The sequence below is a fragment of the Oryctolagus cuniculus genome, chromosome 4, assembly GCF_964237555.1.
Source record: "Oryctolagus cuniculus chromosome 4, mOryCun1.1, whole genome shotgun sequence".
Taxonomy (NCBI): Eukaryota; Metazoa; Chordata; class Mammalia; order Lagomorpha; family Leporidae; genus Oryctolagus; species Oryctolagus cuniculus.
This window is the reverse complement of record NC_091435.1, coordinates 98,653,835-98,798,013: the sequence shown is the minus strand read 5'-3', so window position 1 is coordinate 98,798,013 and position 144,179 is coordinate 98,653,835. Positions and strand designations below refer to the sequence as shown.

Here is a 144,179-nt window from a genome sequence, read left to right as displayed (position 1 = left end):
TTTTTGGTTTCTAGTATCTTTTTCCATTCTTTAACTTTCAGTCTGCATGCATTTTGTTGGTAAGATGTCTTTCTTGTAGGCAGCAAATAGATGGGTTTTCTTTTTTTAATCTATTCAGTCAGTCTGTGTCTTTTAAATGGGGAGTCGAGACTATTTACATTCAGGGTGACTATTGTTAAGTACTGACTTTGCCCTGCCATATTTTTTTAAATAGTCCTAATTTTGTACTTTGGGTTTCCTTTGTACTTTTACTGGGTTATTTTCTGCATTTGTCTTCTTTCATAGTGATGTTCCTTTTTCTGTGTTTTCATTTAGCACATCCTTGAGCATCTTTTGTAGGGCTGGGCGAGTAACTACAAATTCATTCAATTTCTGTTTGTTGTAGAAGATCTTTATTTCTCCTTCATTCACAAATGATATCTTTGCAGGGTATAGTATTCTGGGTTGACGGTTTTTTTTTTTTTTTCTTTTAAGACTTGGAATATATCCTACCATTCTCTCTTTGCTTGTCGAGTTTCTAATGAGAAGTCTGCAGTGAGTCTAATTGGGTTTTCTCTGAATGTGATTTGGTGTTTCTCTCATGCACATTTTAAGATCTTTATTTTTTACTGTGGACAGTTTTACTACAGTGTTTTGTGATGAGGATCTTTTCTGGTCATGTCTATTGGGAGTTCTGTGTACTTCCTGTACTTGGATGTCTCTTCCTTTCTCCAGATTGGGGAAGTTTTCTGTTATTATTTCATTAAGAAGGCCTTCTGATCCTTTCTCTCTTTCCATGCCTTCCAGAACTCCTAGGATCCGTATGTTGGGTTGTTTTGTAATATCTTGTAGATCTCCAACCATGCTTTTTAGTTTTCTAGTTTCTTCTTCTTTTTTTTTTTTTTTTTTTTGGTCTGACTGTAATATTTCCAGAAATCTGTCTTCTAGTTCTGATTGGAAGTGAAAAGGGGTCCATACCAAGCACTCCAATGCAGGGCATGGGCATACCAAGCAGCAGCTTAAACCACTATACCACATTGCCTGCCTCTGGATTTCAAAATCTTTTGCACTAAAATAAACATCTTTTTCTAAAAAATTATGTTTTGTTTGTTTTAAATGCAGAGTTACAGAGGAAGAGGGAGAAACAGGGAAAGAGAGAGAGAAATCTTCCATATTTTGGTTCACTCCCCAAGTGTCCACAACAGCTGGGATGGGGCCAGAACAAAGCCAGGATCCAGGAACTCTACCCAGTTTTCCCATATGCATGGCAGGGACTCAAGTACTTGAACCATTGTCTGTTGCTTCCCAGGTACATTAGCACAAAACTGGATTGCAAGTGGTATAACTGAGACTCAAACTGGCACTCTGGTATTGAACGGAGGCATCTCAAGCAGTGGCTTAACCCACTGCATAATGCCCACTCCCAAAATAAATATCTTTTTTTTTTTCACAGGCAGACTGGACAGTGAGAGAGAGAGGCAGAGAGAAAGGTCTTCCTTTGCCGTTGGTTCACCCTCCAATGGCCACCGCGGCTGGCGCGCTGCGGCCAGTGCACCGCGCTGATCCAATGGCAGGAGCCAGGTACTTCTCCTGGTCTCCCATGGGGTGCAGGGCCCAAGCACTGCACTTGGGCCATCCTCCACTGCACTCCCTGGCCACAGCAGAGAGCTGGCCTGGAAAAGGGGCAACTGGGACAGAATCTGGCGCCCTGACTGGGACTAGAACCCGGTGTGCCGGCGCTGCAAGGCAGAGGATTAGCCTAGTGAGACGTGGCGCCAGCAAGAAATATTCTTTAATTTCATTTTCCACAAACTCTTGAAGTCCACTCATACATGTTACAACACAGATGAACCCTGAAAGCATATATTCAATGAAAGAAGCCATCAGAAAAGAATTCCTTATTCCATTTATCAGAAACACCCAAAAGAGTGAAATCTATAGTAATAGAAACTAAAATAATGGTTTCTAGGTACTGGGACTTGGATGAGGAGTAAATGCTAAGGGACATAGAATACCTTTTTGGGGTGCCAAAAATATTCTATAGAAAACTTACTAGATTTGGCTAGAACTTAGTTGTTTCCCTAGGAGATGAATTTAATTTTGTATAATTATTATAGATAATATATCATGATTTTTTAATTTTAAGGTTTAAATTTTTTTATATTTTTCCATGTTCTTATGTAGACAGTATATAGACAATTTTTTCTTGAAAGCAGGAATATTAATATCACAAAATATGGAATTCATGAAGATCATAAAGTAGGGAAATTAGGATATATTGTCATGTACATGGTATAATTCAATGAAACAATATTTGTAACTATATACCAAACAATATGACATCTACACAATTTTTGTACTCTGTATATATATTAACTTCTACAAATAAGACAAAATATACAATATTCATTTTTCTGGATCTGGCTTATTTCACTTAGCATAATGATCCATTTTGTTAAAAATGTCAGGATTCCATTAATTATTATGGTCCATCCTGTATATATACCACATTTTCTTAATTCACTCATCAGTTGATGGACATCTAGGTTGATTCCCTATCTTTGCTATTGTGAACTGGGCTGCTATAAACATGGAAGTATAGGTATCTTATATCAGAAATATGCTGATTTCACTTCCTTTGGACATATACCCAGAAATGGGATATCTTGGTCATTTTTGTTTCTTTGTGGAATCTCCAAGCTGTTTTCCATAATGGTTGCAGTAATTTGCATTTCTACAAATAGCATATCAGAGTACCATTGTTTCCACAGCCATTTGTTATTTTTTGATTTTTGGATAGTAGCCATTTTAACTGGAGTGAGATGATACTTCACTGTACTTTTTATTTGTGTTTCTCTGCTGACTAGTGATCCTGAGCACTATTTCAAGTGTCTATTGGCCATTTTTATTTTTTTCTTTGAAAAATGTTAATTTATATACTTTGCCCATTTCTGAACCAGATTGTTTCTTTTGTTGTGCCGAGTTTCTTGAGCTCCTTATATAACCTGGATATTAATGCTTTAGCAGATACATAGTTTGCAAATATTTTCTCCCATTCTGTCAGGGGCTTTCACTCTGTTAATTGCTTCTTTTACTGTGCAACAGCTTCTTAGCTTGATGTACTCAATTTGTCAGTTTTTGCTTTTCTTGCCTGTGCTTTTGGGGTTTACCCAAAAAGCCCTTGCCTAAGCCAACGTCTTGCAGTGTTTCCCCTATGTTTTCCTCTAGTGGTCTGATAGTTTATAATATTAACTTTAGGCCCCAAAGCTGTGGCATAGTAAGTTAAAGCTCTTTCTGTGGCACTGGCATCACATATGGGTGCCGGTTCCAGTCCCAGCTGCTCCACTTCCAATCCAGCTCCCTGCTAATGGCGTGCTTATGGGAAAGCAGTGGAAGATGGCCCAAACACTTAGGCCCCTGCACTCATATGGAAGATCTGAAAGAAGGTTCTGGCTCCTGGCTTTGGATTGGCCCAGCTCTGGCCATTGTGGCCATTTGGGGAGTAAGCCAGCAGATGGAAGACCTCTCTGTATCTCTCTCTCTCTCTCTCCCTCTCTCTCCCCCTGTAACTCTGCCTCTCAAATAAATAAATAAATCTTTTTTTAAAAAAAGGTATTACACAGAAGACTCAGAATGAAAGATGTCCTAAACAGCACTCTGGCCTCAAAATCAGCCCTTAAGGCATTCAGATTTGGCTAAAAAACCCATGAGAATATTTCAGGTAGGGAAAGCCAAGACACTCTGGCAAAAAAAAATGACCTAAATAAAAGATCTCTGTGAGTGAGATCCCAGCGGAAAGAATGGGCCATCAAAGAAAGAGGTACCTTTCTCTGAAGGGAGGAGAGAATTTCCACTTTGACTATGGTCTTGTCTAAATAAGGTCAGAGTTTGTAAACTCGAGAGGCTTCCATAGCCTTGGCAGCTCATGACAAGAGCCTCAGGTGATTACTGACATCATAAATAAGAGTGTCAATTGTTAAATCAACAACAGGAGTCACTGTGCACTTACTCCCCATGTAGGATCTCTGTCCTTAATGTGTTGTACTATGTGAATTAACGGTAAAACTACTATTCAAACAGTACTTTATACTTTGTGTATCTGTGTGGGTGCAAACTGTTGAAATCTTTACTTAGTAAGTACTAAGTAGATCTTCTATATATAAAAATAATTGAAAATTAATCTTGATGGAGAACGGGATGGGAGAAGGAGTGGGAGATGGGATGGGATGGTTGCGGGTGGGAGAGTGGTTATGAGGGAAAGGACACTATAATCCAAAAGTTGTGCTTTGGAAATTTATATTCATTAAATAAAAGTTTTTTTTAACTTTTATTTAATGAATATAAATTTCCAAAGTACGATTTATGCATTACAATGGCTTCCCCCACATACCGTCCCTCCCACCCACTACCCTCCCCTTTCCCACTCCCTCTCCCCTTCCATTCACATCAAGATTCATTTTCGATTATCTTAATATACAGAAGATCAGCTTAGTATACATTAAGTAAGGATTTCAACAGTTTGCTCTCACACAGAAACATAAAGTGAAAAATAATAGATGATTTTTTTTAAATGATGATGAAATCAGATCAGACCTATTGTCATGTTTAATCCCAGTGAGGTATTAAATTTAAAAAGGTATTAAATTTAGATCCTTAGTCTATTTTGAGTTGATTTTTTGTATAGGGCATAATTTGGGGGATCTTTTTTTAATTTGACAGTTATAGACAGACAGAGAGAGAGAGAGAGAGAGAGGTCTTCCTTCTGTTGGTTCACCCCCCCAAAATGACCACCACGGCCAGAGCTGCGCCGATCTGAAGCGAGGAACCAGGTGCTTCCTCCTGGTCTCCCATGGGGTGCAGGGCCCAAGCACTTAGGCCATCCTCCACTGCCCTCCAGGCCACAGCAGAGAGCTGAACTGGAAGAGGAGCAATTGGGACTAGAACTCAGTGCCCATATGGGATGCCAGCACCGCAGGTGGAGGATTAATCAAGTGAGCCACGGTGCCAGCCCCAGGGGCTCTTATTTTAAACTTCTATTTTTGAAAATCCAATTTTCCTAACACCATCTGATGAAGAGATCTGTCATTTCTCCAGGGAAGGTTTTTAGTATATTTGTAAAAGATCAGTTGGTTGTGGATATGTGGAACCAATTCTAGGATTTCTATTCTGTTCCATTGTTCTACTTGCTTATTTTTATGCTGGTAGCATACTATTTTGATTATAATATCCCTGTAGTATGTCTTTAAATCTGGTGTTGTGATGCCTCTGGCTTTTTTTTTTTTTATTGTTAAAGATTGCTTTGGCTATTTCAGAGTCTTTTTTGTCTCTCTATGAATTTTAGAATTGCCGTTTCTAGTTCTGTGAAGAACATCCTTGGAATTTTGATGAGGATTGTATTGAATTTATTAGTTGATTGGATTGTATAAATTTTCATAGTATTAGTTCTTCTAATCCATGAACATGAATAATGTATCATTTTATTTATTTATTTATTTGAAAGGTAGAGTTACAGACAGTGAGAAGGAGAGACAGAGAGAAAGGTCTTCCTTCCATTGGTTCACTCCCCAGATGGCTGCAATGGCCAGAGCTGCGCCCATCCGAAGCCAGGAGCCAGGTCTTCTTCCGGGTCTCCCATACGGGTGCAGAGGCCCAAGCTCTTGGGCCATCTTCCACTGCTTTCCCAGGCCATAGAAGAGAGCTGGATTGGAAGAGGAGCAGCCGGGACTCGAACCGGCGCCCATATGGGATGCCAGCGCCACAGGCGGAGGATTATCCTACTACACCACCAGACCAGCCCCAAGGTGTATCATTTTTAATGTGTATCTTCTATATGTGTCATTCCTGTTTTATAATTCTCATTGTAGAAATCTTCACATCCTTGATTAAATAGAATCCAATATTTTTGTACCTTTTATGAATGGATTGATCTTATAAATCTTTCTCATCCAGATTATTATTGATATACAAGAATGCTGTTGATTTTTGTGTGTTTATTTTATATTCTGCAACTTTGCTGAATCAGTTCTTTTTTAATTTTTTTTATTATTTAGTAAATATAAATTTCCAAAGTACAGTTTATGGATTACAATGGCTTTTCCCCCCAATAACTTCCCTCCCACTCGTACCCCTCCCATCTCCCGCTCCCTCTCCCATTCCATTCACATCAAGATTCATTTTCAATTATCTTTATATACAGAAGATCGATTCAGTATATATTAAGTAAAGATTTCATCAGTTTGCACCCACACAGAAACACAAAGTGTAAAAATACTGTTTCAGTACTAGTTATAGCCTGAATCAGTTCTTATAGTCTCTTGATTCCCCTATATACCAAAATAATGTCATCTGCAAACAAGGACAATTTTACTTCCTCCTTTCCAATTTGGGTCCCCTTGATTTCTTTTTCTTGCCTAATGGCTCTGGCTAAAACTTCCAGGACTATATTTAATAAAAATGTCAATAGTGAACATGTCTTATCCCAGATATCAGCAAAAATGCTTCTAGTTTTTCCCCATTCAACATGATGTTGGTTATGTGTTTGTCATATATTGCATTTATTGTGTTGAGGTATGTTTTTTCTATACCCAATTTTCTAGGATTCCTATCATGAAATGATATTGTATTTTATCAAATGCTTTCTCTGCATCATTGAGATAATCATTTTTTTATCTTTCATTTTGGAAATGTGATGCATCGTATTATTGATTTCCATATGTTGAGCTATCCTGAAATATATCTTGGTAGGGTGGATGATCTTTTTGATATGTTGTTGGATTTGATTGGCTAGTGTTTTATTGAGGATTTTTGCAGCTATATTCATCAAAGATATTAGTCTATAGTTGTCTTTTTGTTGTATGTTTATCTAGTTACAGGATTAAGATAATACTGACCCTTTGATTAAATTTGGAAGGGTTCTCTCCCTTTCAATTGTGTTGAATAACCTGAGAAGAATTGACATTAGCACTTTCTTAAAAGTTAAGTAGAATCCATCTGTGAAGTCATTGGTCCTCAATTCCATTTTTTCCATGAACTTTTTGAAGTATTGCTATATGCTACAGTAATGCTGGCATATAGATATAACATGTAGTTTGTGATAATAAATATTTGGAATGTTTAATCTTGCAAGGGCATGTTCACTGGATTAGTGGAAGCAGAAACTAGATTACTCAAGCTCCAGTCCTCACAAATTCTGAGTAGTAATCTCTAGGAAACACTTTGATTATTACTGCTTGTTTTGTAAACCCACCTCCTTAGACTGTTCATGGTTTCCATAAAGATAGATTATTATAATTTGTGGAGGCAATCATGTGCCCACTACTGAGGTTGGGGATTCAGGGTTCTGGGACAGACATCTCTGAAATTCTGCCAATTCTGGAAGTTTGATCCTAACAAGGAGGACAGAGAAAGATCAATATAGCTAGAGCAGAATATGGAAATGAGGAGAGAAGCGAATTGAATGTGTTTGTGTGTGGTAGCCAAAAGGGAAAGAGCAGTTACAGACACAGAAGGAATGGAGACTAATCAATAATCTAAAGAGATCATTATTTCTCATGCTCCCTCAGAAAAAAATACTTTCAATAAAAGAATTTCTTCCTGAACCCATGGAAGATAACACAAGATTATCTTTTTTTTTAAGATTTATTTTATTTTATTTTATTTTTGACAGGCAGAGGGGACAGTGAGAGAGAGAGACAGAGAGAAAGGTCTTCCTTTTGCCATTGGTTCACCCTCCAATGGCCACCACGGCTGGCGCGCTGCGGCTGGTGCATCGCGCTGATCCGAAGGCAGGAGCCAGGTGCTTCTCCTGGTCTCCCATGAGGGTGCAGGGCCCAAGCACTTGGGCCATCCTCCACTGCACTCCCTGGCCACAGCAGAGAGCTGACCTGGAAGAGGGGCAACCAGGACAGAATCCACCGCCCCGACTGGGACTAGAACCCGGTGTGCCAGTGCTGCAGGCGGAGGATTAGCCTGTTGAGCCGTGGCGCTGGCCTAGATTTATTTTATTTATTCAAAAGTCAGAGTTACAAAGAGAGGGAGATCTTTCCTCTGCTGGTTCACTCCCCCAGATGGCCACAATGGCCAGGACTGGGCCTAGCCAAAGCCAGGAGCTTCATAGAGATCTCTCACATGGGTGCAGGGGCCCAAGCACTTGGGCTGCCTTCCACTGCCTTCCCAGGCACACTAGCAGGGAGCTGGATTGGAAGTGAAGCAGTCAAAACACAAACACAGTGCCTGTATGAGAAGGCGGCATTGCAGGTTACACCTTAACCTGCTATGACACAACACCGGCCCCACACAAGATTACCTTTAACTCTTCTCGTCATGCTTGAGTAATACAAAGTTAAATCACCAGCCGGCTCTGTGTTCACTAGGCTAATCCTCCGCCTGTGGTGCTGGCACACGGGGTTCTAGTCCCGGTCAGGGCGCCGGATTCTGTCTCTGTCGCTCTTCTTCCTGTCCAGCTCTCTGCTCTGGCCCGGGAGTCAGTGGAGGATGGCCCAAGTGCTTGGGCCCTGCACCCTCATGGGAGACCAGGAGAAGCACCTGGCTCCTGCCTTCGGATCAGCACGGTGCACCGGCCACAGCATGCCGGCTGCAGCGGCCATTGGGGGGTGAACCAACGGAAAAGGAAGACCTTCCTCTCTGTCGCTCTCTCTCACTATCCACTCTGCCTGTAAAAAAAAAAAAAAAAAAAAAAGTTAAAGCACCACTTCAAATCAAATCACACAGGCTACAAAGTGAAATTCCAATGTCAGGACATTATGTTAATTGACAATTAAATCTTCATTAAACATAACATGTTCTGGGGCAGGCACTGTGGCGTAGCAGGTAAAGCCACCACCTGCACACATAGAGGCACCGGTTCGAGTTCCAGCTGTTCCACTTCTGATACAGCTCTCTGCTATGGCCTGGGAAAGCAATAGAAGATGGCCCAAGCCCTTGGGTCCCTGCACCCATGTGGGAGACTCGGAAGAAGCTCCTGGATCCTGGCTTCAGATCAATGCAGCTCCTGCCATTGCAGCCAACTGCGGAGTGAACCAGCAGATGGAAAACCTCTCTCTCTGCCTCTCCTTCTATCTCTGTGTAACTCTTTCAAGTAAATAAATAAATCTTAAAAAAAAAAAAAAAAAAAAACACATGTTCCCAACTCATCCCTTGGCCCAGTTTGGGAATAGCTTCAGTCAGGTCACCCACACTGGCAAAAGGGGGCATTTTCATTTTTCTTGTTTGCTCCGATCCTATCATATTCTCAGCTGCTATTGCTGACCTCTCTTTGTTGGAGCACTAGCAGAAAGGAGAGGAAAGGGAAGCAGAATGCTCTTCCTTGGCTGCTACTATTTTAAGATGGCTTTTCACTCTGGTTTTGGCAGGTGTTTAGAGCTGACTCATTCTTAAAGATGGATCCATGGATTCTTTGGACACTATTCTACTAGACATTTCCAGCTTCAACTCCAGTGACATGGGCCAGGCATTCTGTTCTTATAGCTTCTGATCCACCCTTAGCTGCTGTTGGAAGCAAGAGTCCACTTCTCAGAGTATCTGCTGGAGACTCATCCCCTCCTCAGGCAATCTTCTTGGAAAAATTTCTTGATATGTGAAATCACATAGTTTTTTTTAAATGTTAAGATCAATCAAGCCATGGTTTTTAAGTTACCAGCAGCCAAAGGCATTCTCACTGATAAAGTGATGTGTATTACACTTTATATTTCTCTTCCTGCGAGTCTGTCTACTTTATGGGGGAGGAGTTTCAGATTGTTCTTTGATTTCTGCTTTGGAAATGTCAGTGGTCCTGGTTTGGAAGCTCTAAGCTTAGTGACTTCGGAGCCTCAGTGGAAAAGCTTCTTATACAAGAATATTGAGAAAACTGTTGAACTGATTATGATCATAAGTAAAAATTATAACATATAATTATTTTTAAAGATTTATTTTTATTTATTTGAAAGTCAGAATTACACAGAGAGAGAAGGAGAGGCAGAGAGAGAGAGAGGTCTTCCCTCCGCTGGTTCACTCCCCAATTGGCCGTAATGGCTGGAGCTGCACCGATCCAAAGTCAGGAGCCAGGAGCTTCTTCCAGGTCTCCCACGTGGGTGCAGTGACTCAAGGACTTGGGCCATCTTCTACTGCTTTTCCAAGCCATAGCAGAGAGCTGGATCAGAAGTGTAGCCACTGGGTCTCAAACCGGCGCCCATATGGGATGCTTCAGGCCAGGGCGTTAACCCGCTGTGTCACAGCGCCAGCCCCAAGAATTATTTTTAAAAATCTTGAGAGCCTTTCCCCAAACTAAGAGCAGAGTTTCTAGACTTTGCCCCTGAGTTTTTCTGAGATTGACAGATTTTATTTTCACTCTATTTTGGAAGTTAAATGGAATGCCCCTATGTTTTAGGCAATAAGTGTATAGGATGTCTGCCTTAAAAACTGAGAAGCCAGGAAAACTAGAACTAGAACAAGAACATTATTTGTACCTAGCTGTGTACAAAACCCAGATAGACAATGAACCAATCTGAATCCAACTATGTATGTTATTTGCAGGTGACACTCTAATTTCATATTTAACTCATGAAGAAATTCTAATACAAAGGATTCAGTTTCAAAGTTCCTTTCCTTTTTATAAGTATTTTCACATACATCCACACGCAGCTTTAAAATATTACATAAATGGAACCATAATAAATAGTATTGTTTGGTGGTTTGCATTCTTAGTTGATATGTTGTTTCTGAAAAATCTTCAAGTAGATTTACATAGCACATTTGAACAGCTATGTACTATTCAATAGTGATGTGTATATAATTTAGTCAATCATGTCAGTTAGTGGACTTTTACCTTCTTGACAGTTTTTAATTATAAATATTATTTCAATGAATAACAAATATTGCCTTATTTGTATCTTTCTATAGCATTTTTAAAAATTGAAACAATACATACCTAGTCCAGCATAATTTCCTCTTAGCCAGCCTCATACGTATATGCTTGCTGAAAAGTTCTTGCACAATTACACACAGAGAATTATCTAACAGATCAGTAATAATACGCCATTTGGGCAGAGTGCTGTATATGTGGATATGACCTAAAATAGTATGTTTAATAATTATCTCATATCTCAAAATGGAGCTGCAACAGACCGATTCATGAAATAACTTACCTAATTGGAATGCAAGCTGACTTATGTGCATTTATTATTCTTCCTTGCTTTCTTTGTTTTGTTCCTTTTTTCCTCCCTTCCTCTTTTTCTTCCTTCTTTATTAGGTCCCTTTCCTCTTCTGCTATCCTTTCTTTCTTCTTTCTTCAAGATACATATTGATATCTCATGGGATTCCATAGCCATTTATTAAATATGTTAGAATATGCCTTTTGAGGCTTGCAACTTGCATTACCTGATGAGGCATTTCTGTGTGATAATGATAATGATAATGATAATGATAATGTACAGATGTCTACTAAGCTATGCTTCAAATTTTCACAACCCATTAGAAGACTAAGTATTGTTTTGATAAGTGGTTCTCTTTTAAGCAGTTGCAGAATTACACTTGTCAAACTGTTTGTTTCTCATTACAAGGGAAGACTCACATTACGTTTATTGCCTGAAAGAAAACCCTACCACACTTTCCATGCTATGTAGTCTATAAATAGATTTTCTCATTCAGCAGAAGAGAAGCAGAAATAGGGTAAGTTTTATATAAGGTACTGAATATTCCTCTGGTTTGTGGGTCAACAAACTGAACGATGACACCAAATCTCCCTTACATATTACAGTCTGCATTAGCAGTAATTCTTGATTTGGCAACCTAAGAAGAATATTGTAACACAATCAAGGTCTGAAGGCATCAGAGGGTATTTTTAGACTTCTGTGGGGTCATGATCTGCTCTTTTTAGGTGTTGATTTCATGTATTAAAATTCAGTAATTAGTTTTCTAAACTTCATAAAGCCCTTAAGGCAAAAAGCTTAAGGAAAAATGCTGTCAAGTCCCCAAAGATCTCTTGTTACTACAAAAGATAAGCTTGAATTTTAATTCCAACATTGTTTTCAGTAGTGTTTCAACATGTTTACTGTTGTGTCCTTGGGTCTTCCTAGGCAGCCAGTTGTAAAAGGCTCCTGTGAGTTGGCAGTATAAAAGCCCATAAAGGAATGAACACTAAGTTATTCATTGCCAATTAGCGTGAGTGCCAGGTTAGATATCAGTCAAGTGTAGCAATATTTAAAATTCCTTATGGGTGTCTAAGGAACGTCTGTTACACAAAATTTCCTGCAGGATTGAATTTAATTTAGTCATACTAAATAAAGAAAACTTTCAGGGACTTTGTAAATAGATTTCTTAGAAGGATATAAAACTGGTTTAAGTCTTCAGTTGAGTCTTTTTTAAAACAAAACAAAACAAATCTGAATTGCACTCTCTCAATATTTTTATAATAGCATCCACCACAATTTCTTCATACTTTGGTGCTTTTTTTTTTTAATGTAGTGAGTTACAACTAGTTGGGTCCTTGCTGCCCACATGGGAGACCGAGAATGAATTCCTAGCTCCTGGCTTCAGCCTGGCCCAGCCCTGGCCATTGAGGGCATTTGGGGAATGAACCAGTGAATGGGAGCTCTCTTCCTCTGTCTCTCTGTCTCCCTCTCTCTCTTTATCTGTCTCCCAAATTAATTAATTTTTATGTAGTTACAATCAAGTTTGAATTTGTGTTTGCTAACGCACTTACAAAATTAGAGAAGAAATTTTAAATGTTTTAGTAAATCCAAAAGAAATTTTCACTCTATGATTCATTGTAAATAATCAATTAATAGTTGCAAGTATTTTATAGTATTTTTTATTTACATGTATAAGTATTTTCTCAAAGATTGTAGGATGAAGTGATGTTCTAATATTATTCACATTTTTGAGAAGTGCATTTAAAATAATTTAATTAATCATATAGGTAAAAATAAAATGACTATTATCAGGTCTTAATGTTGTAGCACAGGAAATTTATTTGATTCCTGCTCAGGCATAACATGGAATTGGATCCTGAGGGGTAGAAGTTCCATTTGTTACTCATTTTCTATGATCAGGGTTTCCAAGTAGTTGCCAAGTAACCATTTCTAGCCTTTTGGCAATTTCCTTTTTTTTTTTTTTTAACGATCTTATTTTATTTATTTGAAAGACTGAATTACAGAAAGGGAGAGACAGAGAGAGAAAAAGAGATCTCTCATCTACCGGTCTATTCCCCAAATGGCCAAAACGGCCAAGACTAGGCCAGGCCGAATCTAAGCCTGAAGCTTCATCTGGGTATCTCACGTGGGTTGCAGGGGCCCAAACACTTGAGCTATCACACACTGATTTCCCAGGTGCGAGAGCTGGGAGCTAGATCACCAGCGGAGTAGCCAGGATATAGGATATGGAATGCTGGCATTGAAGGCAATGGATTAACCTGTTGTGCCAAAATGCTGGCCCCTATTTCCATTTTATAGACAAGAAATCTAAGGCATGGAGATATTGAACAACTTGCCCAAGCCCACACAGCATTTTGGACATATTCAAAATTAACTTTCTGGAAATTTCAGGTTGTGATTTAACCTACAAAGTGATCTTGAGATACCAGGGCAGTGACTGAAGACAGGAATGAGTGGTAGTTGGTGCCATGGGCCTGAAAAGGGCAGAATCTTGTTATATTTAACATTTCTACCAAGGGGAAAATATCTAAAAATAATAAAAAATAGAAGTGGTGAACTAGCATATAAAATACACACCCTGCTATGGCTTGGGTTTGGTTTCAGTGTATCCCCCAGGCATTCATGTGTTGGAAACATCAGTGTGGTGACTCTGATAAGTAATCTGAAACTTTTAAGAGGTGGGGCTTGGTGCAAGGTAATTTGGTCACTTGGGGTGCTGTCTTTAGAAATTGTTAATGTAGTTCTGGAACTCCAGGAACTTCTGGCTGTCAGACATATAAAAGATATAAAAGCAGGAGTCTAAGATGGGATTTATCCTAGCAGTTAAGATGCTCATTAGGGTGCCTGCATTCTGTATTATCAGAATACCTGAGTTCCATACTCAACTCCAGTTTCTGATTCAGGTTTCCTGCTAATATGGCCCTTAGAAGGAGGTGGTAATGGCCCAAATAATTGCGTTCCTACCACTTACATAAAAAAAAAAAACAGAGTAAGGCCCCAACTCCCAGCTTTCACCCCAGCCTAGTCCTAGCCCAGTCTAACCATTGTAAGCATGTGGAGAGTGAGCAAGCAGATGGAGTTCTGTGTGTGTGTGTGTGTTTATCTCTCATAAACAAATATAAGTACATAGAAAGATGATTCATAGATAGATAGATGATAAATAAATAGATAGGTAGAGCAATAGAGTGAGCCTGATCCTTCCCTGCTCTCTGGGTTCTTGTCCTGCTATGCACTCAACTCACTCCTGCTGCTGTGATGCCAACCACAATAGGGCTCTCACCAGAGCCAAGAAGAGGCCAGCAAGCATATTCTGGAGCTGTGAGATAAATAAATCTCTCTTCTTTACAAATTACCCAGGATCGCATATTTTGTTATACAGTGGGAAAAGTACTAATGCATATACTCTAAGAACTAAAAAAAGTGCCGGCGCCGAGGCTCACTAGGCTAATCCTCCACCTAGCGGCGCCGGCACACCGGGTTCTAGTCCCGGTCGGGGCGCCGGATTCTGTCCCGGTTGCCCCTCTTCCAGGCCAGCTCTCTGCTGTGGCCAGGGAGTGCAGTGGAGGATGGCCCAAGTGCTTGGGCCCTGCACCCCATGGGAGACCAGGAGAAGTACCTGGCTCCTGCCATCGGATCAGCGCGGTGCACTGGCCGCGGTGGCCATTGGAGGGTGAACCAACAGCAAAGGAAGACCTTTCTCTCTGTCTGTCTCTCTCACTATCCACTCTGCCTGTCAAAAAAATAAAATAAAATAAATAAATAAATAATAAAAAATAGTAAAGAACTAAAAAAAGTAGATAAAATCAAAAACTGTGGAAAATTAAAAGTAATGTTTATCTTGGTGCCATTTTTTAAATCCATGCATAGTATTTTCATAATACACAGTATCCATGAACTTTTTGAAGACTCCTGGTATACACTGATTTAAAATGCTTGTAATTCCATTCTTCCAAAACAATTTTTATTTAATAAGGGGAGAGAGAGAGAGAGACAGAGCATGCATGCATTCCCATCTGCTGGTTCCCTCCCCAAAAGCTTGCAACAGCAGGAACTGGGCCAGAACTGAAACCAGGAACTCAATCCAAGTGTCCCACAGGAGTGGCAGGAACCTAAACACTTGAGCAGCCAGCCTTGCCTCCCAGGGTCTGCACTGGCAGGAAGTTAGAGTCAGAACCTAGGAATCAAACCGAGGTACTCTAATGTAGGTCAAGAACATCTTAACTTCTAAGGTAGATGCCTGCTTCTCTATGAACTTTTAAAGCACCTTTGTACACCTCTGTAATAATGTATGCCACTTTTGCTTTTGGAAATCAGGATTGTGAAAATTCTGATTAGTAAATTTATTTATATTTGTGATGTCCAAAAGGTATGATAGCCGACATACATCTATTAAACTTCTACAGTGTGCTACTACTTCAATTGAGATATATCAAAAATAAAACTAGGCCAGCGCCGCGGCTCAATAGGCTAATCCTCCGCCTTGCGGCGCCGGCACACCAGGTTCTAGTCCCGGTCAGGCCACCGGATTCTGTCCCGGTTGCCCCTCTTCCAGTCCAGCTCTCTGCTGTGGCCAGGGAGTGCAGTGGAGGATGGCCCAAGTGCTTGGGCCCTACACCCTCATGGGAGACCAGGAGAAGCACCTGGCTCCTGCCATCGGATCAGCGTGGTGCGCCGGCCGCAGCGCGCCGGCCGTGGTGGCCATTGGAGGGTGAACCAACGGCATAAGGAAGACCTTTCTCTCTGTTTCTTTCTCTCACTGTCCACTCTGCCTGTCAAAAAATAAATAAATAAATAAATAAAACAAAAATTCCTGGTGCCATAAAGCTTACATTGAACTTCTGTTATAAAGGGTTTCAAAATTTGACTGAAGAACCTTTAATTCAAGTTTAATTCAAACTGCCACAGAAAAAATTAACACAGGGAACTATTTATTCCAGCAACATAAGTTATAATGATTCTGTTTGTTTTTAAAGACGGAGAGGGGCCGGCGCCTTGGCGCAGTAGGTTAATCCTCTGCCTGTGGTGCCAGCATCCCAAATGGGCACCGGTTCTAGTCCCAGATGCTCCACTTCCAGTCCAGCTTTTTGCTATGGCCTGGGAGAGCAGCAGAGGATGACCCAAGTCCTTGGGCCCCTGCACTCACATGGGAGACCAGGAAGAAGGGCCTGGCTCCTGGCTTCGAATCGGCACAGCTCCGGCAGTTGCTGCCATTTGGGGAGTGAACCAATGGAGGGAGGATCTCTCTCTCTTTCTCTCCCTCTCACTGTCTGTAACACTACCTCTCAAATAAAATAAATAAAATCTTAAAAAATAAAAAGACTGAGAGAACAAAAGACCCAGCTGAGGTTGAATAAAACAGAATTCAGTGATAGATAATATCACAATATATAAAGTACCTTTACCTTCAATACTAGTCATATTTTATGACTTCACAAAATTGTCTAAAGCATAAATTATGAAACTTAAAGGAAGCCAAGTATAGGGTTAATGTTTGTAATAGAATATCATTTCTTACAAGAGGGACTCATATTTCTGATTTACTATTTCCCATTACCCAAAAGGTGGTTTACGGTTCAAGTCCTAGCTTCTCCACTTAAAATCCAGCTCTCTGCTATGGCCTGGGAAGGCAGTAGAGGATGGCCCAAGTCCTTGGGCCCCAGTACCTGTGTGAGAGACCTGGAGGAAACTCCTGGTCCTGGCTTCAGATCAGCGAAGCTCCAGCCATTGTGGCCATATAGGGAGTGAACCAGCAGATAGAAGACTTCTCTCTCTCTCTCTCTGCCTCTGCCTCTCTGTAACCCTGCTTTTCAAATAAATAGATAAATCTTAAAAAAAAAAAAAAAAACCTTTAATAAAAAAAGGTGGCTTAAATAATTTACTCTTAGAAGATTCTTATTCTTATTTATGAACACATGCATATTTTTCAAATGTCACTCAGACATGTAGGTGACTATTATACCATTCATGGTGTACTTTAATTTAATAATTGTGCCTAAATTTATTTATTTATTTATTTATTGACAGGCAGAGTGGACAAGTGATAGAGAGAGAGACAGAGAGAAAGGTCTTCCTTTGCCATTGGTTCACCCTCCAATGGCCGCCGCGGCTGGCACGCTGCAGCCAACGCACCGCGCTGATCCGATGGCAGGAGCCAGGTACTTATCCTGGTCTCCCACGGGGTGCAGGGCCCAAGGACTTGGGCCATCCTCCACTGCACTCCCTGGCCACAGCAGAGAGCTGGCCTGGAAGAGGGGCAACCGGGATAGAATCCGGCGCCCCGACCAGGACTAGAACCCCATGTGCCAGCGCCACAAGGGGGAGGATTAGCTTATTGAGCCACAGCACAGGCCTTGTGCCTAAATTTATAATTGAAGATCTTTCTCTGCTATATAATGCATTTTATATGGATTTGATTTTGAGTGCTACAACAAAGTTTGCAAGCTTCTATATATACATTTCACATTGGTAATTATATGAGAGAAAGGACTAATACTTAAGTACTCACCCATAACAATCATAGCTACGTGCCTATAAAATGACATAAATTGTGATATACCTTCATTCTGTTACTATTGGATCCTAAAATATATAAAAATATTAAAAATGCATGTATTTTAAAGTACTTGCATATGTATTTTTGAAACCAATACACTGTTATGGTTCAGGTAATCGTTGGTGTGTCTCCCAAAGGCCTGTGTATTGGGTATTTGAGCTCCAAAGTCTTGTGTTGATGAATTAAGGGTGGAGGCCGGCGCCGCGGCTCACTAGGCTAATCCTCCGCCTGCAGCGCCGGCACACCGGGTTCTAGTCCCGGTCGGGGCGCCGGATTCTGTCCCGGTTGCCCCTCTTCCAGTCCAGCTCTCTGCTGTGGCCCGGGAAGGCAGTGGAGGATGGCCCAAGTGCTTGGGCCCTGCACCCTCATGGGAGACCAGGAGAAGCACCTGGCTCCTACCTTCAGATCAGCGCAGCGCGCCAGCCGTGGTGGCCATTGGAGGGTGAACCAATGGCAAAAAAGGAAGACCTTTCTCTCTCTCTCTCTCTCACTATCCACTCTGCCTGTCAAAAAAAAAAAAAAAAAAAAAAAAAAAAAAAAAAAGAATTAAGGGTGGAGACTTGATTTAATTATGGCTTCTTCGGAGGTAAACTCCATGAGAGGTTTTTGGGTCATTGGAGCATGCCCTCAAAAGATGGTTCTTGCAAGAATATTGATTACAAAAGTGTAGTTGGGCCCAATGGCTCACTTGCTCTCTCTCTGCTTCCCAGCTCACTATGTGATCCTCCAAGCATACACATTCCACGTTCTGGCGTCCACCACCCTCAACAGATGCCACACCAGTGGGGCTGCCAAATGTTGGTCTGTGAACCTCCAAAACTCTAAGCTAAAATAAACTTCTTCCTTCCTTAAGTAACTACTCTCAGGTATTTTAGTGATAGTGATGAAAAGAAGCTGACAAATACACATGCATTTTCCATGCACTTGTTGAAGATTCCCCCATAAACAGATTGCAAATGTTTTTGTACCAACATTAATTTATCTTTAAATTCAATTTTCTACTTTTGGAAGTGCCCTCATATATCACCTTTATAATACAGATGTTCTTTCTGTATTATATAATATGCTCCTCCACTTACAATGCAGTTAAATCCTAATAAATGCATTGTTAGCTGTAAATAATTATAAGTTGAAAATGCATTTAATTCACCTAATCTATTGAACATCATAGCTTAGGAACAGAGTAGATTGCAGAGTATCAGTTGTTTATCCTTGTGATCGCATGACTGACTGTGAGCTCTGGCTCACTGTGGCTGCCCAGCCTCATACAACAAGATGGTATCATGTATCGCCAGTCTGATAAAAAATTCAAAATATGGTTTCTGTTGAATGCATGTTGCTTTCATACCAGGATAAAGTAAGACAAAAAGTGAAAACATCCGATCAGGTACTGTTAGTATATGCTTTTCTCCTTAATTTATTTAACTAGTAAATAAAGCAGAGTCAAAATAAGACTAGGGAAAAATGTATTAGTAATGAAAAGAAAGTAATGAATACCTTTGGTGAATTTAATACTTTTTTCAAGTGTTAATAATTGCCACTTGGGGTCTGCATTGTGGTGTAGCAGGTTAAGCCATCACCTGTAACACCAGCATCACACATGGGCACCAGTTTGAGTCCTGGCTGCTCCATTTCCTATCCAGTTCTCTGCTAATGCACTTGAGAAGGCAGTATAAGATGGCCCAAGTGCTTGGGCCCCTGCATCCACATGGGAGATCCAGAGAGGCTCCTGACTCCTGACTTAGGCTTGGCCCAGTCTCAGCCATTGCAGCCATTTGGGGAGTGAACCAGTGGATGGAAGACCTCTCTCTCTCTGTCTCTATAATTTTTCTTTTCAAATAAATAAACATTTATAATAAAATAATTACTGTTTAACACTCCAGATTTTCGAAACATATTTCCCTGTGAGTGAGGTGAAGGTGAATTACATATTACGAATTGAATTGAATACTCCTGATTCTTTTACACATGATTCTTTTAAACATTACCTGGTAAAAATCAAAGAATCATGAAATGACTCATGGGAGAGGGAGTAGGAGGTGGGATGGTTTTGGGGTAGGAGGGCGGGTATGGGAGGAAGAACTACTATAATCCAAAAGTTGTACTTATGAAATTTATATTTATTAAATAAAAACTTTCTATAAAAAAGGGAAAAATAGCTTAATAAATAGATTTTTCCTGATTAATCCCATCAGAATTCAGTTCATTTTCTTGTTCAAATTATAATAATATCGAGTTAGCTGTACTTGATTAATTTAGCCTTTCTTTTATGATTGTTATCATAGTTGCTAAATTTTTATAATGTGGGTGTCTTATCTATGCTTCTCCTGAATCGCAGAAATGTGCCTCTGTCTCCTAGGTCAGATGTCAAAATCCTGACCCCAGGTAGCACAAAGGTGAGAGCTGCTATGGTTTCCAGACTGTGTTTTGAGTCTCAGGAATCCTCTATTGCTTGTTGCTTAGGAATATGGATTTTGAAACCAGACTCTGCTATTTACTCACTCCTTCATATTGGGGAGATTATTTCTGCCTATGTCACCTATTTATAAAACAGAGGGTAATGATGCCATCTCCCTCAAGTGGTTGTTGTGTGTGAGGGTTAGATGAATTTACAGGATGAAGGTCGTGGCAGCAATGTCTCACACAGAAGAAGCACTGAACAAATGCTTGCTTTTATTATTGTCCTAAAAATTAATGATTAGACTCTGATGCAAGTCGGCTGATGTAGGAGGCTATATGTAAGAGAAAGGATATATTAACATGTATTGCAAGCAACTCAAAAGTGACCTTGAAATCCCTTATAGAAACACCACTTCTCTGTGACCAATTTGTAGGCAACAACATAAACCCAGAAACCACCTTTACAGTAAGGGTTTTCACACCAAATCTGCTTTATATGTTTAGGTTGATCACTGTATTCCCCCATCCCATGATACTTTACTAAGTGTTTTTTGGGTCATTCCAAGGCAACACAAGATTAGGTCAAATTACTTTGTTCCTGGCTCCTTCTGGAGGATTCCACATCTCAACTGTCCTAAACTAGTCACTGCTCTCTGTCTCCAGCTCTGCCCCTGCTTCATTTAATAACACTTTATTTTCTCTGCTCTGAGTGACAGTTCTTTCTTCATCATTATTTTTCCCACAGTTGCCTAGTTCACACTTAGTACAATGAATTAGTCCCTCTACACACATGAAGCTTTAGCAACTTTATTCCCATAAATTTACGCCTCACACAAAATGACTGCTGGGGGCCGGCCCTGTGGGTTGGTAGGTAAAACTGCAGGCAGCAGTGCCATCATTCTGGTTCTTGTCCCAGCTTCTCCACTTTTCCACTTTTAATCCAGCTCTCTGCTATGGCCTTGGAAAGCAGTAGAGGATGTCTCAGGTCCTTGGGCCCCTGTACCCACGTGGAAGACCTGGAAGAAGCTCCTGGCTTCAGATTGGCGCAGCTCCAGCCATCGCAGCCATTTGGGGAGTGAATCGAGGATGAAAGACCCTCTCTCTCTCTTTCTGCCTCTGCCTCTGTAATTCTGCCTTTCAAATAAATAACTAAATCTTATTCATTTTATATATTATCTATACCTTTGTGGATCCAAAAAATGAAAGTGTAGTAGGCTTGTTATCATACATAAATAGAAGCATACTATTACTAATTTAAATTTGATGATTTCAAAACTACAGGTCAGGGGCCTGGCACTGTGGCATAGCAGGTAAAGCCCCGGTCTGCACTGCCAACATGCCATATGGGCTTTGGTTTGAGTCCCAGCTGCTCCACTTCTAATCCCGCTCTCTGCTATGGCCTTGGAAAGCAGTAAAAGATGGTCCAAGTCCTTGGGCCCCTGCACCCACATGGGAAACCTGAAAGAATTTCCTGGCTCTTGGCTTCGGATAGACACAGCTCTGGCCATTGCAGCCATCTGGGGAGTGAACCAGCGGATGGAAGACCTTTCTCTTTCTCTCTCTCTGCCTCTCTGTGACTCTGCCTTTCAAATAGATAAATAAATATTTTAAAAAAATACTACAGGTCATGGCTCATTATGCATCATAAATTATATTTAGTTGGCAAATTCCAGATTTTTTTAAATTAAAGAAAATAGAATAAGATGGAATAAAAATGTCTAAATGGTGTGGGCATTGTGGTATAGTAGATTAAGCCACCACTTAGGACTACCACATCCCATGTAAGAATTCCAGTTCTAGTCCCAGTTTCTCTGCTTCCCATCCAGCTCCCTGCTAATGCACCTGGGAGACGTAAGATGATGACTCAAGTACTTGAATTCTTGCCACCCAGATGAGAGATCACATGTAGATTCTGGCTCCAGCCTGAGCCTGGCCCAGCCCCAGCAGTTGAAGGCAATTGGGGATTACACCCCAATTCTATTGTAGATAAAAGATTTCTCTCTCTCTCTCTCTCTCCTGTCACTCTGCCATTCAAGTGTGTAAATCTTTTTTTAAATCCAGAATGCATCCATAACATAAGTGTATGCATTTCTTCAGTCACTTATATGTGTATGAATGCTTGGCCACCAAAAAAAAAATGTATTTCTTACTCTGGATTAAGATTCTTTAAAGTTTTAAAGCCATTCACATTACTTATTTGTTGCTTTAAAAATATTTTCAGTTTTTTTTCCATAAGGACTTCTTTTATATTTTCAACCAGATTACAAACTGCTTGGGAAAAGGACTCTTTGTCATTTAGCTCTTGCATAAACAACAGTTCTACAGTTCAGCTGAACAAACATTACAGAAAGCCTTAACACCTAAAATGTACTAAGATCCAATAAATATTGATCATCTTGACATCTCTACAACTAAAGAAAAAAACAAACACTGCAGCTGGAAATAGTCTGTAAATAAAATATTTTATTATAAGTGGTCTGATTTATCTTATTATTTATAGAAGATCTATTACTGCTTTTCAATGCCACTAAATTAAATGAAAAAAATTGGTCATATACTATATGCCACGGAAGGCATTTTGCTGAATGTTTAAGATAAATGTGAGAATAATATATAGTCAATTCTCCCAAAGAGTTCATGACTTATAAAGAATATATATTTTTCACAGAAAGGATTGAATTCTAAATATGAATAGGTGATTTTTTTTCTCATGATATCCTACTAGAGTGAGCCCTTTGAATTGAAAGCTCACGACTTTTCTACTGTATCAAGTGCATCAGGCATAAGGTTTTTATGTGGTTGACTTTGTCAAATCTCTGAAGAGGCATAGGATATAACATTCACATTTATCAATCAACAATTATTTTTTATTGCCTAGGATAAGCTCATGTTCTAGAAAGAAGATAATACCAAAAAAATGTGACAACTTAGAAATTAGCCCCTAAGTTTAAAGAATGTCATAAGGTTGGACAAAATAAGCTGCTAGAGGAATGGATTTTATGGAAACTACTACTGGAGTAAGACAGAAGATCAATTCAGGTTAGGTCTGGTTACACAAAGCATTTCCAAGTCATGGTCCCTATATTACAAGACTGGAATAGCCCCCAAAAACACTGCTCATATGCCTTTCCTTTGTGAGGAGTTAGAAGGATTAACAGGCAATTAAGAAAAGACCTTTGTGGAAATGAGGAACCAGGTGTTTGTACTCTGCTGATTAGAGAAAAGAAGTTGCCCCTAGAAAATGAAAAGATGGATAGTTAGGGAAAACAATGGGTCCCATACCCATATGTAGCCATATGAGAAATAAGGCTCTGGCATCTTACTAGGACACACTAAACGGAGCATGCCTCAAGTGCTTAGCAATGGATCAGGTAGGCGTAACTTGCCTTAATTGGTCAAGTCAACAATATTTCTCAACTGTCACATCTTCCAAGTGGTCGACATAGTAACATTTGTCAGCTGATCAGGAACCATGAACACTATACCAGATACATAGGAAAACAAAGCAGACCCCTGGAGTATTGAAACTATGTAGAAGAATTGATCAACGAATACCTATTCTCTATATGAACTCCCAATACCCAGACATGGATGGACCCCTCCCTTGGGGACTCCTCCTGGCAAACAGGAGTCTCTGTTTCTCACTGGTGAAATCTTTACTTAGTATAAAGTTGGTCTTCTGTATATAAAGATAATTAAAAATGAATCTTAATGAAGAATGGGATGGGAGAGGGAGTAGGAGGTGGGATGGGAGTGGGGGTGAGAGGGTGAAGGGGGGAAGAACCACTATATTCCTAAAGCTGTACCTATGAAATTTATATGTATTAAATAAAAGCTGTCTAAAAAAAAGAGTCTTTCTCAATAAAATGTGCTTTTACTTGCTTTGCTCTCCAACCCTGCCCTTTTTTGTCCACATTGTGAAACAAAGAACCAACTCCTAATTCCTGTAACATCTTCTTTCCAATGGACTCCAAAATGGATAAATTTGGGTCAAAATGGCTGAGAATAATACATCAAGTAATTATTAGGCATTAAAGTGGTTTTCTAAAATTTATAAAACCTAACAGTTTCCTTGTGGTTAGCTATGATAGTTTGAATTGCAGAAGAGGTAAATGAGCATTGATCATGGAGGCAAGCACCGCAATGCCAAGAAACTCCCTACCCCACCCAACAGCACCAATTGTTAGTCCACTGAAACCAATTTAGTATGGCAGAGATGCTTGATTACTTTATTATTTACTTGCTGCTGGGAGCAGAAAGGGAGCTAAAATATGGTACCAGGATTTAGGGAGCAAACTGAAGTTGGAGAGGGAGAATAAATTTAAAGAACTTTTAGGAATTTACAAAGCACATTGCCACATTTTTTGTCCCATAATGAACCTGTTAGGTAGGAAGCTTTGGCAGTGATTGAAATAACTTGGTTCAAATTGCAGAGCTCAAATATATTTTTTACTTTTTTATCCTCAAACTCTTTATACAAGTAGCCTTATCCTTAAAATAGTGTTAAAATAGTGTTAAAATCAAGAAAATACTTTATAATATGGGGATCCTTGGTAACACACACAAAAAAGCTCTTACTTTTTATCTTGGAAAAATTAATACTGTACATTACCTGTGGTGATGAAATGAGCCTATACTTTTCTCTTTGCCTTATTTAGTATACTTTCCTCAAAGTATTTAATAAAAAAAGTTCTTAATAAGCTGAACATTTCACATTATTACTTCATTTCTTTCTTGATTAACATGCATGAGGCATATTGGCAGGAAGCTGGATAGGCAGTGTGGAGAAGCCAGGACTTGTTCTAGGCACTTCCATATGGGATTCCAGCATCCCAAAGAGTGGCATCGTGGTACAGCAGATTAAGCCACCACTGGAGACTCCCATATCCCATACCCTGTCTGGGATCGAGCTCCACTTCTGATCAACCTTCCTGCTGGTATGCACCCTGGAAGGCAGCAGGTGGAGGCCCAAATGCTTGTATTCTTACCACTCATGTGGGAGACCCAAATGGAATTCTTTGGCCCAGCGCTGGCTGTTGTGGGCATTTGGGAAGTGAACCAGTGGCTGTAAGGTACCGCTTTCTTTCTCTTTCTCTTTCTCTTTCTCTTTCTCTTTCTCTTTCTCTTTCTCTTTCTCTTTCTCTTTCTCTTTCTCTTTCTCTTTCTCTTTCTCTTCTCTCTCTCTCTCTCTCTCTCTCTCTCTCTCTCTCTCTCTCTCTTTCTCTCTCTCCTCTACCCCTCTCTGTATGTGTCACTCTTAAATAGAAAAACTTTTTAAAAATGACACTCTAAATAGAAAGGCTAGTTGCCTATTGGTTTATGCTTAGTAATTGTTTTGAAATAATATACAGTACCCCATAAACATGTATAAGTAATACATTTATCAAAGAATTTTTTAAAATAAGATAGTTGGAGACAATAAAACAACAAGCTGAAGTACTATCCCAGTTAAATGATAACTCCTCACCCCCCTCTCCTCACAGTCCCTGTAGCCACCATTCTAGTTTCTGAATCTCTAAATCTGACTTCTGTGGAGACCTTGCGAAAATAGGATCACACAGTATTTATCCATTTGTGACTGGTTTCTTTCTTCCTGGATACAAGCTTTGTATACTTCTCAGCAACATTAAAAAAAAATTTTTTTTTACTTAATATGTTGGCCATCTTGTGGGTCACTATATACAGATCTGCAAGGTAGTCAGCATTATTACTGTTCTAAACTTACAGAAGCAGGGGACGGGAGTTAAGACATGGATGAAGACTCCTGAACCCGTGTGAGAATGCCTGGGTTCGATTCCCAGCTCCAGCTCCTGACTCCAGCTTCCTGTCTTGGGAGGTGGCAGTGATGGCTCAAGTGATTGAGTCCCTGCCACTCACATGAGAGACCTGGATTGAGTTTCCAGATCCTTGCTTCAGCCCCAGCTGAGCCACTGGGAAGTGAATTAGTGGAGGGATGGCTATCTCGCTCTTTCTTCTCTCTGTGCCTCTCAAATAAACAAAAATTAGAGAAAATTAGGTTGGCTTTGTGCCACAGCTGGTTAAACTACTACCCATGATACTGGCAGCCCATTTGAGCACTAGTTTGAATCCTGGCTGGTCCACTTAAATCAACCTCCTTGCTAATGTGCCTAAGAAAACAGTAGAAGAAGACACAAGTACTTGTGCTATGCCACACACACAGGAGACTTGGATCAAGTTTCAAGCCTCTGGCTTCAGCCTGTTTCAGCCCCGGACATAGCACCCATCTGGGAAGTGAACCAATGGATGGAAGATTCTTTCTCTGTCTCTACTTCTCTCTCCTCTCTCTCTCTCTCTGTAACTCTGCTTTTCAATTAAATAAAATAAATATTTAAAAAATATAGAAAATAAATTGCAAAAGCAGAAAAATAATTAAAGTGCAAAGAAAGTGTAAACTTTATATATTAAACTTTATATATTTGCATTGTTTTGATACATTTACTCATAGTTAGAATGACAATTACAGGGAGGGGACATTAGTCTAGTAGCTAATAGTTCTATATCCACAGCAGAGTATCAGGTTCAATTCTTGATTCCTGCTAACACAGACCCTGAAAGGCAGTGGTGATGACTCATAAATTGGGCTCCTGGCAACTACATGGGAGAACTGGGGCCACTATGAGCAACTGAGGAATGGACGGTAGATAGGACCTCTATGTTTGTCTATTTGTCTCTGTCTCTCCACCTCTTGAATTAAAAACAACAAAGGATTTCAGTTATAGCTAACATCTAAACACATCTCCTTTTCTTTAAGTGGTGCGGGGAGGGTCATGATGCTTACCTAATGATCCTCTGTTAGTAAATGAGTTTGTAAAATTAATTCCCTAACAAATGTCAAATTTATGAATGTGTTTTTAAGTATTATCATAATTTCCATGTTTTCTATAGATGTATACTGTAATTTCTTGTTGTAACATCTCAGTTTAGGGGCCAATGTTTCAAACTCTGTAGAAGTTAAGCTGCTGTTTGGGACATCTGCATCCTCTATCAGAGTGCCTGAGTTCCAGTCCCAGCTCAGCTTCCTTGCCAGTATGCACCCAGGCACAGCAAGTGATGGTTCAAGTAGTTGGGTTTCTGCCACACATATGGGAGCCGGATTAAGTTCCAAGCTGTTGACTTTGGCCTGGTCCATTCCCAGCTGTTGTGGGTATCTGAGGAATGAAACAGCAGTTGGAAGATCTCACTGTCTCTTTGGCCTTCAAATAAATAAAAATAAATAAAAACTTAATTGTAAAAAAGAAACAAGCAGAGGCTCTCAGTTTAAAACATGGCATGCCACAGGAAATAGCATGTTGCCTTCTCCTATGCTTAGTTAATAGTGCATTGCCCTCTCCATGATGATGCTCTGAGCTGCCCAGTCCTTTCTGCATCTGAAACCTGCCTCACTTTATTATATTGCTTCTTCAGTCACCTTTCTTGCCTGGTAAACAGAAAGTTCTTAGAGAACAAGGACTATCCATCTTTTGCACCACAATATTCCACATGTGACTAGCACAGTAAAAGTCTAATAACTACTTACAGAGTGAACAAAGAGCCAAAGTTGAAGTTTTTCTACATTTCATGATACCTTATTTTCAGTATTGAGAATTATTACTTAAAAACATTACCCAGAGGCAGTGCTGTGGCAAAGCCAGTAAAGCTGCCACCTTCAGTGCCTGCATGCCATATGGACGCCGGTTTGAATTCCGGCTGTTCCACTTCTGATCCAGCTCTCTGCTATGGCCTGGGAAAGCAGTAGAAGATGGCCCAAGTCCTTGGGCCCCTGCACCCACATGGGAGACCCAGAAGAAGCTCCTGGCTTCTGGCTTCGGATTGAACCAGCTCCGGCCAATTGCGGCCATCTGGGGAGTGAACCAGCGGATGGAAGACCTCTTTCTCTTGCTCTCACTCTCTGCCTCTCCTTTCTCTGTGTAACTCTGACTTTCAAATAAATAAATATTTTAAAAAATTAGATTTCAAATAAATAGGTAAATCTTTAAAAAAAAAAGTCACTGAAGAGACAGAGTGATCTTCCATCCACGGATCACTCTCCAAATGCCTGCAACATCCACAGCTGACTTGGTCTGAACCCAGAAGCCTGGCACTCAATCCAAGTCTCCTACACGGACGGCAGGAACTGAAGAACTTGCGCCATCACTGCTGCTTCCCAGGGAAGGCATTAGGAGGAAGCTGGATAGCAAGCAAAGTAGCCAGGACTTGAAAAAGGTGCTTCCATATGGGATGCAGGCATCCCAAGTAGTGACTTAATCACTGTGCCAAATGCATGTTCCCACAACTTCTTTTAATCACTAGTCTATTCACACAGAACAGAATAAAACACTAAGAAAAACAAACACACAAACAAATCAGTTAAACCAGGTCAAATGATTTATTAAATCTAAAAAAAAAAAATCCAAATTCTCTATGTACCCTTAATTGGAGCAGATGTTTTCGTTCTCATTTTTGCCCAAATTGCCATACCTGACTTAATGTTCTTTATATGGATGTATCTTGCTCTGAATATCACCAAGCATATATTTAAAGCAAAACAATTTTAATCAAATTCACATGCAGATTATATGGGCTCTAGCCAATTCCTCTTATCATAACCAACCAGAACTGTGGTACTGCCATGCTTTATAGAGTTTAGGATAATTTTCTTTGATGCACCTTTATATCATTATGAAATGATATGACATGTTTTAAAATACTTTTATAAAACCAATTCCCTCTCCTGTCTTGTTAACTCTTAAAAGTACTGGACAGTAAAATTTTTGGCTTTGACATTTTCTTTATATAGGAAATTGGAGAAAACATGAAATTTCACCTGTTTCTAAGTAGTTTTATTTCTTATGTTAAACAAGCACTACTAAGGATATATATCTATGGTTATCTTTCAAAATGCCTCATAGAAATGGTAAAATCAAAATTTGCAAGGACAATTAATGTTCAAAAACAAGAAATTCTATAATAAAATTGAAAATCTCCCCTTTTTTTAACTTTATGAGAGTCATCCTAAAAATTTTTAGTATATAAGGGTAGACTTAATTTTTATAAGTGTTTCACACATTCATAAAAGCATATAGACTTAATCATGTAATATAGAGAATAGAAACAATAATACAAACACCCACAAATCCATTAGTTTAAGAAATAAAAACATAACTAGTAACCTTAACAACCTTTTTTATGCCCCTCACAATTTAAAAATCTTTCTTTCTCTTATCCCAAGATAAGAGAAATTGCTATGCTGTCTTACATTCATTTTTCTTTTCATTTTCCTTATACATTGTCTCATCTACCCCTAAATAATTTGTTACATATTATTTAGTCTTGAAAACCTGAGTTGAGCAGCCGGCATTGTGGCATAGCAGGTTAAGCCTCTGCCTGTTCCCATATGGGCGCTAGTTCCAATCCCGGCTGCTCCATTTCTGATCCCGCTCCTTGCTAATGTGCCTGGGAAAACAGCAGAAGATGGCCCAAGTGTTTGGGCCCCTGTATTCACATGGGAGACCCAGAAGAAGCCGGGCTCCTGGCTTCAGATTGGCCCAGCTCTGGCCATTGCAGCCATTTGGGGAGTGAACCAGCGGATTGGAAGATCTCTCTCTCTCTCTCTGTCTCTCCTCCACTCTCTGTAACTGTGTTTTCTGTTTGAGTGAACTTCCAGATGGAAGATTTCTCTCTCTCTCTCTCTTTTCATTTGTCTGTCTCTTTCTGTCTCCCTGCCTTTCAAATAGATGATATTAAAAAGAGAAGTCAGGGGCTGGCACTGTTCTAGTCCTGGCTGCTCCTCTCCCAATCCAGTTCTCTGCTATGGCCTGGGATAGCAGTAGAAGATGGCCCAAGTCCTTGGGCCCCTGCACCCACATCCTTGGGAGACCCCAAAGAAGCTCCTGGCTCCTGGCTTCAGATTTGTGCAGCTCTGGCCATTGCAGCCATCTGGGGAGTGAACTGCCAGATTGAAGATTTCTCTCTCTCTCTCTCTGCCTCTGCCTCTCTGTAACTCTGCCTTTCAAATAAATAAATAAATCTTAAAAAAAAAAAGATAAAGTTGAAGTATTCTGGAAAATAGAGCAAAAAAATTAAGAAATACCACTATTAGAGAAAAGATAAGAAAATTAGAAGATCAGCCTTGGAGACACAATAGGGATTAGGGAAAAAGGAAGGGAAGAAATTATCAATGAAATAATTCAGGAACATTTTTCAGAAGAGAAGGACACATTGTGCCAGATTTAAGATCCCAACTTGGAACCTAACACATATATAAATAGACTCACACTCACAAAAGCATGTCATCAAGCAATTCTAGAAAGATGAAAGTAAGGTATTACAAGTTTCTAGAAGTAAAAGAATGGCTCCATTCAAAAGATGAAGGATTAAAATTGCTTCAGACATTACAATAGGAATGATGAAATTAAAAAGATGAGCAATACCTCCAAAATTCTGAGGGAATATAATTTCCAATTTAGAATTTTATAGGCAGCCAAACTATCATCAGCTATCAAAGTAAAATCAATATATATTAAGGTAAGAAAATGTAGGGGCCGGCACTGTGGCTTACTAGGTAAAGCTGTCACCTGCAGTGCCGGCATCCCATATGGGCTCTAGTATAAGTCCCAGCTGCTCCACTTCCAGCTCTCTGCTATGGCCTGGGAAAGCAGATGATGGCCCAAGCACTTGGCCCCTGCACCCACATGGGAGACCCAAAATTCCTGGCTCCTGGCTTCGGATCAGTTCAGCTCTGGCTGTTGCAGCCTTTTGGCGAGTGAACCCACAAATGGAAGACCTCTCTCTCTCTCTCTCTCTCTCTCTGCTTCTGCCTCTCTGTAACTCTGCCTTTCAAATAAATAAATAAAATCTCAAAAAAAAACCAAAAACCCAGAATGTAAAAAAATTGTTTCCCTACCTTCTTCCTGAGGATGCAACTGAAGATTATGGTTCTTTCTTAAAAAAAAATTATTTTATTTATTTGAAATGCAGAGTTAGAGAGAGGAGAAACAGAGACAAATCTTCCACCTGCTGATTCACTCCCCAGATGGCCGTAACAACTAAGGTTGGGCCAGGAGCCAGGAGCTTATTCCAGGTCTCCCACCTGAGTGCAGGGGTCCAAGGACTTAGGCCATCATCTGCCGCTTTCCCAGGTTCATTAGCAAGGAGCTGGATTCGAAGTGTAACAAATGGGATTTGAACTGACGCCATTATGGAATACCGGCACTGAAGGCCTTGGTTTAACCTGCAGCATTGGTCCCAAATTCTGATCCTTAAAAATAAGGGATTCTGGGGCTGGCGCTGTGGTGTATCCAGTAAAGCCGCCTCCTGCAGTGCCAGCATCCCATGTGGGCTGTGGTTCAAGTCCTTGCTGCTTCACTTTCGATCCAGCTCTCTGCTATGGCCTGAGAAAACAGTAGAAGTCTGTTTCGGTCAGTTGGGGAGTGAAGCAGCGGATGCAAGATCTCTCACTCTCTCTGCCTCTCCTTCTCTCTCTGTGTAACTTTGATTTTCAAATAAATAAATAAATAAGGGATTCTAATACAGCAGAGAGATGAAGTGAGTCCCTAGGTAAAGGGAGACATCATAATGATAGCTGTATTAAGAGTGCAACCAGTCCAATTTTGATAAGATTTTTAAAAAACCCTCTGGGAAAGATGGTTTCAAGATAAGTGAGACTGAATGCTATCTATGAAAGAACTTCTTGAGAGGAAATTTAAATAATTAATGGAGAATTTTGATCTGATTATTGATAAGTAGACCATTAAGCTATTTTAAAAGATTATTGAAAATTCTAAGAAAAATGAAAAATAATTCCAGAAAATTATTCTTCATTTATTTTATGGCTCAGCTCTAAATATATGAATATACAAAATATTGAGGCAACCTAAATTACCATGTGAGTAAAGTGAAGGAAGAGTAGTAACAAGTGTGCATGTGTAGAGGAAGAAGTAAAGGGGAGAGAGCTAAATTCCATATTGGAAAGTGAATAGATAGTGCTCATGCATTATTCAGAGATATGGAAGATGGAAAGTCCTATGAAAAAAAGCTAAAAAGTTAAAAACAATTTTTTCTGGGAAAGGGAAAATGATTGTGGCAGTGAATGGGGCATTGAAACTTTTCTAAAATACCTTGAGGGACAGTAATTCATCCCACATTGGAATATCTGGCTTTGACACAGGACTTCAGCTCCCCATTGCAGCCTCCTGCTAATGCAGATTCTGGGAGGCTATGGTAATGACTCAAATAATTGGGATCCTGCCACTCACGTGGGAGACCCGCATCACTTTCCCAGCTCCTGGCTCTGGTTCTGATCCAGCCCCAGGCATTGCAGGCATTTGGAGAACACTCGCTGTCTCTGCCTCTCAAATAAAAAAATTAAAAAAAAAAAAACTTTTAAAAATCAAAAATAAAATCCTTGAAAGCTAATCGATTCTTTATTTATAATTTTTGACAAAAACTAAAGATAAAAAGAAGAGATTAGTGCTGGCATTTAGGCTCAGTGTGGTTAAGCCGTCACTTGGAACACTGGCAGCCCATATCCAAGCACCAGTTGGAGTACGGGATATTCTGCTTCTGATCCAGCTCCCTGCAGGTCCTGGGCAGGCAGTGCAAAGTGCTACAAATGCTTGAGTCTCTGCCACCCATGTGGGAGACCAGAATGGAGTCCTGGGCTCCTGGCTTCAGACTGGCCCAGGCCTGGACCAACCCTCACTGTTTGCGGCCATTTGGGAAGTGAACCAGCATAAAAAAGCTCTCTCCCTTACCCCGCCCCTTGCTGTTCAAAGAAATAAATAAATCTTAAAAAAAAAAGTTTAATTTTTTTCTGAAGAAAGGAAGACTATCTTGCTTGCTTTGTGAAAGTGCATTAACCCAGGACTGAGAGTGTGCGATCTGGTAGCAGAAGTGGTGACAGAGAGGTGAACAACTACAGAGGGTCAATAGCCAAGCCTCAGTTAGTGAATCTAAGTTCCTATTTCAGGTCCTCACTATCATATCGTATTTTCATATTTTTTTTGCTGTTGCTGTTGTTTTTTACATTTGTTTTTGTAAGAAATCTTGCTGTTTTGCCCAAGGCATGGTGAAGTGGCCATTCACAGGGTGCAACCCCACTATTGATCAGCATGAGAGTTTTAACCAACTCTCTTCCAAACCTGGGCTGGTTCACCTCTCCTTAGGCAACCTGCTCCCAGAAAGTCACCATACTCAGGCCAACTTTAATGTGGACCTGTGTTTGTCAGAGCGCACTAACGGCCAGAATTCCTGGGTTTCTGCCATCTTCTTGGCTCTGCTTTTTTAGCCGGCAGTACCAGACCACCAGGCCATCTTCATTTCCTTTTAATGAAACGTCCTTTTTTTTGGATAGGCAGAGTGGACAGTGAGAGAGAGAGGCAGAGAGAAAGGTCTTCCTTTGCTGTTGGTTCACCCTCCAATGGCCGCTGCGGCCGGCGCGCTGTGGCTGGCGCGCTGCGCTGATCCGAAGCCAGGAGCCAGGTGCTTCTCCTGGTCTCCCATGCAGGTGCAGGGCCCAAGCACTTGGGCCATCCTCCACTGACTCCCGGGCCATAGCAGAGAGCTGGCCTGGAAGAGGGGCAACCGGGACAGAATCTGGTGCCCCAACCGGGACTAGAACCCGGTGTGCCGGCACTGCAGGCGGAGGATTAGCCTATTGAGCCATGGCACCGGCGTTAACTTCCTTTATCATCCTCTTAATCATGCCCATTCCAAATTAATTAGGCAACTGATTGTTCTAAGATGATGTCATAGTTATATGAACTTTAGAATCAGAAAGATCTAGTTTGAATTCTGACTTGATTCTTTACTTTGTGGTTTTGGGTTAATTAGTTAGCATCTCTGAGTTTTAGTTTTCTACTCATAAAATATAGAATGATAATGTCCACCTCTAAGGGCTAATGACAGAATTAAGTGGGGCAACACACAGACATGTAATGCTGCTGAGTACCCAATGTCTGGAGTGTAATAAGTGCTCAATTGTAAGTATTAAACTTTGGAAGCATTTTACTGACTGAATTAGTATTTAAGTATGACATGCATTACTTTGAAATAGCTATGGATTCTTTGTTCCCTTTTAAACTGCTAGTCCTAATTCATTGTTGGATGAAGAAATCAATTCATTGGCTCACTTCCAACATTTTAAAGCCTAAAATAAAGTAGTAAGAATAGACCTGAGTATTTTGCACTAATAAGCATTTATGTAAATGTTTGAGAGACATTGGCATAAGGTTTATTTGAGGGTAGTGGCAGTTTTCTTCTCTTAAATAAAAGCAAAGTTATAGGAAGATAGATTAAATACGTTAAAAATGCTTGTATATATGTTGGAGCCGGGGCTGTGGCAAAGCAGGTTAATGCCCTGGCCTGAAGCGCCAGCATCTCATGTGGGTGCCAGTTCAATACTTGGCTGCTCCACTTCTGGTCCAGCTCTCTGCTGTGGCCTGGGAAAGCAGTAGAAGATGGCCCAAGTCCTACACTCTGGTGGGAGACCCAGAGGAAGCTCCTGGCTACTGGCTTCGAATTGGCACAGCTCCAGCCATTGAAGCCCGTTGGAGAATGAACCATCAGATGGAAGACCTTCTCTCTCTCTCTGCCTCTCCTCTCTCTGTGTGTAACTCTTTCAAATAAATAAATAAATCTTTTTTTTAAAAGAGTGCTTGTATGTGTTTTCCAACGTATTTGCTGCTGTGATAAATTATGATGCTTGCTAAAGTTTAAAGTCAAATCCATGTATATAGAAATATAACTTCTAATTTTCAATGTTTTCAATACAAAGTCCAACAAAGGACTTTTGGGAGTCTTGGCATCCAAGCTCATCTTTTATGTTTAAAGGTAAAATTCCGAAGCCTTTTAAGACCTATTTAGTTCATAAAAATCTTTGATAAAAATTTCATACTTTAAAAGAAACAGATACATACTCATCACACAGACTTTGGTTTCTATAGTTCCCAGTGAAAAGAATCAGGACTCTTGGGAGAACTGGCTGACTCCATGCAAGGGGAAGGAGAATACAAGATGAAGCTGAAACCTGTAGTGCCAGAGAGTACATATTGCTGAAACACTAATGGCTATGCTAAAAGAACCACTAAGCCAGTTTGACGAAGTACCTGATAACTAAATTTGGGACAAATTTTGAATCAAAAATACATATATATTTAGAGAAATATAAGGAGTTTTCACAAAGTTCATAGAAAATGTATTTTATGAAAAAACTGCATGAATTTCAAAAATTTTTGCACCAAAATGTCTTTTTTTTTTTTTTTTTGACAGGCAGAGTGGACAGTGAGAGAGAGAGACAGAGAGAAAGGTCTTCCTTTGCCATTGGTTCACCCTCCAATGGCCGCCGCGGCCGGCGTGCTGTGGCCAGCGCACTGCGCTGATCCGATGGCAGGAGCCAGGAGCCAGGTGCTTTTCCTGGTCTCCCATGGGGTGCAGGGCCCAAGCACCATCCTCCACTGCACTCCCTGGCCACAGCAGAGAGCTGGCCTGGAAGAGGGGCAACCGGGACAGAATCCGGCGCCCCAACCGGGACTAGAACCCGGTGTGTCGGCACCACTAGGCCGAGGATTAGCCTAGTGAGCCACGGCGCCAGCCTCAAAATGTCTTTTTTTTTTTTTAAAAAAAGAGACATTTATTTATTTTTCTTTATTTGAAAAGTAGGGAGAGAGAGGTCTTCTATCTGCTGGTTTAAGAGATCTTCCATCTGCTGGTTTATTCCCCCAAATGCCCTGAACAGCTGGAGCTGGGTCAGACTGAAGTCGGGAGCCAGGAACTCCATCTGGTTCTCCCATATGGATGGCAGGGACCCAGTACTTGAGCCATCATTCCCTGCCTTTCAAGATATGCATTAGCAGCACTTTGAATAGAAGTGAAAGCAAAACTCAGCCCAGGGACTCTGATACGGGATACAGGTGTTCCAAACAGTGGTTCAACCTTTAGTGTCACAATGCCCACCCCTAAATGTATCTTTAAATTTCGTTTTTCCACGAACATGTTGAAGTGCCCTTGTAAGTTATCCTATGTCTGGTGCAGGGAAAATATAAAATGAACCAGTCTTATAGAGACAGAAAGCAAGGAAACAAAAAAACTAAAAGTGTGGGAGTATATCAAAGGACATGGGAGCCAACCTGAGAGAGCTCCCAGTGGTCAAAGCTGGAATAATTGAACAAAACAATTACATGATATTAGATTATACCTAAGAAGTGAAATAAAGAATCATGAGGCCTTATTAACATAAATAATATTTAAATACATAAATAAATGGGAACAAAGAGACAAATTTTTCCTCACTGAAAAATTTCAAATAACATACTTAGATCCTGTTTCTTCTTGAGGTGGGACGTAATTACTTTCAAAACTCTCAACATTCTAAAGCAAAAAAGACTGAAAATTGTTAGGGACCAGAGCAGATAGGAAAGAAGTGACAACTATATGCAATTTGGTATCCAGGTTTGGATCTTGAGACAATAAAAAATTATAAATGGAAAAACTAATGAAATTTTAATAAAGTCTAGAATTTAGTTGACGGAACCAAACCACCATTGGTTTCTTGGTGCTGACAAGTGTACCATTGTAATGGAAGATGCTAACCTTGGAGGAAATATGCTTAAGGGTACATGGGCTTTGGAAATTTATATTCATTAAATAAAAGTTTAAAAAAAAAAAGGGTACATGGGAACTCTCTATAAATACCCTTGCAACTTTCCTGTGCATTTTAAATTACTCCAAGGCAAATTTATTTTAAAAATAAGCAAATATTATTTAATAGTAACAGTACTAATAAAGAACCAAAAGCTAAGAACTCTAGAATAAGGTGGACTATGATTTTTCCATGTAAATACTGAAAAATATTCAGAGAATGTGAAGGTGTATACATGCTTGGGAAGTTTATCACAGCTTTTAGATGATAAGAATTTAAGGTCATCTATTTGCAGTCCTTCATGCCCAGAGAAGTCGAAAATTTTCCTTAGGTAGCCTGGCCACGTAAATCAGATGAACAGTATCTGTTTTTTTTTTTGATCATCTTCAATTTCTAAAGTTTGATAAAATTTACATACTTTCTTGAATGAGCTTCTGATTTTGTAAGAGCCACAGCTTGTTTTTTTTTTTTTTTTTTTTTTTTTTCTACCTTTAATGACTCTCCATTATCTTTAGGATAGAATTTAAACACCTTGGTTGTTTGCCAGGGATCTTTAGGCCACACTCATTTCTTGCCATATGTCCTCTTTTCCATGTGATCCAGTCATTCTTTAAAATTTTTTTATTAATTTTTTGAAATGTTATTTGAAAGGGTGAGAGAGAGAGAGAGAGATCACTCCCCAAAGGCCTACCATAGCCAGGGCTGGATCAGACCAAAGCCAAGAGTTGGGAACTGAGGCCAGTTTTCTCACATGTGTGGTAGAGATTCCCAAGCACTTGAGGCATCATCTACTGTTTCCTGGCATGTACATTAACAGGAAGTTAGACTGCATGCAGAGTTATCAGGGCATGAGCAAGGCACTGCACAGTGGGATCCCAAGGAGTATCTTAACCATGGGACCAAAACCCTGCCCCAGGGCTCCAGTCATTCTGATCCTTAGGAGGCCTTCACACAATCTTTTTTTCTCTGACTAGAATACTGTTTCTATTTAACTACTGTCTTCAGTCCACTTGACAAAGTCTGAAATCATCTTTCTAAAGTTCAGCATAAGGCACTACCCAGAGAAGTGAATGACCAGCCTAAGGTAACCCTAATACTTTTGGGTCTTGTAGAAAGGGAATTCTCTTGCCTTCTGGTCAAATGTGCTTTAACAGTTCCCTTTCTTCGTAAATTATAAGTGGAACTGAATAAATAGGAGAATAAAGCAACATTCCAATCACCCTTACAAATAAAACTCTTTTCACTTAAGTTCTTGTCTTACTATTGTTTATTTTCATAAATATAATTTTATAGTAAAGCAAAGGCCAACTTTTATATTCTGCTTTATTTTTTTCTCATACATTACGAATGTTTCTTGGGGCTGGAGCTGTGGTGTAGCAGGTAAAGCCACTGCCTGCAGTACCAGCATCCCATATGAGTGCCGGTTTGAGTCCTGGCTGCTCCACTTCCGACCAGCTCTCTGCTATGGCCTGGGAAAGCAGTGGAAGATGGCCCAATTTCTTGGGCCCCTGCACCTACGTGGGAGACTTGGAAGAAGCCCCTGGCTCCTGGCTTCAGATCAGCACAACTCCAGCCATTGCAGCCATCTATGGAATGAACCAGCATATGGAAGACTTCTCTCTCTCTCCCTCTCTCTCTCTGCAACTCTGATTTCAAATAAATAAATCTTTTTTAAAAGAACTACATCCTTAAGAAAAAAATAATTTTCTTGTTACATAGATTATTTCTTTTTGGTTTTCATTTCTCATGTGTGCATTCACCCATATTTATTTAGTGCCTACAATGTACTAAGTACTGGGCAAGATAATGTGTTCTGGGGGCTGGTGCTGGGACAAAGTGTGTAAAGCCACCACCTATGGGAGCCAGTCAAGTCCCGGATGCTCCACTCCTAATCCAGTTCCCTGCTAATGGTCTGGGAAAAGCAGCAGAAGATGGCCCAAGTGCTTTGCTCTTGCACCCACGTGGAAGACCTGAAATAAGCTCCTGGCTCCTGGCTTCTGATCAGCCCAGTCCTGGCCATTGCAGCCATTTGGGGAGTGAACCAGCAGATGAAAGATCTCTCTGTGTCTCTCCTTCTCTCTTTCTATAACTCTGCCTTTCAAATAGGTAAATCTTAAAAAACAAAAAGAAGCTAATGATTATATCTCACATGCACATGGCTGGGGAAGATATGTATAAACCAACCAATCTCTCATGCTCCTTTCAACTAGGAAAACAAAGGCAATGTGTTCTACAAAAGCAGAAATAAATAGTTGCTTTAGGGAGTTTATGTCTAGTCTAAATCAGTCATGTATTTTTCTCTCCATGTTTTATTTATATTATTATTAAATACAGTCTTTTTTGTTTGTTTGTTTTTACAGGCAGAGTGAATAGTGAGAGAGAGAGACAGAGAGAAAGGTCTTCCTTTTGCCATTGGTTCACCCTCCAATGGCTGCCGTGGCCGGTGTGCTGCGGCCGGCTCACAGTGCTGATCCGAAGGCAGGAGCCAGGTGCTTATCCTGGTCTCCCATGGGGTGCAGGACCCTAGCACTTGGGCCATCCTCCACTGCACTCCCTGGCCACAGCAGAGAGCTGGCCTGGAAGAGGGGCAACTGGGACAGAATCCGGCGCCCCAACCGGGACTAGAACCCGGTGTGCCGGCGCCACAAGGTGGAGGATTAGCCTAGTGAGCCGCGGCGCCGGCCAAATACAGTCTATATTAATAAGATAATGTATTCTCTCTCTTTTTCCAAATAGTCCCATCTAAAATTACATTTGCTCTTATATTACTTTCTCTTCTCATAAACTTTACCCAGGAAATCTCAGCTACTTTCTTGATTTTTTTCCCCCATTTTATTTGAAAGGCAAAGAGACAGAGAAAGACAGAGACAGACAGAAAGATCTTCCATGTGCTGGTTTCCTACTCAAATGCCTGTAACAGCTAGAAATGGACCAGGCTAAAGTTAGGAACTGCAAACTCAATACAGGTCTCTCACAAGGTAACAGGGACCCAACTATTTGAACCACCTCCTGCTAAGTCCTAGGATGCACATTAGAGGAAGCTAGAATCTGGAGTGGAGCCAACACTCAAACCCAAGCACTCCCATAAGGGATAAGGACAAACCAAGCAGCATGTTAACTACTACACCAAATGCCTGTCCTGTATTTCCTATCTTAAATGCTAAATATTCATCAGTGTAAATTTGATCTCTATGTTAATCTTTTTGAATCTTCACTGAATGTTTTGAAGACACTTCAAATACAGTATTTCCCAATACTGTATTTCCTACTTCTTGTTCCCCTCTAGAGGTAAAGACATCTTCTTCTATATTCTTTTTTTTTTTTTTTTTTTGGACAGGCAGAGTGGACGGTGAGAGAGACAGAGAGAAAGGTCTTCCTTTGCCGTTGGTTCACCCTCCAATGGCCGCCAGGTGCTGCTTCTGGTCTCCCATGGGGTGCAGGGCCCAAGGACTTGGGCCATCCTTCACTGCACTCCCTGGCCACAGCAGAGAGCTGGCCTGGAAGAGGGGCAACTGAGACAGAATCCGGTGCCCCAGCTGGGACTAGAACCCAGTGTGCCGGCGCCACAAGGCGGAGGATTAGCCTAGTGAGCCGCGGTGCCGGCCCTTCCTCTATATTCTATATTAATTAATGGCATCATTATGTACCCAAGTGGACAAGTAAAAATTTATCCTTGAATCTCTCATTTTAAAAATCACATCTCTAGCCCCCATTGTTTCCACATTTTAAACATCTAATTTCATCTTATTGACACTCTAATTGTTTTCATTCAGTTTCTGCTTCGTGCTTGCAATAGACTACTTTTTTTTTTTTTAAGATTTATTTACTTTATTTGAAAGCAGAGTTACAGAGAACAGAGGCAGAGAGAAAAGAGGTCTTCCATCCACTGGTTCACTCTCCAGGTGGCTGCAATGGCTGGAGCTGCACCAATCAGAAGCCAGGAGCTTCTTCCAGGTCTCCCATGTGGGTGCAGGGGCCAAGCACTTGGGCCATCTTCTACTGCTTTCCCAGGTCATAGCAGAGAGCTGGATCAGAAGATGAGCAGCTGAGACTCAAACCGCACCCACATGGGATGCTGGCACTGCAGGCTAAGGCTTTAACCTACCTGCACCACAACGCCATAAATTGGTTATTTTAAAGTTACTTTCCTTAAGGTGGGAACATGGGTACATAACAATAGAAAAATAAGGGATTCATTAACATCAAAATCACTGTAAGTTGCTTTTTGTAAGGATTGAAGGCTATCAAATTAAAGCAGAGGGAATTTCATTATCATGATTTTTGGTTTGTTTGGAAATTTGGTTATCATTGTCCTGACAGGATTAGATGGCAATTTAATTTAGGTTTGGGGCCAGCGCCGAGGCTCACTAGGTTAATCCTCCGCCTTGTGGCGCTGGCACACTGGGTTCTAGTCCTGGTTGGGGCACCGGATTCTGTCCCGGTTGCCCCTCTTCCAGGCCAGCTCTCTGCTGTGGCCAGGGAGTGCAGTGGAGGATGGCCCAAGTGCTTGGGCCCTGCACCCCATGGGAGACCAGGATAAGTACCTGGCTCCTGCCATTGGATCAGTGCGGTGTGCCGGCCGTGGCGGCCATTGGAGGGTGAACCAACAGCAAAGGAAGACCTTTCTCTCTGTCTCTCTCTCTCTCACTGTCCACTCTGCCTGTCAAAAAAAAAAAAAAAATTTAGGTTTGGTGATTTGTAAATTTAGCTTGGGTGTCTCCATTTTGACTTTTAGTGAGATCAGTTGGTGCCCAGTATAGAAGCTTAGTCAAAAACAATGAACTATAATTTTTATTTAACAAATGTTTTACAGTGTTTAATTGTATTTTCAAAGAATACTTTCCTATTTATAGGTATAAAACTAGAATTTATAAGTTTAAAAATTTTTCAATACAGAAAAATTAGAAAAGCACAAGGAGAAAAATTCACAAAGCCACTGCCTTGAAAGAAGCACTACTGGGGGCTGGCATTGTGGTGCAGAGGGGAACATGTTGTGGTGCAATGGCTTAAGCTACTGGCTTCCCATATGGGCATTTCCCATATGAGCAGCTCCCCAGCAGATGGAAGATTTCTCTCTCCCTATCTCTGTCACCCTGCTATTCTAGTAAATAAATCTTAAAAAAAGAAAAAAAAAAAGAAGAAAGAAAGGAAAAGAAAGGAAAGGAAAGGAAAGGAAGTCACAAAACAGTGTACATAGTTACATTAAAATTATTGTCTGTATTGGTGGGCATTCTACCACTTAGAATTTGAGTGATCTTAGATGAGTTATTGGCTGCTATAAAGCTCAGTAGGTTAATGGAAATCTTGAAGTACACCTAGCACGAATAGTAAATGTTGCCTGAGGTCCAAATTCAAATGTTTTCAGTTTGCAAAGCCTGAAGAGGACCAATCCTTATTCTTTAGAGTTCAGACAATGTAAAGTGCTTTGGCCTGTGTTCAAATGGAACTTTCATAGTTCTACCCAAACTACTCACATTGACAAACAAACAAATGAACCAAAAGGCAAACAATGCATGAGATGCCAAAACAAGTAAGAAAAAAGAAGAAATTAGCCCATAAAGCAAATAAGGCCCTTCATAAACAGCTGTTGGGAATGTAAATCATGCAGCCAGTTTGGAAGAGTCTGGCAATGCCTCAACAGCTTAAATGTGGTCTTACCATAATGAGTCAGGTTTTCCATTTCTAAGTATATGATAGTTCCATTTCCAAGAGACAACAACCATATTTGTCTATAGAGAAGCCTGGACAAGAATCTTTGTAACATTGTTATTTCTAATGGTCAAGGAGTGGAACAGACCCTGATGTCTATCAATTGATAAATGAATAAAATGTGGTGTATCTCTACAAAGTATAAATGACAAAAAGGAATAAATAATAATATATGCTATATGAACTTTACAAAATTTTACTTATTTATTTGAAAGAGTAACAGAGAGAGGAGAAACAGAGATCTTCCGTCCACTGGTTTACTCCCCAAGTGACCACAGTGTAAGGCCGCTACAAAACACGCCAAACACGGGAGTAAAGGAAAGGGTTTATTGGGGGAAACCCGACAGACTGGAGGGAAGGGACGAAGAAGGAAAAGAGGGAGAAGGAGAGCATAAGAGATCCAGAAAGAGATCAAGAGACACACACACAGAGAACAGAGATCAGGAGACGGAGAGAAAGAGAGAGCCACATGTTCAGGAAAAGGTCCTTTTTAAAACTTAGCCGGGGAGTGGGCAGGGAAGTAGGAGCAGCAAATCCCATTAGGATGGTGGTGGGGCTGACACCAGTGGTTGGGCCATGTGGCCACCTGGCTTCCAGCAATGACAACAGGGGCTAGAGCCTAGGATGGAGTCAGGGTGTAGATCACGCCATAGATAAGACTGCACCATTTTACTAACACATGGTACACTATAACATGAAAATTGTTTAAACAGATCAAAGTAGAATGTTGCAAACCTGAAGGATCATGAGATGACATACACTTTGTTGGTCGAAGCCCTTAAATGGTGTGATTCATTTAGTTTGATGGGCATTTAGTTTACATTTTTGCCTACTTAACATTTAAAAAAAAGTTTTATTTATTTATTTTGAAAGGCAGAGGAATAGAGAGAGATTAGAGAGTGAGATCTTTCAACTGCTGGTTTGCTCCCCAAATGGCTGCAGCCGTGGGGGATCAGTATAGATGGAAGCCAAGAGACTGGGACTCCTTGCTGGCCTTCCATGTGATTGGCAGGGGCCCAGGTATTGGGGCCATTTTCTGCTGCTCTCCCAGAGGCATTAGCAGGGAGTTGGATTTGAAGCAGAGCAGCAGGGACTGGAACCAGGCCCCAGCTTCACCAGCTGTGCCATAGTGCCTGCCCTAACCTGAGCAACATTTATAAAAGGAACATCACGTGCATAGGGCTATTGAGCCCTTTTGCAGCCACCCTCCCACTGCAGCTTCCTTCCTGAACCTTTGGAGATGTTGAAGTGCTCATCAAGTGTCCTATACATTTGTGTGTGTAGTGAGGGATTCCAAAAGCTGGAACACTGGGCATTCCATCCGGAGCAGAGCGCCAGCAAAGCATCTTGTTTAACTTACATGTGAACATGGTAAAACAAGTGTACCAACACATACACAAAAGAGCCCCTATTATTTATTTCCAGAGGCCTTGCTTTGGGGAAATAAAAAGTTTGAATATTAAGTGGTGAAAACACTAGAGTATCTCTAGTATAATGCTTACAGAAGCAGGGTAGGTTCTGGTAGAAAAGCCACACGAAATAATTCTGCTTTGACCCTGTTAAACTGGGTAGGGGTTGCAGCAGGGGAAAGCGTCGTTTCCCGCCCTTCTAAGTTTCCCTGACTACCTCTAATAATGGCTATTAACCTCAACTCGGCTCCAGGCTGTGAATACAGCCACGTTGCAAGGAAAACACTGCCATTTAAGCAGCTGAAGTGGTAACAGGTGGGGACCGCGCTTGGTCAAACTGAGGGAGTGTGGAATTGTGGAATTTGAGCGAAGAAAAGTCAGATTTAACCAAAACAAAAAAAAAGGTCGAAAGAATTTACAGCCCAATAATAGGCACTTTTTTAGGTTCCCCTCTCCCCTCAAGAAATTGCGCCAGTGGGCAACGGGAGCCCCGAAAGTTGCTCTTCGCCAGCTGGGCAGCCACTCGAGGGTTGCTAGCACTTGGAGAAGTTTGAGCGCCGCATGCGTGAGGTGCTCGCGTCCCGGCAGCCGGAGCCGGGCCAGCAGCGAGCGCCGCGGGGTGGGGCCGCAGGCGCAGGTCAGCAAAGGTCGGCCGATTGTGTCGGGAGGCGAGCTGGGCGTAGGCGGCGGCGGGCGGAGCCCGGGGCGCGTGATGTAAGGAGCGGAGGGATCCCACCTGGAGAGTCGGGGCGGCACGCTGAGACCCCAGGGGTGTGGGGCGGGGGATCCCAATCCCCGCCCTGTTTGCCCCACCCCTCCCCCCGCCTCCTTCTCGCCCCTCCCCCCTCCTCCCCTCTGGTTGGAAAGTTTCTAGAATCTCTTCCCAGCGGCCTTTGCGGTTCCAACATGGCGGAGCTGACGGTGGAGGTTCGCGGCTCCAACGGGGCTTTCTACAAGGTACTGACCCTTTCGCCGCTTTGTCGGGTTTTCTGGGGGCCGGAGCGGGCTTAGGGGAGGGTTGGTGATCCCTGAGAATGCGGTTTGGGGTCGAAGAGGGCGGCCAAGCCAAAGCCAGCGACTGCTGGGTTCCTCGCTTCTCCTCCCTCCACCCGCGGTTTAACGGTCTCGGGGGCCCGGGCTCCGTTATGTTTTGAAACAACACATCGGACGCCTCTTGCCGTTTCCTACTTAGGAGCCTTCTTGTAGGGTCTTCATGCTGTCCTTGGCTGGCCGGCGAGGACAAACCCAATGGCTGCCGGCGGCGAGGAGCTCCCTGGGAGCAGGCCCGAGCGCGGGGAGGTGGGCAGTCGAGGAAGGAGGCGGTGGGATTGTGTGGTCACACCCGCTCCCCCGCCCCTCGGACTGGGCTGAGCGGGAGCTCCTCTGCCTGCTCCTCCGGACCCCTCCCCACCTCCTGAGGGGGTGCGTCGCGGAATCCTAGGAATTCACCTTTGTATTATTAGGATTTGGGGCCCCCAGTCTGAACCGTGTCTGCGAGGGGAAGGGGTCCTGGATTGAGGGGTACGATCGAGAAGAGAAAAGTAGGAAACCTAGAAATGTGGCGGGTTGAAATATTTTTTGCGGCCTGGAAAATTGGGCGGCGCCTTCAGCCCCTCTGTTGCCGGAGAAAAGGCGAGAGTTCGAGGCTTTAAAGTAAGCTTTAAAACGTGAGCTGAACGGGGGAGACAGGTGAGGAGGCGACTGGTTAATTTCTGTCAGTTATTTGGTAAGGTGCGGCCTTTTTTTTTTTTCTTCCCCCCACGAGGTTCTTTTTGTTTGTTGCCTTTGGAGGAAGGAGATGCATTACTATGGAATCGGGTTGGAAAACGGAAGAGCGGTTGAGAGTGGAGGAATTTGGTCGGGGCTTCCAATGTAAAAGGTTACGAAATTAAATTTAATCACAACCGTGGTGTTTTTATTATTATTTTTTTTAATTTTCACCATTATAGCACTCCTTTTTTTCTTAGTTCTCTTTCTTCCAAAGTATGCCAGGAGGTTACAAGATCAATACAAAATCTCCCCAGCTGTTGTCTGTCAGTCAATCTCACTAAGCCAGCATCTCAAATGTTTGAGAGTCTTGGCTATTTTTATGAAGGGCTGCCTTGTAATAGATGAGTATTGTGCCTACGCAGAGTGAATTCTCATAGGTCTTCATTTCGGCGAACCCTTTATCCCATAAATAATTTATTCTTACTTAGTGGTCATGATTTCCTATTTTCAGCATTTTGTTTTTCCTTTCCTGATTTACTGATTGGCTCTGTGTATTTGGTTTAGCTTGTCACGAGGTAAAAGCATAGCAGAAAATCATAAAGCCCCCCCCCCAACAGTCTTTAACAAGTTTAAATTTTCTTAGATGGTTCACATAAAGTAGAAACAGTGCACGTTGAAACGGAGTGTTTAGTATCACCCTGTAATGTAGGTCTAGTTATTTCAGGTTTAAAAGTAGGTATCAGAGAAGCTACCTAAGTGAAATTTGAATAGATATTTCATTTACTTCATTTCTTTCTGAAACCAAGTGGTTTCCTTTTCTGAACAGATAGCCGATATGGGAAGCTTGGGCAGAAGGTGCAGAGAATGAACTTGCCCATACTTTTCCTGTCTAGAGGAGTTTGCATCATCACCATCCCTTTCCCCAGTGGAAAAGTTTCAGATTCTCACTGTTGGGCTATGCAGTTCTTGTGTAAGAGAGGCATGTGTTTTTTTCATTGCATATTGAAAAATTGAAAACGATTATTTTGATTTAACATTTTACCTCATGCAGGTAGCCTGTCAACATAATAAGTCTTCACTTATTTTATAAGATTGGTTAGTCTTTGGTTTCTTGTGGTATTTTTCTTTTCAATCCACTAAATCATGTCTCCATTTGGACCTCTGAAGTGTTGATTACTGATCCTCATCCATACACATCTTCGTTCTGAGATTTCATTGCCCATTTTGCCTCAACAAAGTGAGGTGTGACTTTGGCAAAGGTTGGGAAGTAGACTAGCTACATATGTGTACTGAAATGTTTGCTTTTCAGCCTTGGAAATTTCATGTTCTGCTATAAATCCACTTCTACATATACTTTGTGGAAGTTGTAATCTTTAGAAATCTGGAAGGATAGTGGCAAAGTGTAGAGTGTCTGGATTTGAAATAAATAGGAATTTATGTCTGTATTAAGTTTACCACTGTCTTCCAGTGGATCCCTGAACTAGTCTAAGGCTATTGTCTTGTGTGTAAATGGCAGATTTGAAGTAGTACAATAATTCCCAGTTTTTATTCCACAAAACTGTGCTTTTAGAAAGCAAGTTGACTTGTCACACAGCAACTGTTTTTAACCATTCGATTTTCTAAAAATTTAATATATATACAGTAGAATAAGTTTTTTTGGGTGTACAGTTAAGAGTTTTAATAAATGCTGACAGTTGTGTCACCATTATTACAATAAGGGGATAAAATAATTGTAACATCTCCCAAAGTTCTTTCATGTTGTTTTTTTAGTTAACTTCCCCTCATTCTCAGTACCTAGAGTGTTTTCTGTCCTCATAGTTTTGTCTTACCTAGAATGTCATATACTATATTGAGTGTTACATACTATACTATAAGATGTTCTGAGTCTGATTTTTTCTGTTTAGCATAGGAGCCATTTAATTTTAGTAATTTTTAAAAAGATTTATTTGAAAGGCAGAGTTACAGAGAGGCAGAAGCAGAGAAGGCTCTTCCATCTGCTGGTTCACTCCCCAGATGGCAGTAACGGCTGGAACTGTGCCGTATCCAGAGCCAGGAGCTGCTTTCTGGTCTCCCAAATGAGCACAATGACTTGGGCCATCTTCCACTGCTTTCCCAGGCCATAGCAGAGAGCTGGATAAGAAGTGGAGGAGCCGGGACTCAAACCAGCATCCCAGTAATTTTTTTTTTAAAGATACATTTATTTACTTGAAAGTCAAGAGTTACACAGAGGGAAGCAGAGGTAGAGAGAGAGAGGTAGAGAGAAAGAGATCTTCCATCTGCTGGTTCACACCCCATTTGGTGCAACGGCTGGAACTGTGCAGATCTGAATCCAGGAGCTAGGAGCTTCTTCTGGGTCTCCTACGTGGGTGCAGGGGCCCAAGGTTTTGGGCCATCTTCTGCTTTCCCAGGCCATAGCAGAGAGCTGGGTTGGAAGTGGAACAGCCGGGACTTGAACTGGCGCCCATATAGGATGCTGGCACTTTATCTGTTACGCCACAGCGCTGGCCCCAGTAATTAAAAAAAAAAAAAGGTTAGTGAAGGAATTTTGGAAATCTTGGCCCCCTCTCCCCCCATATTACAGACACACACTTGGCTGTTAAGTGTGGATTGCCTTTGAAGAGTTTCAAAGTCAGGTATCATGCCTTGAGGCATGTAGCATGTGCTTTCATCCCTTAAGGCAGTGCTTTGCTGACTTTGATTAAATGAACTGAAATTTTATTTTGCAAATTAATTTGAATGTGAAGGTCTGAATATTTTACCTAAAATTACTGTAGCCTTTGCTTTTCAAAGGCTATGTGTTTGAAAAGCAGAATGACAGGGAGAGGAAGAGATCTTCATCATCTGGTTCACTCCCCTGATTGCCACTATGGCCAGGCCTGGGCCTGGCTGGAGCCAGGAGCCAGGAGCTTCTGGGTCTCCCTTGTGGGTGCAGGGGCCAGAAGACTTCTGCTATCTTCTTTTGCTTTCCAAGGCGCCTTAGCAGGGAGCTGGATCAGAAGTGGAGCAGCCCATATGAAATGCTATGCTGCAAACAGTGGCTTAACCTACTGCGCCACAGCGCCAGCCCCAGAATTCATCCATTCTAACTGTACAGTTGAATGATAGTGTATTGACAGAATTGTGTAACTATTGCTACAGCTTATTTTAGAACATTCTTCTATTACCCAAAAAGAAACCTAGTGCTGATTTGCAACATGTAAGTGCTTTTTAACTGTTAAATGTGAAAATACTTTTTTTGAACATTTATTTATTTGAGGGAGTTATGGGATTTTGGGGAGAGAGAGCTTCCACCTGCTAGTTCACTCCCCAAATGGCTGCAGTGGCCAGAACTTGGAGCTGTGTCTGTATGTCTGGTACCAGGAGCTTCCTTAGGTCTCCCATGTAGGTGGAAGGGCCCAAGCACCTGGGCCATTTTTCTGTGCTTTCCCAGGTGCATTAGCAGGGAGCTGGATCAGAAATGGAGTATCAGGGACCTACACTGGTGCCCATATGGGATGCCAGCATCGCAGGTCGTGGCTTCACCTGCACCACAACTCCAGCCTATGTGATAGTAGCTTTGTAGAATGAATAGCATTGCAACTTGCACAAGCTTGGGATTAAACTTACTTTAAATACAAGTTGAAAGTCACTCAGTTTCAGGCTTCTGTAGAGGCAAGTTTCCATGGAAGTGTGTAATCTTTTAAGTTAGATGAAAGAAATGTAAGGTGTTTTCTATATAAGATATAATTAATTGCTTTTAGACTTCTGGGATTTCTGCTTTCATTATGTAATTGACTAAAATCTCAAAGTACGATATGTGATTATTTTCTGTGTTTAATATTAAATGAAATTTGTAATATCTACATTATGCAGTAGCCATGCCTCACTAATGATGACCTGTAGAATTATACTTGTAGTAATTATGTTCTGATGATATTCTGTCTTTTCAGAGTTAGTACAGAGTTTTGTTAGTTGAACGTGGAGGTTAGTAATCGAGGAAAAGGTGGTCACTGTCTTAATATTAGTGTTCTGTTAAAAATATAGTTTCACATGTGTTAATGACTTTTGATTTTACGTATTTAAATACATGGTTTTCATAGATAAAGTGGAAGTAAATACATAGTTACAACAATTTTAAATTTTGTTCCTGGATAGCTGTCAGATGTGGCTCTTGTGGTGAGGGAAGGATATGTCTTTATTCAGCACATAACTTTTAAAAATATGTTTCCTGTAAAGTTTTGTTTTTATATTAGAAGAGCAATATATAATTGCAAATTATCTTAAAACAGAAAAGCAAAAAGAATATGTTGATATATTGTCAAGGTGTTGGTTTTATATACTTCCTGAAAACAGTTTTTCCATAGTTTTATACACCCATATATTTCCCATATCATCAGATACTTGTGTAGTTTTGAGTAAATGGTTTAATATGTTTGAGTAAACAGTTTAATATGAGAACCTGTTGTTTACTAGATGTCCTGTTACTGATTTTCCTTTTTAAAAGACTCTGAGTTACGTTTCTGTCCCCATTTTATATAATAGGAAGCTGATGGTAGTGATTAAGTAATTTGTCCTGGATTACACTGTAACTGAAATGGTATTTAACTCTAGGGCTTGATACTTCCAGTTGGCTATGGTAGCATAGTATTTGTGGTTCTTCAAAAGGAAATTTTAGGGTAGGGAGGTTACATTTTAGTTAGGGAGATAAGGGTACACACTTGACTGGACTATAACTCAGTGGGTTCTCCATCACAATGTTAAGCACGTAACAAATTAGCTTTTGTAGTGGGAAGAGCAGTAAGCATTCTGTAGCTGAGCCCTGATTCTTGTAATAGCTAGTGTGATAACTTTTCTTTTTAATTTTGTCTGCAATATGAGGCATTGCATTTTATTTATTTTTAAAGATTTATTGATTTATTTGAAAGTCAGAGTTATGCAGAGAGAGGAGAGGCAGAGTGAGAGAGAGGCTTCCATCCGATGGTTCACTCCCCAATTGGCCGCAATGGCTGGAGCTACGGCAATCCGAAGCCAGGAGCTTCTTCTGGTCTCCCAGGCGGGTGCAGGGGCCCAAGGAATTGGGCCACCTTCCACTGCTTTCCCAGGCCATAGCAGAGAGCTGGATTGGAAGTGGAGCAGCCAGGTCTCGAACTGGCGCCCATATGGGATGTGGGTGCTTCAGGGCAGGGTATTAACCCACTGCACCACAGCGTCAGCCGCTTATTTATTTTTTTTAAGATTTATTAGAGAGGCAGAGTTAAAGAGGCAGGGAGAGATGGATCTTCGACCACTGGTTTACTCCCCAAATGGCTGCAATGACCAGGGCTGGGCCAGGCTGAAGCCAGGAGCTTCTTCCAGATCTCCCATGTGGGTGCAGGGATCCAGGCACTTGGGCCATCTTCCCCCTGCTTTCCTAGGCACATTAGTGGGGAGTTGGATGGGAGCAGCTGAGATTTGAACCAATTCCCTATTGGAATGCTAGTGTTGTAAGGAGGTGGCTTTACCAACTATGCCACAATGCCAGCACCCAGTTGCTTTTGTTTTAACAAACGTTTATCGAGTTGGAATGTCAGCAAGGTTCTGTTAGTGAACTAATGTCACATTAGAGCTCTAACAACAACTAGTAATATTTAGTGAACACCTGGACTGCTTAGTGGACTGCATAGGTACTTGCGCAATTCTTATTTAACCCTCCCAACTACAGTGAGGCAGATGATGTTAACACCGTTTGAGGATACTGAGGATAATTAGAGGCCGATTAAGAATTTATACTCTGTTCTTTGACTCTGTAGAGCTGATCTCATTAACCATTATGTTGTGATTTTTGTTTTTTGAAGTACAAATGTATGGTTTGCCAGATTATTACTAATTACAATTATGACTGATTAATTCAGCAGGAATTACAGTGACTAAATCAGTAGGATTCATGGGCAAATGATAAAGGCTGTGTCTCCTATTTTATAAAAATGTGCTTTTAATACGGTTGCCACCAGTCAGGGAGCTGAAATGTGCTAGTTTGAAATTGCTCACTTTTTGTTTTTATATTTTATTTATTTGAGAGAGGGAGAAAAATCTGTTTTTGTTTGAAGAGTTATTTAGGTGTCAGTGCTGTGGCACAGTAGGTTAATCTTCTGCCTCTGCCTGCGGCACTGGCATCCCAATATGGGCACCAGCTCTAGTCTTGGCTGTTCCTTTTCCAGTCCAGCTCTCTGCTATGGTCCGGGAAAGCCATGGAAGGTGGCCCAAGTGCTTGGGCTCCTGCACCCACATGGGAGACCTAGAAGGAGCTCCTGGCTTCTGACCAGCGCAGTTCCGGCTGATGCGGCTATTTGGAGAGAGAACCAGCAGATGGAAGGCCTTTCTCTCTGTCTCCCTCATTGTTTGTAATTCTACTTCTCAAATAAATAAATAAATAAAATCTTTAAAAAAAATTATTTGAAAGGCAGTGTTAAATAGAGGGAGGGAGGGAGAGAAAGATCTTCCAGAATCTATTGTTTCACTCTCTAAATGGTCACAACTGCTGGGGCTGTTTGTTCTGTTTTCCGAAGTGGAGCTGCTGGGACTCCAAGACCCACCTGTTTGGGATGCCTGCATGATAGGCAGTGGCTTAACCTGCTGCACCACAACCTCAGCCTGGGAGAAATCTGTGATCTACTGGTTATCCCCCAAGTGCCTATGACAGCTAAGGACGGGCCAGTCTGAAGTCAGGAGCCCAGAACTCAAACAGGGACAGGGACACAAGTACTTGAATCATTATGCCTGCCTCCCAGGATGTGTAGCACGCAGCTGGAGCTTGGACTCAAACCCCCCAGGGTTGTGAGTACCGCAACTGGCTTTTACTGCTGTACCAATTGCCATACCAAGATAAGTTTAATTGTAAAATTTGTCTTGGGTTTCCAGAGGTAGTAAGAAAAAAAGATTGTAAAACATCTCCGTCATATTTTTATATTGATTTTTGTGTCAATATCTTAGATTTACTATGTTATAAATTGTTATTGAAGTTAATTTTACCTGTTCCTTTTTACTTGTTTTCGTAAGACATCAGTCACTTTATATTTCTGATAGTGCTGGTTTATAACATCCACAATTGTTACTTTTATGTAAGGTATTTTTGTAAATACTTAAATACATTTGTATGTATTTACATGAACTTACAAATGCACATATATAAACTTCTCATTTAAATAATTTGTTGTTTTCTCAGTTTTTTTTTTTTTTAACCTTATTTGAAAGGCATAGAGAGATTGATCTTCCATCCACTGGTTCACTCCCCCAAATGGTTCCAACAACCAGGGCTGAGCCAGGTTGAAAACTGGGAGCCAGGAACTCCATCCAGATCTCCCACATGGATGGCAGTGACCCAAGTACTTGGGCCATTTTCCCAGAAGCATTAGCAGGGAGCTGTATCGGAAGCTGGGCAGCCAGGACTGAGCTGTCACTCTTGATATGGGATGCCAGTGTTGCAGGTGGCAGCTTAACTTGCTGTGCCACAATGCCAGTCTCTGTTAGTAGTCTTGCTACTGGTTTTCATTGTTAATTTTTCTTTTAATTTGCATTTGTTTTATGCTGAATTTATTCCTGACCCATAAGTTTTTGTTTCTTCAGTTTCTTATGGATATTTTTTCTGTACCACTTCCTTTTGTGGTTTAGGAACAGCTTGCTGTTTCTCAGAGAGGGTCATCTCAGTGTGGCATAGGGAAGCTCATGTATGGGGTTAATCCAACTGTGAAGTCTGTAGAGACAGTGGTGCATCCTGGGTGAACAGAAAATTTACATCCAGAACTCTGCATTTCTTAAGTATGTGCAACAGAAATTCATGCTTTTTGGTTTTTTGTACTATTTGTCATGGGTGTACTATCAAATCCACTCATTATAAGGATGGAATGGCACACATTGCTTCTTTAATGAGATATCATTCAGGTTCTTGGTGGCTTTTTGAATACACATGCCCTTGATAGCCTGGGCAGTTTATTGGGTGTTCTTAAAGTGAACATGAAGCTTTGAACATCTTGATTTGCATGATTTTGTGGGGTTTCCTGGATCAAGTGAATAGTGAACCATTTTCATGGATCACCTAAGGCAGCTTACAGGAAGATGCTATTTTTGATTTTAGAAGATTCTTTGGTAGGTACAAATAGTAAATAGAAAGAAACTGCTAAAAAAATAAAAACTGTGATGGCTTTTCTTGGACTGCATTATCAGAAGAACACCTTGAGAGAAACAAGAATAATGTAAGACATTACTTTGTTAATTTGACCATATGTATTTACATTTATAGCAATCTTATCATTTGTCCTGAGGCTGAAAACTGGCAAAATGGAACTCCTATCAAAGCTGATGTTTACTTACTAGGAAGTTTGTCTCTGTTGATTCTTTATAAGATAACCTGCATATCAGTATTTTAATTTGTCTCCTATATTGTAGCCTCAGCATTTTTTTAAAGATTTATTTATTTATTTGAAAGGTGGAGTTGCAGAGGTAGAGGAGAAAGGAGAGAGAGGGAGAGAGAGCCAGCGCCGCAGCTCACTAGGCTAATCCTCCGCCTGCAGTGCTGGCACCCCCGGTTCTAGTCCTGGTTGGGACGCTGGATTCTGTCCTGGCTGCTCCTCTTTCAGTCCAGCTCTCTGCTGTGGCCTGGGAAGGCAGTGGAGGATGGCCCAAGTGCTTGGGCCCTGCACCCACATGGGAAACCAGGAGGCAGCACTTGGCTCCTGGCTTCGGATAGACGCAGCACGCTGGCAGTTGCGGCCATTTGGGGGGTGAACCAACGGAAGGAAGACCTTTCTGTCTGTCTCTCTCTCACTGTCTAACTCTGCCTGTCAAAAAAAAGGGGAGGGAGAGCGGTCTTCCATCTGTAGGTTCACTCTGCAAATGGGCACAATGGCTGGAGCTGGGCAGATCCAAAGCCGGGAGCCCAGAGCTGTTCCATGTGGGTGCAGGGGCCCAAGGACTTGAGTCATCTGCTGCTGCTTTCCCAGGCTATAGCAGAGAGCTGGATTAGAAGTGGAGCAACTGGGACTTGAACTGGTGCCTGTATAGGATGCTGGCACTGCAGGCAGTGCTTTACCTGCTACACCACAGCGTCAGCTCTAGCCTTAGCATTTTCTGCCTTTGTATTTTGGCAGGATTAAAGAGAAGTCTTCCCAGTAATAGCTGATGAAGTTTATAGTTGTTGGCAAAGGAATGTGTGCTCTCCTCTCAAGGTATCTCGAGGGTGAATTCATCTCTCTGGCTCCTATCCTTTTCGTTTTTCTTTAAACTTCTCCTTCAATTCCATTTTCTTCGTTTGTTCGTTTCTTCCTTCCTTTCTCCCTTTCTTCTTTTTCTTTTCATTTTCTTTTATTTATTTATTTTTTGAGTTACCCAGAGAGAGGAGAGGCATAGAGAGAGAGGTCTTCCATCTGATGGTTCACTCCCCAGTTGGCTGCAAAGGCTGAAGCTGGGCCGATCAGGAGCCAGGAGCTTCTTATGGGTCTTCCGTGTGGGTGCAGGGGCCCAAGGACTTGGACCATCTTTCACTGCTTCCCCAGGCTATAGCAGAGTGCTGGTTTAGAAGTGGAGCAGCCGGGCTTCGAACTGGCGCCCATATGGGATGCCTGCGCTTCAGGGCAGGCCGTTAACCTGCTGCGCCACATCGCAAGCCCCTTCCTTTTATTTTATTTGAAAGGCAGAGTTACAAAGAGGGCAAGAGAGGGAGAGAAAGCACTTCCATCTGCTGGTTCACTCCCCAAATGGCCACAACGGTTGGACCAGGCTGGCTCCAGGATCTTCTGGGTCTTCCCTTGTGGGTATAAGCACCCAAGGACTTGGGCCATCTTCTGCTGCTTTCCCAGGTGCATTAGCAGGGAACTGGATCAGGAGTGGAGCAGCCAGCTTCAGGTGGCAGCTTAACCTGTTTTGCCACACCACTGGCTCCTCTCTTAATCTTTTTTTTTTTTTTTTTATAAATTTTTTTTTTTTTTTTTTTTTTTGACAGGCAGAGTGGACAGTGAGAGAGAGAGAGACAGAGAGAAAGGTCTTCCTTTTTTGGTTCCCCCTCCAGTGGCCGCCACAGCTGGCGTGCTGTGGCCGGCGCACCGCGCTGATCCGAAGGCAGGAGCCAGGTGCTTCTCCTGGTCTCCCATGGGGTGCAAGGCCCAAGCACTTGGACCATCCTCCACTGCCTTCCTGGGCCACAGCAGAGAGCTGGTCTGGATGGAAGAGGGGCAACCGGGAAAGAATCTGGCGCCCCGACCGGGACTAGAACCCAGTGTGCCGATGCCTCTAGGTGGAGGGTTAGCCTATTGAGCCACGGCGCCAGCCACTTTTTTTTTTTTTTTAAAGATTGTATTTATTTATTTGAGAGGTGGAATTACAGACAGAGGCAGAGAGAGAGAGAGAGGTCTTCCTTCCGTGGTTCATGCCGCAACGGCTGGAGCTGTGCCCATCCGAAGCCAGGAGCCTCTTCTGGGTCTCCCATGCGGGTGCAGGGCCCAAGCACTCAGGACATCTTCTGCTTTCCCAGGCCACAGCAGAGAGCTAGATGGGAAGAGGAGCAGCTGGGACTAGAACCGGTGCCCATATGGGGTGCTGCTGCAGGTAGAGGATTAACCTGCACCACAGCGCTGGCCCCAATCTGTTTACTTTCATAATTTTTTTGTTTTTATAATTTTACAGGATTTTTTTTCTAGGTCTTAACTTTTCTTTTTTAAATTTTATTTATTTGAAAGCATTGGAGATCTTCTATCTACTAGTTCACTCCCAGATGGCTGTAATGGCTAGGGCCAGGCAGAAGCCAGACACCTCCTCTGGGTCTCCCACATAGGTAACAGGTGTCCATGTACTTGGGCCATCTTTTGTTGCCTTTCTTAGGCCAAGAGTAGGAAGCTGGATTAGAAATGGAATGGCTGGGGCCTGAACTGGTATCTGTTGCTGCTTTACCTGCTACACCACAATGAAATTTTCTTAGACTTAATATCTACACTTTGTAAGCTTTGAGTTTGTATATATTTACTGAATGAAGAAATGAATCAGTCTCGGCTTCTGGATCCTTTATTGTGTAATCTTAGTAACAGCATACAAATAATACTAGCTGTATTTTTGGTTTTATTTCAAACTTTTTTTTTAGTGGTTATGCATCACTTCTGGTTAAGCTCAGTTTTTGTTTTGAATATGATTTGAAGCTTTGCAAAATAGGAAAGGGTATTTCTGGGTGGTCATTTAGAACTACAAGGATACTTGAGGAAGTCTGTGGAAAGTTGGGATTAAAAGATAAGTTGTGGCTGGTGTTGTGGTGTAATGGGTTAAGCTGCCCTGCAGTGCTGGCATCCCATATGGTGCCAATTTTAGTTTGCTGCTCCACTTCTGATCCAGCACCCTGCCAAAGTGCCTGGGAAAGCAGCAGAAAATGGCCCGAGTGCTTGGGCCCCTACCACCCACAGGGGAGATGTGGATGAAGCTCTTGGCTTCAGCCTGGCCCAGTTGTGGGTGTTGTGGCCATTAGGGGAGTGAACAAGCTGATGGATGGCATTTCTCTTTCTCTGTAACTCTACCTTTTGAGTAAATAAATCTTTTGAAAAAGTTTATGGTGGTGTACAAGAATTTGAAATCCCTGCAGAGTATTTTTATTATACACATTTTCTGTGAACTTTTTGAAGTTTTTTTGTACAAAATCATTTCATTTTAAGAACTCTTGGTTATGAGCTAAGAACATTACTGGTATGGAAGCACTAGTAAAAATATTTATGTGTTCCTATGAGATGAAGTCATGTCCTCATTGCCTTTTATTTTCCTATATAGAAGAGCTTAGTACTTAATACTACATGTGATCTTAGCCAAAAGGCCGAGAAGCGATAGTACTTAATGCTAATGAATGCTGAAGACTAGCCTCAAGTAATTCTTTTCCTCATTAGAACTTACTCCATAATGATTCGGTAATTTCTGTGATACATAATTAGTAAATTTGTAGGCGTTTTTAGAACATACTTGTAAATAAATGTTCCATTTATTTGAAGTAATTTTCCTTCTATTAATTTAGTTGTGTAGGTCTGTAAAGAACGTATTTGGGGGCTGGTACTGTGGTGTAGTAGGTTAAGCCTCGGCTTGTGGTGTTGGCATCCCATATGGGTGGCTGCTTCGTGTCACATCTGTTCCTCTTCTGAATCAGTGCTCTGTCTATGGCCTGGGAAAGCACTGGAAGATGGTCCAAGTGCTTGGGCCCCTGTACCCACATGGAAGACCCAGAAGAAGCCCCTGGCTTCTGGCTTTAGATTGGCTCAGCTCCAGCCGTTGCAGCCAATTGGGAGTGAACCAGCAGATGGAAGACTTTACTGTTTCTCTCTGTAGCTCTACCTGTCAAATAAATAAAATAAAATTAAGGAAAGTATTTGAAATTAAGAAATTTTTGATTTTAGTCTTGGATGTTTGCTGCTTGTTGGAAACAGGTGGCAATTCAGATCTACATGTTGTAAACCTCTAACAAGTTTGTTGCTCAGAATGTAAATTTGAAATTTCTAGGGGCCTGTGCTGTGGTGCAGCGGGTTAAAGCCCTGGCCCGAAGCGCCGACATCCCATATGGACGCCAGTTCTAGTCCTGGCTGCTCCTCTTCTGATCCAGCTCTCTGCTAGGGTCTGGGAAAGCAGTACAAGATGGCCCAATTCCTTGGGCCCCTGCACCCATGTGGGAGGCCTGGAGGAGGCTCCTGGCTTTGGATTGGTGCAGCTTCTGCTGTTGCAGCCACCTAGGGGGTGAACCAGCGCATGGAAGACCTCTCTATCTCTGCCTCTCTCTCTAACTCTGTCTTTCAAATAAATAAAAATAAATCTTTAAAAAAAATTTCTAAAGATGGAACAGTTACAAATATGTGGAGAGTGATGATATGTATATAAATATGCTGAATGGAAAAAATGCTGATACAATACCTAAGATATGTCCCAACTATTTTTTTTAAGATTTTATTTATTTATTTGAGAGGCAGGGCTACAGCAGAGAGGAGAGACAGAAAGGTTTTCCATCCACTGGATCACTCCTCAAATGGCAGCAGCAGCTGGCATTGAGCCCATTCAGAGCCAGGAGCCAGGAACTTCTTCTGGATCCACCACGTGGTTGTAGGGGCCCAAGCACCCATCTTCCACTTTGGGCCATCTATCTTCCACTGCTTTCCCAGGCCATCAGCAGAGAGCTGGATTGGAAGAGGAGCAGCCGGGGCACTAACCAGCGCCCATGTGGGATGCTGGCATTACAGGTGCACGCTTAGCCTACTATTCCACAGTGGTGGCCTTATCTCAACTTTTTTTTTTTTTTTTTAAGATTTATTTATATTTGAAAGAGTTACACAGAGAGAGGAGAGGAAGCGGGGGTGGGGGGGGTTGCGGGGGGCGGGGTTTCTATCCGCTGGTTTGCTGCAGTGGCTGGAGCTGCGTCGATCCAAAGTCAAGAGCCAGGAGCTTCTTCTGGGTCTCCCACATGGGTGCAGGATCCCAAGGACTTTGGCCATTTTCCATTGCTTTCCCAGGCCATAGCAGAGAGCTGGATCAGAAGTGGAGCGCCCATTTGGGATGTGGACACTGCACGTGGTGGCTTTACCTGCCATGCCATAGTGCCAACCCCTTACATAAATATTTATATATTTACATATATGCACTTTTCCACATGAATAGGTGTATACTTGATTTATTAAAATTTATTAAAATTTGTTTTCCTTTTTTTCCTAGCCCTCCTTCACCACTTAATATCTCTTCTCTATTTCAGGTCACCCATTTATAGTCAAGTGTAATCAATTTCTTCATGTCCATAAAATTGTACATAGATATTCAGATACAATTGTTGGGCTTTCCAGTGTGCTCCAAAAAAAAGGATCAAAGTCAAAGAGAGCTCTTCCATTCTCCCCAGATGCCTGCAATAGGTGGGGCTGGGCTGGGCTGGGCTGGGCTGAAGCCAGGAGCCTGGAACTCAGAACCCAAGTACTTGAGCCATCATCTGCTGCTTCCCAGGGTGCACATTAGCATGAAACTGGTTCAGTGGTAGAGCCAGGACATGAACCCAGGGGCTCTCACGTGGAATATAAGTGTCCTAAGTAGTGTCTTAATCAATGATCTAAACACCAGCCCCATAATTTTTCTTTAATAGGTACTTATTGCAGAACAATATTTCAGGTTAAGCCATCCTCCAATTGACAGATGGTCACTTGATTCTCAATTTTTTGTCACTGTGCATGTCTGTGTTTCTATTTGATTTCAAAGAATATGGTATAGCTTGGTAAAGGAAACTTAAAAATGATCTCTAATAATGTTAACAGATTTCTTTCCAAAATGGCTTGCATTTCCATCAATAAATAGCAATATTTTCTTTATACCCCTGTCAAAAATGAGTTTTTTAATAACTTGTCAGTCTTTTGGATCTAAAGGGCTGTATTTAGAACTTTTATTTAAAGAGCTTCTCCAGAGTACCTGTCTTTAGAATTTTCTTTAAGATTTTGTATTTGAATGAGCAGAGAGAGATTGATTTGATCTTGCATCTGCTGGTTCATGGCAGGGGCTGGGCCATGCAGAAGCCAGGAGCTTCTTTGGGGTCTCCCAACATGGGTGTGGGGGCCCAAGCACTTGGGCCATTTGGGACTGCTTTCCCAGGCACATTAGCAGGGAGCTGGACTGGAAGTGGAGCAACCAAGATTCCAACCTGCAACCATATGGGATGCAGGCACTGTGGTTTACTTAGCCTGCTGTGCTACAGGGCCAGCCTCTCATTAGAACCTTTAGTTTGCAGATTCCACTTAAATTTTAATGTTTGCTATTTGGATTTGCTGTCCTATAAATTGCCTGTCTTTTGCTCAGTTTCTCTTGTATCCTTTTACTCCTTTTTGAGATCTGTTTGTATATTGTGTATGTTGATACTTCCACTTAACCTAAGAGTGTTTCTTCCCCCCCATCATTTCACTTTCTGCCATCTGGCCATAGAGAAGTTTATTTTTTACAGATTGAATTTTTTTGCCCCATTAAACTTTCTGGATTTCCAGTCTGATTTAAATCAGCCTATGCCTAGATTATACTCATTTATGTTATCTTTTTTTCTTTTTAAAGATTTATTTATTTGAAAGAGTTAGAGAAAAAGGTGGGGGGAGTGAGAGAGGGATTGATTTTTGATCTGGTTTACACTTAAATGATCACAATGGCTGGGGCTGGGCCAGACCAAAGCTAGGAGCCTGGAACTCCCTCCTGGTCTTCCAAGTAGGTGACAGGAAACTGGTTATTTGAGCCATCTACTGCCTCTCAGGGTCTGCATTATTAGCAGGAAGCTGGATTCAGGAGCTGGAACCGGGACTTGAATCCTGGCACTTGGGCATCTTAATAGACATCTTAATTGTTAGATAAAATGCCCACGCTCTTGCATGCTATTTATTTTTAGTTTATTTACATCAGGGATTATATTGGAGAGATGTTAATAATAGGAGAAATGGGGTGACACGTTATATAGGAGCTCTCTGTATTACTGCCTCAAAAAAATTGTTTTGTAAGTTTAAAACTATTCTGAAAGAAAATGTTCAAAGAATTACTTTGAGTAAACATGGATAGGCAGCTGTGCTAGCAGCATGTATGAAATAATAGTTCACCTGTGTTTGAAAGGATTTTTTGGGGGAGCATTTGTGGGAATTAGAAATTTGTCTTTTTTTTTTTTTTTTTTAAGATTTTTTAAAGTTATTTATTTGACAGGTAGAGTTACAGACGGTGAGACAGACAGAGAAAGGTCTTCCCTCCGTTGGTTCATTCCCCAAATGGCCACAACGGCCGGAGCTATGCTGATCCGAAGCCATGAGCCAGATGCTTCCTTCTGGTCTCCCATGCGGGTGTAGGAGTCCAAGCACTTGGGCCATCTCCACTGCCTTCCCCGGGCCACAGTAGAGAGCTGGACTGGAAGAAGAGCAACCGGGACTAGAACCGGCGCCCATATGGGATGCCGGCGCCGCAGGTGGAGCATTAACCTAGTGCGCCACTGAGCCGGCCCCAGAAATTTGTTGTCTTTAACCACATCTCCCGAACTTCTAAAATTGGAATGAGAGAATGATATTTGACATATAGGAGGACTTTAAAAAGTCTGTGTAGTGATTTGGGAAGACTGTATAGAGATCTGGGAGAGGGAGCGTTGTGATTTCACTTCTGGAAAATAAAATCGATTAGGAGTCTTATTTTCTTTACTGCCTTTCTTGTTTTACCCACCACATAGTAATTAGGGGATCTGAGACTTTAATACCAATGTATCGTTGTGTCTTCATTTAGTGAGGCTTTTCCCCCTGCTCCAATGAGGATTTTTATGTGTGTGTATCTGTTAACTATGTACTGTCCAGAAGTGTAAGATCCAGGAAAATTCATTGTGGTATTTTGGTGAACAAGATAAAAGATTTTCAAGTACTCTAGGCATATCTGTAATGCCTGGGAATACTCAGTTTGAGAAGTTGGGAGCTTTTTTCCATTTAAAGTTGCTTAGGTAATGAAGACTACCCAGATTTGGAGAGACATTAAGTTAACCCTTTCTAGCCTGAGTTTGTTTCTTTTTTTTTTTTTTAAAGATTTATTTTATTTTATTTTATTTGAAAGAGTTACAGAGAGAGGTAGAGACAGAGAGGTAGAGACAGAGAGGTAGAGACAGAGAGAGAGGTCTTCCATCCGATGGTTCACTCTCCAGATGGCTGCAACGGCTGGAGCTGCGCCGATCCGAAGCCAGGAGCCAGGAGCTTCTTCTGGGTCTCCCACATGGGTGCAGGGGCCCAAGGAATTGGGCCATCTTGTACTGCTTTCCCAGGCCATTGCAGAGAGCTAGATCGAAAGTGGAGCAGCTGGGACTAGAACTGGCGCCCATTTGGGATGCCGGTGCTTCAGGACAAGGCTTTAACCCTCTGTGCCACAGTGCCAGCCCTGAGTTTGTTTTTTTTTTTTTAAGTATTTATTTGTAACATTTATGTATTTATTTGAAAGGTGGAGTTACAGAGACAGTGGCAGAGAGAGGTCTTCCATCCACTGGTTCACTCCCCAAATGGCCACAGTGGCTGGAGCTGTGACGATCCGAAGCCAGGAGCTAGGAGCTTCTTTGGCTCCCATATGGGATGCTAGTACTGCAGGCAGCAGCTTTACCTGCTATGCCACAGCGCCAGCTCCTTATTTATTTTGTTATTTATTTTTAGCCTGAGTTTCTCACCTGAACAGTGAAACACAAAACCACTGTTTTCTTAATTGTCCCATTGATGGCACATAAGTTCTACCATTCTAGATGCTTGAGAGAGAAGTTAAATAGCACAATGGATGTACCTATTGCAGTGGACTGAAAGATGGAATGAAAGATCTCCTTTAAACATTCCCATACATAAAATGGGAAATGCAAGGAAAATAAAGTTAAAACATAACATTTTCACCTTCAGATGTTTTCATCTCTTGTGATCTTCATTGCCTTGGAGAGCATTGGCTGGCAAACATACCACACATAAGACAACTCTCATTTTTTTCCCACAAGATTTATTTATTTATGTATTTGAAAGGTAGGGGCCAGGGAGACAGATCTGTCTGCTGATTTATTCCCAGGTGGCCACTACAGACAGATCTGAGCCAGGATCTCTGTTGTAGTCCCCCAGATGAGTGGCAGTGACTCTGGCGTTTGGGCATCATCTGCTGTTTTCCCAGGTGTGTTAGCAGGAAGCTGAATTGGAAGCAGAGCAGCCTGGACTTGAAGCTGCATTCTGATACAGGATGCTGGCAAAGAAGCAGCTTAACCCATCCATTGTGCCACAGTGCTGGCCCCAACTGCAAGTTTTTGTGTTTGTGTGTTCTTGTTTTGTCAGAAGGTATTAACCGAAGTCTGTTAAGAAGCTCCAGTCTTTTCTAAAGTGGACCTTTTTTTGTTTGCTGACGGAAATATTAAGGGTTATAGTCAAGTGCCACATAAAATTTCAAGTAAACCATGTTTGAGCATGCCTGAACAGAGACATGTATGTTCCCTGATTGCCATGTGAGTGACTGAGCTATTTGAAGATGCCATCATTTCTTAGAAGTACCCTGATTCCAGAGATCTTAAATTGTTAGGATTAATGGGCTGGGAAAGTAGAATGGAACCAGAGAATGAACCAGTTAATAAGTTGGTAATTGATCAGTGGACAAGTGATGATAAAATCTGTTGTGGGAGTCCTACTACTTGGTCTTAGCCAAAAGGCCAAGAAGCAATGTGGCAGTCCTTAAAAAACAAAAACCTTAGGTGGTGAGTTTCGCATAAGTTTGGCTGCTGACTTTTTTTTTTTTTTTTTTAAGATTTATTTATTTATTTACTTGAGAGGTAGAGTTACATACAGTGAGAGGGAGAGACAGAGAGAAAGGTCTTCCGTCTGCTGGTTCAGTCCCCAAATGGCTACAATGGCCAGAGCTATGATATCTGAAGCCAGGAACCAGGTGCTTCTTCCGGGTCTCCCTTGTGGGTACAGGGGCCCAAGGACTTGGGCCGTCTTCTACTGCTTTCCCAGGCCATAGCACAGAGCTGGACTGACTGGAAGAGGAGCAGCCAGGACTAGAACCAGTGCCCATATTGGATGCCGGCGCTGCAGGTGGAGGATTAACCTACTGCACCACAGTGCCAGCCGCTGGCTGCTGACTTTTAAAAAGGATTTATTTATTTGAGAGGCAGAGTTAGAGGAGAGATAAAGATCTTTCATCTGGTGGTTCACTCCCCAAATGGATGCAGTGAAGCCAGGAGCTTCATTTTGGCTTCCCTCATGGGTGTTACGGGCCCAGGTACTCAGACCATCTTCCGCTGCTTTTCCAGGCACATTATTGCAGAGTTGGATCAGAAGTTGAGCAGTTTGGACTTGAACCAGCACCCACTTGGGATACCAGCAGTGGCTTAACCTGCTGTGCCATGAGGGGTCAATCTCTCTGGCCCCGCCCAGTGAGGTTTTTTTTTTTTTTAATTCATGGGTTATGTTTTTGTAACCAAATCAGCTGATTTAGTTGATGAAAAATGAGGTGTTAACCTAGTTAGAGAAAAAGCTGTTAGAGCATCTAATGAATTGAGCCTCATGCCTCTAAATAGAGAATGTATTTCCATTAGTTTATTTTTAGAAATGCTGCTCTTTACCACAAGTTTGTTCCAGGAATTACAAGGTAAACTGGAGTGTTTTAACACATTTGAGAATGCATTAGAAATGTTAAAGCTATTTTTGACTGTTATGCCAAATAAACGTAGAGAAAAATAAAATACTTGTTTCATGAAAGTGATCTGTGAGAAAAAATATTGCACGAAAAGTTTTGATTGAAATATTAAAGCCAGAATGACAAACTGTACTATAAGGGGCTGGGGCTGTGGCATAGCAGGTAAAGCCTCCGCCTGCAGTGTAGGCATCCCATGTGGGAGCTCATTTGATACCTAGCTGCTCCACTTCCAATCCAGTTCTCTGCTATGGCCTGGGAAAGCAGTGGAAGATGATCCAAGTCCTTGGACCCTGCACCTGCATGGGAAGACCTGGAGGAGGCTCTTGGCCTCTGGCTTCGGATTGTCGCAGCTCCAGCCATTGCGCCAGTTGGGGAGTAAAACGGATGGAAGACCTTTCTCTCTCTGCCTTTCCTTCTCCCTCTCCCTCTGTATAACTCTAACTTTAAAATAAGTAAATAAAATAAAAAAACTGTACTATAAGAATGCTTAAGTTTGGAAGAAGCAGTATTATTTGCTTAAGGAAATAGATGTGAACTAAATGCTTGATTCCTGACACCTTCTCTGTTTTACTATGAAAAGTTTTAATAGATTGGAGTCTTGAGATTAGAGTCATTAAAAAGTTAAGTCATCATGGCACAGATAGGCCTTACCTTACACTTTAGAAGATTGTGCTGGGGGCCAGCGCTGTGGCTCACTTGGTTAATCCTCCGCCTGTGGTGCCAGCATCCCATATGGGTGCCGGGTTCTGGTCCCGGTTTCTCCTCTTCCAATCCAGCTCTCTGCTATGGCCTGGGAAAGCAGTAGAAGGTGGCCCAAGTGCTTGGGCCCCTGCACCCACGTGGGAGGCCAGGAAGAAGCACCTAGCTCCTGGCTTCGGGTCGGTGTAGTGCTGGCCGTTGCGGCCATTGGGGGAGTGAACCAGTGGAAGGATGACGTTTCTGTCTCTTTCTCTCACTGTCTATAACTCTACCTGTCAAATAAATTAAAAAAAAAAAAAAATTGTGCTGGTTTGTTTTCTTTACTGGCTGTTCTTTTGCTGTCAGTAAAAAACTGGTAGGTTGTTTTGTAAGTAAATTCAAACAAGAATTTTGAAATATAAGAGTTCAAACTTGAAAGTGTATGTTTTTAAAGTTTTGGTCTTTTTTTTTTTTTTTTTTTTTTTTTTTTTTTTTTTTTTTTTTTTAATTGAAAGAGTTACGCGAGACAGAAGGGAGGAGTAGAGAGAGAGGTCTTCCATCCACTGCTTCACTCCCCAATTGGCTGCAACATCTGGAGCTGTACCAATCCAAAGCCAGAGTCAGGAGCCAGGAGCTTCTTCGGGGTCTCCCACGCTGGTGCAGGGGTCCAAGGACTTGGACCATCTTCCACTGTTTTCCCAGGCCATAGCAGAGAGCTGGGTTGGAAGTGGGGCAGCCGGGACACGAACCGGCGCCCATATGCTATACTGGCATTTCAGTTTTTGGATTTACCCACTATGCCAGATCATCTTCTGGGTTTCTTTTGTAAACTTTGTGGATTTAGGCATTTAGTTTTTGATACAATTAATAGCTTGCTGAGTAGTAAGGCCTTTAAGTTTACCCCTTTATAATGTATGGGAAGGAAGTGCAATTATAGGAAAGCATTAGTGATTTTTCTTTTTTTAAATGAACCCTCTTATGTCAAGTTCTCCCTAGTGTCTTCTCTTCTTTTTTTGTTTTCTAAATATCTATCTATTTGAGAGGTAGAGTTACAGAGAGGCAGAGAGAGAGGTCTTCCATCTGCCAGTTCACTCCCCAAATGGTCATAATCGTTGGGCTGATCCAAAGACAGGAGCCAAGAACTTCTTCCTGGTCTCCCAGGAGGATGCAGGGGCCCAAGGAAAAGCAAAGTTGAAAACAAACTGTGGCAAATGTGTAACATTTTAAAGATTATGTAGTGGAAAATTAGAATTTTTTTGTGAATTAGGGTTCACATAGTTCATATCCATTGATATTTTCTTTGTCAGTGAGAGAGGTCTTCCATCCACTGGTTCACTCCCCAAATGGCTGCAATGGCCAGAGCTGGGTCAGGCTGAAGCCAGGGGCCCAAACACTTGAGTCATCCTCCATTGCTTTCCCAGGCCATTAGCAGAGAGCTGGATTGGAAGAGGAGCAGCCAGGACTTGAACTGGCTTCCATATGGGATGCTGGCACCACAGGTGGAAGCTTGACTTACTATGTTATAGTGCTGGCCCTTCAGCTTGTTCTTAGCTGAGAATATTGCAAATTGGGAAGTTATCTCTTTGTTGTATATTGACTTCCCTCCTTAGGCCCTCCTTTCTTTGTGGTAGTGTTTATCATATTTTATCTTTTGAGTAGTGTAAACTTAATAAATTTTGTGACTTTTGGATTTTGATTTTTGATTAGAAAGATATTCCTTATTCCAAGATTATACATAATCTTCTGTATTCTCCTAGAATCTTACTGATTTAAAAAAGTGAATCTTTTATTCCTCTGTTTTTATTCTGTTGAAGACTTCCATTTCCACTCTTCTGCAGTAGTTCTGCAAATGTCCTAAAATCTTTTTAAAAATAATCCATTCTTTCCCCTGTATGTAGATTACTGGTTGACTTGCATGTGTTTTTGGAATCTGTGTTTAAAATTTTTTTTTTTTTTTCCCTATCTTAATTGCTGAAGTTTTAAAATAAGCTCAGTATTTATTAGGTACAGTGAATTCTTATTATCCCACCTGCTCTCCAGATTTTGTTTCAAGTGAGTTTTATTTTTGAAATAAAGTTTGGGCCAGCACCGCAGTTCACTAGGCTAATCCTCCGTCTGTGGCGCCGGCACCCCGGGTTCTAGTCCCAGTCGGGGCACCAGATTCTGTCCCGGTTGCTCCTCTTCCAGTCCAGCTCTCTGCTGTGGCCCAGGAAGGCAGTGGAGGATGGCACAAGCGTGGGAGACCAGGAGGCAACACCTGGCTCCTGGCTTTGGATTGGCACAGCGTGCCGGCTGTAGCGGCCATTTGGGGGGTGAACCAATGGAAAAGGAAGACTTTTCTCTCTGTCACTCTTTCTCACCATCTAACTCTGCCTGTCAAAAAAAAAAAAAGTTTAATTTTGTTAAAATTAACCTCTTCAGTTGAACATGTACATACACTCTTAGTATTTTGGCAGGATCCCAAAGTACAGGTTAATTTTAGGGCCATGTTGAACATTTTTTAAAAAATATTTATTATTTGAAAATCAGTTAGAAGGAGAGATCCGCTTGTTCTCTTCTCAAATGGCTGCAACGGCTAGGGCTGGGCCAGGCTGAATCCAGGAGCCAGGAGCTTCTTCCTAGTCTTCTACATGGGTGTAGGGGCCCAAGCACTTGGGCCATTCTCTTCTGCTTTCCCAAGTCACATTAACAGGTAGCTGGACCAGAAATGAAGCAGATGGGAGTCGAACTAGTGCCCATATAGGACAGCGGTTTTACCCACTGCTTGTAGTGGAAAAATGCTAGCAATAAAAGTATATATCTAGAGCTATGTTTCCTCTTAAAGTTTGTGAAAAATATTCACCCAGTGTTAATGCTAATGTTTATAGTGTAAATGTTATGGGGGAAACATATAAACACTGATTTTTAGAATAAGGATAAAGACTTTTAGTGTTCTAAAGAGTAGAATTTTTTTGTGTTTTGGAGTTCTGATTTGAACTGATCCACTGTTTGAGTTTCACTAAAACTATTAAATTTGAAAAACTTTAAACTCAGAAGTGTTGAAGGTCTAGAAAATGTTAGTAAAAGTTGAAAATATGACTACTTCTGATGGCAAGAGATGTTTTAATACTCATGAACTTGGAAGTAATGTTTCTGAAATATTAGAAAACAGCAAAGGTAGGGATGGGCATTTAACCTAGTGACTAAGACACTGATTGAGTTTTAAGACACCTTTGTCCCACATTGGAGTATGTGGGATTTGATAACCAGCTCTTGCTGCTGCTTTCAGGTTCCTGCTTATGCAGACACTACAAGGCAATTGTGATGGCTTAAGTGGTTGGATTTCTTTCTTTTTTATGATATTTATTTTCATCTGTCTGAAAGGCAGACTGACACAGACACCTTCATCCACTGGTTTGCTCTGCAGAAAGCCTGCAACAGCCAGGGCTGGATGGGAACTCTGGGTCTCTGAGTAGCAAGGGCTGCCTCCCTGGGTGCATTAGTGGAAATCTGCATAAGATACATGGTTGGGGGGCAGGTGCTGTGGTGTAGCATCCCATATAGGTGTTAGTTCAAGTCCTGGCTGCTCCACTTCGATTCAGCTCTCTGCAGTGACCTGAGAAAACAGTAGAAGATGACCCAAGTGCTTGGGCCCCTGCACCGCTGTAGGAGGTGTGGAAGAAGCTCCTGGCTTCGGATTGGCCTAGCTCCAGCCGTTGAGGTCATTTGGGGAGTGAACCAGCGATTGGAAGACCTCTCCTTCTGCCTCTCCCTCTCTATAATGCTGCCTTTCAAATAAATAAATAAATCTTCAAAGAAAAAAGAAACATAGGTGGAACTTGAACCTGTGCTGCAAAATTAGATGCCTTTGGTGGCATCCCAAGTAGTGGCTTAACCTTTCGTGCTATAGTATCCGCCCCAAGTGGTTAGAATTCTTGTGCTGCCAGCTTGGGAGAATTGGATTGAGTTCCCAGGTCTTGGTTTCAGCCCCAGCCTAGCCCTGTCTGCTGTGGGCATTTGAGATCTCTTTTTTCTCTGATATATTAAGTTTATTTAAAAAGTTTTAAAAATGGCATGAGATGATATAATATAGATTTACTGATAATATAACTATTTAACTGCTTTCCAAAATAATTACTGAAAGTGAATTATGTACTATTAGAAATGGAGACTCTGGCCAGGAAGTCATTATTACAGAATGCTTAGATAATCAGAGCCTGAAGTTGAGTGGCAGTCTTAATTTTTAAATTGTGAGGAAAGAGTTATTTAAAAAAAAAATCTATGGAATTGTAAGCATTTTTTTTTTTTAAATGAAGTTTTAGATTCAGAGTTAAAAGAAGGAGACTTTCCATTTGCTGGTTCACTCCCCAAGTGGCCTCAGCGACCAGGACTGGGCCAGGCCAAAGCCAGGAGCAAGGAGCCAGAAGCTTCATTTGAGTCTCTTCCTACATGAGTACAGGGGCCCAAGCACTTGGGCCATCCTCCATTGCTTTCCTAGGCACATTATGAGGGAGCTGGATTGGAAGTGGAGCAGCCAGCTAAGCAATAACACAGTCCCCCGGAACAACATTCTTGAAGAGAGGCGATATCCTGAGTAGTTTTTGGCATCACATTTGTATATTTTGCATAGAAATGTGCCATAACACACAAGTAAATTAGCCAATAAGCAGTTGAGCTAGAGAAGAGAACAAGGTTAGATTACAGAAGAATATAGTTAAGTAGGAAATGTTGGGGGAGGCCACTAAGACTTTAGATTTACGAATTACCTGCATTAGGTAGTTGGTGATTTTAAGTTATTAATGAAAATAAAATGACAGGGCTTAACTTAACCCCGTCTTCTCCAAGACTGACTTTCTTTAATTCTAAAGATTATATGGAGTTTGAGTCCTGATTTGCTTGGTTTTGGGTGTTTACACTGCCCATTATGTTTCATAGACTTAATTTGTTGAAAACAATTTCTGACACATTGTAAACATTTAAGTATTGTTGCTTTTAAAAAGTGTTTCTGTGGAGGCCGGCCTGTGACACAATGGGTTAATGCCCTGGCCTGAAGTGCTGGCATTCCATATGGGTGCCTGTTCAAGGCCTGGCTGCTCCACTTCTGATCCAGCTCTCTGCTATTGCCTGGGAAAGCAGTAGAAGATGGCCCAAGTCCTTGGGCCCCTGCACCCACGTGGGAGACCCGGAAGAAGCTCCTGGCTTCGGATCAGCGCAACTGCAGCTGTTGCGGCCAACTGGGGAGTGAACCATCGGATGGAATACCTTTCTCTGTTTCTCTCTCTCTGTGTAACTCCTACTTTCAAATAAATAAGTCTTAAAAAAAAAAAAAAAGTGTTTCTGTGGCTGGTACTGCGGCTTAGCAGGTTCTGCAATGCCCAGCAACTCATGGGCACTGGTTCCTGTCCCTGCTGCTCCAGTTCAAATCCAGCTTGCTGCTGATCTGCTGGGAAAGCTGTGGAAAAAGTCCCAAGTCCTTGGGACTTTTGCACCATGTGGGAGACCTGGATGAAGTTTCTTGCTCCTGGCTTTGGTGTGGCTGTTATGACCTTTGGGAAGTGAACCAGCAGATGAAAGATTTCTGTGTTTGCCTCTTCCTCTCCCCGTCTGTAACCTCTCAAATATATAAATCTTTCAAGGAAAAAGTGTTTCTTGATTACTATGATTCAAAGTGTGTTAGTACATTTGACTAAGGTTGAGGAATTTATGGTTCTGATGGACAGTGTCATTTAATATTAACTAAAATTATACAAATGCCAAGGACTGCTTGCTCAAGGTTATAAATTGATGTAGTGAGTGCTTGATCAACTGTATATACCTACCTCCTTTACTCTTTCTTGAATATGTTAAGTCTGTGGTTTCTTTGAGTACTAATTAAATGGAGATACAGTAAAAAGGTTAATTTTATAATTTTAAGTTTGGAAAATGACCACTAGTTTTTATTGAGAGTCTTCTAAAATGGTCCTAGGGCACTGTACTCAACTGCAACACAACTTTTCTTTAAGTCAGTGGTGGGGAATGTCTGGCCACAGGTTGTATACAGCCTGCAGTTTTGCTCTGGCCCTACTAAGGCAACTGCAAGTGGGACTTGAAATTCATTAGAACTATGGCAGGCTAATTCTACACAATTTTGGATGGCTGGTGGATGACATTAGAAATATCCAAAGGGCCCTTGGCCAAAAAAACGGTTCCCCACCCCTGCATTAAGGGAGAGGTGAGAGAGGTAGATAGGTAAAACGATTAAGTTAATGACAAAGATAGCATTTAAAATGAACTAATGCATGTTACTACAGATGGGCTATAACTTAATATTTATAACATAATAAAGTTGAATTCTTAATGGGTGCCAGATACTGTGAAGCATGCATTATTTTCTCATAATTCCATGATGTTGGATACCTTAATTCCATTAGGCTAAAAATGTGCTCCAGAACATAAAACTGATTGAACTAGGATGTGAATCCTGGCAGCCAGATACTAGAGCTTGAGTCTCTAGTCACAATACTAAACACTGCCTACTCAGCTAATTGCTATGATATATTCCAGGGATGTACAATGATGTAGGTGATATCAATGAAAAACGAGTTTTAGAGGAGTTAAAATAACTTATGAGGTCATATGTCTTGTAATGGTTGAGAGGGAAATTAAACCCAAGTCTGCCTTGATTCCAAACCCTGTGTTCTTTGACTGCTTCTAGTGTCTTCCATTTCTTATACTGCTTTTTAGAAGTATAGAATGTTTAATGTTGATAAGCTTTAAATGTTTTTGTTTATTGCAGGGATTTATCAAAGATGTTCATGAAGACTCCCTCACCGTTGTTTTTGAAAATAAGTAAGTTATTTTTTATTGACAGATCTTAATTTTAAATATTGGTGGTACCAGATTGTTTTTGCTTTTGAGTGCACATGCTTTGAGTTCAGGAAGTCTAGTTTTGATACCTTTACTTTTGCCCACAGTTTACTCATCACTTTTCATGACGCTGCTCTTTTTTGCCAAAACATAAATTCAGAGTAAGTAAATAGTTCTGACAGAAATAGATGGCACAAATGAGATTATAATCTTTCAGTTTTGGAAGTCCAGAATGGTGAAATGATAACTTTAGAAGGCTTTCCAAATGACTGTGGTAGTCAGATTAAAGTATTAGGCCATCTTTAATTGCTTGATATTAATGAGGACTCATACCAGTTTCAGAGTTATTACAAGGGCTAGGGAGTTTATTCTTAAATTTTTAAAAAAGTGTTTGAAAGGTGGAGTGACAGAGAAAGAAATCTTCCATCTGCTAGTTCAGTCCCGAAATGGTGCAACAGCCAGGAATGGGAGAGGGCAAAGCCATGGTCCAGGAACTCCATTGTGGTCTCCCATGTGGGTTGCAGGGGCCCAGGTACTTAAGACTATCCTCTGCTGTTCTCCCATCTGCATTAGCAGGCAGGTAAATCAGAAGTGGAGCAGCTGGGGCTCAATCCTGTGCTCAAATGTGGGGTGTTGGAGCCTTAACCTGCTGTGCTGCAACATCCATCCAAGGCACTAGGTAGTTTAAAAGTGGGATTGTTGATGAAGGGTTAATTGACAGAACTATTTGACTTCTGTTTCTAAGGTGCTTCTGTAACTGGCTGAAAAGATAAGGTCTCAACCAACAGCTGCTTCACATAGAAACGAGTGTTGAGATTTCTATGTTTGAGCAGCTGTCATTTATAAAGGAAGGGTTGAAAAGCACCCCAAAATGTTTTGCTTGGTCAGCTGCTGTTCTGATCAACGTTGGCAGATAGAATCCCTAGGAACATTTTATGTGCTAGTATGCCTCCCAGACATATACCTGTTGAGAACTTAAGAGCAGGGAATAATTTTTCACTTTACAAGTTTATCTCATCCATGAAAAATGTCAGCTAATCAAAAGCTAAATTAGTAGTAGTTTAATACCTTTCATTTTGCTACAAAGATTTAAAAAGTTTCCTAGGTTCTAATTATAATGCATATATTCACTGTAGAACAGATAAATCGGTAAATGAGAAAATGAAATCTTGTAATTTATTCAAAATCCGAGCAGTTGCTGATTTATTTCTGTGAGCATATTTAAAGGAATTATGCAGATAATGTTTTATAATCTATTGTATTTCCTTTTTGACAGGTTGTAAATGTATTTGAAATAAATTGATCCTACTATTTGGTTATGTAGATGAAACATTTCAGATCTTAAATTAGTCATTGCTGTGAACTTAGCTTATTTCATTTGCAGAGAAATATTTGTACTGTTCTTAGGATGAGTGATTTGGAAGGTAATGTTTTCAGTGATAATTATTTATGAACTTAAAGAGTCATAGGAAAATCTGTTCTACCTTGTAACTAATTACTTGGGAACTTAATGTACTATAAAGGATGTTTTTCTTCTCTTTAGGAAGGTTAAATGATAAGCTAACTTGAAAAATACATAGCATTAAACATAGTCTATAATAGCTCCCAAATAATGGCTATTTCAATTGTATATTTTAAAACTATCAATTCCTTTTCTAATCCTTCAGTTGGCAACCAGAGCGCCAGGTTCCATTTAATGAAGTTAGATTACCACCACCGCCTGATATAAAAAAAGAAATTAGCGAAGGAGATGAAGTAGAGGTATGTGTGTTTATTTTCTTGGGTCCTGTTTCAAATAAATATTCATATAGCAAAATCTGTTCAGCTGATAAATCTAATTGCTTGTCTCTTTTTCTATTGATAATGGCTGTGTAATGCAACATTGCTTGAGTTTTGGAGTCAGAATAGGATTCATGTTTTAACTGTACCATTTTTAGCTTTGTGGATTTCAAGGTTACTAATAAAATGAAAATAATTAGTTAAGGGAGCTAGTACAGTGTTGTCACTATTCTGCTAATTTTCATGAAATAGTTGCTGTAAAGTTTGTTTAGGGATTCTTTAGTATGTTTTAAAACATACTAAATTAAAGGATAACACTGATAGTTATCCTTTATTATAGTGATCACTAATACTGTTCATAGGTAGTGTGAAATGTGATTACAGGGCTGCTTTATAGAACATGTTAGAATATTCTAGAAGTGTCTGGAAAAATTTAAAAGTACAGAAGAGCAAAAAGAGAACTGCAAAATTCTTGCTTAAAGATGGAAAATCACTCTTGTCGATTCTAAGCCTCTCCCTAGCCATCTCCTTCCCCTTCCCCTAATAAAATGGGATTATATTGCACTTTTCTTTTTGTTCTTTTCATACTTAGAAGATCTTGGATTTCTATCTGCAGTATATTTTTGATTAATAAGACTGTTGTTAGTAAAAAGAAACTTGAGTATAATTGTCAAATAGAAGTGCAATGATGAACTTGATGGGTATAGAAAATCCAGTTTTTGAAATTGAAAGCATTCTTTCTAGAGCCTTAAATATGCCAAATACATTTTTCATAGGAAGTCAGCTTGATACTATTGAATGAGATTTTCAGGTCTTATTTATAATTAATTTAAATGACTGAGGTAGGAGAAGTGGTGGTGTAATAGAACTTTACTGATGAAAAGCTATCTCTAAATGGTTTCGCAAACACTTAACAGTACATATTCTGTGCTAGACACTGTTCTAAGCACCTGATGTGATTTATCTGCCAGTTTCATTTGTTGTCTTTTGTTCTAATGATAAATTCTCTTTTTTTTTTTTTTTAAATGTATTTTTTATTTATTTGAAAGTCAGAGTTACACGGGCGGGGGGGGGGTCTTCATCAGATGGTTCACTCCCCAAATGACAGCAACAGCTGGAGCTGTGCTGATCTGAAGCCAGGAGCCAGGAGCTTCTTCCAGGTCTCCCACGTGGATGCAGGGGCCCAAGGACTTGGGCCATCTTCTACTGCTTTCCCAGGCAATAGCAGAGAGCTGGATGAGAAGTGGAGCGGCCGGGACTTGAACCAGCGCCCATTTGGGATGCCAGCACTTCAGGCCAGGGCGTTAACTTGCTGTGCCACAGCGCCGGCCCCCTAATGATAAATTTTCTTTTGGCTCCTATTCTTAGAAATTATGCTAGGAAGCCAAATAATTACAGTGCTTTAACCCCTGATAGCCTAAACTTCCCCTTTAAAATTCTGCTTAGATTTTAATTATTATTATTATTATTATTATTATAAGTTAATTCACTGTGCACCATATTGCTTTTGCTAAAGCAAAGTATGTTGTAACTTGTGTCAGGACACCATGAACCCACCCTTTTGTGTTACAACATTATACAACATTCAACATTCACTTTTACTTTTTCTTTTATAGTTTACTTTCAACAAAAGTAGATACTAAGAATTTTTTTACTAGGGGACCTGTAACTGTGGTCTAGATGGGTGTGTGTTAATGTTCTTGAGGGAGCTATTGCTGGTGGTATGGGGGAGACTCAGTGGTGAAGTAACTATTACTACTCAAGAAGTATGGAGTAGGGTACTAGATTTTGACAGTGACCCTCTGAATTACTGTAGCACATTCACTTGGATTTTAGATTCCTATGAAAACGTTTTCCTGGTGTTGTGGCACAGCAGGTAAAGCTGCTGCCACTGACCTTAGCATCCCATAAGGGCGCCAGTTCATGTCCCGGCTGCTCAATTTCCGATCAGCTGTCTGCTAACGTTAGCGTGGGAAGAGCAGTGGAATATGGCCCAGGTGCTTGGGCCCCCCACCACTCACATGGGAGACCCAGATAACAGCTGTTGAGGCCTTCTGTGAAGTGAACCAGTGAATGGAAGAGCAACTGATTGATCTGTTTCTCTCTTCCTTTCTGTCTCCCTCCCTCCCTCTCTTTGTAACTCTCAAATAAATAAAAAAAAAAAGTTTTTCTCAATATTGCAACCTTTTCTAATTAACATCTTTCTGTGTGGGTGGGTAAAGGAGCTTGATTTTTTTTTTTTTTTTTTTTTTCAAAATTAATTTCTGTTGGAGGTTTTTTCTTTTGGAATTCTGAGTTAAGCAAGAGTCAGGCTAAACAAGATTTAGGTTTGGAAGTGTTCTAGAATTAGAAATGTGTGGTGTTAAATTTGGAGGGCAACATTTTTTGTTGTTGCTCATTTATAAGTAGCATAAAGTTTCAGATTAAAGGAAGAAACTAGTCAGTAGGTGCTAATGGTATTTCAGTATGTTCTTAGGTTCTGCCCTGTTCTGAACCTTTCATTTCTGTGGCCCACCTCCTGACTGATCAAAACTTTGATGTTAGAGATTGATTTAGAATTGATGATTCAAAAGTAGCATTTATATAAAAATTTTATGATTTAGTTTTGGGAAAATTTGTTCTTTCCAGTTTTGTACATCATTCTCTGAAATCAAGTTACATGTACTTTTTGGCTTTTGAAGATTTGAGGAAAAGAACTTTGGGGCCAGTGTTGTGGTGCAGTGGGGTTAAGCTGCTGTTTGCGATGCCAGCATCCCATACAGCAGTGCTTGTTCAAGTCCTGGCTGTTCTAGCTGCTTTGCTATGATCCACCTTTGTGCTAGTGTGCTTGGGAAAGCAGCAGAAGATGGCCCCTGTCATCCTCCATGGGAGACCTTAATGGAGTTCTGCGCTCCTGGCTTGAACTTGGACCAGCCCTGGCTGTTGAAGTCATTTGGGGGAGTGAACCAAAGGGTGGAAGATTCTCTCTCTCTCTCTCTTTCATTTTCTTTCTCTCTCTCTTTTCTCTGTCACTCTACCTTTCAAATAAATAAGTAAATCTTAAAAATAAAAGTTTAAGCTGCATCTTGATTGGTTTGTTATGATGATGGTGGTTTTTTTGGTCACCAGTTTTTAGGAACCTATCCATATAATGTATTTCAAAATTATAGTTATTAGTGCTTCACTTTTTGAACCAAGTAACTTTCTAAGTCTCCTTCTCCCTTTAAATAAAGCTTAATGTAAAAATGAATTGATAGACTTTATAATGTAGTAAGTTAACCTTCTCCCTTAGCGTGGCTGTGCTTGTCCGTTATTGCCAACTTAAATCTCATTTCCCAAAGTTGAGTGTTCAGATTTTTCTTTTTATTGAGTATATATTTTCTTAAAGTTTTTAAGTCGGAACTACATTATATATCATATATTTACTCCCCAAATGCCTACAGAAGGACCAGAGCTGGGCCAGGCCAAAGCCAGAAGCCTGAAACTCAGTCTCTGTCTCCCATGTGAGTGGCATGAACCAAATTACTTGAGCCATCAGTGCTGCTTCCTAAGGTTTCGAGTAGTAGAAAGCTGGGTTTTGGAACCTGAACCAGGAATCCAACCCAGGCATTCAGGCGAGAGATGCAGGCATCTCCCCCTCACCCCCGCCCCAAAGATTGATTTATTTATTTATTGGAGAGGCAGAGAGATGGGTTTGATCTGCTGGTTCACTCACAAAATGGCTGGAGCTGGGCCGATCCGAAGCCAGGAGCTTCTTCCAGGTCTCCTACGTGGGTACAGGGACCCAAGGACTTGGGGTATCTTTTTTTTTTTTTTAAAAGATTCATTTATTAGAGTTACACAGAGGAGAGGCAGAGAGAGAGAAGTCTTTCATCTGCTGGTTCACTCCCCAGTTGGCTGCAATGGCCAGAGCTGCACTTATCCAAAGCCAGGAGCCTCCTCTGGGTCTCCCATGTGGGTGCAGGACCCAGGGACTTGGGCCATCTTCTGCTGCTTTCCCAGGCCACAGCAGAGCGCTGAATCAGAAGTGGAGCATCTGGGACTTGAACTGGCACCCACATAGGATATTGGCATTGCAGGTGGCGGCCTTATCTGCTATGCACAGTGCCCACCCACCCCCCAAGTTCGTAATACTTCTGCAAGTACAGGGTTTTTATTTTAAGTATTTAGGTTTTTAATTGAGTTTGCTGTCTTTCTCTAGGGTAATATATTACACAGTATATTATTTATCATTTTTGATGTATCAAATTATTTAAGTTATCAGATACTGCTTTCTGTTAGCATATTCTCCCCACCCCCCCAAGATTTCTTTATTTAAAAATTAGTTAATGGCAGCGATGGGGGGAGGATTAGAGAGAGAATTGATCCGCTGTCTGCTGGTTCACTCCTCAAACAGCTGCCATGGCTGGGCCTAGGCCAGGCCAAATCCAGGATTCATGAATTCCATCCAGGTCTGCCACCTGGGTGCAGGGGCTCAAGCACTTGGGTCATCATCTGCATTCTCAGGAGTGGTATCAGGGACCTAGATCAGAAGTTGAACAGCCGGGACCAACATTCCAATTTGGGATGTCTTTGTTGTAGGTGATGATTTAACCTGCTGTGCCACAAAGCTGGCCCCAAGTCACATTTTTTTTTTTTTTAAGATGTATTTACTTATTTGAAAGGCGGAGTTATAGAGTGAGAGGAAGAGATAGACAAAGAGAGGCCTTCCATCTGCTGGTTCAATCCCCAAATTGTGGCAACATCTGGGACTGGGCAAGGCTGGAGCCTGGAGACCCAAGCTTCATCCTGCTCTCCCATATGGGTGTTAGGGGACCCCAGCACTTGGGCCATTTTTTGCTGCTTTCCCAGGTACATTACCAGGGAGCTGGTTGGAATCACATGGTATGTCGATATCATATCCTCCAGCTTACTCTGCTGTGCCACCGCACCAGACCTGTAATTTGTGAATACTCTGATAGCAGTAACAGTAGCTGAAACTTGGGGCTGCGCTTTGGCACAACTGGTTAAAATCCTGACCTGAGGTGCCAGTATCCTACATAGGCACCAGTTCGAGTCCCCGCTGCTCCACTTTCAATCCAGCTCCCTGTTGATATGCCTGGGAAAACAGTGAAAGATGGCCCAAGTCTTTGGGCTGCTGAACTCATGTGGGAGTCCCAGAGGCAGCTCCTGGCTCCTGGCATTGGATCTGCTCAGCTCTGGCAGTTGTGGCCATTCTGAGAGTGAACCAGTGAATGAAAGATGCCCATGACATTGGTTCCAGAGGGGCCCTCCCCCCACCCAAATCACCTATTAAATGATATGATGTTTGGTTATAATCTCTGCAGTCCTCCCTTATGCTTTTAAATCATTTCTAAATTGCTTATATTTGATATAATGAAAATGCTATGTAAGTAGTTACATTGTATTATTTAGGGAATAATGAGAAAAACTTTTTTTCTGAGTATTTTCTGTCTAATTGGGGATCCAGACAGATTGATGTACTTTATTAACTAAGTTCATATAGCAAAGAATTTGTGAAACTGATAAACAAGTTTAGTTTCTGTTCTTCTAATGTTCTCTAGTACATCAGGCTGTATTCACAGGGTTGGATCAGTTTCGTGCCAGACCTGTTTTTCAGTTCTAGAAATCCTTCTCTGAAGAAGGGAAAGGTGACTTTTATTTGGTCTTTTAGTAATAATTTTAGGGCAAAAATGATCCAAGAGGTAACTTTCTGTTGAGGTCTTCGTGCATTTTTAAAGAGTTGAACACTGAGATTTCTGTTTTTGTTGTTCAAGAATGGTTGAATATTAGCAGTTTCATATGGTTTGCACTACATTGTGTTTTCAAAATTTTTTGGCTATTTGAATACTAGATTTGCTTTCCCAATCAGCTTCCCAGACTTACATGATGTTACATCACATAAATCAGTGGAATGATTTGGTAGTGGTCTCAAGAAAAAGACACTGTATGATGAATGTTGCTTTTGAAAAGATCTGAAATGGAAATACTTATTTTCAGACCTTTAAATAGTTGCTATGTCACTTTTCAAAAGTGATGGCAAATCTTTTAAAATTAGTAATATTTAATCTTTTTGGTAATAATTTTGTTGAATAAGATTGCTGAGAAAATTGGGAGGGAGGGGGGATGAGGGATAGTATCACTATGTTCCTGAATCTGTGTATAGGAAATAGATGAAATTTATATACCTTAAATAAAATTAACAAAAAAAATTAAAAACTTTTATCTATAGGTTTATATTCTCTAAATAAGAAGTTTCAAGACTCTGAAACAAAACAATAAAAAAAAAAACAAACTGCTTATAAAAATTAAAACATTGTTGGTTCTGTTTAAATGTTTCCTCTTGTAGGCCCCAAAGGACTTTCTTCCATGACTTCTAATGTATTCCATACTTTGGGATAGCTCTGTAAACAGATAAAACTAAGAGTTTACAGGTTCCAACTAAAAGGATATGGTTAATTCAGGTTACTAAGAATAAAAAGTAATTCTAATTGGTAATTTTAAAAACAAAGATTTAAAAAAAAAAACAGTGAAACTGCTTTGTTGTTCTGTCTTGTATGTATATGTGTGTTATGTATGTGCAGGTTGCATGTCTGTAAAAATTTATTAAAACTGTTTTGGCTTGTGGATAGAAAAAACTCAAATTAAGACTGCTAACTTAAATTACCTTTTTGGTGAACATGACTTAATCTCTGTTAAATACGCTGTTTTTTTAAAAAAAAGTTTGCTGAATAAAATTGCTGAGAAAATTGGCTCAGTTAGTAAAGTTGAAGGTAATCAGAAAATGAAGGGTTCTTTAGATTTGCCTAAGATGGATGTGCAATATAATATTCTAGGATATTGAAGGACCTTAAAATTCCCCATCCTTTTTAAAAAAAATTTTTTTAAAGATTTTATTTATTTGAGAGGTAGAGCTACAGATAGTGAGAGGAAGAGACAGAGAGAAAGGTCTTCCGTCCCTTGGTTCACTCCCCGAATGGCCGCAACGGCCAGAACTGCGCCAATCTGGAGCCAGGAGCCTCTTCTGGGTCTCCCATGCGGGTGCGGGGGCCCAAGCTCCCAGGCCACAGCAGAGAGCTGGATTGGAAGTGGAGCAGCCGGGACTAGAACCGGCTAGTGCCGCAGGAGGAGGATTAACCTGGTCTCCCCTGCGGGTGCAGGGGCCGAAGCACTTGGGCCATCCTCCACTGCCCTCCCGGGCCACAGCAGAGAGCTGGACTGGAAGAGGAGCAACTGTGACTAGAACTGGCGCCCATATGGGGGGAGAGGGGGAGAAGGGGAGAGGGAGAGGGAGAGAAAGATCTATCTTCTATCTCCCATGTAGATATAGGGGCCCAAGGAATTGGGCCATCTTCTCCTTTCCCCCAGGTGCATCAGCAGGGAGCTAGCTGGATCGGAAGTGGAACAGCCTGGACTGGTGGTGGCTTAACCTGCTATGCCATAACGCTGGCCACTAGGTTCTTAAGGGATCTAAATGGCATATCATTGAAGGAATTTAAAATTGGGCTTACCACTTTCTACACTTTTTAAAACATTTTTATTTCACTGTTCATAATTTTGATGAGAAAAACTGAAAGACTTGTGTTTGACATTATGTAAAGATGAGTAGTAAACAGCTTGCTTTAATATATTTGGGTTTAGTAATCCTATGAATTTGAAATTAGTTTACTAGGAGGCCACACTGCCCAAAAGTATTCAGGTTTAGGGGCTGCGTTGTGGCTGGTAAAGCCTCTGCTTGGGACACCGGCATTCCATATGATTGCTGGTTTGAGATTTGAGTTCTCAAGTCCTGACTGCTCCACTTCTGATCCAGCTCGCTGCTCATTTGCCTGGAAAAACAGCGGAGGATGGCCCAAGCACCTGGGCCCCTGCATCCACATTTGAGACCTAGAAGAAGCTCTGGGCTCCTGGCTTTGGCCTGGCCCAGCCCTGGAACTTTGTGGTTTGGGGAATGAACCAGCGAATGGAAGAGCTCTAACTCTGCATTTCAAATACATAAATAAATCTAAAATAAAACATATACAGCTTTATATTCAGCTATTAAAGTTTGAATGTGCATACTACTTTTCACTCAACTACATTGAGCAAAGTTCCAGTAAAATAACCTTTTGATTATTGAGTTTAGTGGGATTTAGCATTTATAACAAACCATCACTTAGAGTTTGAGTCTTTCCAGATGAATGGATAAAGGCATATTTCCCCTTTCTCAGGTATATTCTAGAGCAAACGACCAAGAACCATGTGGATGGTGGTTGGCTAAAGTTCGGATGATGAAAGGAGAGGTAAGTGATCTTGACATTTGCTATGTGATAGTATTAAAGGAAATAATCTCAACTCTTGGTTTTTGTAAATATTATTCCAACTGTACTTTTGTTTTTAAAAGCCTGTGAGAAATAGTTGACCAGACATCGTAAAAATTCACTAGATCATTAATTTCTGTTTGTGTTCTGTATTGGCAAACACCAAAGCTGCTCTCCAGAGGTACACCTCAAGCATGTAAGGACCACTAGGTTCATGCTTGTAAGAACCTATGTTCTAGTTTAGGTAAATTAGATTGATGTAACTAAGCTGTGCTTAATATTTGTGTCACAAAGGGGAGGGTCTGCTGGTAAAGCTGAGCAAGGTAATTAGAACTTCTTTTAAAGTTCATTATTTTTGTTCAGATGGAATTTTTGAAGTATTTTAATGTCTTTTAGTTTTATGTCATTGAATATGCTGCTTGTGATGCCACTTACAATGAAATAGTAACATTTGAACGACTTCGGCCTGTCAATCAAAATAAAACTGTCAAAAAAAATACCTTCTTTAAATGCACGGTGGATGTTCCTGAGGATTTGAGAGAGGCGTGAGTAATTTTATCTGTTATTGTATTGCTTGGTGATTAAGAGGATTTTTAAGCACTACAAAATATTTTTTCTCAGACACCTATTCAAAACCTTCTCATAGAAAATATTAAAGGTTTTGATGGGGAATGTTAAAGTTCTAAATTTGTATTGTCCTTGTAACTCTTCTAAATTTAATCTAGTACTGAGGTTTTTTTACCCATGAATTAATTTTTCTCCAGGTGTGCTAACGAAAATGCACATAAAGATTTTAAGAAAGCAGTAGGTGCGTGCAGAATTTTTTACCACCCAGAAACCACACAGCTAATGATACTGGTAAGATAACAATAACATATTTTCAGGTATTGATAAGTATTGCACAGATTTTATAGTTAGATATTTCAAAAGATAAGAGCTATGGTAAGCTTGATGTAAAGTTTTTTTTTTTTGCAATAATATTAATTTTGATTTTTTTGGAATAAGTATGGAAATAAAATTTTTTTAATATTTTATTTCAAAGATAGAGTTACAGAAAGAGGTAGAGACAGAGAGAGGTCTTCATCCGCTGATTTATTCCCCAGATGGCCGCAATGGCAGGAGCTGCGCCGATCCAAAGTCAGGAGCTTCTTCCGGGTCTCCCACGTGGGTGCAGAGGCCTAAAGACTTGGGCCATCATCTGCTGCTTTCCCAGGCCATATCAGAGAGTGGGATCAGAAAAGGAACAGCGGGACTAGAACCAGTGCCCACATGGGATGCCATTGCTTCAGGCCAGGGCGTTAACCCACTGTACCACAGCACTGGCCCTGGAAATAAAAATTCTTAAAATGATATTTTTAGTTTCCTAAAATTTGTAATGTGTGGGATCCTAGATGCTTTCATAGCCAATGCTATTTGATGTGACAAATATAAATAATGACAGGAATTTACGAAGAAAAGTAAGATTATCCAGGGAGGCAGAATGTTAGACAAACAGAGAAGTGTAGTAGTTGAAAATCAGAGCTTTGTGTTACTTTGAAAAATGGTTAACTTTTTGGTTGATTAACTTGTTTGTTTGTTACAGTCTGCCAGTGAAGCAACTGTGAAGAGAGTAAATATTTTAAGTGACATGCATTTGCGAAGTATTCGTACGAAGCTGATGCTTATGTCCAGAAATGAAGAAGCCACTAAGCATTTAGAAGTAAGTAGGTTTACTTACAAAATGATTTTTGTTTGTCCCATTTAATTTCAGAATTATATTCTCGGAGTTCCCTGTACTTGACTGATAAAAGACAGCCTAGACTTGATTTGTGGTTACACCTGGAGTGAGTGAGGCATTAAAAGAATGGCTTTTCTATTTTACTTTTATCAAATGTAGCATTTCCTTGCCAAATGCTGATTGACTTTTGTTAGGACTTAAGAACTCAGAACTGTATTGCTGTTTCTTTGCACTACCGTGTTAGTCATAACACATTTACATCAGTAATTAGTTCAGTCTACCAACTCGTTTAAGAGATTAGGAGAACAAGATATAGTATGAAGTTTTTTAAAATATTAAGTGTATCATTGCCCCATGCTATTGTTGTACTACTTTTCCCCTTGTGCTCACACTTCCCCAATGGAATACATGTGTATGCACACACAAACACACTGTCTTCACTTAGAGAAACCAAAGTATGTTTATTCTTAGGATAAATTTGCCAATGTCCTCTTTAATTTAAAACTGCCAAACAAGGAATATGTGAATGAATTTTGAAGTAAACATGAAATGGGGAAATGCCTGTATTTGCAACAAAGTGTTATGTTAGAACTACTGGTTTTTTTATGACCATGATTAAATAGATAAAACCATTTTATCCCTTTGCATTTATACCACTAGATAAGCTTCTTCTATTCTTGTAAGATTTTTGATCTTTTTTCGCTTAAGGCTTTTTTTTTTTTTTTAAGTTTTCACATTTAAAAAAAATTATAAAGTTCAGTATGTATTTCCATTGTTGGTTAACCAATTTACAGGACTTTAAGTTTTGCATCTTGAAAAATGAAAACTACCCTCTAAGTTGTAACTCTCAACTCTCTGCTCCCCATTTCTGACAACTGCCGTTTTGTAAATTTCACTGCTTCTGATGTTTCATAAGTTGGAATAACATGCTATTAGTTGTTTCTGTTATATCACTTAACATAATAGGGTTTTCAAGGCTCATTCATGTTGTTGCATGTGTTAGAATTTGCTTTTGATAATTCTTTGTATGTACAAGGGTACTTCAGAAAGTTCATGGAAAATGAAATTAAAAATTGTTGTGTTGCAGATTTCTTTAATTTTTTTTAAAGATTTATTTTATTTATTTGAAAGAGTTACAGAGAGAGGTAGAGACAGAGGTCTTCCATCTGTTGGTTCGCTCCCTAGTTGGCTGTGACAGCCAGAGCTGCGCCGATCTGAAGCCAGGAGCTTCTTCCAGGTCTCCCACGTGGGTGCATGGGCCCAAGGACTTGGGCCATCCTCTACTGCTATCACAGGCCATAGCAGAGAGTGGGATCAGAGGAGCAGCAGTTGGGACTAGAACTGGTGCCCATATGGGATGCCATTGCTTCAGGCCAGGACTTTAACCCACTGCGCCACAGCGCCGGCCCCCACTTTCTTTCTTTTTTAAAGATTTATTTATTTGGAAGGCAAGGTTATGGCTGGGGGCTGGAGGGAAGTCATGGATAGGTCTTCAGCCTGCTGTTTGCCTTCTCATATGGCTGCAATGATCAGGGCTGGGCCAGGCTGAAGCCAGGAGGCTGTAACACCATGCAGGTCTTCCATTTGGGTGGCTGGGGCCCAAGTACTTGGCTCATCTTACACTGTTTTCCCAGGTTCATTAGCAGGGAGCTGGAATGCTAGTGGAGCAGTCAGGACTTAAACTGGAAATCACATGGGATGCTGGCCTCGCAGGTGGCTTAAACCACTGTGCCACACTGGCCCCTCTTTTTTCTTCTCCTCTCTCTTCTCTCTTTTCCCTCCCCTCCCCTCGATTCTCCTCCCCTCAGATTGATTGATTGATTTGAAAGGCAGATAGGCAAAAGCAGAGAGAGAGAGAGGGAGAAAGGTCTTCCACCCACTGGTTCACTCCCCAGATGGCTGCGATGGCCAGAGCTGGGCTGATCTGGAGCCAGGAGCTTCTTCTAGGTCTTCCATGCAGGTGGGTGCAGGGGCTGAAGGACTTGGGCCAACTTCCACTGCTGTCCCAGGCCATAGCGGAGAGCTGGATCCGAAGTGGAGCGGCCGTGACTTGAATTGGCGCCCATATGTGATGCCGGTGCTGTAGGCGGCTGCTCTACCCACTGCGTCACAGCACCAGCTCCATCAGCCTCTTGACTAAATAAAGAATGTTGATATGAACATGCATTGCAAAAAACCCGATTCTGTTTTTTGATCTTTGTAATGAATTCCACTTTTCTTCTTAATAGTGCACAAAACAACTTGCAGCAGCTTTTCATGAGGAATTTGTTGTGAGAGAAGATTTAATGGGCCTGGCAATAGGAACACATGGTAGTAACATACAGCAAGCTAGGAAGGTTCCTGGAGTCACCGCTATTGAACTAGATGAAGATACTGGAACATTTAGAATCTATGGAGAGGTAAGATGTTGTCTATCTCCTTTCTTGACTGATTTTACTGTCACTTTTAACCACCTGTTGTTTGATTACATTTTATCTTGAACTTTAATTTACTAGTGAAACACTTTCGACTTAAGATTTATTCATTTAAAATCAAACTGCCCAGCAGTCATTAATTCTGAAGATGGTTTAAAGCTATTTTTGTTTTGGGGGAGTGAAAGACTTATCAAGTGACATGTAGTATTTTGAGGAGTTTTTTTTTTTTTTAAGATTTATTTATTTATTTATTTATTTATTTATTTATTTATTTGAAAGTCAGAGTTACACAGAGAAAGAAGGAGAGGGAGGGAGGGAGGGGTCGGTCGGTCTTCCATCCACTGGTTTACTCCCCAATTGGCCGAAATGGCTAGAGCTGTGCTGATCTGAAGCCAGGAGCTTCTTCCAGGTCTCCCACATGGGTGCCGGGGCCCAAGGACTTGGGCCATCTTCTACTGCTTTCCCAGGTCATAGCGGAAAGCTGGATTGGAAATGGAGCAGCCAGGACTCGACCCAGCACCCATATGGGATGCCAGCACTGCAGGCGACAGATTTACCCGCTATACCACAGTGCCAGAACCGAGAAGTTTCTTAAATAACTGCTTCTTAGTTTAATTCAGTTTTATATTCATTAAAATAATTTATCCAGATATTCTTTTGAATGCTTATTAAGTGTTGGGCTCTGGCAAGCAGTAACCTAAGTTCTATAAAAGTTATTATAGAACTTAGGTTTGGATAGTACTTTGTCACTAGTTCTGAAATTTTCAGGGATAGAAAATGAATGTGTCATTTTAGTTATTTATCGCTTGAGAAATATCTTCTATCTACTTATTCACTCCTTACATGGCAGCAATAATCAGTGCTGAGTCAGGCTGAAGCTAGGAGCCAAGAACTTTACCTTGTTACTACCACATGGGCCTCGGGTCCAAGTATGTGGTTCATCATCTGCTGTCTTCTGAGGCGTATTAGTAGAGAGCCGACTCTACTACTCTAGTAGAGTAGCAGAGACTCAGACTTGCACCCTGATGTGGGATGTTGGTGTTGGCAAGCAATGTCATAACTTGCTGTATCACAATGCCTGCTGCTTGTAAACTATTTAAAAAATACATTATTCAGATGTTTTGTTGAGACTACCCTTTGAAATAGTATAAATGATTTTTTTGGGAACTGGTTTGGTTTCAAATCTTGACTTTAAAACATAGCTTTTATGAAAAGCTTTATTCATATAGTAAATACAACTAAAAGTATCATTTTTGTTTCTGAAATCTTTACAAGTGGGGGGAGTATAGAATGGTAATTAAGAGGACAGTCTTTGGAGCTATAGAGCCTGGATTCAATTCTTGTTTCTGCCACTTTGGGTGGGCTTGCAGAAGTTACATTACTTCCCTGCATGTGTCCTCAGGGTTAAATAAGAGTGATAATGAATAGATTTTTCAGTGTATTTGTTGTTTATTCGTTTTTGTGACAGGCAGAGTTAGAGTTATAGACAGAGTTATAGACAGTGAGAGAGAGACAGAGAGAAAGGTCTTCCTTCCGTTGGTTCACTCCTCTAAATGGCCGCCACAGCCGGCGCTGTGCCGATCCGAAGCCAGGAGCCGGGTGCTTTGTCCCGGTCTCCCACTAAGGTACAGGGACCCAAGCACTTGGGCCATTCTCCACTGCCCTCCTGGGCCACAGCGGAGAGCTGGACTGGAAGAGGAGCAACCGAGACTAGTATCCGGCGCCCCAACCGGGACTAGGACCTGGGGTGCTGGCGCTGCAGGCAGAGGATTAGCCAAGTGACCATGGCGCCGGCCTAGTGTATTTGTTGTTTATGGTATATGATGACAACAAATTCACAATAAATTTGAGCTGTGGTTACTAAAGAACACAATTAAAAGCAAAAATAAAATTGAGATTTGATTTTCATATTCTTATCAGTAGATATATTTAAAAATAGTGCCTGTATGTAAAAAATGCAGCTGATTTAAACTCTTTGAATTCTTTGTTTTTAATAATCACCTGGAGAAATACAACATCAGAATACAAACCAGTATGTATTTAGAATTGGCTTGAAGTTTGGCTATTGTGTAGCTATATAACATAGCTAATTCAAACTGTTGCTGTTTTCTCAGTTTCTTAATTTCTTGGTTTTAATAGTGATGGAAAGTTTGTTTTTTAAGTACTTGATGAGTTTTTTACCTGAAATGTCACTGTAGTGGGCTGAGGAGAATCTCTTAGTAGAGCGTAATGATTCACAGTAACAGTTTTATTTTGGATTTTGTGTTGATTGTAACTGGATTTTATGTTAATGTTTCCCTTACTTCCAGAGTGCTGATGCTGTAAAAAAGGCTAGAGGTTTCTTGGAATTCGTGGAGGACTTTATTCAGGTTCCTAGGAATCTTGTTGGTAGGTATTTCTACTAATTATTAAATAAAATGTTACTTAGTTGCATTTAGTGACTTAGTTGAAAATGTAGTGTAATATCTAATTCTGCTTCTTATGATCTGTTACAGTATTTAGATAGCAAGCTGACTTACGTTTTTGGTGATAACACATGTGACTCGTACCTTGTTTTTAAAAAGTAAAGATGTTTTCCTTCGTCCAGGGTAATTGGATAATAATGCCCATACTTTTTGTAACAGTGTGTCATTAACAGTTTTTCTTTAAGTATTCTCTTCCTTTTGACTTTTAACTTTTTCTCAGCCTCTTATTGTCTTTCACTTATATATTTGAAATTGTCATAGTACTTTTTGGGAATGTTTGAATTTATTTCTTCAGTAGAGAAGAAAAATTACAGTGGACTAACAACAGGGTAATAAATATTTACCGTGTAGGCCCTGAATAGATAATAATTGGTTGTTGAAAGGGCATAGAAAAAGGTAAGAAGTTGTGAGCAGGAGAGGATGCTGCTGATGATATGCGGGGAGGTTTCATTATTAATTGTGTGACACCTTTCTTGAAAACTTGGATGCTCATGCTTTATTTAAGTGACAAAAATTTGAGTTGTAAGTTAAGGCTAAATGAGCATTGTATGAGATAAGTTAGTTAATATCCCTGTTGCTAATATGCTCTACATCCCTGATGATGTCTTTATGACTATTTGAGGGAAATGGGAAGGCTTTGGTTATCAGTGATTTTACTAACTTCTTAATAAAGAGGAAGAACTAACATAATGTAGTGAATGAAATTAATAGTATAGGATAAGTACTTTGTTTCCAGTTGGCCTCTTAATATTTTGACTGTAAGGAAACACTTTTTTTTTTTTTTTTTAAAAGCTCCTTGGGCTCTGTTTATATCATGAAGCCTGTTTAGCCTTTAGGAAATGATTTGTGAAGTCTTATAAATCAAGCGTGGGTAGAAAACTTAAAACTTTCATCCTGAAAACATGTCTATTTTGGCCTTAAATAACAAATAGTGTACTGTGAAAAACAGCAGTTTACATCACAAAAATGTGTTTCTTGGAATTCAGCATTAATAGAAAAGCAGCCTTTCAGTGTGGTCCAAAGATGAGGATAGCAGGGCAGACTTCCAGTTCTTACATAAACTGTACTTTATCAGCTTTTGATTTATCATCATTTACTGTAGGTTGATCTGCTGGAGAGATGAATTGAGATGTTTAAATTGAAATAAGTTTGAAGAATTTTGTGCAATTTTAATAATATTGTCAAGATATGAATGCTATGAAATATTTATCATTGTCAAATGAAGTCACCTTTGACAAGGAAGCTGCTTTTAAAAATGATCCCCTTGTTTGTTTATTTAAATCTTACTAAGTCATTCACACCGGTACTAACATTGTGGTAGCTGCTCTGTGGAACAGATATTGGTAAGGTTTCTTCACTTGTAAAAGCAATTCAATGGCAGGTTTGTGAATAACAAGCAGATTTCTTCCCAGTCTAATAATTCTAAGATAGTCTTAGTCTTTGGTGGTAGTGTTAATTATGAGTAAAAATTCCTATTTCATAAACAAGAAAATTTAACATATATTTAGTTCTGACTTGTTTCTTTATTTTTCATTGCAATGATGTTTGGGTACCTGCTGTGTCTTTTCCCCCCCCCCCTCATCATTTTGGTTGACTTTGGTGATAAGGGATGGTTTTTGTGCTTTTTAGGAAATATACATTAGCAGCAGCTATTAAATATTAGCAGCACATTGGTGAAATACTCAGAGGTAGTATAAACATTTCTGTTGGTTTTCGTGTATAATAATGCTGTATTTCCCTCTGAAATATTTTATGAGTGAAGCAGTCTTTTTGAAAAGTAGTGCATTCTTAGTCCAAGTGAAAGAGAAAAAGAGGACTGAGGAATAAAAGGGAATGAGGACCACTTGGAGGGTAAGTTCCAGAGCAATTCCCTTTCACATTCATATTCCAGGAGTTCTAGTGCTTGACCATTCCTGTCTTCCCCAAATCAAAGGAAAAAATAATTATTCACTGATCAATTTGTATTACAGGTCTGCTTCAGTTTGTCCATATGCTCTGGAATTTATGGAAATGATCAATAAAATATTGACAGTCTGGTGGGAATAAATAGAACTTGTAGACAGGTTCCTTCTGTGAACCCCAGAAGGGTGGTGAATATTCATAGAACACTGGTATATTTTAAAGGAAGGAAGTGGCAAAGATTCTATGGGAGGGATTATGCTGTTACCAACCTGATTTTTTTGTTTTTCGAAAAAGACATTTGCTTATTTTTAGCAGGGTCAAGGATGGAGTTGCTGCTTGAGCTTCACTCTGTTAACAATGAAGGTTGCTTTTATGTGCTGCTGCTAGGGCTGCTCAGAGAAGACACAGACCATGTGAATTTCTTGTGCTACTGTACTTTTTATGTTTAAGATTATTATTGAGAGAGGAGGTTTAAGACTAGGATTATAAATAAAATTTAATTGTAGTGCTTTTGCTATATTGACCAGTTTCCTGTTAATTTCCCTTTATTTGTTCTAGACAAGCAGTGTGAAAAACTTCCATTTTAATCCCTTTCAACCAAAAGTAATTTAAGCTTTTGTGCAAGTGATTTAGTAAAAGAAATGACTGTTAACAAATATTGTGTTGTTGGACTTTATAAAGAGATACCTACATTGCATATATTGAAGGTTACTTGAAGATTCTGTTACTGGGTGACACTATCTGGTATTATTTTGTTATGTGTTAATTTTTACAACAAGATAGTTCCCCAGTAGAAGAATGTCTTCACGTCTTTTATTTTCCTCTTCAATTATTATATCATTAATAACTACTGTTTGGCAGACTTATAAATTAAGTGTTGAGAAGGTAAATAATTTTGTTGTTTTACAGAATGAAATATACTTGAGTGAGCATACCATATACACATTACTTGTGTGAAATACTGTGAAAAAGTCTTGATTTAAAATGTGATACTTGTTACATATAAATTTTTACTGAAGAGAATATTCATTCTAAAGTTAATATTATAGATACCTTTTGAAGAAATAGAAACTTGATGAATTTGTTACTTGTGAATATCGTATACAAGTAATAAACAAGTTGGTATGATTAATGCTAAATTAAAAGTTTGCTTTTTATCTAAATATCCAAAGCTTGAAATGAATTGGGGTGTTATTTTAAAAAGTATAAAAAGGATACAGGACATACTAAAAAAATTAGCCTTTGAAAATTTCTTCTACATGAACAACATTGTCACACCTTGATAATAACTGTTAAGCATACAGAAGACAAAGATGTTTGAAGCCAAGGATAAAAACCTTTGGTAGTCTTTAGCGCAAGTTATTAAAGTAAAATCAGCATTTTGCTTTGTGGTTATAATTCAGTAGCAAGTCATAACTTATCAAAGGATAGCAGCTGGTTTTTAACTTACTGTATTTGTTTTCTCTTACTAAAGGAAAAGTAATTGGAAAAAATGGCAAAGTTATTCAAGAAATAGTAGACAAATCAGGCGTGGTTCGGGTGAGAATTGAAGGAGACAATGAAAACAAACTACCTAGAGAAGACGTAAGTATTTAGTATGTCATTTATTTGTCTTTTTTTTTTTTTTACCATGTTCTTGACTGACTTAATGTTATTTCATATTTTGGAAATTTTTTCAGGAAACATATCTATTAAGCTACTTGCACTTATACAGTGCGTTTTTCTTATTTTTAAAAATTCTGTTCTTATAATATGGCTTTACACACTTAGAAAACAAGTCATCTTTCAGTTGTGTAGGCCTTTGGTTTCTATTTTGTCAGTACTATAGTTTAAAAAAAATCAAATTCTTGATAGGAAGGTTTCATCTGATAAATCAAAAATGATTTTTTCTTTATACTCTTTATACTTAAGAGTGTAAAGCTGTAGAATTTGTTCTTTTCAACAAAACAGTGTTGCAAAGGAATTCTCGCTCTCACTGTCCTTGACCTTTTTGTAGAATGTGAAAGCATTGACTGTTTCTTTAATTGAAATTTCTTTCAGTGTTGAGGTTGCTTTTCTGAAATTTCTTTCAGTTTGTTTTTTCACCCTGTTTGCTATTTTGTTCAGAATTCTGTTCTCCACCAAAGTCACTTTAAGGATTTTACTTAACATTCATGGCTCTAGTAGTATACTTAGGCTTTGTGTGCTTGAGAATAAGGCAAGGATTTTTCCCAGAATTATCTCCCAGAAAGAAGTACACTTAGATCTTCAGTATTTATTGCACAATAGAGCACTGTTTGGGGAATTTGCTAATAACTTATGGATAAGATAAGTTCTTTTTTTAAAAAAAATCTAAGATTTTAGCTCAGGTAAATATCCTGACTCAAGAATTGGGTGTTGTAAATATATTATTAAAGATAGCCATTAAAATAACTCTAAGAAAAGAACTTGTATTCAATTTACACTGTAAGATTTTTTTCTTATGGCTTTATGGTAGCTATTAAATTTTTTTAAATATGCGTCTGCATTCCTTGTACCTCTCCTTTACTTTGGAGATAACCATTGATGATAACATTTCCCAGTTGAGGTCAAGGCATTGTATTTCTCTTATTCCTTCTAGACCATCTGTTTGGAATGTCTTTTGTCTTTAAGTACTTGATAAAATTCTGTTTGTTTCTACATCTGTTTTATAAAATTCTTCCTGGGGCTAGTGCTGTGGCATGGGTTAAGCTGCTGGTCTATAGTGTTGGCATCCCCTATGGGCGCTGGTTTGAGGTCCACGTAATCTTCTGATCCAGCTGCCTGCTAAAGTGTCTGGGAAAGCAGCAGAAGACGGCTCAGGTGTTCAGTCCCCTACACCCACGTGGGAGACCTGGGTGAAGCTCCTGGCTTTGGCCTGGCCCAGCCCTGGCTATTTTGGCCATTTGGGGAGTGAAATCTCTTACTCCCCCCCCCCCCCCCCCCCGTCTCCCACCCTCTGTAATTCTGATTTTCAAATAAAGTCTTCCTAAAATTCTTTTTTTTTTTTAATTTATTTATTTGAAAATCAGAGTTAGAGAGAGGGGGAGAGGCAGAGAGAGAGAGAGAGAGGTCTTCCATCTGTTGGTTCACTCCCCAAACTGGCTGCAACAGCCAGAGCTGTGCTGATTCAAAGCCAGGAGCCAGGCGCGTCTTTAGGGTCTCCCACACAGGTGCAGGGAGGGGCCTAAGGACTTGGGACATCTTCCTCCACTGCTTTGCCAGGCCATAGCAAAGAGCTGGATCGGAAGGGGAGCAGCTGGGACTTGAACCGGCACCCATATGGAATTGCCGCACTGCAGGTGGCGGCTTTACCCACTATGCCACAGCGCCGGCCCTCTCAAAATTTCTTTTCATTCACTAATGCTGTATATAGTGACATTATTACAATAATGTTTACTATCTTTTCTGAGATTGTGACTGCTTTAGAAACGGACTTGTCTTTCTCTCATAGCATGGATACTGGCATTTCATAGATATTTGAAATTGGGTAACCAGATACAAAATTACCTGGCTCAGCAGCTAATTTTATGACTTTGGTCAAAATGATATACTATTTTTTTAATGAATAGTAAGTAAGATAGAATGCATAATATGGTCCCTGAAACCTAGCATATTGTTAAAATTTTTCCACTGTCCTCTTTTACTGACTATGAATGCCCTCTTACCACCTTGTGAATTCCTTACCATTGACATTATCTAGAAGTCACCAGTAAATCATTTTTTAAAAATTACTTTGAAGATAAAGCATAGATTCATATAGAGTCACAGAAATGAAGAAAATGAGGAGACAGTGAAATTGATTAGGGAACTGTATTTAGGCTTCACTCGCATTGTCCTCAGACGTTAGGAAGTTGAAAGTGTGTTTCTTTAGAAGAAAAATCCTCGTTTTACCATGTTTTTCTACTCTGCAACTTTTATAAAACCTTCTTATTCTGAAATTCAGCAAAGTAAACCAAATCTGTTAATTCTTTGAATTAATGCCTGTGATTAAGTATGTCTGCTCTTACCAGTAATTTCTTTATCTTACATTGTATGCTTAGCACATCGTGGGTGACATTTATCTTAATTATAAAGAAGTACCACCTATAGTAATAGGCACTTAAGATGTTTAAAAATCTGATCACATATCTTAGAGATAGATACCTTGGCTAACTGCTTTGTGATACTATAACACTACCCACCATGTTGAAGGATCTATTTCCAGCTGGAAGTTCTTGGCCAGTTTGTGTGTGTGTGTGTGTGTGTGTGTGTGTGTGTGTGTGTGTGTTTTTAAGATATATTTTAATTTCAAAGAGTTACACAGAGAGGTAGAGACAGAGAGAGGTCTTCCATCTGCTGGTTCACTCCCTAGAGGGCCGCAGTGGCTGGAGCTGTGCCAGTCCTAAGCCAGGAGCCTGGAGCTTCTTACAGGTCTCCCCATGTGGGTGCAGGGGCCCAAGCACTTGGGCCATCTTCTGCTTTCCCAGGCCATAGCAGAGAGCAGGATCGGAAGAGGAGCGGCCGGGACTAGAACCGGTGCCCACCTGCTGCACCATAGTGTTGGCCCCTCTTGGCCAGTTTGAATGACATGCTTCTCATTTTAAAGCTGGTTTATATATTGAATTAGAAATTAAGAAACCTGGTAGTTTTGAAAAGGTGACCCTTTAAAATTTTAGCACTTTTAAAATCCTAAATTGTAGCACAAATAATGAAATTACTTAAATTTTGATTATTCCAAGTTTGTAGATTTGTTTATAATTTGAAGCTGTTAGATGTAAATTGCTGTGTTAATTAGAAAACTTTTCCAAATTATATATTGATTTATCAAACCCAGGATAGAGGTTTGTTAAAATATTAAATACTAAGGACGTTTATCTTCTTACAGGGAATGGTTCCGTTTGTGTTTGTTGGCACTAAAGAAAGCATTGGAAATGTGCAGGTTCTTTTAGAGTATCATATTGCTTATCTAAAGGTTTGTATACTGTTCATATTCTCTTAACCATTTTTGGTACATTTTCTATGTATTAACTGTTGACTACAAGTAAATATAAAATGTACACACATCGAGCACTTTATATTTGTAGTAAATTTCAAGTCTTCAAATGTTTATATTTCAGTCAGATTTTGCCAGTGTTTCTAGGTAAGAATTTAATAATAAAAATGTCCTTAGCTTTAATAAGATGATGGTTCTTATGTACATATCTGTCCTTTTTTTTCCTTTGAGCTTTTATATTTCCTTATTTAAGAAATGGTCACTTTTGACCACTCTGTATATGGTAGAGCCATTCTGTTTTCACTTTTGTACTTCACATGTAAGGATAATACAGAACCGAGTGAAGTTGGACTTCCTTCCTAACTCTGGTGTTTTTTGAAGAAACTACATTATCCTTATTGACATCACTTGATAATTCTTTATTATTTTTACAAAACAACCTATGTTGATATAAAGATTTTAGTGAAGGAAAAGTCCTATAAATGATTACACATTATAATTGTTTTCCATAGTTTTTTTTCTTTTACTCCTCTGTTTTTAGAGTATAGTAATATCCTCAACTATTCTCTGCCTCTAGTGTATTTTTCTTCTCGTCTCTTATTTCATTTGCTACTGTGCTAATACTGTGAAAGTATCTCTAATATTCTTTCCTTTTTTTCCTCTTTTTTTTTTTTTTTGAAAGTCATTGCAATATGCTAGCCTTCTAAGGCAATGCTTTATCTTCTGGTGCTCTACCACCTCTCTTTGCCTTTACATCTTGTGAAGACTGTCAGTTTCTGAATACAGGTCTAGCAGTCTTGGTCACAACTCAGCTGCTACTACTTTGATAGGAAAGTAGCTTGTCCCTAGTATGAGGTCAATTCAGAAATTTTATGGAAAATGGAACTTAACATAGTTTCTTCATAACATATATTTTCATCAAGATTTTAAAGTTTCTTCATGCCTTTTATATCTTGTATCTATACCTCATTTACTAGAGGTTTAACTCTTGGAAGGTAAAATCTGGTAATGTAAAATTACTAGTTTATTGATAAATGTGTTGTTTTAACACTGCTAATGTGTCCACTTGAAGGGTGGAGTCTGTCTTTGTTTTGTATGCTTGTTGCAGCATGGTTAGCCATACAGTCTAATGCATTCAGTAAATGTTGGTTGAATAAATCACAAGTTTCCTTGCAAACTATTTATTAGGAACATAATGCTGCTTTACAGAATTATTACCCAAGGTTATAGCTTTTTTTTTTTTTTTTTGGTTAGGAATACAGCTTTAGCTGTAGACTTTAAGAAGACAGTATGTTAGTATAAGAAGACTTAAACTCTTTTTTTTGTCTTGATTATAGGAAGTAGAACAGTTAAGAATGGAACGCCTACAGATTGATGAACAGCTACGACAGATTGGTATGGGTTTCAGACCTTCTTCCACCAGAGGGCCTGAAAAAGAGAAAGGATATACCACTGATGAAAGTACCGTCTCTTCTGTACAAGGTTCTAGGTCTTATAGTGGAAGAGGCAGAGGTCGTCGGGGCCCTAATTACACCTCCGGTTATGGTAAAAAAAAAAAACTTTTTTTTTTTTTTTGGTACAAGTAATAATAATTCTGATTTTAGGTGTTCCAACACATTTTACTTACGGTTAAGTCACTATATCCTGACTTTGAGTCAAGTAAAAGGCAGTTCCTGAGGTACATGTCTTAATAGTAGTGATGTCATATTTTGTATTAATGACTATAAAAGGCATTTAATTGGCATGCAGTTTTGTAATGAAATGAAGCATGTGTTTAAAAGTTGGTAGTTTATAATCATGTTTGTTCTGAACACTCAGTGAACATAATATAGAACCTGTTTTCCTATTTTCTTACAATAGTCTTAGATGTTTCTAATTACAAACTAGTAGTAGTAGTAGTGATATTGGTAGAAATCACCTTTTATTTGCCCACTCCCTCCCACTCTAAGAAAAGTAAAAATGAAAAATACACTGATCACTATGCTAAGGTTGCATGTAGAAAGTCTTTACTAGTTTTAAAAATATGCTTTATTGACTCATTTGGCAGATTTGAGTATATTTAACATCTCATGTGGAATTCGTGTAATAACAACATTTCACTAAAATGAAGTCTTTAGAAGTCAAATTAATTAACATTGTATTCTAAAAGGTATTTCATTGTGAAGATGGGGCCTTAATATAGATAGGAAGGGGCCAGAGGAGTGGTGATAATTAACAATTCTCTAATCCTAAATTTTCACTTACTCTTCTTCAGCTTTGGCGTTCTTCCATTTTTCAACGTTTGGACTTGGATCTTAAAAGTGACCTGGTTTTTTTGTTTTTTTTTTTTCTTTTTAAATACCCTCTTTCACTTTCTTCGCATTTTCTTACTTGTATCAACTGTTTTCTCTACTTCTTTGTACACATCCTGGTTTTGGAAAATGTTTCATTCACCTTTTCTAAAATACAAGGCATTTAAAGAAATCAGAAGTAAATGCAAATTTCCAGTGTGAACATTCCAGATCCAAATTTCATATATGATTGAGAGATCATCTAATGATGCCAGTTACATTAAACTTAAACTATTTTTCATTTGTGGTAGAGTTGTAAGGGTAAAATATTCCTTCTATATCCATATATACTTAATGTTTTCATTTTGTTATATTTGATTTTAGTTTAGCCTTGTTTTGAGACCTGAGAAACAAAATTCCAGAATCGACCTTTTCACATGGGAAGGGCTGAAAATTGCAAACGATTATTGTGTTCTTAAATATATTTAGTACAAAAGACAACCAGTAGCTCAATAGAAAATAAGTATATTCTGATGAAATTTTGAACTGTAAATTAGCATGACATAGAAAAACATGATGAGACTGATGAATTCATTGAAGAAGTTTTCTTAGTCTTAATTGAGTTGTTCTTACTGATGGGAGGTCATTCACTCTGGCAAAATGCTTGTGTCAAGAATAAATTTAGATGAATGACAGAGAAACATTGGGAGAGCTGATTGCTTTCGAAATTGTTCAGTAGATGGCACTCTTACCTCTGAATCTTTGCAGAACTAGTAACATTGTGTTTTTTTAAGTAGTTGTTGAATTTGAAGAATTTTGAAGAGAACTAAATACCATTTGAATTTTATTATAAATGTTCTTGTGCACCTTGTAACAGAATTTTTAGTTAATATGTATCAGTTCTATAGGAAACATTTCCCAGTGTATTATCTGAATTTGGTATGTGCCTTAACACTCATTGGATGATGTCTTAAAATTTTTCTCTTCCAAAAATTTTTGTTTATTAGAGAAAGAGGGAGCTAATGTTCCACCCACAGGATCAGTCCCCAATTGCTGTCAGTGGCCAGTGGTGTTGAAGCCAGGAGTTCATGCCAGGTCTCCCTCATGGGTGGGAAGGAAAACAGCACCTTCAGCCTTTGCCTCATGGCTGCCTCCTAGCATCTGTATTAGCAGAAAGCTGAAATCAGGAAGTGTAGGAGTTTGGAACTGGACATCCAACTATAGGCACTCAGTATAATAAGGACTGCCTTCTGGGATGTGGACATCCCAGCCAGCAGCTTAACTGTTAAACCAGATGGCACCCCATTTTCTCATTTTATGTATTTTTTTACGTTTATTTGTTATTTGAAATGCATAGTGACAGATACCCTCCATCCACTGGTTTGTTCACTCCCCAGATGGCCTACAATAGGCAGGGCTGGACCAGGCCAAAGCTAGGAAACTCCTTTGGGGTCTCTCATGTATTGGGACTTCCCACATAGATGGCAGGGAACCTAGCCATCTCGAATCAGCATCTCCTGTCTCCCAGGGTGTACATTAGCAGGAAGCGTATGGGAGGCAGGAGCACTCCAACATGAAATGCACACATACCAACTGATAGCCTAACATGTTGTGCCATGATACCTGCCCCAGTTTCTCTTTTTAAATGACACACAATTACATCTTTTTTTTTTAGTAGAAAACTTTTATTTAATAAATACAAATTTTGAAAGTACAACTTTTGGATTATAGTGGTTCTTCCCCCCATAACTACCTCTCACCCGCAAACCATCCCATCTCCTACTCCCTCTCCCATCCCATTCTTCATAAGATTCATTTTCAATTATCTTTATATACAGAAGATCAACTTGGTATATACTAAGATTTCAACAGTTTGAGTAGTAGATTTACTGTTAATTCACCTAGTAAAACACATTAAGGACAGAGATCCTACATGGGGAGCAGTGTACAGTGACTCCTGTTGTTGATTTAACAATTGACACTCTTATTTATGATGTCAGTAATCACCCAAGGCTCTTGTAATGGGCTGCCAAGGCTATGGAAGCCTTTTGAGTTCACGAACTCTGACCTTATTTAGATAAGGTCATAACTAAAGTGGAAGTTCTCTCCTCCCTTCAAAGAAAGGTACCTCCTTCTTTGATGGCTCATACTTTCCACTGGGAGCTCGCTCACAGAGATGTTTCATTTAAGTCATTTTTTGCTACAGTGTCTTGGCTTTCCATGTCTGAGATACTCTCTTGTGCTTTTTACCCAGATCTGAATGTCTCAGGGGCTGGTTCTGAGGCCAACACAATTAATCTTCAAGTTGATAGTGTTTTGGATGATAGAATGTATTTTTCTTTAACTGTTAAAGTGAACTATCTTCACGATAAGGTTATTTTAGAAGTTTCATAGGTAATAAGATTTAAAATTTGGTTAAAAATAGGATGGAGTAATTAAGAGTTGAAGCAGTGTCATGAATCATTTTTAAAGCTTCAAAAATTTTTTTGAGCTTTTTGCGTAAATGAGAGGTTGAAATAGTTTCAGTGGTTTCAGAAGAGTATTATCTGTTGTTGATGCTGTATTAAATTACCACAAACGTAAAGACTTGAACTATACATGTATGTGAGTTATATGGATTGGAAGTCTGACATGGGACTGTCTGTGCTAAAATGTTGTTTGCTGTGCTACATTTCTTTCTGGAGGCTGTAGGGGACAATCTGTTCCCTTTACTTTTCCAGCTTTTAGGAATCACTTTTTTCGTTTCTGACCCCCTCCTTTCATTTAAAAAAAAGAGTCCTCATCATGCTGCCATCTCTTTCTCCACAGCTGAGAAAGGTTTTCTGCCCATAAGATTAATTTGTACTCACCTGGATAATCCAGTGTACTCTTCCCCCTTCCCTCCAGGTCCTTATCCTCAAAGTACTTTTTGCCATCATAAAAACATTCCAGATTAATTAATATAGCTGAAGTTGAGCACTAGCCAGTTTAGTAACCTTTTTTCTTTTTGGCCTTTTACTTCTGTTTTCTACTGAAATCTTAGGATTTAGATGCTTTAGATTTCTTAAATTCTAGATTTTAATTAGGAAGAATTTCCTTGCTTGTGACATTACATTTATTTATGACATTTAGTTAATAAAATGTGTTTTTTCCACCTTGAGAAATACTGTTAAAGGAGATTGATTTCCTTCATGATATTCTAATTCCCCCAAAAAACTTAAAATGAGTAGTAAAAAACTTGACATTCTCTAGAACATACTCCTAATTCAGTATCCAAATCTCTTCTGTAATTGATGAGTTCCATTCATATAAGGGGTCTTAAAGATTCCATGGAAAATGTATATTATGAACAACTGCACGGATTTCAAAAATTTTTTGTGCCAAAATAAACTTTGAATTTCATTTTCCTGAATGTTTTGAAATTCCCTTGTATTTATCAACATGTAGAGAAAAGGGATATATTGCAGAGTTATTATTTATTTATTTTTTTGACAGGCAGAGTGGACAGTGAGAGACAGAGAGAAAGGTCTTCCTTTGCCGTTGGTTCACCCTCCAATGGCCGCCGCGGCCGGCGCACCGCACTGATCTGATGGCAGGAGCCAGGTACTTATCCTGGTCTCCCATGGGGTACAGGGCCCAAGCACTTGGGCCATCCTCCACTGCACTCCCGGGCCACAGCAGAGAGCTGGCCTGGAAGAGGGGCAACCGGGACAGAATCCGGCGCCCCGACCAGGACTAGAACCCGGTGTGCTGGCGCCGCAAAGCGGAGGATTAGCCTAGTGAGCTGCGGCGCCGGCCTTGCAGAGTTATTTTTAAAGAAGAAAAGAAATTGGTAGACTCACTCCAGCAGTTTAACTTTCATAATTTATTCCCTGTACTTTACTACTTATAACTTTGTATAGTATATCTGAAGAGCTGTTTTTATTATTAAATGACTAGAATTTAAGGGAAATTTGAGATATTTTATGAAATAACTTAGTTGCAAGTTTATTCATGTGAACTTTAAAATTGTACAGTATATTCATTTATCAAGAATAAGTTGTTATACACATTGCCAGGCATCAGAACTAACAAAAGGGGGATGAGTATGATAGTGATTGGGTCATACATATATGACACTTTAATTACCCAGTGAGACTGTAAGCTGCTTAGGAAATCTTTGCAGTAAAGTTTTGAAAGGTCTTCATTAAAACGGGTTGTTGGAATGTTAGAAATGGTCTGTAAACTTTTAAAGGCATGCTAAATTTCACTGGTTGTAGCTTCAATTCTTATTGATTGTTAGGTGAGATGTCTTTGCTTGAAACTTTTAAAAAATTTGTTCAATCATTTCAAATATTGTGTTCTAATTTGAGACACTAGCAAAATATAAAACACTGCAGTTTATAACACCATAAATTAGGAGAAATGTACTGATTTCAGGAGTGTTATTTAACATGTGAAAGAAATATGTGTACAGTAGATTCAGAGAAGTGGTAGAATCACTGTATGATTATTCAGTTTTCTACATATGAATTTGCTTTAAGATATGGAATAGTGGCTATATTTGTTGTACTAGTTATTTAGGTTATTATAACTTAAAAATGGGAAGAAACTTTGACTAACAATCATTCCACATTACCTGCATTTTAAAATTACATATATAGTGTTTTACATGTTTTTTACAGTTCTATTGGCTGTTTTTTGTACATTAAAACAATATTAGCCTTTCTTGACAGTTAGATACTGTGCTATTATTCCTTAGTTAAGATTCCTTAGTTAATGTATTTCAAATTGATTTTAATTTTCATTTAGCTTTTCTAGAAGCAGCCAATCAGTGCGTTTACTAAAACAATACTTTGCAAGAAATAATTTTGAAAAAATATCAACTCTTTTTTTAAAATTAGGAATATCATTTGCCTATGTCTCTTCTTTCTCCAGGTACAAATTCTGAGCTGTCTAACCCCTCTGAAACTGAATCTGAACGTAAAGACGAGCTGAGTGATTGGTCATTGGCAGGAGAAGATGATCGAGAGAGCCGACATCAGCGTGACAGCAGGAGACGCCCAGGAGGAAGAGGCAGAAGTGTTTCAGGGGGTCGAGGTCGTGGTGGACCACGTGGTGGCAAATCCTCCATCAGTTCTGGTAGTTTTTTATATACTATGTCAGCATCCATTCTTTGTAAACACTATAACCTTACAAAAGTTAACTCATCTCCCAGAGCCACCCATTCTTGGAAATTTCTCTTTCCGCTCACTGTCTTATAGAGAATAATAAATCATTTATAAAGTAATCTATGTAAGGAAAAGCCCCGTGGAGTGTTTTTCAGTGAAGGCATACTTAGAATATTCAGGTCAGAACTTCAGCTGACTGATCTCTCTGTTTTGAGAATCAGATGTTTATCTCTTTAGTTTTGGGGAGTGTTAATGTGATACGCAGAATTTTTGTTTTTGTTTTCCCTATAATTTTGAGTTATGTATTTCTGTTTTCCAGTCAGGCACAGAGAATTCTAATGCACAGAAAGATCTAAATATAAGTACTTTTATATAATTGAATTTGAAAATTAACTGAATAGCATTTTTTGCCATACTGTGTACTACTTTTGTGAGTAGGGAAAAATGTTGGGGTCAGTTTTTAAAGAAAATTTTTTATTGTTTGAGGAATTGAATTATAAAGAGGTATGTTTAGATTACACTAATGGTTTAGTAACTTTTTCTTTTGAGTATTTTCAATGCTTTAAGTGAAATGGTGTTGTAGTTGTCAGAATGTTCTTAGCATAATTGGCCAGAAGGGGTATCTGACAGGGATACATGGACAAGATGATACCAAGGATATAACTTTATATACCTTTATTGTATATCATTTAAAAAAAAAAAAAAAACACTTTTCTTAAATGTTATCTCCATTAGAGCTTATGTGTTATTTAAGTATCACAGAGGATATGTATACACATTAAATAATGCCAGATATGCTTTGTGCTTAATGAGCTTAGACAAATCACAAAATTTAGGGATCTTTTTAATTTTTAGGTTTTCTCTAGTTGCACAGTAATAATTCTTTTGAGTCATAAGTTTAGTTCATAGGCTTTGGAAATAGTTTTTATATTTTAGTACACTGTGTACTGTTACTGAGGTTTATAAAATTGTAGTATGCTGAATTGCAAATAAATGTACTTTAGTGTTTGATTAATGGATAAACTTAGTGTTTCTTGCAAAGATGCTAGCTTGCTAGCTGTACCAAAGGAAACTTAGGAAAAATATCGTGATTTAGGTGAATTTCTTCTATAATTTGATTGTTGGAAGCAATAAATGCACATAGGTAAGATGGGTCTTTTTCTTACAAATTGTGTCTTAAACTTTTCCATGTTCACCCCATCCTGCCCCACCTTCATGCTTTGTGTCCTGAGATGGAATACTAGTCAGCATTTCATTTTGACATTTTCCTTTTCATAACCAGTTAGAATTTCAAACTTATTTAAGTTTGCTGCTTTGTGTGGACTTATTTTGATATGGTTACAGATTTGTGTTACGTCATAGAGTGCAGGTGTTGAGTATTTGGAAGTGGTTAACATCAGCACAAAGAAGCAGTAGTCACCTGGGACTCAGGAAAGGGACAAAAGTTTGTTAGAATTAATTCACATTAGCTGAATATTTCTCTTTTATTTTCTAGCCTCTGGACAGGATTGCCTAGAAACATGACTGTCAAAATAATAGTATTTCATATACCGTTGTCCATCAGGATCTGTAGGGGATTGGTTTCAGGGCTCCGCTGTCCACATAGCTGTTAAGAGATTCTGGGTATGATTAATCCATTTATATAAAATGGAATATTATTTGCACAATTGGCCTACACACATCTCCAGATGACTTGACAATACCCATAAAAATAAATACTACATAAATTGTTACATTGTATGTGTAAGGCAAAAGGATCTGTACATGTTCAGTGTACAAGCAATATTTAAGAAAGCTTTTAATCTCCAGTTGGTTGAATCTTGATACAGAACCTACAGATACAGAGGTACAACTGTATATGTCTTAAAAACACACCAAAGGAGATATTTTGTTAGGAAATGTAGATGTCTGTCCACTTGCTGCTTTATAATTTTTCATCACCATTTAAAGTTTTCCATATTTAATCATGTTTGCTATTTCCTAGGAAAAAATAGTGATAAAGAAAAACATTTTATTTGAAGACAGTATATTTTTATTGTGGGAAATTGAAGTTTATTTGCCATTAATTGATAGAGTTCATTTATAATCAAAGCATTAACTGCAGCCCTCTTAAACAAATATTTCTTGCCTCTGACATGAATATAGTGCTCAAAGATCCAGACAGCAATCCATACAGCTTACTTGATAATACAGAATCAGATCAGACTGCAGACACTGATGCCAGCGAATCTCATCACAGTACTAACCGTCGTAGGCGGTCTCGTAGACGAAGGACTGATGAAGATGCTGTTCTGATGGATGGAATGACTGAATCTGATACAGCTTCAGTTAATGAAAATGGGCTAGGTATGTAAGCACTTAGGGGAAAGATACATAATTATATAATATTAATGTATCAAGCATTTTCCTAAAAACATATGTAATTCATAAATTGAATTTTTTTAGGGTTTAAACAAAATAAACTTGATAGCTTTTTGTCAGTCTTAAATGTCTACTTCTCAGATTTGTCAGATTGTTTGAGGCTGTTTATTATTTGAAGTGTTTATTAAAGTGCCCTTTGATACCATTAACTAAATACAAATTCAAACTGCACCATACTTACGGTCCTCAAACCAAAATTTGGGCTTTCAGTTTGCCTCTTGAAAATTACTCTAAATGACATTATTGAAAGTATGTATTATCAGGAGTGGGCATTAATTTCCAAATTTTATTGTTTGGTAAAAACCATTCTGTATTGGAGAGTTAAGCTTTATTCTTGAAGGATGATTTAAATTGCCTGAGAGTTCAGTTTATTTTGAGGTAAAACTCTTAATTTCCAAAGGGTAATTTCAGTTTTATTCTATTACAAATGCTTAAAGTTACAAATGTGTATTTCTTATTAGCAATGTGTTGTGTTTCATTTGATATTTAATTAAAAGTTTCTTTGTCCCCTGAAACCCTTGAAGGGAAGAAGTTTTGTTTCTGCTTTTATTTTGTCAGAATAGTTCATGGTAAACTTTGCAATTGCAGATGATAGTGAAAAAAAACCCCAGCGACGCAATCGTAGCCGCAGGCGTCGTTTCAGGGGTCAGGCAGAAGATAGACAGCCAGGTAACTTGAGTGGACCTGTTGATGACATCAGGTCACAGCATGAAAAAAAATGTCATGTGTCTGCATTCTAAATCTATTATACTTACATGTACACGTGTGCATATACATTCAAAATTTGCATTGCATAAATTGTTCAACTAATAAGACTACTACTCCTAGTGCATTCTTCCTTTATACTGTAAATGTTTAGTAACCTGTCTGATTGAACTAATGTTGTGTCTAAAATTTTTACATGGAAATACTGTTGAGAAGATCATTATTTTGTTCACTTGGCAGATTCTTCACACTTGAGATGAGTGAGGCCTGCCATCCCAGGGACTATGTTGTAAATTGTGATTGAGGTTGATTGGCAAAACTGGGCAGCTTTTGCATGGTGTCTGCGTACTATATCTGGATTCAGCACCTCATTTTTGTGGGAATTGTAATACCCACTGTTAAACAAACAAAAACTATAAAAGAAATATATTTTTTTTTCTTAAGAGGAATGCATGTTATGGTTTTGTTTCATTGTAGTGTGATGATTTTTTTCCTTACACCTACTAACTATTCAAATTAATAGTATTTAGTTTTAGAATGTTAACTTATTTTAAGTAGTTATACTTTATAGTAACTTCAACAAAATTTGTTGTGTCAATTATTTTGAACATAATTTCATTTCCTGTGTATAGAGTATCACATGTATATTCACAATGAAGAAATGTGTGTGCACCAGAAATAAACCCCTTTCAAACTAATCAGTTTTTGCATTCTTTCCAAACCAAATTCTTTCATGTGTTTTTCCCAAATAAAAGATATAAATTCTAGCATTTTTAGCATTTTAAGTTTAGTGGTTGTAGAGATATTTGGGAAAGCTGGTTTAAGGGTATTAGGTCCAGTTCTTGTAAAAATAGTTGGGCATTTTAAAAGGCATTAAACACTGTCAAAAAGTAGAAAGTGTTCAGAAAATGTTTATCCTTTTCTTTCTGCTAGTCCTTTAGTACATTTTAGATGAAGAAAATCTTTTACATTTTTTTGACAATAGCACAGTAGTTAGATTTTGTGGCCCTACTTTAAATAGGAAATTTCAGGCTATCAGCCTGGACTTAACATAGAATTAATCACAGTATAACTTGTTAACCCATTAAGTCTCAAGTTTTCTATTCTTGGACGATTTCAGTGACACAATAGAATTATCGTAAGTGATATATTACTTGCTAAGTTTAAATCTTTGTAAGTGTCCTAAATATAAGACAATGGGATATAATGGGTTAACATGGTGAATGGTGTTATTACTAAGTTCACAGACCTAAAAGGATTAATAAAGTAATGGGGTTTGTTGCAGAAGAGGCAGAGATTTCTATATATATTAATTGAAACAAGTAATGTAGTTTTGAATAATTTGTGTTCTGTACTGCCTCTGTTTCTTTTATGCTCTTGTTTTCTGCACTTTCTCTTTGACCTAGCATTTGCTAGCTTCCCCTTCTTCAACAGGTAGGTAGATAGAGTGGGTGAAATGAGCAAAAAAGCTTCCTTTTTACTCCTGGCAGCTGTTTGAGAGGCAATCTTCATCTAAAGTTTTATAGCATTCTTTAAAATCCATCATTTATCATTTAAAATTTCTTATTCTTGCAGTAAATTAAGCATTGAGTATTCTTTACACTTACAGTGTAACAGTGCATTCACATGTGCAGCTGATTGACTCAGCCCTCTTATAAGAAATTCTAGAGTGCAAATTGTAGATTTAGGTTGGCTGAAGTTTTCAACATAAATATTTCTTAGTCTGCAGTGAACATTTAAGAAGGAAGCTTTTAGAAGGACTGGCTATAGACATTTTTTCTTTGAATTAACTGAGGTTTCTTTTGGTTCCCTTTTATTTGGAGAGAGGACGTTCCAGCCAAGTGCCTTTTAATGATATCAGTATCAAAATATATTATCATATATCTGTGTACATAGCAAAGGATTCTATTGAGAATTATTTCGCTGTATATTTAAATTTAGCAAGTCTGTATAAACAACAGGGCTTCTAAGTAGATTAGTTTTTCCAGGCATTAGTGAGGCTTCAACTGTGAAAACAGAATGTATTTACTAAGCTAGTCTCCAAAGGATGGCTAGATTCATTCTCAGGGATAGTCTCACTACCATGATGCAGAAGTAGTAATGTGGTGGATTATTATATCCCCCTTCCCAATACTGTAAACTGTTATCTCCAGCAGTGAATTTAAACAAGTTAAAATGCTTCAGAATGAATATACTGAGTCTCCTACAGAAGAAAAAAGGCAGTCTTAGATTAAAAAGTGACCTTACAGTTTTTTTTTTTAATAAAAATGATGAAAGTTCTAAAGTGATTTTCACATGATTTTAAAAGATTCATTCAAGTAATAATTCTAAAAGACTTTTGGATATTAAAGTACTAGCATGTTAAGAAAAGTTATATATACTATCTAGCTTTCTTTTAGTAATATCAAAATGACTTATTTTGACATAATTTGAACCTTATGGATCAATTCTCCCTGTGGTTTCAAGCAAATTACTTAAAATTTGAATTCTCACATAATTAATTTTCACCCAGAATTTAAAATACATACTGTATTTTCATGTATCAGGGCTCTCACCCAGTTTGTGATAGAAAATAATTACTTGAAAGGATTGAGATATAAAGTGAGGCCAGTATATAATACCCGTAGAGTAGAGGTGATTTGTTGTACTAGGATTGGCAGTAGTATATAACTGAGTTCACCTTTTTGCTAACTTACCATTACTTTACATAGACATATTCTGGATAGTCCATAGCAAGATTAGCAGTGAGGGAGGGGCAGGGGTGGTCACAGAATGCATTCTGATTCTTTATTCAACTTTTTAGAATAGGTAGTGGTTTGCCATCCTTATTTGACTTATAGGTTCTTACTTTAATATCAGATTCTAGTGAGAAATGTTAAAGAAAGTGTCATGTTGTATTTTAATTGTTTTTTTTTCTTTTAAAAATAATATTTGAGCACATTTTTAATGACATTTTCAAATTTAAATTTACCCACCCCAACATAGCAAGCACTGTCTTGGGCCTAGAACACTGCACCCACATTCCCTATTATTGGTTGTAGCTTTCTACCTCGAATTTGTCCCTCAGCTTTAGTTTCAACCAGGTGGAAATAGCTGGATTTTTGGGAACGAGGATTTTAATTTAGACTTCCTCAATCTCCAGCTTGAAACTTCAGTTGACAGCGCTAAAGTCATAGGTAGATTATTCAAGCTTTGTTTTTGGTTTGAGGTGGTGCCCAGCTTAAGAAAATACTGAAATTGGGTGGCCCACCAGTACTTTATATTAACAGTGAAATTACTCTTTATCCATAAATAAACTTTAGAAAATTTTTCAACACCTGTAATTTTTTTCTCATCTTTAACAGTCACAGTTGCAGATTATATTTCTAGAGCTGAGTCTCAGAGCAGACAAAGAAACCTCCCAAGGGAAACTTTGGCTAAAAACAAGAAAGAAATGGTAAGGAGAATTTAACCTGTAGGGTTTCTTTTTTATTTTGGTTATTGTTTAGCTTTATTTTTTTCACTTCTTACTGTATGATCATTTGTTTCCCTAAGTAGACAAGTAATTAAAGACAACTCGATTTTGTTCTTGGCCCCAGGTAACTGAAAGTATGCATGCTTGAGCCTGAAATACTTTTCAGTTAAAACTTTAAATAGCATTTGTAAAATTCAGTCTGCCCAAAGATGTTGGGCATAGAGACTGTTGACTTCTGGGAAGCAATAGGCTGTACACTCTTTGCAGTAATGGAGATGGACCTTTAAAGATTTGATTCTTTGAAATAATTTAAGGTATTTGATATAATAAGTTTCATAAAAAAAGGTGAGTACAGTAGTGATTGCTTTACTTAGGCATTAACTTATATTGTTCATGGTGAGCTTTCCAGTGGTTGGTATCCAAAAAATTTCCTTAAACAGTACAGATGCTTTCTGTGGTTTGGACACTGCTAAGTTACTAGAGATAATGGAGTTGAAGGGCACAGAGCGGAGTACCTTGGTATTTTGAATTTTATAAACATTTTAATTCTTGGATTCATTGTGACATATAAAACTGGAATTTTTTAATTAGCTAAATATTAATGTTTATGTAGCTGTTTTCCTCCTCAGCTATAGATTTCATTTATAAAGAAGTTGAAAAAGTTGTCTCCCTTTGGCAGGCAAAAGATGTGATTGAAGAACATGGTCCTTCAGAAAAGGCAATAAATGGCCCAACTAGTGCTTCTGGCGATGAAATTCCTAAGCTACAGCGTACTCCAGGAGAAGAAAAGATTAATACCTTAAAAGAAGAAAACACTCAAGAAGCAGCAGTCCTGAATGGTGTTTCATAAACTGAAGAAGTTCCTAGTTTACAGTTCTTTTACATTACATTTACAATAGTGCTTGTACAAGCTTGCCAAAGATAGAATATGGATCGCCAGTCTTTACATCGCACTTTCAGTTCCTCCATTTGGAATTCAGAAAGGGGAGGGATCCTGAAGAAATCATATGTTAAACATACTTTGACACCTACTGTGTTATAAAATATATCATCAGATGTGCCTTGAGAATAGTATATGTAACATTAAAAAAAAAAGTTGCTGGCTATAGGAAATGTTATTTTGTTTTCAAAATATGGCAGAGATTGGGGGAGGTGGGTGGGGTGGGATCCCTAACGTAATATTCTTTATGAAAGCATTAGCTGCTTTTGTTACATTTTTAATATGCAACCACTTCTTCACCTGAGGAAAACTAGAATGAAATGCAGTCTAAAATATTTTGCACTGAATTGTAATTTCTTCATTAGTTTAGTCTGGAAACTGGTCTGTTTTAATGTATTTTTTAAATGCTGTATGTAGATGAAAATCTGCAGACCACTGGAATACATTTGTTAAACTCATCTGCAGGGACACTGGGTGATATTGGCAGTGACTGTTCTACATTGAGGCTTTGTTTGGTTTATTTATTAAAGTGTACAGTATTTAAAAATCAAACATAGCTTTAGTTAAAAAACACTAAGCTGAATTAGTCATGTCCATTCAGACATAACCTGAACTACTGAAAAGATCAATTTCCAGAAGGTTTATTCTGTATAAACTACATGTTAGTCTTCAGTAGAGTATCTCCCCCCCCACCCCACTTTTTTTTTTTTTTTTTTTTTGATTTTGGTTGTTTGATGTGCAATATGTTTTTGTATGCAGGTAGTAAATAAACTTTGATCTTCCATTTGCTGATTTTTAACTTTACTTTATACACCAACTGTTGCAAAGTAGTTATAACTACTTACAGGCCTAGAATAGTATCTTTAACAGCTTTTTAAAAAGCATCTAGATTTGCTCATGGATACAATTCAAAGTGTCAGTTGACCATTTAGCTATTTTTTAGTGAATGCAGTTAAAACACCTGAAATTTAGCCTTCAGGGCTGGCACTGTGGCGTAGTAGGCTAAGCCTCTGTCTGTGGCGCCGGCATCCCATGTGGGCGCTGGTTCATGTTCTAGCTGCTGTTCTTCTGATCCAGCTCTCTGCTTATGGCCTGAGAAAGCAGAAGATGGACCAAGTGCTTGGGCTTCCGCACCCACACGGGTGACTGGGAAGAAGCTCCTGACATCGGATTGGGAGCTGGGCCATTGCAGTCACTTGGGGATTGAAACCAGTGGATGGAATACCTTTCTGTCTGTAACTCTGCCTCTTAAATAATTAAAAAAAAAAAAAACTTCAAAAAATAGGTGGTTTAGAGAATTGATAGTACATTTAATGTTAGGATAAAAGTCATGGTAACAAAACTAAAAGGCAACGTTTGGAAGACACTGGAGGATAGAAATCAGCATTTTACTTTCCCCTTTATCAAATATTTTTAAATGAACAGTTTTAAATAAGGGATAGGCTAGGAATTTGCTTTTTGATTCTCACTAATTTCAAAGGTTCTTAATAACTGAAAGCAAACATTTTCTTTGTATATTATAAAGAATTTTATAAAGATAAAATTATTTTGAGTAAAATGATAATGATAAATGGCCAAATAAAATAATTGTGAACTCATGGGGGAAGAATTTTATTTCACAATATTATATGGCCCACTGAGTGAGATATCCTGTTCCTGAAGGTTTTTTTTTTTTTTTTAAAGTTTTATTTTGGAAGAATTAAAAGGGAGAGGGGACCTTCAGTGCACTGATTCACAAATGGCTAGAGTGAAGCTAGGAGCCTACATCTGTGTGTGTCACATGGGTGGCAGGACCCTGAACACTTAGGCTACATTCTGCTTTTGCCAGGGCACTAGCAGGGAGCTGGATTTGAAGTGCCAGCATTGCAGGAGGTGTTCTACCTGCTACGTAAAAATGCTGGCCCCTTAAGAAGTGTTGTGCATAATTTATGTTAATTTGCTATGTACACAAAATAGCGCATTTTAATTCCTAGGAATTGAAGGATAATTCTGGGTACAGTAGAATTTGCCATATCTGTTTATGTAACTGTCTCATGCTAATTGAAAAGTTAAAATACACTGGTACTTAAATGCTTCTTGCATTCTTCTCCGATAGCTAAGGATTTTAAAGATAGTGTGAATAGTGGAATTGCTGCTCTTTAAAGATATCACGTAATTTTATATACCAGTTTAAAAAATACCCTCAAATGTTTTCAGAACTAGAAACAAGTTAAATTGTTGGCCATTTTATCAGCTATTAGAAGAAACTTTAATCCCTAAATTGCAAATGTGTCATAAGAGAAAATTATTTTTCTTATATATGTGGATAGATTCACTAAAACCAATCTCCAAGAAAGTTAACTTCAGTTCAGAAAAAAATAAAATGGTCTTAGAAAGTAAGGATAGCTGAAATACTTGGGAATATCAGTAATTAATGAACATACACTAAGAAGTAGCTGCTAAGATGTCATTTTACAAAGGACTATACTCAGAGTCCTTTAAATACTGAAAAATGGGATTGTGCAGCCCAAGTTTCTTTTTTTTAAAATAGTACATATTTCAGATTCTGAAGTATGAGGTACTTCAAAGGCTCATGGGAAATGCAGTTTGTTTTGGCATAAAACAATATGTGTCTTCCATGAACTTTTTAAAGACTCCTACATGTGAGTGAAAAGCCTGCTTTCCAAAGATAACTGTTAATCTCTGGTGCTTTCCAAACTTGAGAGGGGTCCATATTTCTGCCTGCTACCCTAATGAGATGAAATGTCATTATGGAAGAACTTGTTAGTATATGCAAAGCAGACTTAAATGTATTCTCAAGGATGATGTGGTTTGCAAATTCTATGCACAATGTGTATGTACAGAATCACAGGGAACTTGAACTGAACATGAAATAGGTGAAATTAGATGGGGACAAAGTTTTTAAAAATTATTTTTAAAAAAGATTATTTGAAAGAGTTAGATGTAGACTGAGCTTCCATCTGCTGGTTCACTCCCCAAAGCGCTGCAATAGCTAGAGCTGGGCCAATCCGAAGCTAGGGTCCAGGAGTTTCCTCCACCCTTGTCTCACACGTGATCAGAAGTGCAGTAGCTGGGACTTGAACTGGTAACCATATGCGGGCCACAGGCAGCTGCCCCGAAAGTGATCTTTTCCTGAAACCTTGTTCTTGGTTTAAGCATCTCCTTTTTAAAGCCTTTACAGGGCCTAAAATTGTTCTTTCTGCACAGTGTTCTCTCTGGTAACATCACTGGCACAAATATACCAGGGATACAGGGAAAGAGTTACCAACATTAAATATAGATAGGAAAAAGGACTGAAAAATAGGGAAATACTCAGCTGTGATCAGGGAGTCAAAAGCAGCTGGTGTTTTGTATTCTGGATCCCATTTGTGGCAGCCATTTTTTGGTGGCCGGGTTCCATTATCTTTGTGCTAAAGCTGATCAATTCTGTACCTGTTTGCTGTTCTGGTGCTTTGTAACCTGAGGTTCTCTGTAAAGTTAACTGTTGGGATTAACTGTGTCTTGTGCAAACAGATTTACAATTTGAGGTCCAAACCAAGCAGTTAGTATTCCTAGACTGTCTATAATAAGCTTACAGCTAAGGACAGATAAATGGAAAACTGGTCCTTTGTCAGATAGTGGATAGTTTATTGGGAATGACAGTTCAGGAAGATTTCTCTTAAGGTTTACTAGGTTTCAAGGAACTTGGATTTATAGCTAAATCTGGGTTTGGCAAAATTCAGAAACAAGTTGGATGTTGTAAAGTCTCAACATTATTTTTGCTATTATGGTTTGGATCCTTTATACCTTTTTATAAGGGATCTAGTATAGTGAAATTTGCTGACCCTTTATTTAGAAATTTTAGTTCTTTATTAGGATGTGTGCTTAAATGAATACCAGCTCAGAACCTATGACAGTATTTGAAAGCTCCTAATTACAATCTGCTACAGTCTCAGATTTTAAATTGTACTCTCTTGCTGGTTGAAATAAGACCATCACAGGGCTGCCATTGTGGTGCAGGAGGTTAAGCTGCTGCCTGCTATGCTGGCATCCCATATAGGTGCCAGTTTGAGACCTGTCTGCTCCACTTCCAGTACAACTCTCTGATAATGTGCCTGGGAAAGGACTGGAAGATTGCCCAAGTGTCTGGGCCCCTGGACCCACATGGGAGATCTGGAAGACTCAGCTCCTGGCTTAGGCCTGGCAGAGTTCTAGCTATTGCAGCCATTTGGGTAGTGAACCAGGGGATGGAAGACTTTTGTCTCTGTAACTCTGCCTTTCATATTTTTAAATGAGTATTATGCTGAACAATAGAAAATTCCCATGTTTGTGGGTCAAAAATGTTCAACTGTTGGTTATTTGCTGTGGTTCAACCTAATTACATATTTTAAAACAATTATTTAGAAATTCAAGAAAGAGATCAAACATCCAGAAAAATCCTAATTACTAAAGAATAGAAGCACATATAATCTATAAGAAAATACTTCTTGTTTTTAAAGGGATTTATCATATTACCTTAGATTCTGGTTCATCTGTATGTACTTCAAGTAATGAAGTGAAATGTTTAAATATCTGCCTGGGAAAACTATAGTACAACTTTTAAAGTTTTTCCATAGTCCTCTTGTTTGTTTCTTCCTTTGATAACTTGAAACGATGTTATTGCTAAAAGTGCAGAAATGGGAGCCAGTATTGTAGTTCTGCTAACTTTTTCAATTTCATCTAACTGGAAAGGGCCAGGCGAGTTTGATATTTTGAAAGCCCTTACTGTTTTAACATAACTTGAATCTAGTCACTTGTCAGATCCTGGGTAATCACCCAATGGCCAAATGTTCTCATAAGGTGAATGCTGAATTAAAATGTTATGTATATACATATCTATCTCAGCCATTTCCAGCTATGCTACATGCAATCTAAATATAGCCCAAACAGAGCCAAGATAATTTTTTTTTTACTTCCTCAGGAAATAGACTCACAAATATACAATTAATAACTTCTTGAATTTGTCAGTGATTGGTATGCTCCTCCTTTTGGTGAAGTATTTTCTGCATGCATGTACCTTTTTCTTCTTTTTTTTTTTAACTTACTGGATAAATTGTAAAAGTTTTCCAGCTTAGAGACCATATTTCATTAAAAGCATTTTTCAATAGTTGTTCTAGGTAAACTGCTTTATACTTAAGTTTTGCCTGGAGCTTATACTTCAGCTTTTTGAGCTTCATCTTTCAAACTACCTTGCTGTTTTCAGGTTGTTAAAAAAAAATTTACAGTAATTCAGACATTTAAGGTGGCAGTAAAATGTTAACATGTTCCTGATTATACCCTAACACTGGACATTTTACATCGGATCAGGAATAACAGGTGACAGGATAGAAGTTCTTTCTGTATCCTGTTGGCTAGGGCAACAGTTGGCTTCAAGAATACACATTGTACTCTGCACAAAAGTGCAAGAATAAAAAGCCCAAGTTTCTGGTATGAATGGTTACTCTTGGCTCAGGATTCTTCATAAAACCAAATGCCCACTGGAACATTTTAAAAATTTTAAAGAAAAGTCCATTATCTCTAATTTTATATTCTTGGAAGTTTATGAGCTAATGTATTTTCATCAGAATTAACCTTTGTGGAATCATTTACACTCCAAATGTGTCCCTACTACAGACTTCTGAACTGCAAAACAACTTAATGGATCACCGTCCAACTGGGTTATAAATCCTATTTAAACAATTTTCTAATCCTAAAGCTATAAAATCCTTGAAGCATTCTCCTGACCGGGATTTTAAATGTTTCTGGTCTAAGAATTTTTTTATGGCAGTCATACATTTTCAGTATATGAATATATGTTTTCAGTGTGGCATAGGGGGTTTATCTTGTATAAGGAAGTTAGTTACCCAATGAGTTACTTCTCAGTGGTTTTGTTTCTAGCTGAGTTCTATTTGCTTCTGTTTCTTGTAATTTACAGGTTAGGATGACAGAGAAAACCAGATAACTCAAACTGTCAATATGTATGTACTGGTTTACCTGCCACCTGTTTTCACACAAAGCTTTACATACTCCTTGAATGGTTTAAGTTTTTAATACTGATCTGACAAGACTATTTCTATTTAAATGCTACACTTAAATACTCCCATTATTTGGAAAATACTTCAGAGGATTTGCTTAAAACTAAAAGTGAAAAAAGATCATTTCCAGCATGACATCATAGCCCACTAATACCAACAAAGGTTTTATATAGTAGTTTAGTGTTCATTTCCTAATAACAGCCCAGAGGCCAGGAAAAGCAAAAGGGAAGGGATTGAAGGACACTTACTTTGCTGTTCAGCCATGCCTTCCCCTCCTTTTCCAAAGTCTATCCAAATTAGATGTCTAACTAGATTCACACCTGAGCACCACCAAAGCATCATACTTGGGATTATCAAAATTGTAAGATACCACATTACAGAGGGTCAAGATGGAACTCGAGATCTGAGAAAGAACAGCCTTTTTCATTCAGCATGTCACTTTGAGCAAGTTACTTGATCTTACTAAACTTGTTTCTTCGTATGTATAATGTAATAGTCTATTTGAGGTGCGGGGAGAATGCTTAGCACAAGTGCTAATACCTTTAAGTACTCAGTAAATATCACATTACAGATGAAGTATTTTTAAGAAAATACAACTCAAGGATAAAGGCTCTTTTATAGCTCATACATGTACCAATTACTGTCATCAAGAGACCTCTCATAGATGACATATTGATGTGCCTAAGAGCCTTCAAGGAGATGCTGATTCTTGATAAAGGTAAGCCTAGTGGGCTAAAATGATCACTGTACAAGGAAAACATCCCCTGTTGTGCTCTTTAGATGGTAGGTGGTATATCTAAGCTATACATAGTAAGTGCTCCTACTGGGGATCAGATACTTAACTGCATATATGTTTTACAGGTCCTCTGGTTAAGATCTATATATTTTGTTAGACCAGTAATCATTTGTCTTCAGATCTCACATTTATTGGTATATCAATTTTTTTAATGGGTGACTCATTGTATTTGAGACAGATTGCATCTGGTGGTTCATTCCCAGAATGTCTGCAGTAGTCAGGGCTGGTCCAGGCTGAAGCTGGGAGGCTGGAATTCAATCTGGATCTCCCATGTCAGGGGTAGGGACCTAAGCACTTCAGCCTTCATCTGCCTCCCAGGGTGTGCATCACTAGGAAGCTGAATCAGAAGCAGAGTTAAAACACAAACCTAGGGACTACAATATGGAATCAATGAGCATCACAAGCAGAATCTTAACCATTGTGTTAAATGCCATCTCTCAGTTTTTAGTTTTGTTAATAGTGTTTAATTTTGGTTGTAACAAGACTTTGACTATATCCAAAAAAACATCAAAGGAATGATTCATAAAATGTTCGTATGTTTAAGGGGGTAGCTGAATACAATGAATACTTATTAAAAACCAGGACCTGGGCCCGTGCCGCGGCTCACTAGGCTAATCCTCCGCCTTGCGGCGCCAGCACACCAGGTTCTAGTCCAGTCGGGGCACTGGATTCTGTCCTGGTTGCCCCTCTTCCAGGCCAGCTCTTTGCTGTGGCCAGGGAGTGCAGTGGAGGGTGGCCCAAGTGCTTGGGCCCTGTACCCCATGGGAGACCAGGAGAAGTACCTGGCTCCTGCCATCGGATCAGCGTGGTGTGCCGGCCCCAGCGCGGCGGCCATTGGAGGGTGAACCAACAGCAAAGGAAGACCTTTGTCTCTGTCTCTCACTGTCCACTCTGCCTGTCAAAAAAAATAAAAAAAAAAATAAAAAAACCAGGACCTGTACTCTTCAAATCTTTATCATACCATCGTAGTTTTTAATGTGTGAAATCCGAATGCTGTCGGTGATAACTAAATGTTATACCTTTGTCAATTTCGTAGGTAAAAGTTATAGTTAAATTCACTTTTACAGTTCTGAGTACCTGGGCCAATTGTAAATCCCTACTTTATTGTGCTATGCTAATTCCGTCATTTCATGTGTAATTATGATTTTATTAACCTTCCATTAGACTGGGAGTCTCTTTGAGAAGGAACTGCCCTTTAGAGTACATAGAGGTACCAGATTATTTGCTAAATGAGTCATGAACAAGATTCCAATTCAGATGATGTGGTTCTGTCTATAATTCCTGGATATTCAGCTAAAGTCTGATTTAAAATTCTTAAAATTATACCAAAGATTCGATTTAGTTCTAGATGTTTTTTAAAAACTGTACCTGAGGTATTTTATTATAAAAAGTTGGTACTCATATACACATGCTAACATGAACTGAAAATTCATATATTTACTTCATTTTTTAGCTTGACCTTCTAGTAAATCTTTAGCTTCATTGATTTTGGCTGCTATATAAGGAGATCCTCCTAGAGGAAGAAAGAAAAAACAAAGTTAAAATATGTATTCTCAGTTTCTGCTTAGTAAAAGCCAATTTTTTAATTTCAAGATTCTAATGTTGATTTTTGAGATGAAATTAGCAGGAAAGATTTTTTTCTAGTAGTTATTACACTACAACTGGATGACCAAATATATGGTAATATAGTTGACCAATGTAAAATCAGGTAATTTAATGAGGGAGATTTCCACAAAAAATGGTACCATTTTGGAAAGATGAATAGAAATTCGATTTTAAAATGCTCTTACTATGTATTTATATGAAATAGTGGAAAGTGATTACAAGTTAACAGAATTTGAGCACTGGAACATGGACTTTGTGGTCTGTGTAGGTATTCAAAGAATCGATCTGCTTTCAGCACAGCTAAGGCTCCTAAGAAGTGTATTAGAAAAGAATCAATATCCCATACATCCCAAAGTATCTAATCAAAACAGAATCTGTGACTGCAGTTGCTGGAACTCACGTTTTATCGCAATTGTAGATCTCAAAATATTGTTACCTACTATTGCTACACTACAGTACTCAGATCTGTTCTTCATCCTGTAAGTAAATGTTTCATTCTGTTTGTTTCAGATGCCAAAAGTATCCAGTGTGGGAAGACACTGCTCACACAGATTTAGGTTTTTCCTTTATAACATCCAAGATTCAGTTACAAGGTTTGCTCATAAATTAAAATTATCACTCCAACAACATGTAAAAAGAGTTTAATGACTACTAACCTTTGTCTGGGTGATTTAAGAGCATAATTCGTCGATGTGCATCTCTTATTTTTCCTTTATTGGCAGTAGGGCTAATTAAAAAAGGAAAAGGTATCACTTCAGGTTACTAATGGATCAATAAAAAAATCATACATAAAGGCCAATTAAAGATTTGAGAATAGCAAGCACAATAGTATGAAAAGTAGTTTAGGAACCTCTTAACACTTAATGGAAAATGCATATTCTGAATCACAAAACTATGTAAGTAAAGGGGTTCTCAAAAATATTGCTTGTAATAGTGTCCTCCTAATGCACACCCTTGAAGATAGTAGGTGATGGCTCAAGGTCTTGGGTCCCTGCAACTCAAATGGGAGATAAGACATTCAGTGGGTTCCTCGCTGTTGTAGGCCTTTGGAGAGTGAACCACCAGAAGGAAGTGCTCTGTCTGATGCATGCTCTCATGGTTTTTCAAATGAAAATTTCAATTTGAAAATATTACACTAGTCCTTTTATTGAAAAAGCATGTTTGAGTATTTGTAAATGAAGGCAGGATTTCACCACAGAAAACATCTTACCCAGTTACAGAGAACACTGAGCACTGATAAATCTGTTGAGAAGTTTCAATGAATAAAAAAGCACTTCTGTACTCTATTATAGAGTTTTAGATCTTGGGAACGTACAGGGGAGGGAGGAGCAGAAAGGCTCCATTAAGTAGAATTGATAACATTAATCTTGGGACAAAATCCCCAAATACCTCCTTCCTCATAAAAGGAAAAGTCTCTTACATTTCCTCATAGCCCTAGAATTATAGAATAATATTAGGAATTATTTTACCTTACGCCTAGTATTAACGCTGCTTCTCGTTTTGTCATTTTGGGTTCAAATCCACCTCTGTAATAACCGCCACTGAAGGCCTGAAAGAGGAAATATTATCTCTAAGGAAAGTATTAGAATAAACAGAGTTGGTACTAAAGAAGTCTAAGTATTGACAGATTCAGATTCACTGGAAAAATTAAAATACCAGCAGAGAAATTTAAGTGCAATTCCCATGGCACTCTTAGCTTTAAAAGCTGCCATAAATACTATTCTAATGATAATTAAACATTTCTTTCCTAGCCATTATAAACTGTCTTGATACAAGATCCTAAAGCTGGTTCTTTCAGGAATGAAGGGAAGCTCATTCCCAGTTAGTCATATCCTAGCTAAAAATATGATCTCATGATAATACTATTCAGAACCAGAGTGCTTCAAGAAGAGGATTTGGAGGAATTTTGAGACAAGCATGTTCAAGGGCACTTGGAAATTCAAGGCGACCACTACAACATGATTTCCTCCCACATCCCCTGATGTGCCTTTCTGTCACATTTAATAAAGATATTCAGGCTGTTACAGCCAAATTCATTCTTTGACCGCACAAGTATGATCACCTCTAGTTATCCAACAGCCTAACTGCAGCATTACCTTTGACAGGGCCAGGGCTGTGCAGTAAGAACAGATCTTGCATCCCTCCACTTGTGATAACAGCATAAATGTTGAAGTTAGCATGTGAACAGTGAAGTAATTTTCACAATACTAGAATTGTCCCCTGCCACCCCTAACTGCATCACATACAACTTTTTTAGGATAATACCATTACAATGTTCAAAACTTATATACCTTCTGTAGGAAGCGATCACTCAGAACTTTGTAGATATGTGGAAATTTACCCTTAAGTGTGGACTAGATTTCAAACACAGCAAAGCTAGCAAAAATGTTTAGTAAGTCTTACAGATTTTGGTAGACTTTGAAAAACTTGCTTTACTTGAGGCTCCATATGCTTCATGGCTTGCAACACATAACGGCCTAAAACCAAAAGCAATAAAATAAATAAATAAATTCCCAATTTCCCTTATTTCACTTCCATCCCCAAAGCATAAACAAACCTGCAAATCCTGCAGCAGCAATGGTCAATCCAACCGCTACCACTGTACTGGCCTGGTAAAGGGAAAAAGTAAATATTTACTACTAAAATTCCCACCCTTCCTTAGGCTCTTTCTGTAACCCAACTCATTGCACAAGTTTCCTCTCAAAAGGAGAAACAACTTCTAAGGTGCCTAATGATCCTTTGAAGTTACTTCAACTTTTATATGCAGTACCCTGTAAAGGTGTGGAATTTCCACTATGGAAGAAGAGGGCAAGATGATTTGCTTTATTTACTTATACAATGGCTGAAAGGGATGATTCTCTCCCTTTGATAACTGCTTTTTCCCTCCAGCGAAGGAAGTCACATTAACATTCAAGAGCAGTGGAAATAAGGTTTCTGCTAAAGGAACAGACATTTCCTGCAGAATTCTGAGTCGTTTTCAATTCTAACTAGGAAACCAGCTTTACAGAGCACCTTCCTCTCTGTCCTGCCAACTGTCCTGTCGTCTCCTAAGAAAAGGATAAAGGTCAAAATATGTTCAGAAAACAGGGATTTGACATCTGTCTCAGCAAAAGCCAAATGCAAAGAACACAACAAAATTGAGCAAATCCTGTGAGGATGTGCTAGGGGAAGGGCACATACACTCAAATGCATTCCAACTAACGTCGAAGTCAGGGCCAGCCTCCGACCTTGCAAGAATTCAAGGAAAGCAATGCCTTTGTGCCCGGAGCCCGAGGGCAGCGGACAAGGGCTAAAACCCTCTTTGGAAGGATTACAAGAATGCAAAAACCCAAGAGGCGCGAGCCAACAGCTCTGTACCCCGGTGGCTACGATGCCCTGGGGACCTAAACCTCTCGCCCAGAGGCGCACACTCTACTCCTCTGGGGCCGGGTGCTAAGGTTGGGCCGAGGCGGGAGGTCTTCCGGGAGACTAGAAGGTTGCACTCACCATGGCTCGGGCTCAGCTCCCCTTCCTTCACTGGGAGCTCGGTACATCCCAGCCCAGAGGCCGCGGCCACCACCCAGACTCCTTTACCCGAAAGCGAGGAGCCACCAGCTACATGCACAATAAGCCCAAGCACAGACTTCCCGTGGAATACGGCAGCAAGTGGTCGCAAAGTAGGCCGGGAAAATTGTCGTAAAAGACGTAAAAGGACCAGCGGAGATGGAGGTAAGGTCGCTCAAGCAGTGGGCGGGCAAAGACTGCGATTTCGGGTTGGTTGAAGGGTGGGCGGATCGCCTGGTCCTTGAGTGTAGGGGTGGGGCTTCTCTGTGTCTTGCCCTTTGCTCCAGGCTGTGGCTATTTGGAAGTTCTTGCTGGGAAGGACACGGATAGATTCAGTGCAACCTTACTTAAAACGATTTTCTTTTCTTACCTCCTAGCGCCTCGCTTGGCCACTTAAGATTATTTTGCTTGCAAGTGTCAAGGGTAGTGAATATAGTTAAATATACTGTGACAGATTTCCACCATGAAACCGAGCAAGTACTCGTACCATAGCAACTCACTGTAGTAAACCAGAAAACATCGCAGAAAGCCAAACGAACAAACGACACATTTCAGGGGGTGTCGATGACATCCTTTTATTTAAAAGAACTTTATTTAAAGGTGCGACTTGATAGGGCTTTCTGCTAATTACCACTTCATAGTTAATATTCTGTTTAAGGAGTTGTTAAATCCTACAACGGAATATTGGTACTTAAAATTTCTTTCCTTCCCCCTAAAATAGAAAGTAGATGTTTGATTTTTGTTCTTAACAGAGCAACATTTTCAAATAATTTTTATATAAATGCTTGAGAAGAAAAACATAAAGGAGGCAATAATGAAAGTTTGACAGTGCAGTATTTGTATAATTAAAATAAATTTAGAGTTCACAAAGTATCAAAAATCTGTAGTGCAGTTCTGCTTGAATGAATTGGTTGTTTTTTTTTTTTTTGACAAATATAAAAATTTATTGGCTTTCTTTTCTTCATCTATAAAAGCAGTTTATATTTGGACCTTCAAGAGTTCTTCTAACCTTAAGACTTTTGTGATGTTATTTGTTCTCAACACATGATTTAAAGTGATATCCAGCACTAGGACAGTAGCCTTAAATGTATATATCTTTCTCAAATGTTTGGAAATCTATTTAGTTCATGACCCACTAATTGGTGATGACTTGAAGTTTGGAAAGCATTACTGGACAAAAAGCCACACTTGGAAATATGATGCTAGGCAAATAAGCATTCCCTACCACTATCACCACTGAAAGTTATATGCCAGAAATTGTACAAAATGCTTTATGTAGTTTATTTCATTTTACTCCATTACGGTAGTATTTATTTTTGTTTTGCAGATGAAATATTTTGTCAACACATTTTATTTCCCCTCTAAATCCTCTATCTACCTTCTTCTTCCCTGTTATGTGCACCTTAGGGGTACAAGAGGTTAGAAGGCTGACCTTAATGGTCTGCATCAGAGAGCTCTCTTATATTGTGGCTTGTGTTCGGTTAGGTCTATGAGCAATAGATCAGAAGGCAGAAGGAAAGTGGGTTCATAATCTTTATTTCTCCATTTCTCTGACTGATGGTTGCCATAGGATCAATTTGTCCACTGAAGAATACAGCTTCTGCATATGTGTACGTTCTGGGAATTGCTGCCACCTCTTGCTCCTTCAGTCTAACAGTAGTAACGAGTTTATTGAACCCTGCTTGCCTTGCTAGATACAGAGCATTTGACCATTGTTCATCAGTTTCCCTTAATGCTGCCCACACCTTTGTACACAGTCCATTTGTTAAATTTTCTGTTTGGCTGTGATCTGGTTTTGTCCTCCAATCCCCCAAATTGATATATTGAAACCTAATTGCCAATGTGATGGTATTAGAAGATGGTGCCTTGGGTGCAATCATGTTATGAAGGCAGAGCCATTATGAATGTGATTAATACTCTCATAAAATAGGCCCCACTGGCACTGTGGTGTAGCGGGTAAAGCTGCCGCCTGCAGTGTCGGCATCCCCTGTGGGCACCAGTTTGAGCCCTGGCTGCTCCACTTCTGATCCAGCTCTCTATTATGGCCTGGGAAAGCAGTAGAAGATGGCCCAAGTCCTTGGGCCCCTGCACCCGCTTGGGAGACACAGAAGAAACTCCTGGCTCCTGGCTCCTGATCAGCCCAGCTCCAGCTGTTGTAGCCATTTGGGGAATGAACCAGCAGATGGAAGACCTCTCTCTCTTCCTTTGCCTCTCTGTGACTCTGCCTTTCCAATAAATAAATAAATAAATCTTAAAAAAAGAGGCCCCAGAGAAAATCTTTTCTAACACACGAGGACACAATGAGAATGCATTATCCCCGAGTCAGACGTAGAATCTGCCTTGATCCCAGAGTGAGGAAACAAGCCTTTACTAGATACTAAATCTGCCAGCACCTTGATCTTGGAATTTCCCAGCATCCAGAACTATGAAAAATAAATTTCTTCTGTTTATATGTCACCCACTCTATAGAATTTTGTTGTAGCAACCCAAACAGACTAAGGTACTGCACCATCTGTTTCCAATAGGGATGATTATTTTTCTAAGAGGACCCTGCAATAATAAAGTGAGAGATGATGGTACCAGTGGAGATAAAGTAACTGGATTCCTGCATATATTTTGAAGATGTGGCTTATGGAGTTTGCTGATGGGTTTGATCCAGTGGGTGAGAGAAAGAAAGGAGTCAATAGTGATTCCAAAGCTGTAGTCCTGAGCAGGAGAAAGGATGGAGTTGCCACTTAGTAGAACTAGAAAGACTTCCAGAAGAGTAAGCTGAGAACAAATGGTTTTTGTTATAATAAGCTCCCAGCTAGATATCCTAGTGGTGTTGTCAGGTAGACAGTTGAATCTACAAGTCTGATGTCAAGACAGAGATCTTATTCCTTAAACTTATGAGTAAAGACAAGATCTTGGGATCATCAGCCCATGGACAGTCTTCAAGACCATCTAACAAATGAAGTCATCCATTGCATGTGTGGAGTGAAAAAGAAGAGGAATGAAGATCTCTTTTAGGATACTTCTGTGTTTGGAATTTGAGAAGGTAGCGAAAAGCTGGAAAATTAGCCTGAAAATGCATGGACAGAAACCAGATGAATGTGTTGTCCTGGAAGTCAAGTGAAGAAAGTGTTCAGTGGAGGAAGGAGTGATTTAACTGTGTCAATTGCTGCTAATAGTCAAATAAATGAACAACTGCAAATTGACTGCTGGAAATCATTGGTAATATGGATGTGAAAAATTTTTGTGGCATTATAGTATAAAAGTCTGATTAGAATCTGCTCAAGAGAGCACAGGAGGAAAAAGTGGAGATATAGATTGTAAAATATGCCTTTAAAGAAATTGTGAGAGAAGTGGAATTAGAGAAATGGCAGTATGTAGATGAGAAAGCAGTATAAAAAGAGTTTTTTTTAGTTTTTGTAAAAAAGATTTATTTATTTATTTGAAAGCCAGAGTTAAATAGAGGCAGAGGCAGAGAGAGAGGGAAAGAGAGAGAGAGAGAAGAGAGAGAGGTCTTCCATCTACTGGTTCACTCTCTAGACAGCTGCAAGGGCCAGAGCTGCACTGATACAAAGCCAAGAGCCAGGAGTTTCTTTGGGTCTCCCACATGGGTACAGGGACCCAAGGGCTTGGGCCATCTTTTGCTGCTTTCACAGGCCACACCAGAGAGCTCGATCAGAAGTGGAGTAACCAGGACTTGAACCAGACCCATAAGGGATGCTGGCTCTACAGGCAGAGGCTTTACCCACTATGCCACAGCACTGGCCCCTAGTTTGTTTTTTAAATGGAAGAAATAACTTCCTGTTTACATGCTATGGATATGCTTCTATAAAGGGAAAAATTCGACAAAAAGAAAATGAAGACACCAATCTTTCCCTTAGTAGACTTGTTTTAGAAATGATGAAACTAGGGGTGGGCGTTGTGACGCATAGCATACTGGAGTGATGGTTTGAGTCCCAGCCGCTCCACTTCCCATCCGGTTCCCTGCTAATGCTCCTGGGAAGGCAGCAGAAGACGGCCCAAGTACTTGGGCCCCTACCACCCAAGTGGGAGATCCAGATGGAGCTTCCACTTGGTCCTGCCTTTGCCCTCGCCCTCACCCTCACCCTCTCCCAGAAATAAATAATCTTTAAAAAGAAATGAGAAAAATGGGCCTCAGAGTGGTTGACTGAATTTTCTAACGTCCTAATAATCACTTACCTATATTGTTTGTTTTCCAGATATGTATAAGATTGAAATCATAAAATGAGACAGTTTTAGAATTGCCTTTACCTCTGTTTTCTTAACATTGTTTTTTTTTTTTTTTCCACAGGCAGAGTGGACAGTGAGAGAGAGAGACAGAGAGAAAGGTCTTCCTTTGCCGTTGGTTCACCCTCCAATGGCCGCCGCGGCCGGCGCACCGCGCTGATCCGATGGCAGGAGCCAGGAGCCAGGTGCTTTTCCTGGTCTCCCATGGGGTGCAGGGCCCAAGCACCTGGGCCATCCTCCACTGCACTCCCTGGCCACAGCAGAGGGCTGGCTTGGAAGAGGGGCAACCGGGACAGAATCCGTCGCCCCGACCGGGACTAGAACCCGGTGTGCCGGCGCCGCTAGGCGGAGGATTAGCCTAGTGAGCCGCGGCGCCGGCCTCTTAACATTGTTTTTAAAGCTCATTGCAGATCTGGATTTATGAACTCTAACTTCCTAAACTAAAAACCATTAAGCACAGGAACCTTTTTTTTTATTTTAAGATTTGTTAATTTTTTTTTGAAAGAGTGACACAGAGAACTTTACTCTTCCAGTTCATTCACCAAATTCTAACAACAACCAGAGCTAGGCCAAGCTGAAGCAAGGATCCTGGAACTCCATCTGGGTCTCCCACATGGGTGGTAGGGGCCGAAGCACTTGAGCCATTATCTGCTACCTACCAAGTGTATTAGCAGAAAGCTGTATCAAAAGCATGGAAGAGCTAGGACTGGAACCAGCACTCTGATAAGAAATGTGAGAATCTCAAGTTGTGGCTTAACCTGCTGTGCTACAACTCCCACCTCCCAGGGAATTTTTTGTAGGTATCTACTCACATAATGCTATACGTAAAAGCTCTTTACTTAAACATAAATGGCCATTAAGAGGTATATTTCCTTACCTTCTATTTTTATTTGTCCTTTGTCCTTTATTTACACTGGAATATTCTTGGTAAATGAAAGTGATCATACTGAACTATGACTGTATTTAAATAGGGGACAATAGGATGAAATCCTAATAGTAGATTGTCAGGAGATTGGAGGAAAAGAGAAAAAGAAGAGACAAAAGGAGTTACTGAGCTTTGATCAACAGACTCCTCTGTGAAGTGTTTTAAGAGATCTATTTGGTCTTATAACTAATAAAAGATTTTAATTGGGTTACAAAAAGGAGGGAAGAAAGAAGAGATTTAGAGCAAGAGACATTGAGGATGGGCCCAGGTGAAATCATATGAGAACCACTAGGGAAGAGAAGGAGATGATGAGAAGCCAGAAGGGAAGGTCCAGAGTTCAGCTATCTTTTCTCCAGTTATACCTTTCTATACCCAATTCAATTGACCCCACCCTGCCCTGTGTCATTATAAAATAATTCACAATAATTTCTCTTGTGATTTTCTCTACCTTTTATTTAACTTGTTTCATTTTTTTCTCATTGCATCTGTTTTAATTTGACTTTTTACTTTCCTTTCTAAGAACTATTGTTCTTACTAAGTTCAAAGCAAGTGGATGTTGGGTTGGTCAGAGTATGTTTCACCAGAGTGACAGCATCTAGGAATCACATTTTTCTGGCTGTGAGGTACAGAGCCGGAGGCACTGAGGATTTCAGAAGAAGTCTGATAATTGGGATAGCCCAGAATCCTTCTCCCAAATGGAGGTTTCCCAGCTGACTCTCCATTTCATTCCATCTTGGCATATCTTTGCCAATTGTCTTTCTCTGTCCTTTTTGCCCTTCCCTGGCAAGGGTTCCAATTGTATACATTAGCTTTGTGCATTGAAAAAATCTAGCCCTCCCTGCTGAGCTGTCAACAAATGGAACTGACCAATAGAATAATCTGTGTAAGTGCATCTTTTGGCCGGGCCATTCAGACAAGCACAATTATTTGATTGCTGCAGATTGCCACTAACTGCGAGTAAAATAGTGGACCTGAGATGTGTTGGTGAATATTATTAATAATATAGTGTCGTGCATTAATAGCATAATGTCATTGTGAAACAAAGATATACTGGAGGGTCTGTCTGAAGTTCCTTTTTAAATCACATTTTCAGGGAGCTAGACGGTTGGGGCAATGAGCAATGATAAATTGAGATCTCTTTCAACACCAGTTTAGGAGTTTCAGTTTGTCTTAGGCTAAAGGTAGGGGGATGTACATTACTTTTGTAGTTACTTTGTGGCCAGAATAAAGCCATTAGTTACTACAGTGCTCTACTGTGAAAAATCATCTTTACTCTCATTATTGGAATCTTTGAGAAGCCACTGGAAAAGATCCTTGGAATCCTTTCCCTACCACCACAATCAACTCTTCCAGACTTCCCTTCTACTTCTCCCCTTCATAAACCTTGTAGTCTTCCTGTCAAATGGGTTTTGTCATTGCTGTTTTCCCAATGTTCTCTGAAGTCAACTGTCTCTGGGCTTTTTTAGCCAAATCATTTTCCCCTTTCCAAATGTCCTTCCCCCCATTCCATCTCTGTCAGCTAAATGATCTACATCTTTCTTAAAGTCTGCCTCACACAAAATTTGTTGCCAGGCAAAACTCCTATAACGCTCTCAATTCTCTCCAAATGCTGTTTGCTCACCTCTTTTTCTTCTTGCCACCACTCCTCAAGCTATTTCATTCTCTTCTTTCTGTCACATTGCCCATTCACGGTTTCTCCCATTCTTTCATTTTCTCTCCCTTTCTGAAATATCCTTTGTCATAGCCATATCATATGATAGTTCCCAAGATTCTCACCTACTGGTGTACAACTTCTGTATGCTCCCATCACTTTGGGTGTGAGCTGGAACTATGGCGATGATGAGATATTCTTCCTCAATTGGATTATATATTACGGTAAAGGTAATGCAACATTCACTATTGTAGTTATATTATTTTTTGGAATACAACATTGTAACAGACTAAAGTAAGATTCTACTGCTTGCTTTGAGGATGTAAGCTGTCATGTTGTGAGAGTGTGCCTTATGGCTAACACTTGATGTCAGACCTCAACGAGCTGACAGCCAGTAAGAAAATCATGACTCTAGCACTACAGCTGCAAGGAACTGAATTCTGACAACGTGAATGAATTTGGAAGAGCCCCCCCCCGCCAAGCCTCTGACAGGATAGCAGCCCTTGCTCGCATATTTCAGCCTTGTGAGATCCTAAGCAGAGAATCCAGTTACACTATGCCTAGACTTTTGACCAATAGAAACTGTGAGATGATAAGTGTTACTTTAAGTCAAAACATTTATATAATTTATTATATAACAATAAACATAAATGCATGAACATTAACTTGGTTTATTTAATAAGGTCCAGAAATATCTGGTGAAAAGAGAGATCCTGATTTTTTTTCCCCACTACAATACACAAATAATACAAATGAGGAATATGGCATCTTTCTATCTCAATAGTGTCTTCCTTTACTGATGACTTTCTGAGGGTAGAGCAAAGGTTTGAGTAGCTTGTCAAATTGTACCTGGTATACGCTTGAGATTAAGAACTACTGTGGGGCCGGCGCTGTGGCACAGCAGGTTAAAGCCCTGGCCTGAGGCTCTGGCATCCCATATGGGTGCTGGTTCTAGTCCTGGCTGCTCCTCTTCCGATCCAGCTCTCTGCTATGGCCTGGGATAACAGTAGAAGATGGTCCAAGACCTTGGACTCCTGCACCCGCGTGGGAGACCCAAAAGAAGCTCCTGGCTCCTGGCTTCGGATAGGCGCAGCTCTGGCCATTGCAGCCATCTGGGGAGTGAACCAGCAGATGGAAGATCTCTCTCTCTGTCGCTACCTCTCTGTAACTCTGTCAAATAAATAAAATAAATCTTAAAAAAAAAAAAACTACTGTACTGTATTTTCGGAACTACATTGTACATTGATTTTATTTGATTTCAATGAGCTGGAGATTTTGTCACCAAAATCAGAGACCAGTGAGAAAATTTTGACATGTTCCTTTTTCCTGATAAAACAACCTAGGTATAACCTACCATATAACGACCTTTAGGTCATTTACCTAAAGATGAGACTCTTCAGTCATCAAATTAACTCTGGGCTCCAGTTACCATGGCTTGCTTGGAAATTATAGGTGGTTGGTAGAGGGGATGCTTTCAAGCATCACAGGTCCAATGGTCTGCTATTCAAAGAAGGTGCTGGAGGAGGATGTGAGGCATTATAAGCCCTTTCATTATATTTCCTCAGGGAAAAAATTACAGAGCAAGGTGACATCTAAACAACTCTTCTCCTTTGTTGAAGACAAAAGCATATGTTTCTATTTTTTTCCTCTTTTCTGTTAACGTTCATGTAGAGAATTACATTGATTTTTAATGTTAGGGCAATTCTACATTTCTCAACTTGATAATATTCTATTTTTTCTTATTAAGTATTGCTGGATTTAGTTTGCTAATATTTTATTTAGGGTTTATATCTATGTTCATGTGTGGCATTGACCTACAATTTACCTTTCTCATAATGTCATTTTCAAGTCTTGGTCTCAGTGTTATCCTGGTATCATAAAATGAATATGGGAAGTATGGCAGAATAGAAAAATGCTCACCCAAAGGATATCCCTAAAACAAGTGAATGTTACTTCTTTTCAGAAAGGGGTTTTTACAGATTGTGTATAAGTTAGGGATCTTGCATGGGAGACTGTTTGGGTGGGCCCTAAATACCATCACAAGTGTCTGTATGAGAAAAAGGCAGAGGGAGATTTTACACCTAGAAGGGAAGGCAATATGAACATAGCAATAGAAATTAGAGTGATGTGGCATCAAAAAAAAAAAATGCTGGCTGCAAGAGGCAAAGAAAAAAAATCTTCCCTAAAGCCTTTAGAGATTGAACAGCCCTGCCAACACCTTGATTTCTGACCCATGCACCTGATATTGGACTTCTGGTCTCCATAACTGTGAAAGAATAAATTTCTATTAAGGCCACTCAATTTATGATAATTTGTTATAGAAGCCATAGGAAAATAATTCCTTTTTTAATAACCTGTGAAAGCATGTGTGAAAAATGGATGTCGTTTTTCCTTCAAGAGTTTGGTAGACTTTACCAATGAAGACCTCTGGACTTAGGTTTTCTTTAGGGGAAGGTTTTAATTATAGATTTAATTTCCTTAATAGTTATGGAGTGTTGACATTTTCTGTTTCTCCTTGGTAAGTAATAGGTTTTGTAGAAATTTTACCTTTTAACATTTTTTTAAAGATTTATTTTATGTATTTGAAAGGCAGAGTTATGGAGACAGAAAGAGAGAAAGAAAGAGAGAGAAAGTCTTCTATCCACTGGTTCACTCCCCAAAATGGCCACAATGGCCAGAGATGAGCTGATCCGAAGCCAGGAGTCAGGAGCTTCTTCCGGGTCTCCCATGTGGGTAGCAGGGACCCAAGGACTTGGGCCATCTTTTGCTGCTTTCCCAGGTGCATTAGCAGGGAACTGGATCTGAAGTGGAGCAGCTGGGACACGAACTGGTGCCATATGGGATGTCAGCACTGCAGTTGGCGGCTTTACCCACTATGCCACATCACTGGTTCCTCCGCCATACCCCCATTTAACAAATTTTTAAACTTAGTGTAAGATATTCTTTTAATATCTTTGCAGTGGCTGCGTTAGTATGTCCTTTTCCATATATCTTGATCAGTCTTTTTTTTTTTTTTTAGATATATCAGTTTAAGCCACTTTTTAGAGGATCCAAAACTGGATTTATCTTCACTATTCTTTGTTTGCTTTTGCTTTAGCTAATTTCCACTCATATTTTTGCTATTTCCTTGTTCTATTTTGGGTCTATAAATATTTGGTTCTTTTATTTTCTAACTTCTTGAGATATTAACTTGACTGATTAATTTTGAGCCTTACCCATTTTCTAATGTATTAATTTAAGACCATAAATTTCCCTCCAAGCATTGCATTTGGAGTATTCCACAATTTTGATTTATAGTATTCTCATTATCATTCAATTCAATTTAAGCTATTCCTTTGCTGTGTCAGTTTTATACATGACTTTTTTTTTCTTACATGTGACTTTTAAGATACTATTTTTTCAGTTGATTTCTAGCTTAATTTCAACATGGTTAGGAAACATTCTATATTATTTGATTTTTTGGAAATTTCTTGTAATCAGCTTTATGGCTCAGAATGTGGTCACTTTTAATAAATATTTCATATGTATTTAGGAAGGATATTTAGGAAGGATACTCGGCCATTGTTTGGTATGTATTGTTAGATTGCTTGGTAACTGTGAAATTCTATAATCTACCTATTTGTTCTATAAGATCACAAGAGAAGTATGTTAAAATATTTCACTCTAATTGTGGATTTTTCTATTTCAGTTTTTATTTCTTTGCTTTTTATTTTTAAAAAATATTTATTTATTTACTTGAAAGGCAGAATTACAGAGGCAAAGGCAGAGAGGGGCAGGGCTGGGGAGGGGTGGAGATAGAGGGGTCTTCCATCTACTGGTTCACTCCCTAAATGGTTACAACAGCCAGGGCTGGGGTGATCAAAAGGCAGGAGCCAGGAGCTTCATCTGGGTCTCTCATGTGGGTGTAGGGGCCCTATTACTTGGGCTATCTTCTACTGTTTTCTCAGGCCATAGCTAAGAGTTGGATAGGAAGTGGAGCAGCTAGGACTCAAACTGCCGCCCATATAGTGGCGGCTTTACCTGCTATGCCACTGCTCATGCCCCCTTACTTACTTCTTTAAAGGTGCTATGTCCAAATATAGTCACATTGGTGGTTAGGCCTTCACTGTAAGAATTTTGAGATGGTCACAATTTGGTCTATGACAATGTAATTGAGATCAATGAGAGCTGTGCTTGTTTTTGTTAGGCATATAAATTTAAAAATAAAAAAGAAAGAAAACATAATCAACTTCCCAAAGAAAATATGTGAATTTTGGGTATCACTGGCCACTCTTGCCTGCCTGAGTAGCAGTGATATACCAGAACTGTCCCTGAATTTGCTATCCTTCATGTACAAACAAGAACTTGTTGTATGAAAATGAACTAAATATTTCCAGCTGATTACTAGTTCCCTTTAAAAGCAAAGTAATGATAACAAAGTTAATGATTGGGGCCAATGCTATGGCGTAGCAGGTAAAGCATCCCATATGGGCACTGGGGTTCGAGTCCCTGCTGCTCCACTTCCAATCCAGCTCCCTGCTAATGTGCTTGGGAAAGCAGTAGAGGATGGCCCAAGTGCTTGGGTCCCTGCACCCACATGGGAGACCTGAAAGAAGCTCCTGGCTCCTGGCTTCAAATCGGCCCAGCTCTGGCCTTTTTGGCCATTTGAAGGGTGAGCCAGCAGGTGGGAGATCTCTCTCTCCCCCTCTCTGTCTCTCTGTCTCTCTTTGTCTCCCCATTTCTCTGTAACTGTGTGTTTCAAAATCTTTTTTAAAAAAGTTAATGATCCCCTTTCCAAGAAATTGCTACATGATGTGAATAAGAAACTCATTTTTAATGCAAAATTGTATGCCTGCTTTAAAAATTTGTGAGCCCTCTAAAATGGCCTTATGGATTCACTTTTGTGTCAAGAAATGAAGATCTTATCTACATAACCAAAATACTGGGACTCGTGGTCCTTATAGTGGGAGAGAAAATTGAGGTTTAGTTCATAATACAATGTGGTATACGGGAATTATAAGGACAGGTGTAAGATGCCTGGTGAAGAAAACCAGAGTATAAAATATTGTCTGTTGGCCTCCTGGAGAGGAGTTCTATGGGAAAAGGTTGGTTCTGGGTATTCTGTAATTCATTGGAACAACTTCAGAATGAAGCCTGAGGATTCTGGTTCAATCAGAAATCTGATGAATTAATTTGAATGTTCATTAGAAGTTCATGAGATCCTCTGAGACCTATGACCAATGTGGACTTTGTATTTTACCCTGTTTTCAAAAAACATTTAAGCAAACTGAATGAATCTTTCTTTTGATTGTGATTCTAACCGAATTACTCTCTGCTATTTGGAAATTATAATTAGTTTTGAAATTTACATTTAAATATAAATTATGCACTACCACACTGATTGGTCTGAGTCTAGGAAAAGAATAGAATTATTCTTATAGTTTGTTCTTATTCATTCCAATGCTTCATCTGTTACATGGAATCCCAAAAATATCTTTAAAATCCTGATTGGAATATAGAGGCTTCAACTACTTGTTATTCTTTTCTCAACCTCTCTTATCTGCAACACCTCTCGTTCATTTAGGACACAGTTTTAATTTCCGTGGCCACTGAGACTCTTTTTTGCTCTCTTAAAGGAAAACTGCCAAGGTTGATAGGTTCAAATTTGACTTTTCTTCCTACATGCATTTATGCTTTGCCAAGATCTTCCTGCAGCCTTACATGATTTTGATTTTAATGGTTGATGCACTGCCAATTGACTCAAGGACTAAGCAATTACAATAATGTCAGTCCTCAGATCTGATTGTATAAATCCAGAACAGTATGCTGCTTTTCTTTGTGCTTAAAGAATGTAGCAAGAACAGTGCCCAGGAATCAATTTAAGAACAATAGGCTGTTGAGTTAAAGCATCACTATCATTAAGAGGTATTTTCACAATGCTCAGTATTTTTCAGTGGATGAAGTGATTAGATCTAGGTTCTCCATCTCCTCTTCCCATGATTTATTTGGCAACCTTGGAAAAGTTGTCCTTATGCCTCCAAGCTACATTATGTGTAAAGTGAGGGGTTGGACTTACAGTTCTCCAAATTCTTACAGTTCCTAAATTTTCTTGTTAATAGAATTATTCTACAGAAATTTTTTTCAAGCTAACCTCGACTTTGATAAGTGAAAATGGAATCATAGTGGTATTAAAAATCAGTTAGGAATAATGTCATAGAGATGAAAGAATTTGAGTTTTCATCCCTCATTTTTTACAGAAATGTCAGTGTTATCAGTCACCCACAGATTAAAGTACTTTTGTGTGAGTGCCAGAGTCAAGCAGAGAGATCTTCCTAATCTATTGGAGCAAACAAAACAAAACAAAACAAAAACAAAAACTGAGAATAGATGTATTGAAGGTGGTAACAAAATGTTTCACTTTACCCACATCACCCTTCCCCAAGACAGTACAATTCAGTGCCGAAACAGACTCCTTGGCCCTGATTTCTCCCTAAGGGGAAAGTGAGACTGTTGTGAGTCCCTGGCTTGGGATGCTGCTCAAGAGGCTCACATATTTCTTACATTTGCCAGAACACTGAGAAATTGGTCTTGGCTGAGTAGTCTGTGAGCGGATAGGGTTAGGTCTAAGGGGAAGGTGCTCCTATCAAATGGGCCAGGGAACTCAACAAAGGGTCATGCTTACTACTAATTACCTCAGAGACTCCAAGCAGCCTGCCCATGAGCCTCATCGAGTGTATCACCTTTGGCCTCTCAGTTAGCCCATATGCAGCACAAGTGGTATACGTGCCTTTCCTGACCTCCAGCTGGCACCCCATGCATGTCCCACAGATGGCACCCATGGGCCACAAGCAAACACAGACATCCAGCTTGATTCTGATTGAGATAAGGTACTAAATCTTGAACACTTCAGAGCATTGCCCTAGGGAAAATAAATGGGAAGCAATCATCAACAGACCTATTTTTTTGTAAGACTGAGAGAAGTTATACAATCCTAAAACTTCCCTTAAAGGTAACTAGCAGAGTCCATAGGAAGACTCTAAGGGATTTCCAAAAGCTCTAGTCAGGAAGATTGATGAGTCTTTCTCTTTTGAAGTCAGTAAGTAGAGATTGAAAGAGGTGACTTATTCATATGTAAAGACAGCAAAGAAAGACTTCAAGGAACACACACACACACACACATACACACACACATACACACACACACACACCACAGTCAGAAACATGATTGCGCCAAAGGAATACTACTTTTCAGTAGCTAACCACAGAGAAATAAAAGTCTGTACATTACCTGATGCAGAATTCAAAATAGTTGTTCTTGTTCTAGTGAGCAACAAGAGAACACAGGTAGACAACTTGAGAAAAATCTGGACAACAATAACTGCACAAAGTGAGAATTTCAATAAGAATATAAAAATAAAAAGTAAAAATTCTGGACTTGAAGAATACAATTAACAAATGCAAAATGTCTTTGAGAACTTCAGTGGCTTACTCAATAAAGCAGAAGAAAGAATCTGTAAACCCCAATACAAGTGATTTGGAAATTATTCAGGCAGAGAAGAAAAAATAAAACACATTTAAAATGAGGGACAAGTGTTGTGGGCAGTGGTTAAGATGGTGCTTGGGTTGCCCACATTCCACATTGGAATGCCTGTGTGTGAGTCCTGGCTCTGCTTCCAATCCAGCTTCCTGTTAATGTAGGAGGCAATAGTGATGGCTCCAGCAGTTGGGTCCCTGCACTCATTTGGGGGATTTGGTTGGGGTTTTAGGATCATGGCTTCAATCTGGTCCAACACTGGCTATTATGGGCATTTGAGGTGTGAACCACTGAAGGAAGATCTCTGTCTTCCAAAAAATGAAAACTAATAATTTTTAAATTAAAATTTAATCAAATTGAGTCCACAGCAGAACCATCACGTAAATCAAATTCATCCTGAGAATTACAAAAGAAGAGAGAGTGAGAAAGGGGAAAGATAATTCAAAGAAATAATGACAAAAAACTTCCCAAATCTTGGGAAGGATTTGGACTTCAGGTCATGAGGTTCAAAGGTCCCCAAATACAAACAACCCAAAGAAGATTGCACCAAGACACATTATAATCAAATGATCATAAATCAAAGACAAAGAGAAATTTGAAAGCAGAAAGAGAAAAGAAACTTGTCACAAATAAGGGACCTCCATAATATTATCAGTGGATTCCTGAAGAAACCATACAGGCTAGGAGAGAGTGAGGTAAAGAAAGAAGAAAAATTGCCAATCAAGAAGCTTATTTCTGGCAAAGCTGTTCTTCATAAATAAAAGAGAAAAAGGGCGTTTACAGATGAACAGATACTAAGGAGTTCATTATCACAAGACCTGTGTTATAAGAAATACTAAGAAAGTTTTACAAGTTGATGTGAAAAGATGCTAATTGGTAACATGAACATATATGAAATATAAAACTTACTGGTAAAGCTTGGTATATAGTCAAATTCAGAATATCCTAATACTGTAATGGGGGCATGTAAATCACTTTTAACTAGAATAATAGCTGAAAGACAAAAGTATTAAAATGATTATAACCACTATACATTACTATAGCTACTATACAATATGTAAATTGTAACATCAATAACATACAATATATAGGGAAGAGAAGCAAAAATATAGAATTTTGCATGCAATTGAAGTTATTATCAGCTTAAAATAGTTATTTAAGATGTTTTATGTAAGCCTCATGGTAACTGAAGAAAATGCCTGCACAAATGATATGAGAAAGGAATCAAAGTCTGCTATTAACAACTGCAACCACTACTACAGAACCATCAAATCACAAAGACAGTAAGAGAAAAAAGGAGAAAAAGAAATACAAAAGTGAAGATATAGTTTTTTTTTAGATGTTTATTTATTTGAGAGGTAGAGTTACAGACAATGAGAGGGAGAGACAGAAAGGTCTTCCTTCTGTTGGTTCACTCCCCAAATAGACACAATGGCTGGAGCTGCACCGATCCAAAACCAGGAGCCAGGAGGCTCTTCTGGGTCTCCCATGTGGGTACAGGGACCCAAGGACTTGGGCCCTCTTCTACTGCTTTCCCAGGCCACAGCAGAGAGCAGGGTTGGAAAAGGAGCAGCCGGGACTAGAACCGGCGCCCAAATGGGATGCTGGCGCTGCAGGTGGAGGATTAACCTACTGCGCCATGGCACCGGCCCCAAGATATAGTTTTTGAAATACCAATAGTTAATCTTTACCTATCAGTAATTACTTTAAATGTAAAAACCTATCAGTAATTACTTTAAATGTAAGCTGGTTAATTTTCCAATCTAAAGAACATGGAGATGTTTGATACAGTGGTTAAGCTAATGTTGCCCACATCCTGTGTTTGAGTTCCTGGGTTTGAGTCCTGGCTGTACTTCTGATCCTGCTTCCTGAATGAGCATCTGGGGTGGAAGGAAGCAGGTGGTGATTAAAACCTAGACTAAGTTCCTGGCTGCTAGTCTAGCTAGCCCTGGCTGTTGCAAGCATTTGGCAAGTAAACCAGTGAATGGAAGATCAGAGATAGATAGATAGATAGATAGATATATCTATATCTATCTATATAGAGAGATATATCTCTCTATATCTCTATATCTATATATATAGATAGAGAGAGAGAAAGAAATCCCTTCCTCTTCCTCCCTCTCTCCTTTTCAAATAAAATAATAAGTGACAAATTTTTAAAACAGATTATGAAGTAGTAGGGTGGGTAAGAAACCAATACCCAACTACATGCTGCCTGCAAGAGGCTCACCATAGCTTTAAGGATACACAAAGGCTGAAATTGAAGGGGTGGAATTCTGTGTAAATGGTAACCAAAAGGGAATGGGTGGCTACTTGTGTTAGAGAGAATAGACTTTAAGACTGTCGAAAGAGACAAGATCAAAATGACAAAGGGATAAATTCATAAAAATGATATAGCAGTTGTAAATATATATGCATTCACTATTGGAGCAACTAAGTATATAAATATTAACAGAACTAAAGGCAAAATAGTAAACAGTACAATAATTGTAGGAGACATCTGTTCCCTATTTTCAATAAAGAATGGATTATTCAGACAGAAAATTGATAAGGAAACAGTGTACTTAACAATACTATAACTTAACAATACTATAGAATAAGTGAACCTAGCATTCTCTCCAACAGCAGCAGAATACTGTCTTTTCAAGTGTATGCAAAACATTTTTTCAGAATATATCACTTACTGGGCCATAAAACAAGGCTTAGCAAGTTTAGGAAGATTGAAATTATATCAAGTATCTTTTCTGACCATAATGGTGGGTAACTAGAAACCAGTAACAAGAAAAAAATTGGAAAATTCACACATATGTGGAAATTAAACAACAAACTCCTGAACAACCAGTGGGCCAAAGAAGAAATATGAAGAGGTTGAAAAATACCTAGAGAGAGAACTTCCACTTTGACTACAACCTTGTCTAAATATGATCAGAGTTGGTGAACTCAAGAGGCTTCCATAGCCTTGGCGACTCATGACAAGAGCCTAGGGTGATTACTGATGCCATAAACAAGAGTGTCAATTCGTTAAGTCAACAACAGGAGTCACTGTGCACTTACTCCTCATGTAGGATCTCTGTCCTTAATGTGCTGTACATTGTGATTTAATGCTATAACTAGTACTCAAACAGTATTTTTCACTTTGTGTTTCTATGTGGGTGCAAACTGTTGAAATCTTTACTCAATACATGCTAAACTGATCTTCTGTATATAAAGAGAATTGAAAATGAATCTTGATGTGAATGGAAGGGCGGAGGGAGAGGGAAAGGGGAGGGTTGCGGGTGGGAGGGAAGTTATGGGGGGGGGGAGCCATTGTAATCCATAAGCTGTACTTTGGAAATTTATATTCATTAAATAAAAGTTAAAAAAAAGAAAAATACCTAGAGATAAATTTAAATTTAATCACATTTGAAAACTTGTGGGATGTGGCAAAAGTGGTGCCAAGAAGGAAGTTTATGATGCTAAATACCTATATAAAGGAATAAAAGGGTCTCCAACAAGCAACTCAACTTTATACCACAGGATCTAGAAAAAATAGAACAAGCTAAATCCAAAGTTAGAAGAGAGAAGGATTAATAATGATTAGAGCAGAAATGAATAAAATAGAGAATAGGAGAACAATAGAAATGTTCAACAAAATTGGTCTGCATTGTGCTGATGTTGAGAAGTGGTTGACCATAAGGCTTCCTGGTAGGGCTGAAAGGCCTGAAAGAGCATCTCAGGCATGGAAAGACAAGACTGTGGAAAAAAAATCCTACACGGAGGATCTCTGTAAGACCTCAGAGGAAAGGAAGGATCATCAAAGGAGACACTTTTCTCTGATGGGAGAGAACATCCTCTTTGCTTATGGCCATGTCCAAATGCCGACGGAATCTATGGTCACAAAAGGCCTCCATAGCCCTGGCAGCCCACGACAAGAGCCTCAGATGATCATGATCACTGACGTCATAAAAAAAGAGTGTTAATTGTTAAAGGAACAGTAGTCACTGTGCACCTGCTCCCCAGGTAGGACCTCTGTCCCTACTGAATTGCAATATGAGAATCAACTGCAAATTCTCTCCCCAAACAGTACTCTATATGTTGTGTGTGGATGTGGGGGCAAATTGTTGAAATCTATGATTAGCATAGAGTTGGCCCTCTGTATATAAATGATCCATAATGAAGAAGGAGATGGGAGAGGGAATGGGAGGTGGGATGGGAACAGGTTGGGGGGCAAGGGGGAACCACTGTATTCCTGAAGATGTATCTATGTAAAAATACTCTCATTAAATAAAGAGAGAGAGAGAGAGAGAGAGAGAGAGAGAGAAAGAGAGAGAAGTCGTTGAACCTTCAAGAAATGGCGCCTAGGGGAAAGTGGGTCACTGAAAGTCCTGCTTCCTGAAGAAATTAATGCTATTATTATGGTACCTCAGTTGCTTCTCATGACAGTGGTTTTTATGAAAAGGAGGTCTGTCCCCTTGGTCCCTCTGGCTTCCAGATTTACAGATGATGTATCTCTTCATGTGGTTGATTTCCTTTTGGCTTCTGTGCTATTTTGTGATACAGCCAAGGGAGCACACACTTGAGGATGACTCCATAGTGCCACCTGATTTTAGACTTTTTCAGACTCCAAAACTGCAAGCAAATTAAACCTCTTTTCTTTATAAAGCACCCAGCATCACATTCTGTTATAATAATAGAAAATAGACCAATACCATTAATAATCAAAAAGTCCCAACAAAGAAAAGGCCAGCTCCTGATGATTTCACTGGTGAATTCTACCAAACATTTAAAGAAGAATTAACACCAGTCTTCCCCAAATTCTTCCAAAATTATTTTGTGAGCACTACCATGATTTCAAATCAGACAAACACACCACAAGAAAAGAAAATTACAGGCCAATATCCCCGATAAATATTTAATCCTCAAAAAAATTTAGCAAACCAAGTATAACAGCACATTCAAAGAATCATGCTTCATTATCAAGTGGGATTAATCCTTTAAATGTAAGAATGGTTCAACACATGAAATAATGTAACATATACATTATACATTAATATATACTATATATACATTATACATATACATTAATAATGTAACATATACACTATACTACATTAACAGAATGAACTATTTGAATTATATGATCACCTCAATAGATGCAGGAAGAACTTTGACAAAATTCAAAATCATTTCTTGATAAAATTTATTTTACAAAGTAGATGTGAAAAGAATGCACCTCAGCATAATAAAGACTGCATATAATGAGCCTACAGTTAGCATCATATCCAATGGTGAAATGCTGAAAACTTTTTCAAAGATCAAGAACAAGACTTTCACTACTTCTATTCAACATAATTCTAGAAGTCCTAGCCAGGGAAGTTGGGTTAAAAATAAATATAAAAATATTCAAATTAGACTAGAAGTAAAGAAAGAAATAAACCTGTCTGTTTGCAGATGACATGGGTCTTATGTATGTAAAACCTTAAATATTCCCTCAAAAATTGTTAGAATTGGTAAATGAATTCAGTAAAGTTGCAGGATACAAAATCAACATACAAAAATCAATTGCATCACTATATACTAACAACAGTGTCTAATGATGAGATTATATATGTAACCCCATTTACAAATTCATTAAGAAGAATAAAATACTTAGGAATAACCCTAACCAAGGAGGTAAAATACATTGAAAACTATAAAAATGATGAAAAAGTTGGAGAAGACACAGAAAACAAAAAGATGCCCCATGTTAATGGATTAGAAAAATAAATTAATACACAGTTATTCTTAAGTGTTGAAAATTAACTGAAATGTGATCCCTGTTAAACATAAGAGTGGGAATAAGAGAGGGAAGAGATGTATAATTTGGGACATGCTCAAGCTGACTTGCCCCAAATGGTAGAGTTAGAAACATACCAGGGGATTCCAATTCAATCCCATCAAGGTGGCATGTACCAATGCCATCTCACTATTCCAAGTGATCAATTTCAGTTCACAATTGATCATAATGAAAGGACTAAGAGTCAAAGGGAGCACATAAACAAGTCTAGTACCTGCTAACACTAACCGATAGAATAAATAAAGGGGAGAGTGATCCAACATGGGAAGTGAGATACTCAGCAGACTCATAGAATGGCGGATGTCCTAAATAGCACTCTGGCCTCAGAATCAGCCCTAAAGGCATTCGGATCTGGCTGAAAAGCCCATGAGAGTATTTCAGGCATGGAAAGCCAAGACATTCTGGCAAAAAGATCTCTGTGAGTGAGATCCCAGTGGAAAGGACAGGTCTTCAAAGAAGGAGGTACCTTTCTCTGAAGGGAGGAGAGAACCTCCACTTTGACTATGACCTTGTCTAAACAAGATAAGAGTCGGAGAACTCAGAGGGCTTCCATAGCCTTGGAAACTCATGACTGGAGCATAGGGAGATTACTGATGCCATAGACAGGAGTGTCAATTGGTAAAGTCAACAACAGGAGTCACTGTGCACTTACTCCTCATGTAGGATCTCTGTCCTTAATGTGCTGTGCATTGAGATTTAATGCTATAACGAGTACTCAAACAATATATTTCACTTTGTGTTTCTATGGGGGTGCAAACTGTTGAAATCTTTACTTAATGCATACTAAACTGATCTTCTGTAAAAAAAAAAAAAAGAAATTATCAATTCCCAACTTGACTCTCACTGGGATTAAACATGACAATAGGTCTGATCTGATTTCATCATCATTTAAAAAAATCATCTATTATTTTCCACTTTATGTTTCTGTGTGGGAGCAAACTGTTGAAATCCTTACTTAATGTATACTAAGCTGATCTTCTGTATATTAAGATAATCAAAAATGAATCTTGATGTGAATGGAAGGGGAGAGGGAGTGGGAAAGGGGAGGGTTGTGAGTGGGAGGGACGGTATGGGGGGGAAGCCATTGTAATCCATAAGTCGTACTTTGGAAATTTATATTCATTAAATAAAAGTTAAAAAAAAGAAAAATAAATATTGTACTCTTCAACAAATCTATTTACAGATTCAGTGCACTATCAAAATTCCAATGATGTTTTTCATTGAAATAGAAAAAACATCTTAAAACCTGTGTCTGTGGATGGATGAATGAGTAAAGAAAATACCGTATTATATACCCACAATGAAATATTACTCAGCCTTAAATACAAAGGAAGGGAGGGTGTTGTTACAGTGGTTAAGATGCTGCTTGGTATATCCACTTTCCATATTGTAGTGCTTGGGTTCAAGTCCTGGCTCAATTCTTGCTTGCA

The 144,179-nt window shown here is 39.4% G+C and overlaps 2 protein-coding genes across 17 annotated transcripts; one reads left to right on the top strand and one right to left on the bottom strand.

Moving 5' to 3' along the window:
* The first annotated feature begins 44,410 nt into the window (after nucleotides 1-44,410).
* Nucleotides 44,411-110,796, top strand: FXR1 (FMR1 autosomal homolog 1). Of its 11 annotated transcripts, none has more exons than XR_011388040.1 (18): nucleotides 44,411-44,790; nucleotides 72,113-72,165; nucleotides 73,851-73,944; nucleotides 82,152-82,223; nucleotides 82,638-82,786; nucleotides 83,006-83,099; nucleotides 83,824-83,940; nucleotides 86,187-86,357; nucleotides 88,682-88,760; nucleotides 92,214-92,323; nucleotides 95,604-95,690; nucleotides 97,049-97,106; nucleotides 97,194-97,256; nucleotides 102,878-103,081; nucleotides 105,256-105,456; nucleotides 106,120-106,200; nucleotides 106,477-109,672; nucleotides 110,370-110,796. XR_011388040.1 is itself a non-coding variant. In XM_008266554.4 (18 exons), exons 1-18 carry the CDS (start codon nucleotides 44,740-44,742, stop codon nucleotides 110,538-110,540), a joined length of 1,947 nt encoding a protein of 648 aa, XP_008264776.2. In that variant the 5' UTR covers nucleotides 44,411-44,739; the 3' UTR covers nucleotides 110,541-110,796. The 11 variants fall into 11 exon arrangements, 9 of the variants coding, with proteins under 9 accessions (XP_008264776.2, XP_002716492.3, XP_008264774.2 ...); XM_008266554.4 differs by having other exon boundaries at nucleotides 109,581-109,672; XR_011388039.1 differs by having other exon boundaries at nucleotides 97,049-97,256.
* Nucleotides 105,120-125,939, bottom strand: DNAJC19 (DnaJ heat shock protein family (Hsp40) member C19). 6 transcript variants are annotated; one of them, XR_007924613.2, is made up of 8 exons: nucleotides 122,550-125,939; nucleotides 121,621-121,672; nucleotides 121,467-121,540; nucleotides 120,533-120,612; nucleotides 119,720-119,790; nucleotides 118,900-118,971; nucleotides 118,241-118,353; nucleotides 117,567-117,795 (listed from the first exon to the last, which is right to left on the bottom strand). XR_007924613.2 is itself a non-coding variant. In XM_008266549.4 (7 exons), the coding sequence occupies exons 1-6, from the start codon at nucleotides 122,550-122,552 to the stop codon at nucleotides 118,901-118,903; spliced, it is 351 nt and encodes a 116-aa protein (XP_008264771.1). In that variant the 5' UTR covers nucleotides 122,553-125,939; the 3' UTR covers nucleotides 105,120-106,215; nucleotide 118,900. The 6 variants fall into 6 exon arrangements, 4 of the variants coding, with proteins under 4 accessions (XP_008264771.1, XP_069928567.1, XP_008264770.1 ...); XM_008266549.4 differs by lacking the exons at nucleotides 117,567-117,795; nucleotides 118,241-118,353 and adding an exon at nucleotides 105,120-106,215; XR_011388041.1 differs by lacking the exon at nucleotides 121,621-121,672 and having other exon boundaries at nucleotides 122,550-122,721.
* Nucleotides 125,940-144,179: the final 18,240 nt, after the last annotated feature.

What these genes read in the sequence shown, in the direction of transcription:
- DNAJC19 (XM_008266549.4), bottom strand. An exon ending in TGCTGCTGCAGGATTTGCAG is followed by an intron (nt 121,541 to 121,620) that starts GTTTGTTTATGC and finishes TTTTGGTTTTAG; the next exon opens with GCCGTTATGTGTTGCAAGCC. An exon ending in TTCAAAGTCTACCAAAATCT is followed by an intron (nt 120,613 to 121,466) that starts GTAAGACTTACT and finishes TTCCTCTTTCAG; the next exon opens with GCCTTCAGTGGCGGTTATTA.
- FXR1 (XM_008266552.4), top strand. Translation starts at nt 44,740, where the DNA reads ATGGCGGAGCTGACGGTGGAGGTTCGCGGCTCCAACGGGGCTTTCTAC. An exon ending in CCAACGGGGCTTTCTACAAG is followed by an intron (nt 44,791 to 72,112) that starts GTACTGACCCTT and finishes TGTTTATTGCAG; the next exon opens with GGATTTATCAAAGATGTTCA. An exon ending in GGTTCCTAGGAATCTTGTTG is followed by an intron (nt 88,761 to 92,213) that starts GTAGGTATTTCT and finishes CTCTTACTAAAG; the next exon opens with GAAAAGTAATTGGAAAAAAT.